The 144,179-nt window shown below is 42.1% G+C and overlaps 1 protein-coding gene and 1 long non-coding RNA gene across 2 annotated transcripts; one reads left to right on the top strand and one right to left on the bottom strand.

The window, feature by feature from the left end:
• Positions 1 to 29,605: 29,605 nt before the first annotated feature.
• Positions 29,606 to 121,144, bottom strand: galnt9 (polypeptide N-acetylgalactosaminyltransferase 9). The gene is made up of 11 exons (XM_037096952.1): positions 120,121 to 121,144; positions 105,891 to 106,071; positions 94,394 to 94,560; positions 84,979 to 85,153; positions 74,368 to 74,565; positions 65,299 to 65,416; positions 42,098 to 42,283; positions 40,250 to 40,387; positions 37,434 to 37,529; positions 30,750 to 30,917; positions 29,606 to 30,618 (listed from the first exon to the last, which is right to left on the bottom strand). Exons 1-11 carry the CDS (start codon positions 120,359 to 120,361, stop codon positions 30,472 to 30,474), a joined length of 1,815 nt encoding a protein of 604 aa, XP_036952847.1. The 5' UTR covers positions 120,362 to 121,144; the 3' UTR covers positions 29,606 to 30,471.
• Positions 121,145 to 133,519: 12,375 nt separating this feature from the next.
• On the top strand, positions 133,520 to 135,432 carry LOC119018962. Its single transcript, XR_005074899.1, has 2 exons — positions 133,520 to 134,102; positions 134,202 to 135,432. It is a non-coding gene; the product is annotated as an uncharacterized LOC119018962 (long non-coding RNA).
• Positions 135,433 to 144,179: the final 8,747 nt, after the last annotated feature.

Here is a 144,179-nt window from a genome sequence, read left to right as displayed (position 1 = left end):
CATCTCGTCCGTCAGTCGGTCGCCATCCTCATGAAGGCGATATTTCAGCAACCCCGTGAGGTGATTTCTCAAAAACTGGCTCAGATCTTCACTTGGACTGAAGGATGAGCTCTTTTGAATTTGGTGGTCAGAGGTTACTGTGACCTAACATGGAAATGTGTTTGGCCATTAGCCAAGAGTTAACATGTTGATACTGACAAAATTTCACACAAATGTCTGAGAGGAAAAATTGATGAAGTGAGGGTCCAAAAGGTCAAAGGTCAATGTCACTCTGACATCATAATGCTTCTCTGGCCATTATTAATGCGCCATAGCTCAGGAACAGAAAGTGAGTTCATGACCGTGTTTCGCATTTGGTTAGATACTGACTTGGTAGCGTGGCATTTTAGAAACTGAACTGCTGATATCAGAGGAATGAGGATCAAATTGCTCTGCATTGTGCCTTAGATGTGTGAGTGTGTTCTATATGCCCTCAGTTTAAGTAAAGATAAAGACAAGATTAATGCAGTTTGCTCATTTCCACTAACCCACAAGCTTCACAGTCCCTGAGGGCGCAGACTAACATAACTAACTAACATAACTAACATGTTTTAAATACTACAGGAAAAAAAAAAAAAGCATGAATAGAACAGGAGGCCAGCTGAATGATTCCACACACAAACAGATATCTTTTGGGATTAGTGCACAAATTAAAAGGAGGCCCAAGGCTATTTCACCATTGAGGCACCCAGTGCACATCGTCAAACCTCAACCACCAAGGACCTCTTTTCACATTACTGCATTTTGAATAAAACATTTGACAGATTCTGAGAATTTTAGCCAGAAGTTATGTGATGAAAGAAAATAGTAGTACTGTTAGTATTGTAAATGCAACGGAACTAACTACAGTTATCCTGAAAAACAAACTGGGCATGTCCTATACTTTCATCTTTTTAAAATCATGACCTTACCGTTCTTGCCATCTGTATATACTTTCCACTGATATTTAAAAAAAAAAATAAATAAAAAAATCATCCTTTATGTGAATCAACTTGCTATTACTACCTGTTCAAAATTCAAGTGTGAAATTATACTTCTCTCTCACTCTCTTGATGCTCCATGCCGACTTATTGCTGAATGGCCTGGTTAATTCTTTGTGTAAAAATATGCTTTAAATCACCAAAAGATAGTGACCATCCCAGAATTGTGAGGGAAAGGTTCAACAGTATGGGAAAGTTGTGCAGTCACTTTCTTGCCAAGAGTCTAGAGCAGAGGATTGATACCACATGTTTGTGGGATAAATATGAGGCTGCAGCCCAAAGCAAGTTAGCTTAGCTTAGCAAAAAACAACAACAACAACAAAAAAATCCACTGTGGCTTCCTTGTATCTATTTAAACCAGTCACAATAATCATGGGCACAACTAAATCCAGGATGTAACATCAGTGCCCCTGACACCAGTGCTTAGAAAATAGTGGTGGGGGTAGGAACTTGTTTGCACGTAGGGAGGTTAGGGTTAGCGTCCAAATTTCACCAATACAGTCATCTCAATTTTGAACCCCCTGATTCATACGTGGTGTACAAATATGAGAGTGGTGTCACTCTTTTCATCCAGCCCTCGTCACCAATGTGAGTAACCACAGCTCCCAAAATGTTTCGCTATTCATGTGAATGTTCTGACTTTATGCCAAACAATCCCCCTAGTCATTATAAAACACTAATGAACCAGTGAATCACAACATTTGTGCCATCGTGAAAGACATCAAAACTCCATAGCCTAAGTAAAGAACTAAATGTCTCTCCCCTGGGTTATTTTTGTGCTAAACCCCCCTTTGGGCTGAAATTAAACAAAAGCTATTAATCTCTCATAAATAGCTACAAACACACAAGTTGCGTGCTGTGCCTTGATAGCTGAGGGAGAAAGTTGTGGTGTTTTTTTCCCTCGACATCGGCATCCTGGCGTCGAAAATTAATCAAATCTAAAGGAGCACTCCAGAGTGACGATACTGCAGGAGGGAGGAAGCCCGTAACTTTGTATCTTAGTGTATTTAACAGTGGTTAAGTTCAGGACATGAGAAACCAGAATTCAACTGCTTGTTCTGAACCTAGTAATGACGGGAAATTATGTCACGTACATGATATTTAGGGTAATGTAGATAAGTTTGTATAAAAAGGTTACAGAAGTAAGCTGTGGATTTTAACCTAAATTATAATGATAACCAAACCGCGTAGTTTCAGTGCCTCAACCCTTAATCCATGCTGCAAGTGTTCTTGAGACCCTGATGATCGTTCTTTTCTGCAGTTTAGATTTGACTATGTCTTGGCCTCAGGTGCTCTTGTAAACCAGCAAACCTTATATAACCATGCACTGATGCAAGCTGTATCAACAGCTGAGTTTTGTTGGGGTCACTTGAGCACCTCATAGCACACAGAGACTTACCATTAGCATTCATTTTGAGTTGTTTTTTTTTAATCACCACCTCATGAATCCATTATTCACTGCCTTTTAGCTCTGCTCCAACTCCTGAGGAAAACGTGTGCCCCTTAGCTGCTAAATGCTCCATATGTTCACCATCTACGTGCTGAGTGTCTGTTGTTTAGTGCCGGGCAGGTGTGCAGAGTGGCATTACTGTAGCTTCCTCACAGATAAACAGGTGCCTGCAAATATCTTGTGGTGCGATGCATTGTCGTGTACCTCCCACCACCCAAATCACAAGACGATCCTGGTTTAATGGACCTCAAGAGTTGCACTTCTCCGGCAGTTAATTTCCAAGTAGCATCATGCTCTCCTCGTTTAAGTGTTAAATGTTCACACCAGCTTTTGAGAATCAAGAAAGTTATGCAGCCTGGCAGAGGCAGGCGTACCAGAGTCCACGTTCTGTTTCCTGCACAGGCAAAAGCATATTAAGCACAAGAGGAAAAGCTGACATGTAACAGTGACAGTGGACAGGCTCAGTAAAAAAAAAACAAAAAAAAAAAAACAAGTTTGAACTTCAAGGCACAGCTGTGTGTCCAAATCTGTAAAATGAAGTGTTCAAGTATACTTTAAGTTGAAAACAGGCAATGGTTAAAAACCTAGGCAAGCAGGGGAGATGAGGCGAGCTGGCAGGCAGTGGGTCCTAACAGGCGGAAAATCAGGGAGGCAGAGAATACCTGGCCGGAAACAAAAAGCAATGGGCCAGTATATATGCCACTGGGCTGACTGGGAATGGAATTGGAAGTGGGAGCACGTGTGGAGGTGAGCGGTTAGGGTCTGTTGATGGGCAGGAACACAGAGCTTACTGGAAAAAGCAGACAAGGAAAGCGTAGCAAAGGGAATTGCCTGACTTTGTTCCAGGCAGACACCAAAAACACTGACAGATGCTGAAAATGTGCAGTGTGGTACACAAAAGCGGTTGATTTTCCCTTACTAACATATTTGCAAATTTTTAGTACGTTAACATAATTTCAAGGAGAGAGGGTTGCACTGCGAAAGACAAAACCGTCTTTTCCTCGCTTTCCCTGATGTTCTTGGCAGTGGTCTTTAGTCTTTCAGTAGACGGCCGTGTCTCACAGGGCATGACCTGAGACTGCACTGCATCATCGTTGTATGGATTGATGGTTACTGTTAGCAGCTGAGAAGATGTCTGTTCCTTCTTCGCAGTGGATTTCGCAGGTTCTCACTGAAAGTTGGCAGATTAAGGATTCTATATGCTTTTTCACAGACTGACACTAACAAACTAATGTTTTACCAACTGCAGCTTTATCAGTATCCATTGTAGCTGCACTCAAAATGTGCTACTATTTGGCGAGATTACCAAGAGTTTTCAGATTAACACGCCCATGAACAAATGCGTAAACATGAGGTGTTGCACCGATGGCGAGTTTGTAAGTGTTTGAAGGCAGCTTTTGTCATTAGAGCTGATTTTACTGATCAATCTCGTGGCCATGTTTTTATCCACATCAGTGATGTTAATTTTACACTTCAATTAGTCTTGAACAGCTGCTGCACAACCACATCACACGATTCTCAAATCAACACTTGTCATCTCGGAATAATTGTCACTGAACAATCAACACCGGTACACACCAAGAAACTGGCGGAGTGCAAGACTGAAGGGGATAAACACGATCAATATCACATTAAATATCAAATAATATATAACTATTCATCACAGATTTGTTTGTTTTTTTCCAGGCCTCACAATTATTAGAAAACAATACAGAATGATATTCAACAAGAGCATGTGGCTGTTAGTTAGAATTTCACATTTACTCCTCCAGTAAAGTGCTCGCCTGTTTTCCAGCTCCAACAAAACAAACCCGCTGAACTCCGTCTGCCTGTGAACTAATTAAACAGTGAGTGTTCTCTCTCCATCCTTTGGCTCTGAAGATGCTTTTTTCATGCCAACTGTATTTGACCTGTGACACCAAGTTGGAGAAAAAGGACAAACTCTTCAAACGCTTTCATTACTGCTCCTCTAACAACTCAAGCCAAGGCCCTTTAATCTTTTCCTCTTCTGATTCCTTCTTGCATCATTATCGGGGTCTTTGCAGTCTGGCACTTGTGAGTGGGCTCTTAGGTATCAGGTAAGATGACTGCGTTGCTTAAAAGTGTTGTTTTGAATGCTGGATGAGGTACGTGAGTTGCTAATGTGACTGTGCTCATCGGTGATTATGAATGTTTTAACTGTTTATCTTTGATTAATATACATTACACAAAGATACCTATAATGCTACGTCTAGGCCAGACATGTACAACATTGGGCAAGTCAACACCAAAAGGTAATCCATAGCATTGCTATCATTTGAAAGTTAAATAAACTGTGAGAGGAAATACTAGTTAACACAAGCACTTGGCATTACTTTCACCAAAATGACCACAGAAGTACAACAAGGCCACTTCAATTGTTTAGCTACTAAAGATTCAGATCAACCTGATCTCTGTTGCCTTATCATCTCTCTTCAGTTTTGGGTTCTACTGCTTTTAGAAAAACAACTGGGCAAAGATACAAAGATCCACTATAAAAAAAACCCCTGCTCTGTCTGACGGGGCCCTAAAGCAGTCTGGCAAGATTTTGCACCATAGTGCAATGAAATAGCATGGCTCCACTGCAACCCACTGTACATAATTGGAAAGGGAAAATGATCAGCTACTGTCACTGGTGACTGACTGGCTGTGAGCCATTAGCAGCCTGTTCTGATGTGGTAGCAAAGGTACTTGAATGCACGACTATCCATTGTATCTGCACTGAAAACATGCGAATATTTGGCTGGACTACTGACATTTTTAGAATTTTAGAATAACATACACATTAATGCTGATTTCACTAATCAGTTGCGTGGCCATGTTTCATCCACAGCAGTGATGTTAATGTTACACTTTAATTAGTCTTGAACAGCTGCTACAATTCTCAAATCAACACTTTTCTTATTGGAATAATTGTCACCGAACAATCAACACTGGTACTGAATGTTTTTTGAACAACCGAAAATAAAAGCAACTTGTTACATAGCTCTGTTACCGCTTAAAGTAATAGATTACTGTGACACATTGCTTTTGAAGCACGTCAACAGCAGTAACACTGTCTGCAGCTGTCTCACTGTAACACTTTTCTCTTTGCTGAATTTGTCAAGGCACATTCAGTAACAGCCTTACTGTCCTGGTTCTCAGGTGAGAGAAAATGTGGAACAGCGCTGTGGTTACAATGTAATGATATCGTAGAGGGCCGGCAGGGCGATCTGCGATGGCACCGTGGAAACAGTCACTGCTGGTGAAGACTGTTAGCTGCACAGCCATAGAGCCAGTACTACTGCACTATGTACAGTATGCTCCCATCAATAAGGAGCAGCATATGGGAGGGAGATGTTTTCAAATCTGTGTGCAACAAATGAATGACACACCTTGATGACACCATGGCAGCAACCGCTGACACTGTCTTTTACACTTCAATGTTTATGGCGTGCTTGTACAAACATTTTACAAACGCACCACACAACTAGTTTGGAAGGCAATTATGGGCCAAATATATCAAATATATCAGATGTAATTTAAACTTAATATAATTAGTGCTGAAGCTGATGGGAGGGTAATTAGTTTTGCAGGTGTTTATTAAGTTGATCATGTTAATATGATTCATCCCGAGGAGAGCCACAAATACACTGAATTTCTGGGTAAGCCATTTAATAACTGTGTTGATATTTCAGTCAGGAACAAAGTGGTGGACCGGCTGACAGGATGACATTCGCATTGATCCTAGACAAACAAAAAGCTCCTGTGCAAATGTTTCACCAATAATGATTTGTGAAAGAAGTGTTTTTGCAAGTATCTCAAGTTTATTTCTCAAGTTTTTTAACCCGAGCTGAATGTTCAGTATCAAAACTGATGTCAGAGTTGTATGGCGCAGCCGGCGCTGACAAAAAAAGCCTAACAGCAACGAAATCAAGCCACAATTTTCACTGAACAACTGCATGAGAAGCAACACACCAGAGTCTGAGTGCCTTGGCCTTGTCTTGAGCAGTTAGAGGAAATCTGGGCCACATGGGAGGCGCTGTGAAATGCTCTTGTTCCTCACTGACAGCGCATGCAGCCCTGTGCATTGTGTTTGTCGCCGTGCTGAGGTCTGGGGAAATGTTTGGCCGACGCTGGAAGGGGGAAAATGCTCGGCTCGGATCTGAAAGTAGTGGCTGAAGCTCGTTCCCTTGGGCTCGGCAGTGCTGTTGCTGTCAAAGCCAGCGGCCCCTCGCTTCTTCTCCTGCAGCCTTTGGATCAAACGCTCAGCGCAGGACTGTCAAAACCCATCCTGTCACGGGGAGGGGAACAGACTGAGAGGCTGCTACACAGTTTACAAGCAAGAAAGAGGGACAAAAAGGCACTTTGCTTTGACTTCTAGGACCATTGTGTTCACTCAGCAGTTTCTCGTCTCTTACTTGTGTCTCGGCATGTTTATGAGTGTGTCCTACTTACTGACCATATGTGAACAGCACCGAGCGCTTCGGGAGGCTTGTTACAGAACAACATATTTCATGTCCGTACATGCTCGCTCTGCATTGGGTAGTCGGTAGTTGTATATGTTTTTTTTTTTTTTCTCGAAATCAAAGAATAAAAGCATGAACACAGGGAGACAAAGTGTGAAAACAACGTACAGTGATGCAGGAATGAATAAACAGATAAACAACATGGCCGCAGGCACCGAGCAGCATTTCGGAAAGATTAAAGTGAAACTCTCGCTAAAATGCAACTGAAGCTTTTTTTTTTTTTTTTTTTTTGTGAATGTACCAGAGTCAAACCTTTGTGTAAAAGCATAATTACGACGAAAGAGTCACTTTTAAGATTTACCATAATTTCATTTTCGGGTCAAACTCATTTTCAGTGGGAGTGCTACAGGCACTTTCATGATAGCATCAAAATCGCTATTTTTAAAACACCAAGAAGGCTCGACACAACATAAAACTTTGCTCGTAGTATCATCAGGGTCTCTACACATGAACACGAGCACTGAGAACATTGTTTGTGTACACAGAGTTTATTAAAAGAAGTTTTAAAAGAGTTTTTGAACAACTCATTTTAGCAGTTGCTTCTTCCACTCTCTGCTGTCTTTCCAGCCAGAAGAATCTATCTCCAAATGCGACTTAACATGGAGGCGAGTTAAGGTGGACCGCTCCTAAAGCTTAGTTCCATATAAATACACGGATAATTTGTTGTTTTGTCGTTAGCGAAAAAAAAATATTACCCTCTAAGTTGAAAAAGGAGCCTCATGTAAGAAACAATACTCAAACAAAAAGCTGGAAAAAGTCACGTGAGACATCGCGTTGCCTTGTTACCGGAAGACAGTAGCGTTCCACTTTAACTGTCCTACATGTTACGTTGCATTCGGAAATCGACACTTCTCCACTAGCAGGATAGCGAATAGCGGAACAAGCAGCTGCTAGCGTGAGTTGTTCAAAAACTTTCTTTTTAGCAAACTCTGTGTACACGATGTTCTCACTTGTCATGTTCATGTGTAGAGACCCTGGTGATACTACGAGCAAAGTTTCATGTTGTGTCGAGCCTTCTTAGAGTTTTAAAAACAGCTGTTTTGTTGCAATTGCAATGCAGCACTCCCACTGAAAACGAGTTTGACCTGAAAACGAAAATGCGGTAAATCTTAAAAGCGCCTCTTTCATCGTAATTATGCTTTTATACAAAGGCGTGACTCGGGTACATTCACACAAAAAAAAAAAAAAGCCTAGGGTGCATTTTGGCAAGAGTTTCGCTTTAATGAGTGTTCCTGAGGACAACAAATTAAAATAGCATCGCTTTACGTATCATCTTGACAGGGGATAATTAATTACCAGCCTACATACGATTGTTTTCAGAAACACTGTGATTACTGCGCGGACACAAAAAGTCGTAGCATTCCATTAACGAAACTCAACACTTTCCTATTAGATGTCTCCGCTGGTGGGATGCCAGCGGGTCAAGAGAGCACAGCTTGGCATCCACAGAACTGCTGGCTCAGTCACTCGCTCTTCAAACTAGAACATGGAATAATGGGACTCATGATCCCGTTTTCAAGAGGCAGAACAGCACCTAGAGGGAGAAAATGCACTCAAGAATGCAACAAGGACAGCACTGCAGCTATTTAAGTCACAGGGACTTATGGAACAGTATCTTTGGAGCAACCTGAATAAATTATGGAGTGTCTCACACAAGAGATAGAGCCCGCTAAGAGAGTGGATAGAGTGTGCTTGTTTCGCCTCCTCATCAATCAAGCACGGAAAGCAATCTAAAGGCTGTCGATACAGGATGGCGAATAACATTGAGAGGTCTTTGGTGAATGGGATGGGAAGGCGCGTGTAGGCACGTAGCCAAAATGTAGGGCGACATCAAGGCAGTCAGATTTCTGCCGCTTGACGTCATCCTAAATCTTGTTTTGATGCTTGGCAGGATTTCCTGTAAAAAATACAGTCCTTACGCCATCCAGGATGAGAGAGCAGTGCTGCCAGCGGAGGGGATTGTCCCATCCTCTTATTTGAGAGGCTTGGATTTGCCAAAAATAAAATGATAGTTTGGAAATCTCTCTACATATGGGACGAGTTGATTTAAATGTTTCAAAGAAAAAAACAAACAAACTGTGGCTTAACTGTGAAATGGTCAACAGAAGTAATAAAGGTTGTTCTTTCAAACAGCCTAAAAAGACTTTTAGGGATCATCTATCTACCATTGCATCTAGGACTAGTATGATGGACCATTACAGAAAGTCTAGGAGGTGATTCCCAGCTTTCTAGTCCCCCGAAAGCATCTGAATCAGTACAGCAGTACATGTGGTGGGTTATGAGCACTGCCAAAGTACAGAGTCCCTGAAAGCATCCTGTGTAGACAGGGAGAGCCATTTTCCATTTAATCTGGCACCCAACTGACTCAATGAACTCCAGCGTTATTTAAAAGAATCCAGTGGTGTCACACTTGCAAATGTTGAAATGCAACTGTAACTCCACCATCCCCTCCATCCCCGGATATTCAAGCCATTTCGCAAACATGCAGTGTGAATGTGGTTTGACTCGTTTTGCAGAAGTATGTCGTGACTTATTTGATGTGAACGTATCAGTCGTTTGCAGAAAAATGAGTTGCAAGCATTTTATTCCGGCGACTGGGCAAAGGATCCGACCTCATCCACTCCAAAAACATTCGATTAAATTCCAAAGGTAATTTTCATCCGTATTTCTTTCTTTAAATGATGCTTTCTGACTTTGTTCATTCACCGTAGACACAAGACATTTCGAAATGTCAGCGCCACCACATGGGGTTCAGTGTCTTTTGTGTATCGTTTCACAGAAGTCTGGGTCTGTGTGCGCCTCGCCCCGCCAGTGATCCCTGACTTGTGACCAGTGTCTCCCCTTTGTGAGACAGTCAGCGCTGATGCTCCAATGCCTTGCTGCCATGTTAGTGTTTATGCTTGCGTGAATAGGAAGCATTGTAAAGCACTTCTCTCAGGCTAAGTGAGACGGTTTATATGAAGAGTTCTGTGCATTTCTAGATTTACTGCAGGGAAAGTCGAGCTGAAATATACATGATTCTCTACTTTCCACAGCACAGAGGCCACTTTGCTGTTGAAGTTAAGAATGTCATTCTCAGCTCTATTCACATGAACCTTTGTTGCAGTTCCTATACACACACATTTTTTTTTTTGGGGGGGGGTGTACACACACAAATTAAGTTTGTTGGGTTTGATCTGCCATCTACAAATCTCCTGTTTTATCCTTAAAGTTAACCGTGGCTTAAATAGTGTTTTCACACACAAGAAAAGAGACTTAATACCTTGGAAATATGACTCAGTGGACACTCTGCTGTTGCTGTAATTGTTTTTTTCAACCACAGGCTTTTCCTATCCATTTTTGTCTCAAGTCCATGAGAAGCAATTGATCTTTGAGGTTGAGCAAGTGCATTTTTTCCAAAGCAGATACAGAAGAGAATCAATTTGAGGCAAGAGCACCCGGCGCCACAATTGTTTGCGGGTATCAAAGGCTACCCTTCTCCGTCTCACGAGGCAAACAAACCATAAATCACCGCTGATTGGACAGTGTGGACGACATCTGGTACAAGAAAACTAAGAATCCCATTAGTGAGGAAAATACAGAAGTAAATAAAAAGCAATGGAATGTAAATGCCCACACTGGGATTGTTTTACTACATTCAATACAGTAATTAAGTGTTTTTTTTGGGAGAGGACTTAAATGGACTCTTAACAGGACGCTAACCTGCAACCAATGAATTGGTTTCATTTTCACAAATCATAGGCTATCATAAAAATCTCATGAACAAATTGGAATATTTCAAAGCTGAACTTCATTCCTGATGTTCTAAGCATTCTACATCAAAGTAAGACTGCACATATATGTTTTAATGCTCTGATTTGTTACCTGGAAGCGCTTGCAGTTGGTCTTGTGTAGTGATAAACCAATACTCTTGTTATGCTGCTACTAAAATATCAGCCTAATAATACAGAAGGGATGCCTGTTTTTAATACCAAGCATTACCTGGTTATTGCTTTAGTTATTACATGGAATTACCCCATTATTCAGTTACCCCACTATTACCATATTATTACTGATATACAATATAAAATGCTACCTCTATACACCGTTGTTGAAAATGCATGAACACATGCTTAAAGTGGGATGAATATAATAAATATATGCTTCTTGTCATGAAACCGTAAACACTAAAATGTTTGTAAATCAGGTAGTGCAGTCCCTCAATTATCAATTGTTGCTTATAATGATTATACGCTCTTGCTCAAATGCTTTTATCATCTGCGAACAACTTCGATATTCGTTCATTGTCACGAGCCAGCAGACTGCCCATCGTGATTTTCCTGGTAAACTGTGTCCTTGGGATCTTTTTTGTGTTTTCTCCAGAGAACAAAGGTAATAAATTGGTTTGTTTCTGTCCTCGGATCTGTTTAGATGCCGACAGACTTCCCATTGATGCTTATCATCCGTGGCAGAGCACTGCGGCTACGATTAATTGGTGATTGTCCATCAGAGAGTTAGCAAGTGTCATACTTTTACCCCACCGTTACCGATTACAACGACTCGCGAACCAACTGCAAAGGTTATCTCGGCTTAAGATAAAAGCTCTCCCCTCCCCTGAGAAACGACCTTGGACACATTTCCCCTCAATTTGCCAGAATACTCTTTGAGTGGGGGAAGTGGGGATGGTTTGTTTTCAGAAGGACTGAAGACTGAACGTCCTTCCTGGTGGAGGTAAGGACTTGTGTTGTCACGTATGTTTGTTGAGCAAATGGCCCCTTTAAGAAGTACATCAAGGACATCAGCGGCTGCCTACATTTGAACAGACGGGGCTGATTATTTAGAAAGATAAAAAGAGGCTCATTTGTATTCAGGGACAAGTGAAGAGGGAGAAGTGAGTGCCTCACCCCTACATGACCAGGACTTGCAAATGAAAGCAACCTACGGGTCGAATCAATACTTTGTCTACGATAATACTGTTAAGTGGCATACCAAGGCCATTTATGTCTTTAATAACACTTCAGCAATACAATGGATAATCACGGTACAGAAGCTGCACAACATACACACACACACACACACACACACACACACACACACACACACACACACACACACACACACACACACACACACACACATCCTATGCCTCTTCTATGGAAAAAAAAAACAATGCAAAAGGGAACTGCATGAATATTTGAATAAATATTCTGAAATTCACTGCTGAGATGAGTCACATCTGTTGAGAATTGTTCTCTTAGCTTTCATTTCCATTTTCTCCTCGGCCAATCTCTGGTTGGCATTTAAACAAAGCTCCAAGTATCCTGGAGAGGATTGACATTTGCGTTGCTATTTTTTTTTTTCAACGCTGCTCTGCAATTTGGAATGCTAATCCATTCGTAGATGAGCTCGACACCTCTTGCCTTTGCACCGTATCATAGACCACAGACCTGTGATAAAAGTGGACAGGTTTATATTTCCTGCGTAGACTTTGGAAGATTGTGGTGTTTGTTCTGTGACTATTGATTCTTTCAATATCTGGACCCAATGTGTGCTCATACTGACACGTGCTTCGCTTCCCAGTTGAACTGGGAGTCTCAGCTGATGGAATATTTAGTTGATTCTCTGCCATGTATTATTTACCACCTTTGTGACTAACACATGTTTCCATCCTGTGTCTTTGCTGCAGACTAATCCTGGACTGCCCAGCTCACATGCAAAAATATCACTACTTTTCTTTCCGCCTCCAATGATAATTAACATAATTTTTAATTTACATATCACTGTGAAATGACAAACACAAACAGGAGCAGACAACACAAAACAATTAGAATGAAGGCGTTAAAGGAATTAAAACTGTCTAATTGAGAGAATCTGGCCTCATTGTTCGAAGATATATAGACAACTAAGCCAACAAAAGTTGTAAAATCTGTTTTTAACAGTCTATTTTTGCCTGTAGGTCATTTGACAGTTGTCCTACAACACATGCGTGGTCACTGCTGTTGTACAGGCGATAACAAAGTTTAATGATGGAAGGGGAAGAATTGTGCTTGGTGTAGGAACATAAACGATGAAAATGTGGTTGTTATCTTCTCACCCTGATGCTGATGGAAAGTCGGATGAAATTTCGCAGTCAATAAAACATCTCTGGAGCTTCACAGCAAAACAGAGCCGCAGCGTTCTCGTAAACAACTGAGGTTGATGGGGACTTGTTTTAAAAGGTGAGATGAAGAACTGAGAAAGAAAATTAAAACATGGCTCCATAAAGTTCCCCAAGCCCCCATCTACTTCAGTCCTTTAGGATAATGAAGCAACTCTGTTTTGCTGATGAAGCTCCAGAAATGTTTTTTGGACAACAAAACTTCATCTGACTTTCCATCAGCAAGGGGGTGAGCAGATTTTAGGGTGGAAACTATCTTTCATGGACATAGATAGAGTCTAAATCATTCAGTGTTTTTATGAGGAGTAAGGTAAAACCATCTCTGCTACAACATTTTTAATCAGCTAGTCAGTGCCATTTTTTTAAAACAAACAAAAAACAAGAACATATCTCTGAGGTCTCGGCTGGTTAACGCTATTTGGTTCACATGAGCCTCAAAACTTTACGTCGACATATTAGTGAAGATTTATAGTTGTTGGCAGCTGTGGCTTGTTTCAACATCCTGCAGACCCAGAGCAACACCTGCGTGTGTTTGATGTTTTGCTTCTCCTGAAGAGTGTAAATCCAATATTCATTCTCCTTTTAGTTCTGGTTTCACCTCAATTGAACTCCGGGGAACAACAGTTGATCAATAATCATGAGAGCTGTGCTCAGACAGAAGTGACAATCCAGCTAATGTAAAACTGGTGTCTCTGCAATTGTGTTCTTGTCAAATATGTATTCTTCTAGTAATTTTCACAATCAATTATTTTAACCCATGACACAAAACATGCCAATACTGCACTCTGTCTTTGTACCACCTGAAACAACAATGGTAGAGCAATGGTATACCTTCTTTTCATCCCTTCTGAATATATTTCTGATTTCTTTTCTTGTATCTAATTGTTTAAATGTTTGCGTGTTAAAGAAATTGAAAAAGATGAGTAGATTCAATCAATCCTCCAGTATTGTTTTGTGAAGTTTAAACTAGTAAAATCGCTTGATATAGTTAGTGTCATTGTTGCATTCTTGTCAACCTATTTTTGGAAATATCCACTCTCATAGTCTAAGCCCTGTCTCAAAAGGCAGCTGTCAGAGACTACAATAACTGCACCTGGAGCTCAGAAAAACCAAGGCACACTGCAGTAATTGTAGTTACTGCAAGTTTTACATCACATTTTCTCTACGATAGCGCAAGTCTGAATTTAGAAATTTTGCCACAGGATAAGATAGAAAGACTAAAATGGTTAAATTATAGTTTAACTCTAACTTTAAGTCTAACTTTTACCAAAATTGCAGTTACTGCACTTTGGATTTGTAGGGCAGAAGGGTAAACCACAACAGTACAGCTGCAGAGATAAACAAACCAGAACGTGCTAAGAAATGATACAACGCACAAGTCAATCAAGAAATTGATTGGCCCACCAAAAAACAACAAAAACAAAACAAACAGCAGCAACAACGACAACAACTGAGTAGAGCCAAACATGTACATATATATCATATAGATATGAAGAAGGAGTGTGTGTGCTGAGTAAAAGCCTGCATTGGTAAAGGAATATTCCAGGTCTCAAACCTCGCTCGTATTCACTACAAGTTCTACATCAAACTCCTGCACTCCTCTGTGTTCTCAGTGGTGCATCCCACTATAGGAGAGTCATCACAGAGCTTCTGGAGGTGGTATGACCCCCAAGTTAAATCAGGCAGAGAGCAACGCTATGAGACCTCTCCTGAGGAGATGGGGTTTTATTTTGTTGAAAAGTACAGAGGAAGCCAGGAAACATGACTTTCACCGTGTTTCAACGCCTCTCCAGATAGATAGAAGACCCTGTGGACACATACAGTGGCATCATCTTTGCCTGTGTGGGCTGATATTTTGACTTGAGTGGGGGTCCAGGGAGTTCTTCACCAGATATCCACAGAAAAACCGAACACGTTTTAGGGGGAGAATACAGAGTATGAATAAGGGGAGGCTCAAGTTTCTTCGTTCAGAAAATAGTACATGATCGCACAGATCGCCTCGTCAGTCGCATCACCCTCATTGGCCGGCTTTTAACTCCTCTCAGCCCACCGCACACCCTGAGGCATGAATGTCTGAATGTCCCATTACCACCTCACTGTATGGTGAGATTGATTCCATTCATCCGTGTTATTAGAGGCCTGGAGGGCATCCATTGAAGAGGGAGTACAGTATGGCACAGCAGAGCTACGGTGACAATTCAATTAGCTGCCTCCATCTTTGCACCACCTCCACATGACCTGCATCAGCAGTTTCTGCTGACGATCAACCTAAGTAAAGTGATGGCATCCGCAGGTTGTGCGGCGAGCACCACCAACATGCTGATTGGCTGAAAGGACTCGAGGTTAATGGGATGGGCGGAAGGGGGGCTATCTGCAGCTCGCAGATTGGTTTCAGGGCAATAGCCACAGAAAATCAACATTGGTTCAATTTCAGAATACACAAAAGCATTTAAATTACAGCTCTCCGCTCCATTCTGTCTGAATTTGACCAGTGCGCCATCAATGAATATAATCATTTATCTTGCAGCTGCAGTACTTCACTTATAACCTGCAATTTTATTTCTGGATTTGTGCGTTATGCGATTGGCTTGTAGTTCATTCTGCTGAATATTGCAAACCGGCTTACTGTGTGCTTTTTTCATGTTGGCTGATCAAACTTGACTCATCTGTGCACATACATTAACCTGCATTTACTCTGTCACTCACCATATTTATTGGAAATCAGTGTAAGCCTTTAAACGTTAAATGTTTTTTTTTATTCTCTGTGACTGCTGAGAATCTAATGGTGATATTTGCCAAATCTAACCCTTACTCCACCACCAATCCATGTTGCTACTGATATTCACTGATGTGATTTTGAAAAACATAACACATCACAAATGATTACCAAACTGATTGTTACCATAGTACAACGCTAACAGCCAAGTCCCATGAGTCCACACTGCATAGGCTCTATATCTGTGACAGAATCAATCAATCAATCAATCAATCAATCAATCAATCAATCAATCAATCAATCAATCAATCATACTTTATTCATAGAGCACTTTTCATACATCATAATGTAGAACAAAGTGCTTAACCGAGTTAAAACAGAAACAGTTAAAACAACAACCCCCGCCCCCCACACTCACACACACACACACACACACACACACACACACACACACACACACACACACACACACACACACACATATCCAGCTACTTAAAACACAATAAGTAAAACAAAAGAGTGAGTAATGATAAATAAATAAATGGTAATAAATAAAAGAGGGCACTCACAACAGGCATTGTGGAACTGAGGAAATGCTATCATCAATGTATTTCACTGAGGAGACACTAGAGACAGTAAAAAAAGATAAAATAATAAAACTCTAAAACTGAGAATGATAAATACTAAAGGAGGTTAGGAGTCTAAAATTGCTTTTTAATTGCTAAACTAAATAAGTAAATCATAAATAAAGTAAAACAAAAAGCAATATAAAAATAAATGAATAGTAAGTGAATAGATAAACAGAATAAAGCCAAGTTTAAGCAGAATATAAAACAATAAATAAATAGAATTCAGCGAAAAGCCAGCCTAAAAAGGAAGGTCTTAATGTTGCTCTTAAAAGTGTCAACATTCTCCAGTGCCCTCAGGTCCTCTGGGAGGCTGTTCCACAAATGTGGATCATGGTACTGAAAGGCGGCCTCACCGTGAATTTTTGTTCTCACTTTTGGAATAGTTAAAAGGCCGTGACCAGAGGACCTGAGGGTTCTGGAGGGATCATACGATAAAAAGCAAATCTGATAAAAAGGTTGGGCCAAGGCCATTAAGAGCTTTAAAAACTCATAAAAGGACCTTAAAATCAGTCCTGAAGCAGACAGGGAGCCAGTGTAGAGACTTTAGAATAGGTATGATGTGTGCTCTCTTTCTGGTCTTAGTCAACATCCTTGCTGCAGAGTTTTGAAGTAGTTGTATTTGAGCTATGTTCTTTTTTTGGGAGACCAGAAAGTAGAACACTGCAATAATCAATGCGGCAGGTGATAAAAGCATGCATTAGTGTCTCTGTACTGGCTTTGGAAAGGAATGGTCGAACTCTGGCAATGTTTTTTAGATGATTAAAGGCTGTCTCAGTTATGTTTCTGATGTGTGGGTTAAAACTGAGGTCTGAATCGAAAATAACTCCAAGGTATTTTACTTGGATTAGTCAGGTTTAATGCCACGGTGTCCAATCTTATATTAATCCTCTGTCTTTGAGCTTCAGAACCAATAAATAAGACCTCAATTTTGTCCTGGTTGGGCTGAAGAAAGTATTTTGCCATCCATGACTTAATATCTAAAATACAGTTAAAAAGGGCATCAATTGACCCTGGGTCATCAGGAGACATGGCGATATACAGCTTCGTGTCAACTGCGGAAGATGCCGTGCTTCCTGATGACATTCCTGATGATGAAACAAGTTTATATTTCTGAAGGCAGCAGTAGCGTCCAGCCACAGCGTCAATCAAGCTAAACATATAGTGTAGATAATGCTGAAGGATAGTGAAGTTGTGGAGACAGGCAGCTGCTTGTGAATTGCTGGGTTAGGGAAGTCATGCAGACATGCAGCAGCTATTCAGTGGAAGATATTCATAAACCCAAATACTTATTTTAGTCTCAAATTCGCGAGCCACACTAGTCTCCATTCCCCCTTCCTCGGCATGGCGTGCAGGGCGCAGGGCTTGGACATGTTTGTCAAAGTTGTTGATGTTCTAAACAAGAAGTTTCTGAAAAAAAACCTTCAATTTTCACAGCACATGTTGTACCTGAGCTCATTTTAAAAACAATTCAGCATTTATAATATAACGCTAGTTGTATAGGGCTAACAGCAAGGCAACCGGAAACAGAAAACCGCCGCCAGAAGTAGTTACCTGTCATGGCAGCCCCCATAGACTTCCGAGGAAACAGGTGGATAGATTAAAATGTGTGGGACCTAAAATCGAGCCTTGAGGGACACCACAGGTAAATTTGTAGCTCTTTAATGAGTATCCCTCCATACTCATGAACATTTTTCTGGCAGTGAGATAAGATTTAAACCAGTTAAAAACAGGACCAGAGATTCCAACCTGGTCATGAAGTCTGCCTAAAAGAATTGAGTGACGTACCAAAGGCTGCACTTGAATCAAGTAGTACTAAAATAGATGGTTTCGTCCCATCCAAATTCAATCAGATTTTGTGTGTGAAATCATTTAACTGATCAAAAACAAGTTTCTCTGAAATTGTTCTTGAAAATGTCAGATACTGGTTTGTAATTATTAAGTATGGAGGGATCTAAATTGTTTCCCTTCAGAGGAGGTTTGACTGCAGCAGTCTTAAGTGCTGTAGGAAAGACCCCCATGTGAAGAGAGTAATTTACAATGTTAAGTAAATCGTCTTTAAAAGAGCTGTAAAATGTTTTAATAAAGGAAGTGGGAATGGGATCTAAAATGCAGGTTGCTGGTTTTAGTTGGGAAGATACTTTGCCGAGCATCTCAGCATCAACCAGTGTTTCCTCATGAAAAAATAAAGGTTCTGTAGTGATAAAATTGATAATCTGATCTGTGGATTAGAGTGATCTATTATTATCTATTTTACTTCTGAAGTGATCTGCAAAATCTGAATAGGATTTTGAGGTTGTTCCGGTTGTCAGCTATCAGTTTTGGTTGTCTTGCATCTTGCTTTATTATAAGTGTTAAGATGTTCACAGAAAATTTGGTAGTTCGCTGTTAATTTGTCTTTTCTCCACCTTCTTTCGGCTCTTCTACAGTTTCTCTTTAGTTGTCTAGTTTTTTTCATTTCGCCAGGGAAGAGTTGGATTGGTAGTGGTCTTTTTCAAAGTGAGTGGAGCAGCTGTGTGAAAGATTGACCTCATTTTACTGTTAAAACTATCTACTATAAAATCACATGAGGCGGGTAAAATGTCTGCAGGAGTGTCACGTAAAAGATTAATAAAATTTGCAGTCACTTCATTAGTGAGATAGCGTTTCCTGACAGTTCCCTCTGGGATTCTGTTGTATAAGATCACAGACATTAAAAAAGACACCGAAATGATCTGACAGACCTACATCGATCACTGATGTATGTAAACAGACAGGCAGTCTGTCATGCAGAGTGTGGGGGGTTGCTGAAAACAATAGAGGGATATTCAAAAGCTGTGTAATGTCCAAATGTAATCTCTTTAAAACCACATGATGCTGAGTGGATGGTTGCTGTCAACTTTTCTGTCTATTCTGCTGGAGAATGAAAAATTGTAATTGGTGGTGAGGCTTCAATGAGGGTTATTGGTCCATCAGTGTTCAGCCAAGAATTGCACAGTAGCAAAGTGCATTCAGTTCAGCTTCATCCACTGGGAAAACATCAATTCACATTCTTTGGCACAGAGAAGGATGACATTGACTGACTTATTGAAATGCAGCTGAGGGAGATGAACAGTTATGACGCCTTCAGATGACAACAGACATGGCATCAAAAGTAATTAAACACATATTTTAAAAAGCTAGCATTGGTTAGTTATTCTAGCAGTTTTTTTTGTTGTCGTTTTGTTTTATGTGAAGAATGTCTCTGAGCATCCCGAAAACAGTCAATACTGTAAAGGTCCTTTTTGTAAGAAAAGTCATTTTTTGAGTCTTATTCCCAAACTGACGCTTTTGGATTGTGAGATGGTTCCGCCACAATCTCATAGTTCCAGTTTTTGCAGGACTCTAATAAGCCCATCCAATAATCTCATTCGGCCTGTGTGAAAAGACTGGACAGGCTTACTGTCTGCCTGCCTACACACTTACATACCTGGCTCACTCTGCCCTGTGCACTCTGCACTCATTAGGCATAACTGGGGTTTTCCACAGGGCTAGGTGGATGTATTGGTAATGCTTTTAGCAAGCTACTGGCCCAAGCAAAAGTGCTGCCAACATTTTCCTGATACTGACATACTAGCTTGACAACGGTGAGTTTATTGTGTGTTTTCCTTCATTATAATATATCATATGATATATAATAATGTCAGGTGTGTTTGTGTGTGAGACATGATGTAGTTGGATATGGTTAGCGATGACAACCATGTGCTGAACTGACAATCCACAGGCTCTTTAGCAGCTTGCTAACTCATAGCACTAAGCACAAGGAACCTGAGCAAAATAATGAGTGAGAAACAGCTATAGACTGTCGTTCAGCAGGCAACCAAGTCATGCGAAGCACAGTCCCTGAACCATGAAAATAAGCTGTGACAGCAGCAACAGGCTCCTTCAGGAGCTAAGGTTAGCACAAAGCACACAACCCCTGCGCCAAGCTAATCCTGTTAACACAAAGCACACACCCACAACAGTAAGGAGTAGCCATTTTGGACTGAAGTGCATTCATGATGTTTTTTTTAATGTTCGTGGTATTTTGGCATAAACAGAGTTTTTCAGCTCGTGGAATATAGCAAACTGGCCACTTACACATATCCCTGCTGTGTCTCTGTGTCAGGCATTACACACTCGTGTTATGAGGAGTGACTCTGTAGGGAGGGGGTGGGTTTTTTAAATTGGTTGGACACTTTCAAATTTTTGCTGGCGCTTGCTGTTTTTCTCCAATCTTACCAACCCTCTTACTTTAATTGAAGTGCTGCCCGTTTGTGTACAAGCACACAGTGTATTTTGACTGTCAAATGTAATCACCGCAGGTGCAGCTGTAAACAAGATGGAACTAGGAAGATACATTTGTCGACAAATCAAATCCTTTCCTTCCCTGAACAGCAGATCTCTGAAAATCAGAGACAAAAGCCCTTTGTGGGTTTAACACACAATCCTTTTCCAAAAAATAGTGGATGTCCTTGAGGTGTCGAAATAACCCAAATCAATACATCAGCATAGAATTAGCTCGGATGAGACAGCAATGTAGGAGCCAGTTCAGAGGCAAATTAGGCAAAGAGCCAAACAAGAGAACAGTGAGTGGCAGGGACAGTTTGGCTGGGAGGGGGGCTCCAACTAGCAGCTCGTATTTGACATCCATAGAGGACATGGCTGCCTGCATAATGGCTATCATGGTTTCTATTTTGGATGACCTAACACTCCCACATGGAGTCACATGTGTATTAAATGGCAGCTAGAATGACATGTTGGCTTCAACTCTCTGTGTGAAGGAATTATAACAAAGTCAAATTGGCCTACACTAAGCCTTTGAATAGGATCTGTTCATGTGCAAGCTGTAAGTTGGAAGACCTCAGAAACAGTACAGAGCACCACTCTGCCACATACTCTGTGCCTTTGAAAAGGTTTTAGCCAAGTGACATAAAAACCAGTCCCAATAATCCTCGACACCGAACTTGGACTGAGTTTCTTGATCACTGCTGACTCTCGCTGTGCTTCTCCTCCCACATCAGTGTGCAGTTCACAGCAGAAATCCTGCACTCGGCAAGTATGTTTCACATAATATACGATTTAAAATTGGTCCTCAGCTTGTCTTTAACATGAACAGTATTCCAACATTCATCTCTCTGCAGCTGAGAGAACCCATGGCTTGGAAAAGCATTAACTCACTCTCTTGTTGTAAGATTTTAGAACATGCGCAACATAGATTCAGCGCATGAACCGCCTCTTTACGATGTAACTGTAATGAACCCCAGTATTTCGCTGATGATTACACACAAGCTGACCATCATGCACTGAGTCATTTTTGCAAGGGCATTGTGTTAATATGTAGAGCATGTGTTGTAGAAAGCCAGAGCAGGAAACACATTGTTAGAGCTCTCGGGTGGGATGAAGCTGCAGAAAGAGTTCAGAGGCTGAGGGAACCTTGCCGCAGCAAATAACCTCAAATGTTGCTATGGGTAATGCATTCCCCCTCAAGTCATTGTGCTGTTTTGGGAAATGGTGCCGTTAAAGTCATAACCGTCCGTGATGTGGAAAGAACACAGCGATGTGGGAGCAGTGAAAAGACTGGCTGACCTTGATGGAGCTTATTAGCATAAGACAGCCCTATGGGCTCCACATTCTGGGTGGTAGTGAAGTTGTGTGTGTGTGTGTGTGTAAATAAATACAGTCAGCGCAGCATGCTGCTTCACATAACCTTGTATTACACAAAACTATAAAAAGAGACTTATATCACTGTCCTGTTCACTGCTTTCTATATCTACAATTCTGAAATTAGAGTAGAAGATTATATATAATAGTATTGCTCTAAATCAAACCATCAGTACGAACAAATTCAGTCCATGTAAACAACTTGAGGCGAGGACTATCCATCCTAACTGGATCAAGCGCTTTTATCAGAAATTATCCAGAAGATTTCTTGAAAGTCAGCTGTTTGTTTTTGTTGTATAATTCTAGGATTAGGTTGAGGAAACATTCTAATTCTGATTTAAAATAACTATGTTACACCTTGAACTTTAGTTAAAAACTAACCTATGCTAAATGTACATAATATTGATGAAACTTCACCACATTAGATGGTTAAAACAATTCTCTCTTCAGTTCTGGCCTCACACTGGATACGAACAGCGATCGCCTGAATAAAAGTCCTGTGCACACTTCTTCGTTTGCAGCCATATCAATTCATAGAGCCACTACACTACACATCACACACGTTGTTTGTCTACGTTTACGTCGCTGCCACATTGTTCAACTTATTTTTCAACCTAACCCTAACCTAGGAGACTGAAATTTGGTATGAAGGACGAATGTTTGAGTGTGTGTTGTGTGTGTTGGGTTCAAGCCATGCGGCTGACAGGGGATGTGGCAGTGGGAGTGGCCTTTAACAGGAAGAAATAGATTGATTTCAAATGGAGTTTGTAGACTTTGTCTTTCTTTCTTTCTTTCTTTCTTTCTTTCTTTCTTTCTTTCTTTCTTTCTTTCTTTCATCAGTAGTCCATCAGTTCATTGGTCCAACCACAGCTTTATTTGTGTATGAGGCTGAAATCTACCATGCAAGTCGAGTGTTTGTGAGGCTATGTGCGGGAAGATGCATGAACACGTGCGTACCTGGTCGCAGCTATTTTGAATTTGCACTCGTGACTGGAAGGGAAAGTGGCCGTTGTGGAGGGTAAACAAAGCTTATGAAACTGGAGCTGTGGGCCAGAAAACCAAATGAGCTAACTTGAATATACTTAAACCTCTATAGACCTGAAGGGAACTGCTAAATGAGGTGACGATTCTCTGTGGTTCGTCTCTGGGAGCAAGCTTCTCACATTACAATTTGATCCATCGTTAATATAGAAAATATTGATTATGCAGTGCAGAGTGGACCGTCCAAGCTCATAAATATCCTGCACGAGTCATCAGAAAACTGATTTTATTCAGTGACCATCCAGCACTCCTGATTCTGCTTTAACAAGCTGGGCTTAGTCACACTTTATTACTCTACTCTTCATTTACAACTTCAACATTTACAAGCGCAATTATCATTCTGACAATTCAGCCTCCTGAGTTTTACACATTACTGGAGAAAGAAGTAACCAGTTGGTACTACCTGGATTTTTAAATGAGCGAAGCTGTGAGTTTGTGTTTGTTTGTGTTGACGTTCCGCTGGAGTCGCTGATCAATACCAGAGGCTTATTATTATTTATAATAAAATATTTAATTATTTATTTGCCCAGATGCCTCCGACTTTGCCAACTTCAACTCGCGCAGGAATAAAAACTCCCCACACATCAGCCTCGCATGCCAGAGACCCGTGTAAACAAGCTCGATCTGTGTCGATGTAACTTCTGCTGGTCCTGTAAAGGTCATAGATTATTTATCGTGCAGTGCATTTTTATTAAATGCCGGAGCAACTTTACATTGCATTAGGAGTCATTATACGAGCCGGAACATAGTCCGCTTGTTCGATAACTGTCCCTGTAGACAGGTTTTTTCATTGTCTGTCATATTAAATGTAAGCTCGCTGAACAGATCAAACTTGTTTCTGTATTCATCTGCCAAATCAGGGCCTGTCCTGAAGGCATCTTCAGACATTATTGGTTTACAGCAGTTATTTCGAATATTCCTGGAACAGTCTCTTCCCAGTTGGTTTTATTTGAGCATTAGGGACCACTGCTGTCCAAATCAATAGGCCAGAGACTATGCTCAGGCCCAGTTCCTCTTTAGGTTTCCAAACAAGCATGGCGCTTCGTCTGCAGACAGAATGTGATCTGACTAGCTACATAAAGCACAATCAATACAGAAACACGCAGCGCCACACAATATGATCGGCTAGTAAACACAACCCGACCAATACACCACAGTGTGTTTTAAATCAGACATATAAAATGGAACTCACCAATCACACGGTCCAGCCAGGGGGCAATTCATCCTTACATGTTATAGTTAGCTCTTTAAGAAATGGTGTATTGCATCGCTTAAATCTCAGAGATACTGGTATGCGCAAATACACACACATATCCCACATGCACACACACCACCACCTCTGTGCTGCCTATACAGTTCTATCTTGGAGGCAGAGCAATGCTGGGCCTAATTGTGTCTTGGAGCTACTGTGCTGCTCATCTCTGGAGATCTCATTATAAGATCCACAAGCTGTTCAGGCACGTACCCGCTCACTTCACTCTCTCATCCCATCAGCTTGTACATCATAACCGTCTGAAATCTCCATTGCCCCTTTGCCGTATTGACAGTATAAAGCAATTATTGTTGATTAGGAAATTGCACCGTGCACCCGAAGAGAGGGGCACAGAGACAAACAGATAAACTGCTCTGCGAGGTGTTTGATCTTGCCGTTAGCTGTCGATAGCGAGCGTCTAGTTAGCAGCTGTGATCACAGCCATGAGAGGATCGTGTGGGTTTCAAAGTCTTCAGAAAGTTTTGTCCATTTGACAGCAGATTTGGCTGCTGAGGTGCCCGAAGCGTGACTTTTTTTTTTTATTTTTGCAGTCCTGCTCCGGTGCCAGGTTCTGCTCACTCCACACTATTTTCTCCCCTCCGCAGGTATATCTGCTCCACATTTTCAAGGAATGTGTTATTGTATGCAAGCATTATCAAGTGTGTGTATGTATAAATAAAAACGCATTCTATCTTTGTCTGCCTTGGTGTCTTATGAGCTGTGGCTTTGTATGGAATCTGAGACCTCGAAAAGTCAACATTTTCACAATAGAAGACTGTTGCGAGAGTGATATGAAAAGATGCCACTCTCTAGTATGAACCTCGATCGGGGAGGCCAACATTAACATTAGCTTAGCTTAGCATAAAAAAGTGGAAGCAGGGGGGAAATGCTTGCCTGGCTCGCTCAGAAATACTTGTGGTTTTGGCCCAGTGATACTGAAACACAGAAGTGCTAGCCGGATGGATAAAATGTTTTGTTACACAATAGTATGAATTATTACATTATAATCTGACATTACTGCCCATGTAAAGACTCAAAGAGTGTCTGGAATTTTGTGTTTTGCTGGTGGCTGGTTTTTGATTTACGTTTGCGGACTTAATTTCCAAAACTAGCAGTACTCTGTTAGCAAAGTGTAGAAAGGCTCTGGGGTAAAGCACTTGGAAAACTTCACGTCATGTTATAACCCGGTAACATATGCCCAATAAATAAGTGATACATACAAGTATACATATATATAAATTGCAAAAAAACAGTTAGATAGAGCCCCTTTAAACAAACAAAATAAAATGTGTCACTTTCTTTTTTTTCATCGAACCGAGTCTTTATGCAAGCTCCAAGTCAGGCCATAGCCATAAATAAAATGGATATCGCTTTATCAATGTTCTCATCTAACGCCAGGAAATAAAGCAAAAGTGTATTTCCCCAAAAAGTCAGAATAGCACAAACATTTTTTTCCCACATTTTCAGTGTCAAAGTCAAAACTCCAATCAGGTAACTCATCTTCACTGTAGGGTTTCTTTATCTTGCTCAAGGACATTTCAGGAGGAAGTGTGTTCCATGACTCTAACACCAAACCACAGGCCTCTTTAAAAAGTACTACTCTGCAGAAGCACAGTCCGACCGTGCAGCATTTTTACACCCGGGTACGTTATAAGCCTATATCGAGTTTATGTGAGTATTCTTTTATTTTCCCGTTTTTTTGGGTTTTTTTGTCCGTGTAACTGACACACTGTTAAACAACCAAAAATATGACAGGGGGAATGTTTCCTGTTATGTCAGCCCAGACGGAGAGTGAACACTGGGGACTATTAAAGAGGTGAAATACTGTATAGCGAAGTGATCATTTTATCAGGAGAAGGGCTCATAAACGCTGACATTAATCCGTGCAGGAATGACCCACTCACAGTCCTCATAAAGTCTGGCTGTTACCCAGACTACAGACAAGACGAGGGGTTTTTCTATAATCCCCATTGATGGATTTGAGTTATAGTAGCCCACATGTCATTTTGATTCTGTTGTGAGTTTGATGAATATAGCTGTTGCTCGAAAGATAATGTCTGTAATATCTACATGATATCACTTATAGTAAAGTTATGCAGGTCTGTGTGTTTTTTCCCTAAAACTTTGCTCGTTAAAAACTTTCGGCACTCCCTCACCTATTGAGCCGACCATGTGTCCAGATCTCTCTTTTCCCAATGGCAGTAATTGCTGTCTGTTGCTCAGCAGATAAATAAAAAACACCGATTGCTCTCCTGGCTCCCTCGTAGTTATGAATTTATGTGCGGACAGTATCAGTTCCCGGGCAGCCCAGGAAATTAGCATTAGTTTGGCCTCACTATGGAAATGCTGCCTTTTGCATCTCTTTTGTGAGACACTGTTGAAAGCAAAACCCACCAGCCCCCGAGTATCCCCCAACCTACACCTGAACCTCCGCCCCCACCTCGCAGCCCCGCAGCTGTCTGAATAATGAAGTCACCTCTGCCGCTTGGCTGCAGCCCAGGCGCAAAGAGAGTGTTGTCAGTATCACAATGAGGAAGAACGAGGGTCGCCTGCTCATGAGACGGATGTGGTGTCCTTGTCACCCCCACTTGCAACCCCGCAACCCCCCAACCCCCAACAGTGCTTCCCGCCTCCGGCACCCTGTCACACACGTCTCACTGCCACCCTCCCGCCCCTCCACGGCCCATCACTCACTGTCACTCTGTCATCCGATCTGAGGGAAAATGAAACCTTTAATTCAGACTCACCTTTCCTTTTCACCCGCTGTGATGAGCTCGCCGGGTTTGTCTGCCGCTCAAGCATGTAGCACGAATACACGAGGAAAAACAAACATTATGCACGTAGCGACACTTATGTTGGGGACCACACATTCACTTTAATCCCATTTTTTAAATCTGTAACCCATAACTTCAAATGAAAAAAAAAAATATTCTTGAGTGTGAAGCTGTCACTCATGCTTGGCTTCTTTATGCAGACTGGAGGCCTGGATTCAAAGACTCATTATTACTGTTGTGAATCCAAGATGATCACAGCCTCTCAGCAGCGTAGATCCTACAAAGGGTCTTAAATGCTTAGAGAGCTGATTTTCGATGCAGAACCCCCACTTTGATTCCACCAGTAATGATTTTTAAGAATATTTTTCCCGAACACACACACACACACATGCACACAACACTTAATGTAAATACACTTAAGTCACATAAAGAGCTAAAGCTCTCATCCATCTGCGCCATACCTTCTCGGAGTGCACTGTAAATCGACTTTACAAGCAAGCCTCAGTGGCAGAGAGCTGTAACCCAGTGCATCCATTCATTCTATCAGGTAGGGTAACATTATTCTGCAGGTGTTAAGTCCAGGGGAAACCCATATTGCTTGAATAATAATTTCCCGGTTCAGGCTGTTTCCTGACACGGGGGGGCCGTGAGACATTGCACTGGCGGTGTGTTTGTAAACCTTGTCGCAGAGCAGAATAAGATATTACCATGGGAGGGCTGAAGCAGTCTTCTTCTAGAGGACACACAGATGATGCATTGCTTATGTGAAATGATTAGAGGCAAAGATGCATGACGCGTGGCAAGTGCAAGGCAATCTCTCAGGGTAAACCAGCTGGAAACCAAATTAAAATGAGCCTTTGGTACATGCAGGTTGGATAGCATGGCTAACCCCAGTAAAAAGGACTTTTCACTTTCCATTGCGTCCTAAAACGCTCAGTATATCCGAGGACTGGAGGACAGCCGAGAAATAGATTGGACACACAAGGTAGCCTCTTGTGAACGCAACAAATGTATTCAGTGCTTTCTGGGTAGACAGCACTTTTTAGGTTACACCCTGTTGTGTATGATGTCTGTGTTAAAAAGGGAGGAAAAGTCCCATTTCTATATTTTGTACTCACAGCAAGTTTAAAAGAAGTCAGTATTATTAAGCAAGCAAATCATGTGAATATACACGTTATGTCTACATATGATGGCTGAGGTCGTAATAATTATAATCATAATAACATTAGTCATATGAATAACTTAATTTATATAGCACCTTTCCTGTAAAGGTGCCAGCCAAAATGCCAAACAAAGCAGGAAAAAAAAAAATGTGTCAATAATAGGTAAAGTCAAATATTGCTAATAAAACAACTGGCTGCATTGTGTACATTTGCCCCGTCCCAACTTGTGTGTTGCAGGCATCAGATAAAGAAAAAAAGCAGACAGTGTATTTACAAAATGCTTTAGTTTGTCATATATTTGTCTTAAGGAAACATATAAAACATATTGGAGGATTAGCAAAATATGAGTTTCTGCTTGATAATGTTTAGGGGTGTCGCTATTTTAAAAGATTCAATTCCATTTTAAATTGAAATTATGAGCATTAGCAAGTGTGGGGGTACTGGGACTTGCAAGGGGGATGTGCAAGTCACGAGCAAGGCTTATGTTTCATAACCCACAAACTGATGTAGTTAATTCATTCTATCAAAGTTAGTTGTGATGGTAGTGAGCTGGTTTGTTCTCAGTGGTAAGGGTAAAATAGACACACCATTTAAAAGCTGTCTCACACTTTTGCTCTTGTGTTTTTGGTTTTGGAAACAAAATATAACCAACCAATGCGAATAAAGGCTTATTGTGCTTTGTCATGCTAGCCAAGCAGCGACTGGACAGTCATATGAATCTACCAATCTTGGTGAAGTAAATCTGTTACAATGAATGTCAGTAAAAGTAACGTATTAAGTACCTGAAAAGAGATCACAGACTTCTCTTGAACATCTTTTGATATTTAAGTTTAAAAGAACATCAGAAGGCTCTTTCAAGTCATTCTCCCTTAACTGACACATTTTGGCAGGACATGGGGAAAAGAAAAAAAAAGTAAAGTTTCGCTCTGGTAAAATATAATTGAAAAGCTTTCAGTGCTTTCTGCAGAATTGTTATCCAGTGGGCGCCTTGGAACAATCACGGTACACAGGGCCACAAACCTGATGGAGGCTTGAGGTGGCTGTACGTGCAGGCAAAACAACAGAAGGGCAATTGTTCTGGTGCTGTAAGCAACCGGCTTTACAACGGTACAAAAAGAAATGTGTCATATTTTTGTAACTTGCAGGCGAGTACACTCGGGGAGCAAAACGTCGACTCTGAATTCTTCGGAATGAGAGACGGAGAGAGGCGGCTCATCATAAAAATGATTTTATTATCCTAATCGTTATCAGAGGACGGATATCAATTATTCACTTTTTACAATATATTACTATCATTAGACTGTTTTTTTTTATACATTGTTTTATATATTAATAGTTTTCAAATAATTTTGTACATGCTTTTGGGACTGACATTCCCTGGTCAGATTAAGCAGAAAAATGAGAAAAAAGGCACATGATTGCTCACGTCCACGGAGAGCAATACAGTCCAAAGAAACAAAGAACTGTAGTGGTTTGTGTGAGTGCAGGTGAATGCCTCCCGATCAGATGACAGGCAGCGCCCCCCCTCTGAAGCCTATTAAATGTCTTGCCAGAGCAGCGCGATATGTCCAAAGCAATTTTCCAAATCACAGCCCAAAATAATCATTCTGATGTGGTGAGTGACAGCAACCATATCTTTTGATTTGCTCAGATGCACTCAGAAAAAAAAACCGAAACAAAAAAAAAAAAAAAAACACTCACGCGCACGCTAGCGCACTCTGTCTCATGTCCAAACATCTGATAGTTTTGTGTACAGTAGAAATAAAAGAATTATTAAGGTCTGGATCCACCTTCAGGGGCTGCGCTCAGGTGGCTTGTTTTCACGTGTTCTATACATGTGGCTGAGTGTCAGAAATGTGGGCCATTTCAAACGGCGCAGCCTGCCGTGGGGTCTCTGCGAATGTGCGGCTCAGTAAAACACTCTGATTGATCATATTCTTCTTTAAGACTCAGTGTTGGAAAGCTCTGTGGCCTGAGGGAAGCTCAGTGTGTGGCAAAGTCTATCGTGTGAAACACCACACACCACCAGTCCTCCCTCGTCCGATATTTGAGATCCAACTGGGACCTGAAACACTGCCCGGACCGTCTCAGAGGTTGGTCTCTGGCTTCAGTGTCTGGGATGCTTAATCCAGTTTCGTATCATCCACTTCTGACCAGAACATCTTTGGACCACCAGGCGAAGGCCAAAGTTGGCATCTTTGGACATTTCCACCTCCAAGCATCGACCAGTGTCCCTGCTGATGATCGGACCGTTCTGGAACAAAAGCACATGAAAACATGACAAACGAACATGAATCCAGCATCAAATGCCGCTGGCTCATTTTATTACATTTGGTGAATCTAAAGTGTTGCAACGGAAGAACAGACAACACATTTCCGTTCTACCTGTGTGAAGTCCCAGAGCCGCTGGGAGGTCCTCGAAACAGTCTCACACTTTTTCAGCCTGGGAGTGCGTCCTCTGCCATCATCAACGAGGCATTTCGTGTCAGGCAGGAAGGTGGTCGACCCCAGGGGTCCGAGCTGGAGAAGCCCCTCGGTGGAGTAGCGGGCGAGCTGCAGCACAGAGATAACCAGCGCGTTACACCGCTGAACTCAGTGTAGCAGCAATCATGGCTTCAACTAACAAACACTTGACATCGGCGGAGGGCAGCGGCTGGAAATGTGCTGCGGTGAGAAAAAAACTCAGTGTGGTTTGAAGTGATGCTGTTCAATCGCTCGCCAGTGGCAGAAGCAGTGCAGCTGAGAAAAAGAGGTTTCGAGTTTTGAGGTTGTTCTGCGTGACATATGGAAAAAAATGTGATGCTTTATTTTCATCCTTTTTTAAGTGGATTATTTTACATACGAAATAATTATTAGTCTACCTTGCTTGATTTTTTCAGTCCTGGTCCTCAGGACCCTCTGCCCTACATGCTTTAGACGTCACCCTGAACAGACACGACAATGAGCTGTTCTTATACACATAGGCATCATTACTGTGTTTTACTTTAACCATTTAACAGGAACACTTCGTAGCCCCAATACAAAAAAACCCAAAACAAAACAGAAAAACAGAGGCTGCGTCTCCTTATAGAATGTCGCCTTGTTAAATATTTCAGCGCTCGGCGCTGCATGGAAACGACGGCGTACAGCTTATTAATGCCACAATATTTCCCCAAACCGAAAACTTGATCCCTCACTGTTTAATCCGACACATGAAAGGCCTCGGTGACGATAAGTATCCGTTACGTAAGGGTACAGTAGAGATTGCATTTATTATTTATGGATGTGATCCTCTCTGAAAAACGAGATGCCAAAGATAGGGAGGTCTTTAGTGCTACATCAGCTCTGCTTTGAGGGGGGACACACATTCATGACTGTCCTGGATAACACACACACAAGCACACACGCACACACATACATGCACACACACACACACACACACACACACACACACACTGTTCTGTTAAAGGAAAGGTGAGCCAGTTATGTTGTGTTCGTCCTGGAAGAACAGAATGCCTCTGAATCCAAACTTAAAAGCCGATTTATGAACAACATAAGCTTTATTGATGCAAAGATAATATCTTTTCCATCCCGAGTGTGATTTATTTCAGCAAATCTTCAAGCGATAACATATTTTTGCATACACTGACATTTCAAATGTACAATCATGAAAAGCTATCATTGCACCGAAATCTTACGTCGATTGTTTTAAACATGTTTCCTCTTAACTGTAATCGTTTTGGAGTGGAGGACTTCTGGAGAGTGGATGAAGAAAGGTGGAACTGCAGCAAGTGGCCTGTGTGGGTGCTTCTCCTTCAGAGAAGAGTGAACGCAGGTAGTTTTTAATTCAATGTTCTGCCCGTAAAGAGCCACTTGGAGCGGATAAAAAAAACTACTGAAGCATTACTTTGCATGTCACTCGAGGTTCACCGGAGCTGGTAGGTTGGGGACGGTCTGCAGGGGGGAAGGAATGTCAGACATTTACGCAAACTTTTCAAACAAGCCAAACAATCAGTGGTGTGGTTTTTTTTGTGTTTTTTTTCTCCAGGCGGCAGCGTAAAGGTCGTTATTACAGGGAGTTTGATTAAGAATTCTTCATGGCACTTTGCATTTCTGTCCTGGGCCTTTTCGGGGTTGTAAGGCTCTAAGCTGATTTATCCGTGGTGTAAACTATGACTGGGCACAAGAAAAACCTCCCTCTAATCCCCTCTAATACCTGTTTACAGCTCAGTCTGGCAGCCTTTTATACGCTAATACATTTAAAATGGGACCATAACAAATAATTAACGCATGGAAATGATTCTGCCAAGCCAATTAACCTGTGCCTCGTGCAGCAACATTAGACGCTCCATTGCCTTCCCCGCCATCGTGAAAGTTCCACAGCCACTTTTTTGGAGGTCAAGCTAATCGCAAGTTTCTTAATTAGCTCATTAACGGTGAATGGCCGTGACAATGTAGATATAAGATGGAGTGGTTGTGCGTTGTATTGAGTAATAATCTCCACATTTCTACCTTTACCCGTGCCTTGCTCCACCAGGAAGTTATGAGTGAGTTCACGCCGCAGATTATGACAAACGTCTTAAGGAGGGCTTGGCTTGGGGCCTTGGCTCAGGCCGAAGCACACCTCCTCTCCGTATGGGACTACAGTCTAGCCGAGTGAAGACTTAAGAGGCCCCGCAGCATAAGCAGTGCAGAGGGTGTCCGTCAGCACCATGCGCGCCCAAGTGTGCGACACATAGCTGGGATTCTTTGTGAGAGGGAGCCCAAGAAGACTGATTTTGGGTCTGAGGTCCCTGTTTGTTCGCAGCAAAAGTATGAATTCATACGGTCTGAATGAACAAAAATGGAAAAACGGGAAAAAAAAAGAAGACCGCCTCTGTTTCGTCTTTCATAATATACATTTCAGTATTTCCTGTACTGTACCTGCCTCTACGCCACACATCGCAGCCTGCAACTGTACCCAAAGCCAACATCTGCAACCAAATCAGATCATTCTGAAAGAACGTGGCAATATTTTTTTATTTGCTTGTGTACAGAGCATCACAAATTATGCTGTGATGTTGTTATACAGCATGGACAATGTACGAACAATCTTTTCTGCTTAGAGAAACCATCATTTCTACAGGCACAGTGAATAAACAAGGCTGCAAGGACCCCGTGAAAATTAAATCATTAAGATCTTTTCAGAATGTGACATGTAAAAGAGACTCTGTTACAATTTGTAGCAATTAACATATATTGATTTGTGTGAGCACACTGCAATGTGATGTGGAAAATGGGACCTCCCCCTTCTCTCTTGGTTGTCTATACAAACCAGTGGACAATTTGATTGAGTTGTCTTAGCTGGACAGTGGAATTCTTTGCAAAGGACAGTCCAAAAGATGTGGCTTAATGCATGTTCTAGAGGCCTCGTCTTAGTGCCTCTCTCCCTGAGAGAGCAACTGCAGTTAATATTCAATTAGAAATAGAGTCCTATTAAAGGCTGCCAGAGCCCTTTTAACACTTGGATTTTAAAAACGATTTATTTACATGAACCGCACTGGGACCTTTGTTGGTGTTTTTGATGAAAGCTGGTTCTCAGAGGAGACATCTCAGGAACATAACAACAGCAAACTACAAATCCTTGATGCAAATGTGCAGCAATGTTAGAATAATGCTTAAAATGTGAATAAGGTACGCTAATCAAAGCGTATTTTTTTGTGGTTAAAGGGGGAACATTAGCTCAGCAGTGTGCACTGATGTATAAATGAAAACAGTTAAATCCATCAACCTCTGATTAGAGGAAAGCTGCATGAGAGTGCGATGTGATGAAACGCAGCCGTCCGCTGTGTTTAGGTTTATTAAAATGACACCAGGCTGAATACGGAATCACCACACACACCTCTGCACACATCAGACCGGTCGGTGTTCTGCCTCTTTATGCAAGAGATGCCAATTACCAGGGCACTTTAATCCTGTCACGGCCTCCTTTCTAACTTCATTTCAAACTAATATTGTCATTCCATGTTTTATTATTTAAATGCTCATCAGCAGAAAGGAAGTGAGGGAAACGATACATCATTTAGTTTAACAGACTACTGCATGGCATGGTGTGTGTGTGTGTGTGTGTGTATCAGCAGGCTTTGTAGCTCCTCCAACATAATTTCACTGCATCAGACAAAGGTGGGACGTTATCCATGATTTAGATTTCCTCTGGGAGAGCCGGCAGAGAGAGACTCATTCGTTACAAACTACAACAGAGATTTATTTCTTGCCAATTACATTCTATTTTTTTTCATAAGTAAAAGAAGCGGCGGTAAAAAAGTAATGCCAAATCACAGTGTCATACCAAATTAAATTCTGCCTGCTCACAGTAATGTCGGCCATCACTGTAATCTAATGATGAGAAGACACAAAATTCATCTCCATTTGTTTGTTTCCCATAGGGATCGGGATTCAAAGAGCCGGTGAGGCTTTACATTACTGGAGGCCAGTGAGCTCTCACTGCAGAAGAAAAAGAGGAGAGGCGGGTGAGCTGCTGCCCCCCTCATCATATGGACAGATAATGAACATGTCACTCAAAAAGCAAGGGAGGCAGTCGGAAAAAGGTGGGGAATGTACTAAAGTGATACACAAATAGCATTTGGATGATTTGTCTTCAGTGTTATCTTTTGTTCCACCGCACAAAAGGAAAATAGGCACGGAAACAGGACAACAGGCTCCCACCCACAGTGCAGTGCCATTTGTCCTGGTGTCTATTCAAGCAAATTATTATGCTGAGCACACAGGGTCTTTCTTTCAGCAGCATCAGACTGCATATTCATATAACTACCTGAATAAAGAGTAAAAAGGTACAGAGATTTATAGATTATACAGAGATTTTCAGGTCTTCGAAGAAGTGTTGAGTTTTATCCATTCACGTCAAGCTAATATCAACAAACTGATGTTCAAGCGTTTGGTGACAATTTTTAAAAGCCACCTTTGATTTATGTTAGTTAAATTTTAGTTAATAGTTATTTCACTGTTAACAAATATTTGAAATGCTTTACAAATACCATGTATTGATGGTGACTGATAATTATAAACCTTTACAATTGCTAAATAAATGGTTTATAAAGGATTCCGTTGTTGCTTACAGTGAATCTCATTATCTCAGGTTGAATTATACATATATATATATATATATATATATATATATATATATATATATATATATATATATATATATATATATATATATATGAAGACCCTTTATTAACGATGGTTATGATAAAGTGTTCCAAATAAAATCTGTGAATTAGTTTTGAAAAAGATCACTTACGTAAGGGTTAGTATAATAACCAATAATAAACAATCCCATAAATTGCAAGAAGCCTAGAAAAAAAAAAGGAGCCGACTCGGTGCAAGGATCAAAGTGGGTAGCACTCCAACAAAGTGTGTCTGGAGCAGGAACATTATAAAGTAGAGTCGTGGAAAATGTCTCGCCCACACGTTGTTGCAGCATGAGAAGTGAGCAGAGATTAAAACAATAATAAAGGGCACGGAGACAATGTTTATCCACAAAATAAAATGCTTTCGACGAGGGTGCTTTTCACTGACACAGTCTATACATTCTCTGAAACTCAAGTTATTGACCATGATCTCAGAGAATTGATGTGGCTGACACTGGGCATTTTGATTGCATACTACGAGTCCTTATTTGGTCCATTTCACTTCAAACGCATCATTTGTCAAGACTCTCATAATTTGGCAGGTCTGCTAAGGTACTGACATCCAAAGTAAGTGTCAGTCATATAAGACGGGAGGCAGCTTTGTCATGTGACGCTGTGAATGGCAACAGGAGAGGAAGAGGGAGAACAAAAGAAAGAGAAATAGTAGAGCTCAGAGGGAGTGTCTCAAAAAGAGAAAAGCTTGCGAGGAAAGTGGTGCTTAATGCTAATATCTTTACAAGCAGGGGACATGGTTGAGGTTTTAAAAAAAGACAAAACATCATAAATGTTAATAAACATCATATCACGACTAGCTTTCCTAAGTTGTTATATTGTTTCTTTAAAAACTGTAGCATGCTATGGAAAGCAGAGGATGCACGCATGGAAATACACTGGAAAAAGTCACAAAAGCCAACAAAAATGTAAATAATACAACAAACCTGGTATATATGTGATCTGCTGAGAACAGAGTGAATATGGAGATTGTCCATTGCTTAACATGAACAGATCTACGTTTTCAGAAAGTTAACATTGATTTAGATTGAAGGGAGCCTTTAAGCTAATGCTAATCATTAAAAAAAAAAGAAAATACTGAATGAACTTTATTCAGTAGTAGTTTGCACATATTTTCAGATATGGTTCAGCTTTGACCCTGAAGCAGTCCATCAGTGCATCTCATGGGTCACTCTTTGTTGTGATACTTTGAATTCAGTTACAGCTTTTGTATTATGAGTATTTGTTTCTTTTATTCTGATTTCTTTATTTATTTTACAATAATTAGAATCTACCTTACCTTCAGGCAGATAGTGATAATTATTAGCACCTGATGCTTTTGCTTAATTTTTTCTTTAGAGTGTGTCGACTTTCACCTCTATAATTAGCTTACATAAATATCGAGTTTGGTGACCTCCGTGCGAGAACAGCCTGTTGACTGTCAGTAAACCAGCATCTCGCTAATTCAACGTCCATGAGTAAGATGACAAACATATTTGGTGGATTATTACTTTTCAAACCAGGATACTTGTAAGTAAATGTGTGATTTAATAGCCCTGTTACATGAGAGGCAATCATGGAAAACATATTTTTCTCAATAGTACTGTTGTTAACAACTCCTTATTAAGTATAATGTGATAGCACTTCTATTGGACTTGAAAATTAGAGTAATTACATCCTGAAAAAAGAAGTCGTCAAGTGTTAAAAATGCAGAAATATGTTGATTTGTACATCTAAGAAAAATAATTTACATTTCTCTGGAGGGTACACACACTCGTAGTGTTATTTTGGAAGATTAAATACGATACACTGACTGGCTGTCAGCTCAGCTCATTGCACTATTGACTGAACATGGTTGCTTAATGAGAACAGTGGCAAACATGGACACACACACAGCTCTGGGCCTGACCTGGGAGGACATGCCGTGGCAGGGGTAGAGGATGGCTTTGTCGTCGTCCTCGGAGCCCTGGTCCAGGCAGTAGCCGCTCGCTTTGCTGTTCCTCACCTGAAAGACAACCGGGGACTTACTGGTGCTTAATGAGCGCTTGAATTTTTAAAGAACAGATTATGGTGGCAGCTGGGAAGAGACAAGAGAGAAGGTAGAGCCGCTACAGTAGATGGCAGGTGCATGACCAGATGGATTATTATGTTCATTCAACCTGCTGCAAGTTAGAAGATTTAGACAGTGCTCCCATTAGATACTGTACAACGCCACAGACTGACGGCACCGCCTACAGCCATGATAGGTAACATTTGTCTGTTTGTTATGGTCACCTTTACCCTATCTTGATGCTATAAAACAACAGATGATAAATCTTAAAGTGAGAAAGGAAGTCGCTGAACTAGCTTGTTCGCCACTCTGTTGCCAGTTATTGTTTGCATCGCTCACTCGTGATTGTCCGTGATTCTGATCGGCAATGTTGGTTGTCTAACAATGACGACAACAACTCCCATGATCCTGTGCTACTTCCCCACGTCAACACACTTCTGCTAGGAAATAGTCGAGCACAGTACCCCTGAGAGGCTGAAACTTGTTGGTTATTCACGCTGGTTTTTGTGTTGAATAAACACATTAAATACAGGATGTCACTCAGTGACTTTAATGGTGCTGGTAGGTTGATTTTGTAATCTTTGGACAGAGCCAGGTTAGCTGTTTTATTCTCTTTACTTTATACTCTTTTGCTAAACTAAGCTGAGCTAACTGTCAAATGGATGTAGCTTTAGATTAAGCACACAAACATGAGAGTGCTATCAATCGTCTGTCAGCAAGAAGATGAGAAAAGCATATTTCCCATAACTGTTGTGCTCAATGCTGACCGATCAGGCAGCTGACTAGACTCGTAGCACATCGAAGCCACAAATGGTTGCTTTTTTAGTATCAATAACTTCAGTCTGTCTTCAAACTCAGCGCCGACTGAACATTGTTTAAGAGCTGCTTAGCAGAGCAGAGACAGATGGAATGATATTAACAAGCCAGCAGACCTAACTTCAGCCCTAAACACGTCATTGCACTGCTCACATCACAGCCGAGCCGAGCCAGAGGCGACAGCTACTTGCAACTACTGCAGGGCTGATTGATCCGTGAGTGGGTGTAAGTGAGATTTTTGGCCAGTGTGAAAGGGGTATCAGTTAAAGACTGGTCTCGTTCTTTGTTAAGGAGCAGCAGCCAGTGCTCAATTTGTAAATCACTAGGTCCCAGTGCTGCTCTGGCTGGTCAGGGACAGGGAGAGAGATCTGCAGAACTAAATATTATAGATATTACACATGTATTTACACATTTTGATAGTGATAAAGAAGGTGTCAGTCCCAATCTGAGAGGTCCCGGATTTCTGTTCCAGCAGGATCTGGGACAAAGTAAGCCCTGGCAGCGACTGATCCACAAAAAAAAAAAAAAAAAAAAAAAAAAAAAAAAAAATGGGAAAGGAAATTGTCACTCAAAATAATCTCCACTGTTTGCTTAAATCCAAAAATGTGGTCAAGAAGCTTTTATCAAATCCGAGTACATATTAACATGGAGATGCTCAAAAATGAGTTCAAATAATTCCTGTGTGATTGTCACATCCCTCCCTGTCTACCAGACCCACGGTGGCTCGCTCACACAGCAGAGTCTCATTTCATCTCAAAGTGATGACCTGGCCATGATAGCATATCATCACGCGGTGACCAGCCCCGGCTCTGTCTCTCCCTCCAGGCCTCCAGATGGTGGTGTGCACTGAGCGTGAGCTCCGGCTCTGTGTGATTTGAATGCATACGGCTTCATTTCCAGGTTGTGACATATCTATCATGTGCTGTTGTCAGGGAAGGTTCCACTCGGCTGGTCTGGTCAGCTTGGGCTAGCGCGGCGCTGATGTTCAGTGACAGATGAGACTCATGCGGCCGCGTGGCAACACAAGGCTTGTCGACAGATCTGAAAAAGTGCCACTTAAGAGGCTGCCACTCCGAGGAATCCATTAGCTGCATGCCAGAGCCGAAACAGGCGGCAGGGGAAACAAACAGGAGGGGTAAACTCACACTACTTTGATGAATCTGGAGGTTAGTTTTGAGATAATCCAACAGTATTTTGATTTGCTTCAGTTTTCCACTGTTGAAATTGTTTAAGACAAAAAATGGTATATTTGAGTGAGCCCCTGAATACTCTCTCCAGTATTCAATTCTTCAACCTGTCATAATCCTGTTTTCTCCCCCCACTGTGCTGCGTGCACAGCCGAGCAAAACAATTAAGTTGGAATGGAAAACTAATAAGTGTTTCATTAGAACTTATCCTGAGGAAATTGCATCTAATCCTGCGTGGTGATGCCATGCTACCATAGAAACAACAGTATCTTTACTTTACCGGCTATACTGAATTTATATTTATTTTATGTTTGGTATATTCTGATGTTGGCTCATCACTGCCATGATGCCTGGTTGTTTGTCTGCACATTTCGGTGTGTGTTTTCATGCAAACCAAAGCAGATTTCATGGAGCTGTCAACGTCTCTGTTGCAAGGAGATGTGTCTCAAAAAACACTGTCACAGAAAAGAAATCCTGATAATGCACAGCTCACAAATTAATTAAAAGTTCACAGTCAATTTCTGCATTCATCATCTGTGCAATCAAATTAACTGTCTCGGTGTGTGCGCCCTCTCTAAACCACAGCCCTGTAATAAAATTACAGATGATGATGCAGAAAAATTAACATGCAGAGCGTTTCCAATAATCCTGTTAGCAAAGTATCTCTCTCACCTCGCCGTATGTGATGGTGTTGTTGTAGATCCGCATCTCTGGGTAGACGTGTTCAAGGTACCAGCGGAAGCTCCGACACTGCAGCCTTTTCCTTAAGGCCAAGCGCTCCGAGACATCCCCGAAATCTACCCCTGGGTTCTGTCAACAAACGGTGCAAAACAAAGAAAGAAGACAAAAAAAAAAAGAAGCTCAGCCGCCGGGTGCTTTACTTAAGAACCAAGCGAGAGCACTAGCTGCTGGAGAAAGGGAGGACGGCGAGGGTGTCAAGGTGCTGAGAGGACACAACAAGCATTTAGTTAAGAGATGGATAGATGTGCCTGTCATGTGGGACCTTCATTGTTCTTTCATTAGACATGATCTGCGCTGAGCAAATTCTAATCAGCTGCTTAATTATGAGTCCTCACGGCCCTGCCTGCATTATGGAGGTGGCTTCCCAGATTGATTAGGGGGAATGCCTAATAGCTGCGCTGCCTTGCACAGAGGCCTGACACACACACACCCACACACACACAAACATACACACAAAGCCCATATCAGTATGTGCATATATGATAAACTGCTTACATGTGCATAAACATGCAAAAAAAAAAAAAAAAAAACACTGTGTCATTGTAAAGGATATACACTCCATGCATATCAAGGGGACAATAGCCTTCCCATGAAGATCAATACAAAGAAACACAAACACACCACTGTCTTACTGCCAGACAGTGTTTCCAGGCAAATCGTCCTCTCCAGCCAGCTGCTGAACTTTCCTCCGGCATCTGTTATTAATGACTTCTAGTTGGGAATGTCCACTTTCTTTGTACCATAAAACAACACTAACAAATGCATTCAATTTCACCGAGATGTTTTGTTTGGTATTTGGACTTGGGGGCTGGCCACTGTGGTGCATCATAAAGCCTTCCCCCCCAGCCGAAGTAATTGCGCGCTCAGTGGGCACCTCAGACAATAACAAGAAACTGTGATTGTGCGTACGGGCGGGTTCTGGGGGGAGGAAGAAGGGGGAGGTTGATGGAATAATCGTAGCTTTAGATCTTTGCACTGTACACAAAATAAGTCTGCGCCACAGGACAGCTGGGGTAATAACGTGCCATACCACTGTGTTCATAATTACACTGGAGAAGGGATGTGGCCTGATTGGCTAGTTTGTCAAAGACCCCCCCCCCCCAGCATGCCCTCAAAGCAGCACACACACACACACACACACACACACAGACCTCCGTCGCAGCGTTTCCCCAGTTGGCACTTCCTACCTGCACTTAGCAAGTTCTCATGCAATGCTGTTTGTGCCAGATTTCTAGATGGCATGCAGGCATCGGCAGCACATCAGACCAGTGTGTGACTGCCACTCAGCCCGTTATTATTTTGTTGTGAACAGCAGTGTGTTGTTTTGGGCAGCGTTCAAAGGCCTTCACCGACGTCCTTCACTGACAATCATCTCATTCTGCCTGTCTGAGGACGCAATTAGGATTCAATATTAAACTCTTTATTAATGAAAGTAGCTGTTTATTATTTTGCAGCTCATCTCAAAAAGACCCTTGAAAGCAATTAAGCTAAAGTGATGTGTATGAAAATAGACTGATTAGAGTGGAGGCTCCTCTCTTTCACTTGGTGCACCTCTGCTGTCTGTTCAGAGGGAGAATCTGCCGCTTCCTCGCGTTGCCTTTGCTCTGCTGGCAGTGTGAAGGTCAAGTGGAATGAAATCTGAATTTTGAATTTCTATTGACTGGTGTCTCCGGAGAATCGGGCCTTGTGTCGGAATGAGCAAGTGCGAAGGGAACAGAGTGGGCGAAGGGGAGCTCAGGGATTGAGGGAGGGAGTGATCTAAGACGGAGAAACACTTACGTTCATGGGAATGTTCCAGGCCATGTAGACGTGAGATTTGTATTCATCCATCCACACCTCGGCAGCCCGCAGAGCATTGCGCTTAGCGTAGTAATCTATGTCATTGTTGTAGGGCTTCTTGGTGCGCTCGATGTGAGCCACTCTGGCACATGGGAGGACTTCCATACTACCGCCACACTGCCACACCTACAAAGAAGCAAGGAACAGAGTCCATGTGTTGAATGTGGATTTAAGCAAGAACAAACTTTTTTTTATCAGTAGCACTAGTGGTCCTTACTTAAAATTCTAGGAGCACCAGGACAGAAACAGAAAACATTCATATTATTGTCATCTTCCTGATAAATCCTTTGGTAATACACAGAGGTTTACATAAATAACAATGTGTTTTATTTTGACAGGAAAAGTCTCAAAGCGAAGGAGTGCTTTAATTTTACACGACTTCCTCAAACCAGATATCATCAAAATCATCAATTGATAGGAGATTATGTTACCTTGTTTGAATATTGTTAAAAAGGTACGGTTGTGTTGAGAGTGCTCTTCAAGTATCTTCAGACATCAGAGTCAACAGAACCCAGGTGAGAGTTCATAACGGCGTATATAATGAGGAAGTGGATCAAGTGGATTTTTATTGATTTTTTGTTATTGCTGTGGCAGCCGTGGCAAAACAATACCAGCAGAAACACGGCTCCAGCTGTTTTATGTAACCTACAATGATATTTAAGAAGAAAAATACAACTGCCGCATTTGAAAGTTAAACTGATGCTCATAATTGTACAATTTAGTTGCACTCTCTCTATAAATAGCTGAAAAATGCAACTAAATAGTCACAGTCTGGAGCCCTGACATAATGAGAAGGAACAGTAGGGTTTATTTCCATTGTCTTTGCGTACTGAACATTTTTCTCTCACAATATTGCTCAGCAGACGTTTGGATTCCAATCAGACTCAAATCACAAGTTTGATGCAACTGAAATGTTTCACTTCTAGATTCAAAAATGGCCATAACGACAATGCTTCATCCACAATGTTAACGTCAGGTCAGGCTGCAAACAGTCCTTTGGATAGGAAACCTGCCTGAATATCAAGCATCACAGGGATTAAAGGATTATTCTGGTTTATCATATTCTGTTTCAGTTGGTCACGATAACACTGTACTAACAAAGTAATTGTTGATTTCCTGGAACACAGCAGTTTTGCAACAACAAATTCAGCCCAGACGAAATAGCGCCATTAGAAAATCAGTAAACACAGCGACAGTTCAGTCAGATTATCTGATCACTGTATTTCAAGGTTAATCCAAAAGCAGGTACAGCTGTAATGTCGCTGATAATCCTTGCTCAGGAAAACTGTGTGAGAGCACAAATACATCAAGCACTGAAGGTCATAGTCTGGAGTTTATTCAGAACCTGCTGGATTGTCATGATACTTGTGCCTTTGCCAGGGTTCAAAGTTAATTTTCACTTGCCCAGCCAGGTCGGTCAAGAATCTACCTGTCACTTACTTCCATACAAACTGGTTTATAAATTAGCTGTGATCAAATAACAAAGAGAAGAGTCACTGTCATGTTTAATCTTTGAGTAAATGAATCAGAGCAAGAAGACTGTTTGTCATAGATGCAAAGCAGCACCGCCAACCAAATAATATCATGTTTCCGGGATACATTACTATTTGCTTGTGCTTCCGCCAGGAAGCGTCTTTACAAGTTGCCATTTTCTCGCAAGTGCTGAATTAGTTGGCATGTGTGTCTCCCTGAATAGAGAAGAGAGAGGAGAAGGAGTGTGGAGAAGGTGAGATGGCCCACTACTTAGCTATTTCCTTCATCCAACCTGGATTCTAGTAAATTAGTTGCTAGTCTGCTTGCCTGACAAGGTATGTTACCTGCCCGGGGCAACCCTTAGCGTTGAGCTCAGCTCTTATCTCTTTGAAGCAACCTCGCCACAGTTCTTGATATTAACGATGTACTGAGTTACTCCGATGTAATCTTTATGGGCAGTAAGGCCAAAACCACTAAAATAATGGAAAGTGCAACTACATTTAAACTTTTTAATGATCTTCTACAGCATAATGCCCCAGTCCTCTGTCCATTAGCATGTTTTGTTCAAAACAGCCATGGTTCACCAAATTATGCAGGCACAGAAAATCATGCCACTGCATAGAACCATATTCACATCTATTGACAACAATTTCAACTTATGGGCTAAATGTGACTGGACCTACTGCTGAACATATAAGATATACTTATGGACATGACGTGAAAAAACTCCAGTTCAGAAGCAAATTTAGGCAAATATAGACCACCACTTTTTGCCAGTTTCTTTCTTTACCTTGACACACACAAGTATTTGGTGTTTCACTTGGGTGTGTGACAAGTTGCTCTGTGAGCTTATGGCCCATGAATAAAAAAAAGTCCACGGGGTGTTGCCGATGACAACCAGAAATCTCTGACACTATGAGTGCTGTGTGTATGGCATAAGGTGTGATATATAAAGCAAGGCAGTAAATATATGTTGTCCTGAAACCATCAATCATAGCACAAGTTATTGATTGATTGTTGACGCATGGATGCTGTGACACACGTCCGACATCCTCGAAGAAAATAGAAGAAAAAACGAAAATAGTGACAAGCAGAACGTCATATCAAGATCTGAATTTTAAAACTATATATATATATATATATATATATATATATATATATATATATATATATATATATATATACATATATATATACATAAACATGAATATACAGCATGCAAATCTATGCCATGCTGCGGGAGAGTGGCTCAGGAGTTACACACTCGCGCAACATCATCAGAATGCCTCGGCATATGGTAATGTCATTCCAGTCGTACAAACTGCGGAGCCTTCACCACCCACAGGCTCTTAATGATGATCGCCACAATGCGTAACAGATGTTCTGATCCATTAACTTCTCTCTGAACCCAAAACGATACCCCCTGCAAGGAGAAAACTGCTGTAGAACTACTTTCCTAATTAAGTCCAGAGGAGGGGTGAAGCCTCTGTCAAGCTGACCATGTTTATTTAATGCCGTGCAAGTAAATACAGCTTCTTGTGCCTCGGGGCATGTTTATAATATTCATGTTCGGAGTGAGGTTTATTCAAACTTTGGATCCTTCCGCCCATAGTTGTGCTCCCTTGCCAGATTGGAACAGGGCCATTGAATTGATAAGATACATTGAGAAGTTAACTCTTTCTGGTTTGTGATTATGAAACAAAAGTGAATACCCAATAAAGTCTCACTCGCTACTATATTAATATTAATGTTGTTGAACTTTCAAAATATAAGCAACAAAACTGCTTGGTTAGGTATTGCTACCTTGAAAACAGTCCCATTCACTATCCACTGTCTCTGCACAGGAGAAAAGCATTAGAATCCTGGTTGAAGCCAGTGAATAGTCAGTGGTGACTGTTTTAAGGAGGTAGTTGTTTTAAACCAAACCATGATGTTTTCCTAAACCTAACCCAGCAAAGTCCTGTGACTGACCAATCCAACCAAAGTTTCTCCTGATGCAGGCTTTCTTTCTCTTTTTACTAATGTTTGTCATCTGCTCTAATCATTATCACCTCCTGTTGACACTCCACCTTCATATACAAATATATTTTCGCACCTGGGCGAGACAAGCAGTGACACAAGCCATCCTCTGGTGGACCAGTGTGCCTATTGCAAGATTTGGTATGAGACTGGGCCAGATGATGCCTTGATTTCCACGAGGGGGCACAAAAATCATATCTAATAGTGATGTGGTTGTGAAATAATGAAGAGTTATTCAATACTTGATGGGACCTACCAAGGTTAGGAAGCTCAAAAATATTAACAAGCAGATTCAAGGTTAATCATGATCAGCATATTAAAAAATAAATCTATGTGGTATTTTTGTCATTCTCAATCATTCCCACGAAAGGGCCACATTAAATAAAGGATTTCTCAAACTTGTCCAGCTTCCTTTCACTGTCAGTGATTCTCAGCACCAAGATTTACTGATGATGTAACCAAAAAAACACCCACAAATTTACAGCACAATACAAATCAGCTAAATAAGTTCATAAAACAGTTGGTGACTGTGGATTTTGCCAAAATGTTACCCAAATGAGGAGTAAATAGTGCTGTTGCTGGCAACTTCTCTCAGCCGTGGATTAATGCACATTTGGTGCTCTGGTGAGCACTTCTGGCAGCAGCGCTGTGTATGTGGGACTGCCTCAAAATAAACTACTGTGCCCACGTTCACTATAATGGAGGCACATGTCACCCAGGGAAACAGTGTGACTCACTGATGTGTTTTTAATAGTCTGGGACAATAATGGAGGTGTGTTTTAAAAAGGACTCAGCCTCATCAGGCTTTGGGCACACGGACAATACGTGTTCGCTACCTTGGTTTCGGCCTTTCCATGTAATGTTTTCTGACAAAAAGACACACAATGACCATCATCTGATTCATATAAAGTAGAGAAAATGGCGAGTATATCAGTTCATGAATACTAATCATTGTCATCATAAAGTTTCATTAATGTAATATCACACAAACTTTGCTGTGCTTCTTTTAGGCGCTACGTATTAATCAATAGTAATTAGATAAAAAGGTAACAAAATAACATCGTCATGGTCTGTTTGCTGACAGTGTTGAGCATCACCACAGTAAGCTGCATCAGCTTGTGCTCCTGTGGGCAGCCAAGATGTCTGAATCAGCCTTGAGCCATATGGCCAAGTGTGCAGGATTCATTAAAATGAGACACCACAAAACATTTAGCCAAGACTCAATTATTATAATTTGCATGTTTCTATAATGCCCAAGGAAGTCTGAAAGCTGGTGTCTAATTGTATTTTATTCTCTTCACCCTGAAACCCTTAATTGCGCTGGCTGTTTCAGTGGTCAAGTGGTTCACTGGGGCTGACATCAGCTTAAACCCCACCATTGACTGGCTGACCCCTGATCTTCACTGCTGATGATCCACAGTGACCCTGGCCTAAAAAATCCATTAGTACTTTGGAGTAGGCTTTACCTGCTTTGCTGCTGCCTGTGACAAGTGCCACTTTTACACAATAGCCGTGATGCCTGCTGCATGTGTGTGGGTGTAAGTGCAATACCATGTGTGTGTGTGTGTGTGTGTGTGTGTGTGTGTGTGTGTGTGTGAAAATTTCTCTGTGTGCTAAGTGCTTGTGGATATGTGAGGGGGGGCACTCATGGGTAATTGAAAATGTGTATATGTGCAATTGCAGTTAGCAGTTAGCGTGGCACTAAAAGCAAATTGAAGATCGATATTTTCTCAACCACCATTTCCAGAAGGTCAGAAACCTGAGTGCTAACCAGCCTTGTGAAACAGGCTTTAGTTTCTTTGCATCACTTCAAGGCTTCATAGAGAGTCACTCGACAAAAGTAACACAAAGTTGTCGATTTTCAGTACTGAGGGAAAGGATTCTTTTCTTACTTGCACCCATGTGTTGTAGAGCAGTGCCTAATTAAAAGATGCTCCTCAAACAATATTTTTCATTTGATAATTCAGCATGAAATCAGAATTAAAGCTCCAACTGAACAGATATTTGCTGGATGCCCACTCTTTAATAAGGTGCACTTAAACAGCAACAGTTTTTATTCCTCTGGTAAACATCTTTAAGGTAGTTTAAAGTGAACTGCATATCGTAAACAAAGTTATCATTTCAATATAGACGTATCAGGAGCTTTTGTCAGTGTTATTATTAGTGTTGAAGGATGTGGTAACTTTCAGTGCCGCTGTTCCTGTAGGCTATCCAATGGTAATACCGATACTGACAAAGAGCTGACAGTGCTGTAGGGCAATGTTAACATTCTAGCCCATGAGGATAATGTTGACAAAAACGTAAAAATCTCACCACCAATTCTAACTGAATAATAGAACATTCGATATTGGCCACCTCTCCCGACTCATCCAGACTCATTTAACCCTCTGTTTTTCTGTCACTGCATTGCATACCACAGCAAGCTTTTGAACAACACCTATCTCCATTTTGTTTATGTCTGCTTCCCCACGAGATCACATGACAGGGATCCTGTTTGAGCCCGGCTTCAGTCCACAGAGCCGTAAAGCCAGAGTGCTAAGCCATGCCACAACTGCTGCACTGAGCGCTGTTTGCTGTTCATTTCAAATTCATTCATCATTAAATTATTATCAAATTCAACACTGCACTTCCATGGGTTCAAACAAACTCACTATGTAGTACGAAGTAGATAGGTGACTGGCTCTTGAGAAACACGAGTAACATATGTACTATGTTTTCTCTTTCATGTGGCAGCAATTAACTGCACAGTGTCACGACTGCGCCCCCAGACAGCTAATTATAGTAAGTACTGTGTGACTGTAATCATCTTAATATAAACGTAATTCATTTTAATCATACATCACAACATGCTGCTCTACAATTCACATGCAAACAACACTGGAAGAAACTCTTAAATGCTCTATTATCTGCTAATTTTGGTACCTGTTTTCTGAGATATCTTGAGGACAGCAAAATGAAGAAGCACTATTGAAGAGGTGGAAAAACTATAGAACATGGCTGAAGAAATTCTGCCTCAGCTGTTGCTTCTTATATACATGCAAAGCTCTGTTTACCTCTGGGAGCAGGGCAGTGGCTAAGAGACTGTCTATAAGCCAACTGTATGTGTTTTATCTTAGGCGGTTATCCTTGCTTGTCGTATATCCCTTACTGTAATTAGTGTGGATGATTGTGTTTGTGCAATGTGCATGCTAGATATGATGGTGACGAGAGCATCATAAAAGCTGAAATCACATTATATCAGAAGATGGGTAGAAACAAGAAGATTTCATGCTGCCACAGCTTCATAGGACCTCATATGTGTAACTCGTGAGTAGATTGTGATTCGCTCCTGAGGACCATCAGCACACATCATCACATCTTTCCTCGAAAAGGTTCAGAAGTGCCACAGATTTGGTGATCAGGATATTCAGAGAACTGTTACTTGGTTGCATTCAGACCAGAAATTACCCTTAATATCACTGGGCTGCTGTATGATAGATGATAAAATATGATCCAGGATGTTTGGTGTAAGGAATATATCTATAGTTTGGAAGCCTCATGAAAGCCATAGCACAAAACGATTATTTTCCAAACACTGGATTTCGCACTGGGCCAAGAAACAGTCCCACTGGTGGGTGACCTGCTGTGAGTTGGACCTTGCTTGGTTTTGCTCATGGTACCAAATGATCTCAAATTACAGGTTAACAGTACACCAAAATATGTTTTGAGGATACCTTTGAATTTCCCCACAAGCGGTTAATAAATGGGAAAATAATTAGCAATATTTCCCTTTTAGACTCAGGATAATTTTGTGTTATATTCTGAATTCAGCTGCCTGTCATGTCTACGTGCAGGCCTCAGGGATTGCACTGCACCATGTCTCCACGGTGTATTTCACTGTCACCCTGTATATGTGGAATGTGTAATAGAGCAGAAAAAAAACATTTCAATGCAACAGAGAACATCTGCTTACATCCTGGCTGTTATTACCTGTGTTAAAAGACTCTCTGGTGATGTGAATAGCTAATCCCATGCCACTAACTACACAACATGGGGGGAGGCTGGGATAAATTTCTTCCTTGATTTAGCAGCAAACAACCTGGGACAAGACATCTGCGGGGAGTCAACCCTGCCTTTGAGGATCATCAGTGCTGATGTGACCTTTTTCAATGCGTGAGAGAATCACCGATCTGATGATTCAGAGGGAACACAGGACAGCAGAGTGCCGGCTCAAACAGGAATCCTCACAGCTCTCTCCTGCAGCCTCTGTCTTTCTAACAAGAGGCGTCAAAGCATGCGTGGAACACATCAGAAAAAAAAAAGTCAGATATTTTCCTCCTCAACATAAAAGACACAATACGGATGTGTGTGCTTTTGCGTTTGCGCTGGAAAACATACAAAAGCCATGCTGAGAGCGCCTCGGCTGATGACAGGGTCTCAATTTACACTATTGTTTTGCAAATCATTGAACTATAGTGAGGGGGAACTCATTTATGCTAACAAAACTGAGTTATAAAAAAGCCAACTGTTTTAGTAATGAAATTGGAATACCTTGGGATTTAAATAAATGAAATACAATTCAACATAATAGCGTCTTAATACCAAATAAGATTGCTTTAATCTTCCACCTCTTACGACATCCCACGCTCAGGTCCTCAGGTGCTGGATTTTTTTGTGAAGTCCATTTGCTACTGACCCTCCACAAATTGGCAGCCGGCATCATTAAGCGCGAGCACTTAACTCAGAGCCCTTTGATGTAGTGGTGATGTAAATGCTAATTTGATTTAATTGTCTCTGTACATGCAGTTAGTTAATTGCAGATGGACCATTTGCGTTATAAGCTCCACGGGGCTACAGAAAACATCGGCCATAAAAAGCATAAAAGCTATTAACAGCGGTAAACAGGTTTCCACCAGCGCCATTACACAATACAATCAATAAAGTGGGAAAACGTAGCACATAAAGCTTATGACGGGCATTCAGACAGGCTCTGGTTTTAAGATATTGGCTAATTTCATGGCGAATGTGTTCACATGCGGGTGAAAGAGCTATTACTCCATCACGGGTCATGAAAACTGCATACTATTCTGAACAATAAAGATGGTGCATTATATATGTGCCCTGGTTAGAATCACTTCGCAAGAAACTGAATCAACTTCTAAGAAATGTAAGTGTGACCAGACAAAACTCAATGGGCTACTTCTCCAAAGGAAACTAGTTTTATTCTTTGAGAATGTTTCATCACTGCTTGCATATTTAGACCACTGATCAGACATGTCAGTTGGTTTCCACTGCATCAACCCACTAAAGGCTGGGCTATGCTTGAAAATAACTTGTTTGTGTAATGTATCATTCAGTCAAGTTAAAAGACAGAAATGCTCACAGATTGAAAGCAGGGGAAAGAAGCTGGTCTTGTGTTGAAGTCTGTTTCCCTGGCTTAGATAGTATTTTCCTTCCCTTCAAACAGAATTTTCCATACTGTTGCTCTCTGCGTCATAGAGATAACTGGCTGGGGTGGGGTAGGAGGAGTTTGGCTTGAGGCTAAATGTCTTTCTTATGAATTCGATTGGGTCAGAGTTAAGGTAAGGCAACAAGGTTTAAATGATTGATTGGAGCTTCTGGGGCCAAAGCCAATGCAGAAGTGACCAGATGATGACCATGGCCAGACGGTGGCGACTCTATGGGTTTCTAAAAGAAGTTCAATTGTATGTAAGCTCATAAGAAAATGACCTTACCTCTCACTTGACTTATTACCTCAGATAACCTTGAGTGAGTTTGATGAGTTTATGGTCTCAGTCCGTATTTTCAACTACAATTCAGCATGATATTCAACTTGTAATCAGTGTTTCCCACACATGTACTTTACTTGGGCAGTCCACCAGGTATATCAATGGCCTGCCAAGCATATTTGGCAACACATTTTAGTATTTCATACTTTTATTTATCTGTAGGACCAGTAGTCCACAAACCACGCATGGGTTTACAGTTGGCTTGGACACAACACTGGCCATTGCAGAGAGGAGCCAGAACAGAACACATAGTTATTTGAATATGGAGTTAATGACAAATGTGTTTATTTAGACTCACCCGGAAGGTATTAATTGAGCTGCCCTCGGTTTTAAAAACAAAAAGAGACACAAATATATGTGTGAAGAATGAGCTTGTCAGAGGAGTACAGACACAGCCAACCCTGTTCTGAGGTTGAGGGAAGGTGTTCGGGGGCTTCAGGGGCTGTTTCACCTCCTGACAAGAACATATGTATGTATAGGGTATGGGTAGGGTAGAGTATGTATAGGCCCCTTTAAAATAATCCCTGATCTTCATCCAGCTAGTGAAACCTTTTCCTGAAAATGCTATTACTAATTAGACTTTTTCCAAGTCAGCGGTTGAACTGGAAAATAGGCCACAGAAGAAGGGCCAGTGAGCAGGCTGGCAACGCAGATTGAGATGATGAAAGCGAGTGCTAAGGTCATGCAGACTTAATGAAATGCCTCATCTTGCTAGACAGCTGACACATTTGATGGACAGGGAGTTAAATGATCCTGCTTTAACAAACAGAAGCCTCAAAGTTTGGCCGGTTGAATGTTGCAGCAGCAGGGGGTCAACCGGAGTTCATCTCCACTTTCCTTGGCCATTCTGTGCGCATGAAACAGCTCGCCGTGAACCAGATCAGTGGGTGTGAAGATATGGGGGATGCAATTTTGAACATAACTGAGGAAAAAAAAAAAAAAAAAGATTATCTGGAGCTGTTTCAGTGTGCACAGAGGGACCAGCTCATTCAGCGGGTGTATCTCAGTATTCTGCTGTTTCAGCAACACAAACATGAAAAAAACAAAACAAAACTGTGATCTGATGTTTTATTCTTCTTTCAGGACATTTTCCACCTCATTTCACCTTGACAGAAACCTCTTCAAATTATTCATAGTGCGGTAAATGTTCTACATTTTAATGCAATGTTGTTAAGAGTCATATCCCAAGTTCAAAATGTAATGCTGCACACTTGACAAAATGTGTCACTTTTAACCTGGAAGCCAATCTTGCCAAAACTCTCTGTGCATGTTTCAGCAAATGACATCTGTCACTCTAATGTAAAAATCAATGCTCTAGCTAATGGGTTCTTCCTATGGGCCACCACACACAGCAGGTTATCGACATTTTGGCATGGTGCTTGAGACACAGGAGACATAAATGCAGTAATCTTTGCTGTAGATATAAGTATGTCTGCATCAGTGTAGTTGTTCTACATCTAGCACCACTTATAAGTCGAGATGTCCAATTGCCGGAAATTAATGACTGCATTCCAATCAACCCCTTTATAAGTTAACATGGCCAACAATGCTTGCTATTCAAAAACGTACTAAACTGAACTTTACTTAGTCTCTAAAAACTTTGAGCCGTACAGAATTCAAACAAAAGAACAAGGCTTTTATTTTATGTGTCAAATCATATCACAGTGACAGTGTGAGTGTTGTAGCCTCTCTGCTTCACTGGGGAGGTCTAATTGACTGTCAGTCTACCTGCTAGCTTTAACTTTCTTCACAAAACATCACGAAAACGCATTAATTCCTCCCTTCATTTGTTCCTCTCCATATGGAGCAGAAGATAATTACTACTGTGTCATTACCGCACTGTTGGCAGAACACCGGGAATTAACTTTTTATATAACTCATCTCTTTACTTTCAAGCGGCTCTAGTCATTTAGTATTCCACTCAGCTGGTCTGACTTGTGATTATGGAAACTTTAGGCAGCGCCGTGCAGCCTCTGTTTCTGTCGCCTGCGCAATTTCATTTTAAGTAAATAAACATAAATATTGATTCCTTTTCATTTTGTGGATATTCAACAGGCTCGGTTCACAGGTTGGTGAAATTTCCAAACCTGAACGGATCATCAGTCTGCAGAGTCACTGCGGCGTACTAAATTTATTGTGCACATACATTAATCCGCCAGCTCTCAGTCTGGGTACCTGAGTAGACATTCAGGTTGATTTTTCTGCCGTATCACCTTTGTAATAGAATTAATGTGAAATCCCAGGTGTGTGTCATCCTCTGACCAAGCTGTAAGAAGACTAGAAGAGCTGTAAAACTTGAGGCCTAATATTGAAATCTACTTAATTATCAATACCAAATAATACATTATCTAACTGACCATTAATCATGGTCATTTCTTCTAACTGGGATTTCTAAATCATGATTATAGCTGCTTTCAAGGTCCTGTTCGCAAGTAAGCTGATTTTTGAGCCTCATTCCCAACTCCCTGGCATTGTAGGTTGGGTCGGTTGCCATCAAAGTGAACTTTTCAGTTCAGGTGAAGAAAACAGACCTGTAAATCTGTCAAACACGTTTACAGGTTCTTAATCTGCTGTGAAGGTGCCTGAATCAACTGACAGCAGACCAAAAATGCTTTATGCGTTCTTTGTAAAGTAAGGTGGATTCATACACAGACTGTTGTCACAAGACCTCAGTCACGATAACACGGAGATTTTCACAATTAATTTGGAAGACAGCCATCCACAGACTTGCTGTATCCACTTGAGTTAATGAGTTGTGTGCACTCAGTTGTGTCCGGGGAATTTTACACGTCCCTGTTTTTAATTGAAATGCTCTCCACTCTGCTATCTCTACACCCAAGGGATGTCTTTTTGCAGGAGAATATCCCAGAAAGTCTCAGCCGTTGCAAATAAATGCCAGAAAAGCCTTATTAACAGCAGAGGCTAGTCGGACTGCGTGTTTATGAAGACATTAAGACACAGTGGACACACCATGAGTTCTCTGTGATGTAGTGAACCATGCAGAAGGCAGCTTAGGCATATACTAAAAAGGCATGGCGCTGACCTTTTTCCTTATTTAGAATCTGCTCTGGTGTCACTATCTGTGCAATGTTTGTTCAAGCCAACACTAATTTCCAGATCTGAAAGCTGTGAATATCACAGTGGTAGCAAGTCTTTGTTCAAAGCTGCTGGCTGAGTGAGAAGAATATCAACACAGAAACACTGAGGTAGCATTGTAATATGAAAGACTCCAGACAGCCCTATTTAATGACTGAAATCTATCACTCAGCATTAAACGCACACTCCTCTTCTAACAGGAGGGTTGGTGCCTTTTGTTTTCACTTCATTAATTATGCCTTTGACTGAGAGGATCTCAGACACTCCCATGTGTTAAGCGACATGCTTCCACTTCACACATGGCATTTGACGAGTTAAATGTGCATTAAGTAATTCATGACTTATCAACCACCATCAGCAAAAGGAGGAAATGCAACATTGACAGGTCTCTGGTGCGGCTTACACTGGCCTTTAATTACCATTAATAATAAATTCGCATTTTTACAGAAGCACAAACAAGCCAGCTTATTAGCACGGAGCCACGACAACACAACATCTAATTAAGCGGTTAACCAATACTATTAAATAACAGTGTGTAAGTGTTTATCTTTGAAAGGTGTGTGTTGGAAGAGGGTGGAAATTGACTTCTGAAACATGAGCACCTGGCAAAGTAAAGCTGAACCACTGTGTGTTAGGGGACCTGCAGTCTTATTCAGCGCCTTGACATTTGTGTAATGTGTCGCACCTTGAATGAGCCTTCAGTAACTTCAGTAAAAGCACGCTGCTTAGTTTTTAGCTGTGCAGTTCAACATTTTGGGAGACAATCAGCTTCCTGGTTGACTGCAAAATAAGAGCTCCCATGTCTGTATGCACTGGTGATGGGCTGGGAGGGCAATCCCCCTTATAAACAGCTGGACCCGCTAGTCCTGTCTGAAAGTAACTAAATCTGTCGCTCGCCACCTCTGAAGGTCAAAATTAAAATTTTGTGTCTAGTTCGTTCAGGAAGTCACTGTGCCTGGTCAACAAGTTGCAACCATGCAATCGTCCACTAATAAAACCTCACCGTTTGGACAGAGCCAGACTTTCTCTTCCCACCTGTTCCCAGTTTAAACGCCAAAATATGCTGATCTATGCTAATATAGGCAAACATATTAACCATGAAGGCAAGTGGCAACGAAACAGTAATCAAAGGTGCAACATGTAATACTTTTTTTGTTGAAAACAATTAGAAGTGGTCTAAAATCAACAGAATGTGAAGAAATATTCATTTTGGCTTTATGACGTGTATGCAATTAATTATGTAAAGGAACAACAGACGTTAGCATGCTTACCAGCATTCAAATGATTCATAGTTTCATTTCCCATGCCAGAGTATACTGAGATCTCTACATTTTGACTTTCTGTGGACAGTTTCTCTACATAGTTTGTATCTCGCACTGGAATCATTGCCATGCTGCCCCACTGCCTTCCTCTCTTGTGTAATGATGTTTCAAAGCGTTGGGAAAGGAAGGCTCCCTCCTCCTCTATTGAGAGACTGGATATGAGCCACTCCCTGTGGCACATCCCTTCATTTCATGCCTTCCTTTCCTGCCTCTCTGCCTCATACATACATAAAATGGAGGATGCTGATGGAGAGATAGACAGATGCAGAGGCCCTTTTAACTGTGCTGTCAGAAGCTAATTCCATCCAGTCGCTGCCCTTCGTCTTTGATATGCCTGCCGATTTGCTGGTGCGGCCAAATCAGCGCGTGCTAGTACTCTTCAAATACGTCGGCCTTGTCAGATCATTTCAAGTTTTTCAGCCTTTAGTCTGAGACATCCAACAGAGACAATTACGTGCACAGATTAACTAATGCTCAGATAATGAGACCAGCCACTCTGTGCGTGTTAAGTGTTGCTGTATTTCCTGGTGATGATACTCTCCACAGAGACAGCTTTTGATGCTCCTCCATGTCCTGAAAAGCAGAAGGATGAGAAATGCACAATTCATCCGAGCTGATCTTAATTACCTCGTCAGAATGTGTTCAAATTAAGGTGGGAGTATCTGCAGTCACTCTCAAAAGAGGTTTTTAATGAAGTTTATGATTCACATGGATAATAGGCAAGCAGACAGGGTCTGTCTAATTAATTATCCCACCGGCCCTGAACACCACAGTGGCAACTCTCTGTGGTATGCTGAAGCTCAGGAAGCCATGTCATCTTTCCAAAGCCATTTTGGGCTGAGGAGTCTGCCACATGTTATTGTTACATAGTAAAACATAAGGTATGCTTTCCAAAGACACAATATGCTGAGGTGTAAATTACAGAAGCGGCTTGGATCAGCAGGACCTGAAGTCACAACGAGACAAGGTAGGACTTGAATTATCTACACATGGAAGGAACCAACAAATGCAAATCATGAGTACAGTTCATCATGTCAGCTGACTGAATGGAAACCCTACAGCAACATACGGTATATGTATGACTGTATGACATCCTATGGCAGCCATATGTCGGCATTAAATCCTTCAGTAGCTGCAGTAATTCCTCAAAAACAATATCTGATCTGAGTCGTGTATACAGAACCTTTACAACTGCATCTATTATTACCTGTCTCTCCCCCCTGAGGCAGATGCAGGCTGGAACATACAGTAATGAACCATGGGGTAAGTAAACCTGAGTCCATTAAGCCCTAACCGATTGATTCAGCCACTAAATAATGCAGGCATTGAAAAAGACAAATGCCCAATCAATGTCCAATGCTATTGTTACCTTTATGTGGGCTGTATTGATGGAGAGCAGATGGTTCCCCCCATATTGTAGCTCCAAGGTGTTGTAAGTGAATGAATCTGTCATGTACCCAGAATGGAATGAGCAGCATGGAGCTGGGCTGTAATTAGGGCTAGCTAAGGCAAACTGAAGACCAGGCACAGACGGAAACAAATTCAAGACGAAGACTGCCAGAATTTAGTCCTCTCCCAAGACCAAGTGTAAACTAGTCTTTAAACAGTTATCATTGAACGTTTTCTTTATTCTGATATTAAGGAAAATATTTCATACAATGACACCTAAATTAGACCAGGCTCAAGTATACCACAGCCGTGTTACAGATTGAGTTCCCACAGGAAACATATATCTGCAAAAGTCAATAATGGACACCGTGCTACACTGTATGTAGCTACCAGATGTTTAGTATACGGTGTCTAGTTCACAGGCTCCTACATAATTCCTCATGATGGCATTTATCCAATAATTCCCCACATTTGTCTCCTCCATTTAATGAAGTGTAATTTCAGAATTCCTCAGACGCCTCAGATGTGTTCTCATCTCTGAGATGACTCAGTTTGCTGTGAGGGACTCACATATGGTCAGCGCCCACTGTCATTTGCTGCTTGACGGACATGGGCACGCGGGTGATTTTGAAGCTGCCAGAATGGCTGTGGTCCACAGATGGCTGGGGCTTACTGCCGCCTCGTAACGACGTTCCTGCCCTTCTCAAGGTGACCGCTTTTCACTGTGGAGGGCTGCAGCCTGCAGGAGTCCAAGGCAAGCACTACAGCGGTTTGGTGAGCTGTTCTGACTGGGTGCATGTCAGAAACATTCATGGTATGATCCGTATGATCTGAATGTTCCTGTGTGAATGAATAAATGAGACAACCTGCCACAGCACATGCACGCACGCACACATACATAGAGAGCACACACAGGACCCAGGCTTATCAACTTGATCCATGCTTATTATGGCATCCCCTGATAACTCATTGTAGCCTGTAGATAACGTTAACATTTACTGTGTTGGTCCTAGGGAAGGATCAGTGTAAGGCATGGTATTACCATCATGTCACTGCCATTGTTGTAAAAGGTATCCAAAAGTCATACTTATGTAAAAGCAAGAATGATGATCAGGTGTTGTGCTTTGATTATGTTGCCCACAGTACTATGTCTCAGTCCAAGTCCTCACAGTAGTCATTATTTTTGTGGTCAGAACAACATTTGCATTGATATATAGGCCCTGCAGCACCCACATGCTATCTTCACAACCCTGTAGCCCCAATGTGTTGTTACATTCTGTGTCAGCATTCAGGAACAGGTCGTACTTAAGGCTGAAATGACCACATACATAACACAAATTACATAAGTGATGTGAGCATATCATATTTTGTACATGACGTAAGTTACATCATTTTCATTATGTCATGTTACATACGTAACAATTTCAAGGGAAATTACTTCTGACTCTTGGTCATATTCAGGACATGAACCACGGTGGTGGTGGCAAGTCCAGTGTATCTCCCATCCAACTACCCGATCAGCCCCCAGTCAACTTGTGATTCTGCAACATTGGAAGGGCGCTTTATAAAGTGAGGCTAGAAAGGTGTAGGGTTACTGATCAGGCTGCTGTATTTGACATGTTCAGAGCATAAATGGGCTGGCATAGGGCATTGCTTTGGCGCCTACACACAAAGCTGCGACTGGTAAAACAAAAGAGCTATAAATCCATCTTGAGTTAACCACAGTCACTGTCCACCTCCTCATTGCCTGGAGGCGTGACTCATGTTTTAAAACAAAGCACAACAATCCAAAAATGACAGACTGAACTTTCAAAAGTGTGCTCCCCTTCACTCGAACGATCCACTTTACAGTCTTGTGTCTCAACATCATGTTAAACTGTATTATGTGGACACCTTTATCACAGCATCATGAGTTAGCCAGTAACAGTGAAATGTGGAAATAAACTGTGTAGTTAGGCAGACGTGTATACATTAAAGAGTTGGTACAATACATTGCATTGTCACCACACCTTTAACATAGTAGCACACTTAAGAGTGTGCAGACTCGATTTGAATCCATTTGTATCTACAAATCCAGATGGCTTGTGAGGTTAATTATCAGTGTAAGGGAGTCCAGGTTTCATATCTGTATCAGAGGGACAGATGTTCTCAGAATGAACTAAAAGCAACATCTGACTGCATCTACTGACTGCTTTGAAGCAGCACCTGTTATTGTACCACTGGAAATAATGCTCATCTTGAGTTCACTGAGGTTTTTTTTTTTGTTTTTTTTGTTTTTTTTTTAATCTATTTATGCATCTATTTTCTGTAAAGCCATCTGGAATAAAAAGACAGACTGTGATAGGGGAGCAGTGGGTGGTATAGGATGCAGAGACTGTAAGACAGATATTCAGCTCCAGAATTATCCATCGGGAACGGTCCATGGGGGATGGGGGTGGGGTGGTTTTGCTAGCTTGGTTGTGATTGTCCAGAGAGCACAGTCCCAGAACAAGTGTAGCAGGCTCTCATGTGCGCCCCAAATGACAGGCACACAGTGAAGGCTGGTCAAGAGACAGACAGGACCAGACGGCCGGTGAAAACTTTATGGGTGTTTTGACAGCCCTCCAATCCACTGATTCGGCCCGATGGGATTTGTCATGGTATGCCAGATGGCCAGAACACCACTGCTGTAAGACAGAATCTTGGGTTTATTGTCTGGCTGACTGGTAATTGATGCATCCTAGACAACAGATAATCCAACTTTTAGGCAAAAGGTTTTTTCAGAGACAGACGAATCTCAAATATTTCACCATGAATAAATGTTTTTTTGTTACCAAATGACATGTTATGTCATTGTTCTGATTTGGAGAAGAATGAAGCTAGATTGAAGCTGAATACAAGCTGTAATTACCATAACAGATAAATATAAGAAATGAATCTGGGGGATGTTAGCAGGAAGTATGATGTTGCCATGGACTCTGGATTATTAGTTGTGGTCTACAACTTGAGCCCTGTTCATTTAGCTTATATTTGTATGTACTCTGTCATCACCCAATGTCAACTGGGATGGATGTTTAGATTTTGGCACACTGGCATCATGAGATCTGTTCACAACGTATTGACGGGTGTACAGACAGCTATCACTGGACAAAATTAAATGTAAAAATTCGAAGACTGGTTATCTGGTATCTAGTTCTGGAATACCACAACTGGCTCCATGAGCTGCCACTGCTGCATTCCCAACTGCTGACCCTGTTGGGTGCATGATGTTTTCAGAACACTAGTGTGCACCTATCCTTCTCCCTTTTTAAATCCCTATATGTGAGTTATGTATAGTGGTAACATTTCTGTTAAATATTTAACACATGAAAACTGATGAAAAATCTCATTTAAACCCAAAATAATACACACACTGAACTGTTGTGCTGTAAACTGTCATCACACTGTAATAATTCTGCTTGGGATGCAGATGGGACCAAGAGAAGTGTAATTATGTCCCACTCCTGTCTAGCTGCTGGTACTGCTAGACTTTAATTAGCTCCATTCTCCTCACTACAGAGAGATTATGGCCAGATGCCTCGAGGCCCAGCCCAGGTGGCTATGGAGACGAGACTTCAAAGAAGAAAAAAATAAAATAATTTTTCGGTTCATTACCTCTGGAAAGGAGTTCCTGGCGAGTTTAATAAATGTCACTGAGACAAGGCGGCCACCCCATGAGATCACACTTGAGTTTCTTGGGTCTTGAAGTGACTGATTGATTTAACTGTTATAAAAACGAGACAGATTTCTTAAAGCAGCTTGGATGGCTTCCTGAAGGCAAAGTGAGTACAAGGGGGTGGACTGGCCTGGATTCAGATTGGCCTTTTTTTGTCAGTAAAATAGGTTACGATCATATTGGGTAAGGAAAAAGGTAAGACTGCATTTGGCTATCACGGCACAATACAAACTAGAGTCGGGTAGATATGTCGCCCAGTACACTATCACTTTAATAACACATGTAAAATGGAAGAAAATTGACTTGAAGTGATAAAAAAAAATGCTGTTACGTAACCTGTGTAGGGAGCTGGATAGATTAAAATAGAGGCGTTTGAAACAGACGACTGAAAAACTTGGCTGAGACAGCTCCCATGTAGACAAGCTTTTGGTGTTGATCTTTTTTTTTTTTTTTTTTTTTTTTAATAAGTATTTAAATACTTATGTAATCTTGTCCAATTTAATTTCATATTCCTGCTGCTGTCATGATTAAAATTACAAATGAGTTGTTTTTTTCCTTTTTTTTTTAACCTGCTTGAAACCTAATGCAGAAAAAAAACACAAATGTAATGAATCAGTTAAAACACTTCTTTCATAATTTACCAGCCTTATGAAGCCTCCAAAACTTTGAAGAGTACATTTCTTTTGCAAGCTCAGTTAGATGTGCAGCTAGAACAGATTGTAACAGTGTTTTCCTGTGAGAAATGTTTGTATTAATTCAGTTTTGAGAATTAATATTTGACTCAAAGGTGATATGTATGCCTGTTTTCACAATGAACTAAATGATGTTTCAGACACTAGGGAAATTGATAACCTTATCATGGAAATTAAGAGAACATTAAATACAGGAAAAACAAAGTCCCCCGGCAATTTCTATACAAAATTGTATGCTTGCAAAAAGACAGTAAATTCTTCATTAATAAACTCAAACAAATGTAACTCTCAGTGGATCCTCATACATGTACCTTAATCTATAGCAGCTGTTAACTTCCCAAAAAATTTTCAGAGTAAACAAAATACGTATGAAGGTTTCATTTCACATCAGCTTTAAGTGGAACCAGAAGGAACAGCAGCTGCAGGGATGACCCTGGATAGATGTGATGTAGTGTTATATTTGCTGACAGAGTTACCACAGCCTAATTCTTTTGCCCACAGGAACTCTGGAAATGAAAGGCAATGCCCTGGTCTCCTGAGATGCTATATCAGCAAAGACTCAGCAATGCAGGAGGGGTGGGAGACACATTACAAGATAAACTCATATTGACACTTCTGGCAGAATTCATCATTGAGGTCCCCGACTATTTTTCTCTGTTTGCAAACGAAGCCTTTCGGCAAACAGGATGTTCTGGTTCAGACATGCCATTCACAATTATTTAAAAGGTGAGGATATCATATTCCCATGATACTAGTGAATGTGGCACAAGGAAAAAAAAATGTTTGAGGTTAAGCAGCATTGAGCAGAAACAGTCAGAATACATCTAGTCGTTTCAAGTTGTTTTGGTAGTGATCATGTAGCTTCCAATCTGACTGAGAATTAATGCATTAGGTTTTTTATTTCATTTTCATTATCAAAAATATCCCCAACTGATTACGTAAAACTATCAAACCAAATGCAGATATAACAAATCATACATAACAGTAACACATGGCAAAAAGTGTCCCATAATCATCAGCAATAAATGTAAAAGGTCCCATATTGTAGAAATTGACATATCTTTTTTGATTATAAACCAGGTCTAGGCATATTAAATCAATCAATCCACCCCAGGATTCATCTACTTTACTTGGTAATTTTGAGGTATTTAGCTTCATCAGTTTGTCAGATGCGGTGTAATGCCAAAACATGTCAGGTGGTGCCTGCTCAGGCCTGTGGGAGGTGACCAATCAGAGCACACTGGGCTATCTGGGAGGGGGGCCTTAAAGAGACAGGCACTAAAATGAACTGTTCGGATAGAGGGTGGATGGAGGTGCTGCAGTTGACAGTCTGAGAATGATAAACTTTTTTTTTTTTTTTTTTTTTCAATATTAGAGCATGTAAACATTTACCAGGTGACATCCAAATTAAAAAAATATGAACCTGAAAATGAGCATTATGTGACTTCAGACTACTGCTTGAAAACAAAGGAACAAAAACAAAATTAAACAAAAGTAGCAAATTATGTGAAGATGGGTCTAGATTAGAAAAACAGATGAAAATGCCTGATACAAATCCATAGTTTATTAGTGCCGTAGATGATGTATGTAGCATAGCAGGCTGTGAGCATCTTTTCAGAATCCATTTTCTTTGTCTCTGCAATTTCACCCTCTCTCTCTTCATTTCTTTTCATTTACGGATCCTACCCTGTAAATTATTGCACACCCGAACAAACAGAAAACTTTCAGTCAGATCTATGATTTATTTTCCCTTCCCTTGGTTTTATTCTATTCTTTTCCTCCAGGAAACAACACCGCATGCAGTGCTTTGTGCCGTATAATCAGCACTGCACGTCCTGGTCTCCTTTCTGCTTACAAAGAGGCCAGTTCTTCGGATCCTGGCTGCCTTTTTACCCAGAGCAAGCTACAGAAGCTGAAACTCGCAGTAAATTATAAATATGCCATAACCTTTCAGCGTGAACCCTGCCTTTCATCAGCCCCCTGTAGTCTGATGGTCCTGGGCAGGCTCGGCAATTGTGAGCTGCCCTAGCTAATTGTTAAACATGTTCTTGTCAATCAAGCCTATCCCAAATGGCAACTCCTCAACCGGCACCACAATGAGCTGCCTGAGCCGCTGTTGCCTTAGAGGAGTAATTGCCGTCCACTCGCCAGAAGCCCATCTCCATTCCATTAGCGGCTGCGCGATATGAATGGTTGAAGCTGGTTGTTGACTGCAGACCTATTCAAGCTTGTACACGTGCTGAATGGGCCCTTTTCCTGTGGCATGTGTTTCATTTCCACACAGACAGGCCAAACAGGGGGGAGAGGTAATTGCATTTGTGATGGCATTGTGTTCGACAGAGGGGTATATTCTCTTCACTTCATAAATCAAAGAGCTACATAGTAAATATTCATAGTGAGAAAAGACAAGGAGTCAATGAGGAGTGTGTGTGTGTGTGTGTGTGAGGAAGCCAAGAGAAGTTACACTGTATCACACAGTTCAGCAGAGTTGCCCTAACTTTATTTGGCTGCTGTAGCTGAATTGATCTCCCCCCACGAACCTCATCTAACTCTGTTGCATGGTTTGTTAGGTACACATAAGCAGCTCGACTGAATGAGAAAACACTGCGTAACCTTGGGGGAGGCCGCTGGTAGTTGGCACGCAAGGCGCGTTTCTGAGATATCACTCTATGATAATGGAAAAACAACTATGAGATGAAGACACAAGAAGCTAGATGATTGTGCCATTAACGTTAACGGCGGAAAAAACATGCTATTGATCTAAGGGGAGAAGCCGCACCGTGTGGAATAATGAGAGGCTCTGAGATGATCAGCAACAAATGTAAACGTCCGTGGCATCAGTGAAGCACTGCAGCAATCTGCCGGCCGAGATCTGTTCTCCAGCCTGCGTTGGGGCGCTTTTTCAAAGGCGGGCCGACACTTCAGAGGTGTCGCTGAAGCCATCTCGAGATTTTGGAAATGGATGTGGAGTTGACGTTAAATGAAGGAGTGGGATCTTTCAAGCATATCTCATTCCAATAAGCTGAAGGAGTGCGTTTAGATTCAGAGTGGTTCCACTCGGCTGGAGAGAAACATTTTCTGAATTTAAACGCCAACCAATTCTTCAGAAAGCCCCGTCGCTCACATGAAGCGTTAAATTCAACTCAAAGCAGCAGCAAAAGAGATTTACATTTTCCGTATACAGGCTTTGGAGCCTTTGGTTTGGCTGAAGATTTGCATTAAGGGGATTTTTTTTTTCTCTCTCTTCCACTCCCTTCTAAGAAACTTTGCAAACTTTCATCATGGCTTCTGTTGACGCCCCTGGGTTTTGTATCTTAAGCTGTATCCCTCCAGCTGGGAAACGTAAGAAAACTTCATCATAAGCTGTTCCAAAGTCTGAATATAGATTTCACGAATCATTCGAGCCAGAACTGCACATCTAAATATCACCCCCCTCCAATAGTGGATTTGTAATTATGACTTTTTGGGTGGCCCCGCGCACAAAAAAAATCCTCCAGCTTTGACGGAATGCCTCATTAGAAACCAACTTTTCTCGCAGCATTCCTCCGAGCAATTTCAACTGCTGCTTAACACAGAGACATTTAATTCAGTTTTCAAAAGAACAATGTCCACATTTCAAATTATCAATCAAAATTCCAATTTGAGTGCATTTCAACAGCTGCATGGGTAAATAATCTGTGGTCCTTACCCGCATGCCGAGCTCGATGTTTTCGCCGCCATAGACCTCCATGCCGGGGTCCAGCAGACCGATGTCACCAAAGTATTCCCGATCGACCACAAAGGAGCAGCCAATCATAGCTGGAGTTCTGGGTGAAGCAGAGAGAGACAGCATCTTGTTTATCATTATCCTGCTTATAAACTTTGATACACCCACAGAGAATGCTGGAATATTCAATGCCATCAAAGCAAGAGGGATCTCAGGATTAAGATGGCTTTCACATCAAGCTAGGCAAAATACATTAAGCATTAGTCGCAGTGTTTTCATAGTTAAGTTACAGCAGGCAGCTGAACAGAACAGTCTTAAGTGTCGACCAGTTTAATCAATTTAATGCAAATGTCTAGGATTTGACAAGATTTAATGGGGTAAAAGCATCTTTTGACCACCATCAAGACCGAAAAGCTGGAGCTAAAATGTGATTAATGCTAGCTGCAACACAAAGAGACTCTTTTGCCATTCCCACTGCACAATATTACCTTTTCCTACTTGAGAGTATTCTCAGTGTTCTGTTGTGCCTTCCTTTGGCCACAGGGACCAGAGTGAAGAGTCTGACAGTTTGAATTGTTTGTCTGAATTTATCATCAGGCCCAGTTCAGCCCGGGTTAGTGTAAAGAAGAAGCCACTGTGATTGAGGCAGATGTGTCTCTCATGCAGTCACAGCTGGATGGGCTACTGGATTTTGGTGTGTCAGATCAGTCAACCTGTTGTTATTGCTGGAGAAGGCTGCTTTAAAGTTTCCCTTTGGCCATTTGGGGAAGCAAAAGAAGCTGTAAACACATCTTATATTACCTTACACAGTTGTTCTGACTAACGTGTGAGCAAACTGTTTCTTTATTTAAGCATCCAGCAAGGACAAAGCACCAATTTCAAGACATGAGTCCATTCAGCAGATGAATGTAAGGCCAATATTTACACGTTTTTTAGCTCTGGTTTGGTCTCGATTGCAGCTAGTTGCTAACTTGTTTGCTGTTTGGTGCTGGGCAAGCACTGAACAGAGCATTTTCTCTGAACACAGTTGCCTGCTGCTGCTGGAAACATGTTTGATGAAAGTGGCGTGATTTAAATACTCCCGTAAAATGAAAACAATGTACTAAATGAGGATAAAATGCTCCGTGTCACCAATGGGTATTGCAGCGACTGGGGGATTAGTCGCTAACTGCTGCTTAATGTAGCTGCCCTGGAGTACTGGTTGAGTGTTGCTGTGGCACAGGAGCTATGGACAAAAGGGGGAAGGAGGTTTTAAGGCCTGGCACAGGGAGGACCCAGTAAGCAATGCTAGCAGGGGACTCCATAACGTAATGTCAGAACTGTTAATTATAGATCTTACAGAAAAAAAATGTTTGTTTTTTTTAGTTTTTTTTTTTTTTTAAAAAAGCAATGTAGTTTTAATATTTTATAGAAAACAAATAGAAAACCACTATCCAGAATAGCATTTTAATTGCATATGTCTAAATACTAATGTGTTCATAGAAAATACACTTTAAAGTACCCTAACCCTAGTCCTTAAAGCTCACAAATAGCACACTTTTAAAGCCTCCCAAGTTCAGCAGGTAGAGCAAAAGATGGAGAGTGTTTTTTTTTTTTTTTCTTGGTCTTTTTCACAAAAAGAAGTGGATACTTCCCACTTTCACTGAAAGCAATGGTCCCTCTTTAGCTGCTGTCCCCTCAGGACTGCTTTCCACTACTATTATCTGTCAGTTCTTAAGTGCTCTGGGACAAAGCCCCGCAAAAACCATTACATTCAGACAGAATATGGGGCTGTGTTATTTTTCTTTCCTCTAAAATGACCAATGAGTGGCTTTATTCTTCTTCCTGGAATGGCTCCCAGGACAAGTTCACCATATATTATCACACACACTCGCAGAAGAGTCCAATGTGTGTCTGCCCACTTACGTTTGAGGGACATGACAGTAGGAAGTACAGGAAAGAGGGAGCTGCATTGTGATTCACTGACTCCGTATTAATAGAGTGCGCTGAGCCAAGAAAGAAAAAGTGCTTTTGGGTTTAGACCCTGTCAAAACACACTGTCAAACTCCTACCACTGAGTGTTTCTTCGAAAATCCTTGATCAGTAGATGAATAAATCTCAATGCAGGGATAGATGTTAACCCATCTGGACCATTATAGAAAAGCTTCCCAACCATTTTTGCTGACATCAAGCTTGATGGCTTGACATTCGTATTGTGTTATATGCATAGTGCCAAGTTGTTTTTTGTTGAAAAATATATATATTTTGCTTTGTGGTAATTGAAAGTTACAGCTGGACTCCTTATACAACATGTCTTACCACCTAAATGACTGAACATGTTGCTTTAGAGAAACAGAACTAATGAGAGAACCATGAGCACAAAACCACATTCGTTTTCGGTTTAGGCACAAAAGCTACTTGGTTGTTTGGTAACCTAATAACTCACTGCTGGGTTTAGGTTTGGAATGGGACATGAACTGCAGTGTCCTGGGTCAAAGTCCGATGCTTGTTTGTTTAACCACAGACCCCATCCACCTCCATGTACTGACTCCTTGGCTCTCATCCTCTTAAACATCACCTAACCTCCTCCTTTGCTCCTGTCATAATTAAGCCAGCCACTAGAGGTCGCTGCCTAACAATTAGTGTCAATATTCGGTCATACTTGGCTGCTTGCACAGATGACCTATACATCAGATTTTCCGGTGAGTATGGCCTGGCCTTGTGGCATCAGTTTGTGCTCTATGACCCTCATCACCTCTGTGACACCCAACAAATTACAATGACAAACACTCGGTAGAAAATAAATTCTCAAATGAATGCTTAGCATCTTTGCTATCATTATCTGTAATTCTTAAAGCCTTTGTTCCGCACTTGTCAAGCTGGCCCATTCTGACTGACATATATGCTCTCTCTGCCTGATGTAGCTTCACATTGTCTTTGTTTAAATTATAAGGATGTGACAGAGAGGCTTTGAAGTGCCGTTATTTGCACTCACTGTGCAGCAGATAAAAAGACAGACACAGCACACACACACCCCCGTTCACCTCGTCCTTTCTCCTCTCTTGACAAGTGACCTACCTTGGCTGCCTGCACAGTGCAGCTCTCTTTGAGTGCTCTCTTTAGAGTGAGCTCCCCGGAAATGTAAACGCTGTTTCCGTGCTTAAGTTCAGACTCAGCACCTTACATCAGATGCGCGTGATGAGGAAGCAAAAAATCTCTGGCTGACCAACGTGTGTTGTGCTCCCAATGAATTTCCACACCAGGTACAATGAAAAGGTCATAAAATGAACACTGTCACATGGATAACGTTCAGATAGTTGGTGGGTTGTGTACTGGTAATGATTTAATAGTAAAAAAAAGTAGAAGAGAACAAAGGATAGCTAAGTCCGGTGTCTCTCTCATTTGTCTGCTGTGCGAGGTGATCAAACATGCAATATTTAGCCATGAAAAAGTAATTCCCACACTCGAGCCAATTAACTGAAGCCAATTAAATGAATAATTAGAGCCAGCTGTTCCTCTACAAATGCAGACAATAGAATCAAACAGCGACAGTTTCACCCTGAATCTCTATTTTAAAGCAGCGTCGAAGAATCAAAGAGAAAAACATTTCTCAACTGACAAGACGGTAAACACGCTACACAAGTGTGACCATGCCATCAAGATGCATGTGAAATACATTACAGTCCCCAGTGGCTTTTCTGTAATAATTTGTAAGTGGGACTGACACAGCGAGCCAGCGTTCTGTCTCTGCTGTTCACCTGTTTGTTCTGCCTCTTTGTGACGACACCGCTCAGAGGTTAGTCAGACTGCAACGGTGGGAGAGAGTGTGAGGAAATCACAAGATGCGCTGTCACAAAGTAGCTTCTGTACTGCAGCAGACATCACAGATTGATGAAGGAATTTTTCAAGCTGATTTCTCCCTCAGTGTCACCAGGTTTAGTTATTTTTAGTGTACAGATGGTCAGCCTGCAGGGCTCATCCGCCCCTCACACCCCTTTAACTTCGGCCCCCGGATTATTTGCTTGCAGTGAGCAGTGCGAACATGTGATGAGTGTCTGCGATTTGGCAAGATAAAGACTTCTCATTCAGGATCGCTCACTTTTCTTCCAGATGAAGACGCTTCTGTTGAAACTGTTTTTGACAGTGACATCTGGCTTGTACATGAAGTCCTTGATGCATGACAGCCCTGATACCTCAAATATGGTGTGAGAGATATTAGATTTTCAGTAATTTTGTAAGTAGTTTATCTGAAAGTAAAACGTTTTAACACGTTTGATCCATACAGTAATAACTTTTAAATGAATTAATATCCTTAACAAACATTTGAAAAGCCATATAGCATCTTGTGATCCAGCCATTTGATGGTAGCAACCTGCGGATCTTCTATTTTTTTGTTCACTGTGTGGCAGATGTGGGTGATATGCATTAGAATATCAGTTCTTGATTACGGAGTCTGTTTGCTCGTTATCATTTATTGTCACACCTGTTTGAAGTGCAGCATTGTGTAAAGTCACGTTTAATGCTTCCTCACCAATAATTTTCTGATTTATATTAAACTTCCATTTATCTAGGGAAAGCCTCTGCTCCTATTCGTCTGCCAGAGTCGCATTCATGTACTGTACTCAAATGCGTTCAAACCTCAGATCTTCTCCAAGCATCTGCTTAACCCCCCCGAATGCCTAAAACAGGTGGCAGTTATTATTGGGGATATTGGGATATGGGTGCATGTATGTATGTGCATGGCTATGCAATAAAAGTCAAATGCAGTGCGTTGCAGTATTTTTGAGGACCAAAAATATTCACAAAACGCAAAGTACACAGAATCAACAATTAAGTCAAACACTAAAATAATCCTTTACCAATTTTGAGTAACACAGTGTAGTTACTGTCTGTGGAGAGGTGTCCTGTATACTAGAGTACTAACAACTGGAGGCACTGAAGCAAAAGTGATTTTTTTTTTTTTCAGATAAATACATCATCCACTGGACTATGGGTTTCCTTGATGAGTCAATGCTGCAGAACATGTGACAGCATAATCACGTTCACAAAGGAGCCCTGATTGCTCAAAGAAAACGTGTGATGCAACTGAAAAGCTGTAACCATGAGTTTTTAAAGCATATAGATAAGATTAGTAGTTCAAGTAATTCATCTTAGAAAAATAGCTATTTTTACCCGTCAGCAGCTATCTAGATCATTAAAGGGGCAATATGCTTAATTTGAAGACTATAGACATATTTTTTAACACACATCAAAAGCCCTTGGTGGCCATTTCCCCTCCCTCCCTCCTCTATCCTGTCAGTGATCACTGTAGTTGCAGAAGAAAACCCCCTTTTGTCAACTCTCCAAAATGGTTGCACTCCTCTGTGCTCGTGGCTGTTTTGTGCAGTCTTGTGCCCCTTTTACTCGCTTTGTTGTTGACTGTGTCCAAACAGCCAGAAAAGGATTTGAAGCTCCACTCTGAATGGCCGCAGAGCTTCTGTTGTTGATGGGCAGAAACCTCGAGGAAACAAGTGGGAGAATGATTTCCAATAGAAATCCACACAGCCGACACACTTCAGCCGGGCCTTGAGGCGATGTGTCCATTTGCAGCAAAGTGTCAATATGGAACACGAACCAACTCTGCAGTGTCTGAGGCTTTTCTGCTATCTTACTTCCATCTCAAGTCAAGCACTTGATGCTCAATAATACATTATTCTCACGAAAACCTTGACATGACATCCAATATTCAGGTCTAAATGTATAAACTGTTATCACACCGTGTGTTTGTAAGAGACCAAGTATCAAATGAACCTGTTATTGCTGTGCCCACGCTGGACTGAGTGAGGTAATGAAACTGGTTTGGAATGTAGTTTTTCTTGCTCCAGGTCAGAATCTGACAGTGTGTGTGTGTGTGTGTGTGTGTGTGTGTGTGAATGTGTTAGCTTATGATAGACATGACATGTTTCATGTTTGCAGCAGCCACGGCTTTAAGTGATACACATGAAAAAAACAATGTTTTTGAATATTTCCCGATGGGTCCAGAATCAACTAAGAGAGTCAATCAATTGTAAAGCAGCTTATCAGTTGGCTGTAGAAAAACATAAGAATCAGATCCGACAGCAGCTACTTCACTATTCTGAGTGCCTTTACAGTTATTTTTGCGATGTCTGATTATGCTCTCCGTGCTTGTCCTTGATCCTCTAAAAGAAATCAACCCTTTCTCTTTTCATCAGTATCTTTTGTTATTCTTACAATAGCCTGGCACATGGCCTTTAATGCTTTAAGGCTGCAATAACCAACATTCTTATAATAACATAACAATTATCCCATGTTTAGCGAACTCCCCTTGGTTTTAAAGAGCTTTAAAGTGAGTTTCAGTTCATTGTTTAGCTGCAATTCTGCTGTTCTTCACTCTCACAGCTCTCACAGTGCTGCTTCCAGCCACAGCATGAAGCTTTAGCAGAGCTAAAGGAGAGGGAATATTGGACTTACAACACCCAGGTGACCAGAGATAAGACTCCAGATGAATCATGAATCACAGCGATTGCATCCTCACTGAAGTGTCCTTGAGCAAGGCACAGAACACCATCGGTGCTGCTGCTGTATCATTGACCTGTGACCTCCCCGTAGATATGAACAGATTATGTGCCGCATTGTTCGAGGGCTGCATCGCAGAGGCAGCAATTTTTTAGATTTTTTGTTTTTTTTGCATTATAGCATTGTAATGAAGTCCTGTAGTGCTGCAGAGACGCCCTCACCTCCACAAATTGTTCTCCAGATGTAAGAAAACATGTTTTTCTTTGGTGTAGATCCTAAAAAATGTCATTGCGATCTGAGTAGTTTTTACCATGAGAATTACAAAATTGTGAGGTAAAGGTGATAATTCACAAGGCTGAAGTGGAAAAAAAAGGAGGAAGTAAGGAGAGGTAGTATTAAGAATGAAAACTCCATAAAGGGAGGAGGTCGGGGACAGATGACCTGGTTAAACAAGCGCAGGACTTTCACTCAAGAGATCACTGTTCATGTCAAGTGTGAAATCTGTCAGTTGACTTACAAATATAGTAAAGTTATGTCACGTACTTTGCATAACTTAAGTATGTAAAGTAGGTTGTGTAGTTAGCAGTGTAATTATTTTAACCCGAACAACAATCTTCTCCTAAACTCACAACCACGTTGTTTTATTACACTTATAATACCTGTCACACTATTTCCAAATATCCTTTTTTGCAGTTGAGCGATATTGTATTATGATCACTGGTTCCTCAAGATCACAGGTGTCTTTTTACATGAATAAATATTTTAACTTCAGATTTTGAAGAAGCCAAATTGAAGTGGCGATGCACCAAGACCACAGAGACCTTTTCACATATCCTTTACGTGAGGCCTGTGCATTTAGCTATTTCATCAGCAATCAGCAAGAGGCTGTTAGCCCTGCACCTGGGAGGCAGCTACACTGTTAAGTGAAAGGACATTTTAGCAGGCACGGCCACATTTGCTATGTGCACACTGCAACACCAATCAGTTTTTCTTTTTCCTTCCTCATGCATTCATACTTTTGCTTGTTTTTGTTCTAGACTCAAGCCCAGCCAGAGACATTGGATAAGGATAACAGTGAAAGGCAGCACGTCCGTTCTTGCAGCTACATCTCTCATGGCGGTTTGAACAAATTCCAGTTACTGCTGTTTCCTTGTTGTTGTGCCGTCATGTTCGTGCAGGCTGAGCCATGCTGCCGTGGAAACAAAATCCTGGTGACGCACTCTGATGAATGATGTAAGACTTTCCCATTGTTACGACAACGCTGACCAATTTTGATTCCTTCTTTCAGGGAAAGCTGGGTGGCTGCATGCCGCAAAATCTGATATTGTATCACAAATCCACAATGTGACTCCTGATAGTGTTTTAGTCACACTGAGTAGAGCACGGAGTGGACGGAAATAAGAAATCTTCTTTTAGCTTTAGCACAAACGTGTTGATACAAATGATCTGTACCTGCCAAAGCTGCAATGATTATTCATATTCTTATTCACTTCATAAGTTGATCAAAATAAAACCGCCAAATATTTTGAAAGGAGGAAGGAAGGAAGTCATCGTTTACTACTAAAGATGTGACTCTGGGCCCTGATAAATCATGATGAGCATTTTTATGGACTTAGTGATGATCCATCAATGAGTAAATAATCTGCAGTTCAATCAATAGTGACAATAACCATTTCTGCCACGGGCCCTACTGTATGTCATGTCGCGACTATGCAAAAAAGAGCTTAACGATAGCTTTAGTGTTTCCCACCGTCTAAATAAATAAAATAAAATGTTAATTTACACAACATTAGTTTCAACTCGCCATCCTCACCTATCTGCCGGTGAAGTTTATCTTTTTAAGCCATAAAGGCTTCCTTCCAAAGTGTTGAATAACTTCTGAAATGCTAACCTGATCCACATGCTTTACTCATGCGCAGCTTTTCATGTTCTTTTTACTTATCTGGGCACTATTTTGTGCAGATGTTTACTGAAACCGGAAGGTCTTACCACATTCCCACTGTCTTGTCTGACTTAAATTTGTCAGTGTCAGTCAGAGGAGGGCTGTTGCAGGTGACAAAGCATTTAATTTAACTCTATGGGCTCTGTAGCTAGTGTAACTGTAGCTTGCTCGGGCCAAATAGATGATGATTGGAATGTAAGACCACTGCCATGTAAGACAATACTCCTGCGCTCTTCGATCAGAATCTGATATGATTAACCGAGGACAGACATAATAAATTCTAGGATTATACAGAAACACGATACGAGCCGGTGCCGTCCTCCAGTCAGCAATGGTATAATGGAATGCCCTGCTCATATTCAACACACAATTACGCTAATGACACTGCCTTCCCGTGGTCTTGTGATCCTGCATCAAAATGAAGATATTCATCATGGTAATTAGACGGCTTTCTACGGGACAGCTTTATTTGTCTGTTTGAGCAGCGCGTCAGGCTACAGAGCAGCTTAGTTTGATGGTTCCACACATGAATAAGTCATATCCGGGGGGGCTATCCATATTTCATCAAACATCCTCATCTATAATGGACGCCACTCGCCAGCCGACGCCCTCACCTGATAGGGGCTGTCTCATCGCCCTTGTCCAGCCATTCCTGCGGAGGGATGATGTACATGCACCACAGACCCCAGTTGTAGCCGTGGGCGGCGTTGGCATACTGCTGCACCTCGAACGTGTTGTACTTGATGTTGTCTATGGCGGGCAGGATGATGCGGGTGTGATCCTCCTTCATCCGGGTCAAGATGGGTTCAGCCCTTTGGATTGGGAGAAGACACAGGAGTTAAGAGCTGACTTTTGGAATCAAGTATGCACAAAGCTTCAGTGCACAGTTGCAAAAGACAAAAAGACAAAAAAGAAAGAGAGCGATAGAGCGAGAGGAGAAAAGTCTGCTAGGTTTGCAGTATTAATATCGCAACTATGTTAGACTGAAGAAATCTGAATGACCACGTGGATAATGTAACCAGATTCGAATGTGAAGTGAAAGCTGTGAATGTAGTCTCACGTGGAAGACATCAAACAACATATATTTTTAAAACATATTGAACAGAGAGGATCAAAATAATGCCGGGAGCAGCCAGGTATGACTGCAGATGTCGGCTCAACTTTCACTCCTGCGCTTTACTCTGGCTTTTGGTGACGATGCAGTCTGTCGAATCAGCATTTATTCGTCATTCAAGACGACTGCCGGGAACGGCTTCCCTCCGCTGTTTATGATGTGAAGGTCTTGGAAAATGAATTTTCTGCGGAACAACAAATAATACCATATCTTATTTTATATCTCCTGCTCATGAAAACGAAATGTCAAAATGTGACACTTATCCCGGTGAGAACGATGATAAGAGGTAAAACCTGATAAAGCAAAACGCATCAGGAGCAGAAGACAGACTCGGTCTGCTCCTGGGAAAAATCTGCTTGCCTCCTGTTTTCATCACTCTACGTGAACAGCTGCAGGTTAGTCCCCTCTTTCTTTAGTCTCTTCTTCTGATGGCTTTTGCCCCCGAGGCAGCTTGAGCTGGCCCACATTCCCTTAGAACACATCAAATGGAGAGCAGGGGCCATATTCACGAAACAGCTGAAGGCTTTAGTGGCTGTGAACAGGCCGATGTGAAAGAAACACCTCAAAATGATGGGCTTGTCAGTCCAAACTATAATGCTTTAATAAAGGTTCTTGTCTTGGTTCATGGAGCATTTAAGCACCAACTCCTGAAGGTGTAGTCAAGAGGAAGTCACCAGGAAAGAGTCCAGTCCAAGTGTATGTTGTTGAGAAAAGACCTAGCTATACTAACCTATCGCGTAGAATTAGAATTAGACCCCAGATGTCTTTAATTTCAACAGCAATTGATGTTCACATCAGGACCTATTGATTGACATCTCATTTGACCAGTCAGGAGCTTCTACGTCCACCCTGTGGCCTGAAACAGCCAAAAAGGGACATGAAGACAAACCTCTCCTCTTACACCAGACCTCCAACAATCCCTGCTGAATTATTTTGAAGGAGTAGTTCAACATGTTGGAAGCAGGCTGATTTAATTCCTTGCCAAGAGCGAGATGAGACGATCGATACCATTCTCATGTGTGTACCTCATGAATGGAGCTCAAGCCGAGAGGCGATTAGCTTAGGTGTATTCATTCATTGTAGATACACCAACACAGTCCAAACCTCCGAGACAGTCATAAACCAGAAGAATAAAACAATCTTTTCTCTCAGCTTTAGACTTCTCTCCCTGCCTGACAGTAAAAGCTGCACTCAGCAGTTTAATAATAGGTCTTTGGTGGCTTCCATAGTTTGCCACAGATTTCCGTGCCTGTGTCTTTCGATTGAATGTTTTTTTTGCCACATACAGTGAGCCCCCACTGCTTTTTAAAGCCTTGGCCGAGGGCAACATGGTCTTTATGGATCCATATGGTACAGAATGATGCTAAAGCACTGCTGGCACTGGCTATATTTGTATAATCCTCTCAGACAGGGAGATGATCTCCAGCACATCTTCAAAGCAACTCTTCACATGCTCAGTTCTTCACACGATGTACTTCTCAATTTAAAAAAACCCAGGATGCAATTATAAAATGATAAGCGCATCTCTCACGAGTACTCCCACACTCCAACTTTCTCACTATCTACCCACCCACTGACTTTCTTTCTCTCCATCTTCACCAAAACCACACTGACTGTGACCGCAGACCGCTAAAGACTGAAAAAGCTGCTTGCAATGTGCAGCTGTCAACTGGTCTGGGTACCTGCTGCCTGTGTTTCCTCACTGAAACCCGTCTTTTAATGTGTCAGATTTTAATCTTCACTGCAAGAAACCGTGAATAACAAACTTGATTATTTATACCGTAATCATAAGAACATGAGCATATCATGTGTATAATTCCTGCTTCCTGGTTTGCTTCAGCGTTGTGCACATGCACACTGGTGAGGCTAGGGAGGCAGATGTGGCTCAGGAAGCAGAGCCGGTTGTCTACTAATCAGCTCCCCTCAGCTCCGGCTGAATGTCAGAGTGTTCTTGGGGAAGATACTGAACCCCAAATTGCTCCCGATTGCTCTTCCAATGGTGTGTGTGAGTGTGTATGAATGGCTTTGCATAGAAATATCGTGGAGCACTTTGGATAGAAAGCACTGCATCAATCCTGATGAGCAGGTTGGCACCTTGTTTTACAGATGTCTGTTTCATTCATTTCATTTCATTTCACTGAAAACGCTCTCCAGGCCACTGGGGAATGTTTTCATTGCAGTACTGCGAGTGGCCACTGGAACAAATTGGCAGTTCCCTTCATACATCCATGGTTGCATGTTTTTATACCCCCCAAAGCCTGTGTCATGACACATTTCACACCCGTGTTTTAAGAGTGAATGGCATCCATATTCAATCCAAACATCCATACCGAATGAATGATTCATCTTAGCATTCGCAGCTACATCTGCGTCACTAGAGAGCACAATACATAAAATGAGCTCTCTTCATATAGAACGATTATTCTACATGAAGAAAAGATGATGAACAGACGTCTCGGAGTCTGCGATGTTGTCTTTGATGGAGAACAATCAAGCTCTGCCAGTCAAACTTCAAAACTTCATTGCATTCTGAAGATATATGGCCTGAATCATCCTTTTCCGCATTGTTACCATTGCATGTCGCAATTCACTGAATTCTTTGTGGAACCTTTTGATGTTTCAAAGCCGTCTCGCACTCATATTTAACTCAAAGAGTCACTGCGCCGTCTGAGAAAAGACGTGAGAGACCATGACTGAAATCCTTCATATCGTGTACAGGATGTGAGTATGAGCTGGAGTTTGTTTGTGTGTTCTTAAATGCACTGGTCAGATTTTTTGATTTTGGCATATTTGGCTGTTATTACATGTCTTCTTGTACACTAATGTGAAGAAAATGTCACAAATACACGTTTAGCTATTTATTTTAGTTCAGATCTCTGTTTTGCACATTTCTGCACATTAGCCCATATTCAATAAGATAGCCTAATTAGCATATTTAAACATAAAACACCAGAAAACCTGTTGGCTTAATGTAAGTAAATAACTGGGTAAGTTTAATGGTTATAATTGTTAACAATCCCTGAAATCAAGGTTTCCCCTCTCCCCACTAACATCTGCTGAATTTCATATTTTTACAGAGGGGTTTGACTTATTTATCATTTTATTCCAAAAACATCATATTTTTTTATTTAACTATTCACAGTATTTTAGGATTTATTCAAAAATGTAAAGTGAGTTTGTTGAGGTGGTTGCAGCTACTGAATCTGCTTTCCTTCTCACTGACCCAGACATGAGCTCTCTCAGCCACCCATCTTCCATTCTTCTCCCCTTTGTCCTTGAGAACCCAAAAACTCCCCAGAGCCAGCCAGCAGTTCCCGTACCTCTGGGATCCAATGAGGCTGATAAGATAGAGATGTTCTGGAAATGAGGGCACATCTGGGTTCGACGTTCCTCTTCCTGTATCTGCCATTTCATCTGCATAACACCGAGAGGGTTATTCATCCACATCGGCCTGAATCATACTCAGTTCCGTATTACAATAGGATTTTTCTCCCTCCCAGCGATGACTAATTCAATACCGTGAATACATGTTGACAACCCTCGTCGCCGTTCGGTCCATCCTGCCATTTCTTATAGCGGTTCTACCGTAGCAAGAGCTCTTTTTATTTATTAACTCCTCATGGCTGACAGTTTGTCTTTTATAATAGGCGGCACCTTTGTGGAGCTTCACATCAGGCGGCGCACACATCTCATAGAATTAAACAAACAGTACAGATGAAGATCACTGTACAGTCTCAGTTTATATCTGCTTGACTCCACCTCAGAGAGTGTTTCACTGTCTGTCCTTCCTCTATCCAGTGCTTCGTAAAAGAAAAAAAAAAATCCCCTTTGAGATAAATTATTTTTTCTTCATGCAGCCGGACAAATTGATATCAGATTGGTAAAGATTGTGAAATAGGGAATTATTAGATAATGACATCTAGGGGCACAGGGCTCAGATCTGTGCCCTCAGTGCCTGAAATCTCCTTTACAGTTCTAATGCAGCAGAACATGTGAGCTACCTGGGAGGAAATGTAATTTTAGTATACTGTAGCCTCCATGGATGACCCAAATAATTTATGGGAAAGAATGTATGAGAATAGCGCAGCACATTCTGTTGAGTTACATTTCTGGTGTTTCACGGAACTGTTTCAGATCTCACTTAATTTAACCCTGGTTTGTGTAAAATCTGTTTTGTCTACCTGTTAACAAAGAACAAGTGAGTGATTTAAAGACTGCCCTGTCTCTGTGTCTAACCTTATCTACTTCAATCAGTTCTTTTAAGTCTTAGACTATTTTTTTCAAGTAAAGCTAGACATTTAGTAGTTTCACAACATAGCCTGTACATAATTTGGATCATTGAACAAGAACAAATAAGGCTTTCTTCACTTGACCATACAGAAAAAAAATGTGCTACTTCTGTGCTTCAGACTACAGTAGAAGTTCTGTTTTGGCCACTGAAAGAAGATCTTTGATCGTGTTGCACTTTCTACTTTGTATTTCCCAAATGTAAATCCACTGTTGTGTTACGCGTTGGTTTGTGGACTACCTCGAGTTCGTTATTAGGGCCATTGTCATTGTCATATGTTTTGTTTTTTAGACAGTATTCGGACATGATGGTAGAGTTGGGGAGGATATCCTGATTGGATCTGAATAAGGAACCCGAGGAAATGCCATGGCAGCATCTTGTCAATCACGAGGCAGCCATGCCTAAAAGGGAACACTGCTTTATTGTTTATTTTACTCTAAGTGGAACTATAATTTACAAAACGAATATCATGCTGTGTTGAAGTAGACTTGAACCTAGTGATTGGGACTATAAACTCATTAGGAAACTTTAAGAAGCTAAGAGAGACATAGGATTTATTTTTCCCAGTGGCCTGCTGCTGGCAATTGGGATTCAGAGGTTAAACACAGGTGAAAAGAGTGATGTCATTAACATTTTGGAATAATTCACTTATAAAATCAAAAATGAATCACCTGCTTAACACCAAATCACGTCCCGAATTAAATGTACACAGGTAGGTGGATGGGTAGAATTCTAACAGTGTAATCGTAGACATGCATGCTCATACAGATGTGCCTGTAATAGGTCACTATATTAAGAACACATCTTTATTTTTGTTTCTCAATCTTTTAATTAATCTTTCTATTTCTATAATTTGCTGGTGTATTATTAATATCTGAGATGCTTGCCATTATCACTATAGCATCTACTACAACAGCTTGTTATGTGAGGTTGAGAAACATTTTTTTTTTCAGCATAGTTACTGTATGTTCACTGTTTATTGTATTAGAGTATGTAACCATATTCACACTGAAAAATAACCACAACACCCACTGTTATTCTACAGTCAAATAATGCAATCCAAAAAACGGTAATATACTATTAAAATTAATTACGGTAGATGAGCTGTAAAATTACCATGACCCAGTTATTCTACCGTCATGTCCTGTAATCCAAAAACGGTATTATACTGTTAGATAATTTATGGTAGATGCACTGTAAAATAACCACAACATCCACTGTTATTCTACAGTCACATACTGTAATCCAAAAAACAGCAATATACTGTTAAAATAAATTGCGGTAGATGCACTGTAAATTTACCATAACCCAGTTATCCTACCATCCTGTACTGTAATCCAAAAAAAAAAAAAAAAAACTGTATTAAACCGTTAGATAATTTATGGTAGATGCGCAGTGAAGTAACCACAACACCCACTGTAATTCTATAGTCATATACTGTAATCCAAAAAAAACGGTATTATACTGTTAGATAAATTACGGTAGAGGCACACCCAGTTATCCTACCATCATGTACTGTAATCCAAAAAACGGTAATATACTGTTAAAATAAATGCATTGTCAAATTTTTTACAGTGAAATTCTTTACAGTGTACCAATGACACTGTGAATGAGTTCATTTCTTAACGTTCACTAATGAGGAGAACAGCTAACACTAAATAGCATTGAGGGGTGTTCATTTTTAACCAGAGTCTATAATTACTGTATTAAAACACAGAAGAGCTGCATCAACACTGCTGCAGACCCAAATAGATACTTGTTAAGTGTTCAAAGAATCCTGCTGGTGTTCATTTGTACAGTGTGTTCATGTCACACTTCTGCATATGACAGTGTGTAATGTGTCTTTGAGAGAAATTTTAGTCAGCGGTGCCTTGAGCGGTTCTTAAGCGCATTATATCTCTAACCGAATGTGCGTCCGTCATCAGTCCTGCTGCCTGGCCGCTTTAAGCAGAGCAGCTCAGACATGTACATTTAAAGCACATGTTAATACTGGCCAGTCTCCCACCTCCTTTAAAAAATGCAGAATCTATAGAATGCAAACGTACCCGCGCAGAATTTCAATTCATTATGGCGCCGGGGCTTTTTGAAGTAGATAGTGGGAAGCAGAGGCATGAAGTGGAAAAGGTTCTTATGATCCAATGTAAGATTACACACTACTTCCTAAATGCATTTGCCCAGGACTGGCACTGATATGATATAAATGTACAGGTGGAGTAAATCTCTGTATTTCTTGCAGTTCTTTTGGAGTTATGCCTGGCCTGCGCTCTGTGAAGTGCTCAGTGTGGCTGCAGCCTGCTTTGTTGTCTCCAGACAGATATAAACACTGAGCCATAGCCAGACACACAGAGAGCAAGAGGAAAGAAATGATTAGCTAAAAAAAAAATATTTCCACAGCCTTCGAGATCTCTGAAACGTATGTACCTTTGAATTTGATATAACGCCATTGGACCTGCACAGCATTATGAGCAGATAGAGCTCCGAGATATTGACAAAGGACCTGATAGCAAATACAAATTTAATAAATATTACATATTTTATAATTACGTGAGGCAGAGGTGAGTTTTATCTGGGTCTTACTTTTTATGAACTCTACCAGATTGTCTCATTCTAAGGAAAAAAAAAAAAAAACTCAGCAGGTCACATAGCAGCGGAGCATTGAAAATTCATCAAAGTGCTGCTTTCTGAAGCATGTATTTCATTACGACCGCCCCACAATGACAATCTTATCTCCAGCGTACACTCAGCTGGGAGCTGCTGCTACACCTCTAATCATTAATCGTTAATAACCTGAGATGGCAACTGTGCCAGGGCTTCAAAAACCATATAAATATCAATTTCCCCGCACCGCCCCTCTGCAGCTGCATGAGTGTGGCGTACAGTACAGTAGGTCCTAATTACAACATGCTCCCATTTCCTGCCATTAACGCCGTTCATTTACAGAGCGTGCAGAGGGAGACCGGCCCTGTTTGGAGCAGAACGGACAACCTTTGTCTCGGGGATGGATGGATATGAAGTATTAGCGGAGATGGATTGTGAACATTTAGCTGATGCAATACTACATGACTGATAGGCAACGATTTCATATCCTCATATTAAAGCAGGGCAAAGCCGTGGAAATCAGATTCCATCACTCCTCTGGTGGAAACAGCCCGCTCCTTAACTCCTCATAAAACAACATGGTGCGGGGGAATGGGAAACAGCTGTCTGGTGCACTATACAGTATGATACAATTAAGTTTGCTTTAACAGTAATGCGAACCAGCAATACATTTCGGCTGCAAATGTACAGCACCCCGGGGGGAACGGCGCGCCAGTGAATCACAGCACTGCAGCTGAGAGCTGGCAGCGTTGTCTCCGGCTCGGTATGCACAGGCACTGTGTGCAAGGTCATTGAGGGAGACTCACCACAACATCCAGAGGAGCCATCCATCTCACTTATCACTGTATGTGCGATGGCGAATAATCACATTATGATAAATAGGGGGGCCTCTGCCATTGTAACAAATAGATAGTGTAGATACCACGAGTGAATCTATCTGAATAAGGGAGCAGCAGAGTGTTTGCAGACATACAGTGGGTAATAAATGCAGACACACACGCACACACACGCACATGCGATATCCGCGCAGCGCGAACAAGTTTCTGAAAGACACCTGTCATCTCCTCCAGCACTATTTCCCTTTACCCTGCATATACTTTGCAGCTATATCACAGATATTATACGGATCCTGCTCTATTTCTCATTGAGTCCTGTAAATAAAACCTCACGCAAAGGCAAATTTGAAGCAGCAAAACAATCCTAAAAAAAAAAAAAAAGAAAATGAAAAATACACACACACAAAAAAAGAAGGCAGACAGTTATCAAAGCAAGATGTAGGTGTGCATGTGGGTGGCTGTGTGTGGGGTGGGAACAGAGGAGTGAGGTGTGCGAAATTCAATAGCAGCAGGTGAACTAACTCAAAGGAACAGAGCCGGGAGCTGGGCGGGGGGGCTGGTGGGACAGCATGGGAGCTGACAGGGAAGAGAAACCTTTGCTTGGTGAAGGGGTAACGTGTGGGCACAAAAGGCACGTCTATTTTAGAGCGAGAACAGATGGGAAAACAGATGAGGGAACCACCAGGGTATCAATTATCATCAGTAATGCTCCCAGGCAATGATGCAACTTTCTCCATGAGTGTTGTTTGCGTGCTCGGTGGCTCGCCTTGCGCAGCCTCCGGGCCCGAAGCTCCCATTCATGCTGCAAAACAGTATGCTGAGAGGCAACAATCAAGGTGCATTATATCAGTCCTTTGCAGGGATTACAAGGTCAGCACGTGTAGCAGTACGATACAGTAAATGCCTCCTAGACAGTATGTGTACGCTTTCGTCATTTTATAAGCAGGGTCATGCTCACACTGACCTGACGTGCTTTCATGACGTCTAAATAAACCGAGAGAGACGGTGACCTTCTTCAGAACTGCAGCAGTTCATAGAATTAACATAGAGCTTTCTTATACTGGCTCGTCAATACTGTTTTCATCTTTGCTGCCCCTGAGGCATTATATGTGCGTATGGCTGTATTTGGTAGGAATCTTAATGTAATTATTCTATCTATTCTAACTCCTGTCTTCCTCTTCTGCCTCCGTCTACTGTCAAGTCATGCACAGATCAGGCCCTGCACTCCACTGCACAAACGGATAAAGTCATTGAGAATAAAAAAAAATTTAAAAAAAACCTTCTCTTGAAATTATCTACATGTAAATGTGTTTAGCCTATAGCTTGTTTATGTTCTGGCAATTCAGCGTCGAGGTTCAGTCATCCACCATCACAACTGGCTGGATAGCTTGGATACAGACCGCAGAGTTTGAATTTGATGACTGCGAGCCTCAGAGCCTATGAAATCTGAAGTTATGTGGAGTGCGTTCCCATCCTGTACTGCAGCTGTGTGTGTGTGTGTGTGTGATTTCTGTACCTTTCAACCTGACTGACTTATGGCTCTGAGAGGAAGTGGCGTGGCGGGTGCTTTTCAGATCTGTCGAGAGCGTATTTTCGGCTCATGCAAAAAGAAAATATGGGAGTATTTGTTTACATCTCTCACATTTAGTTACTCAAAAAAAGGCTGGAGTGCATCAAGGGACACTCCATCTGACACGTTTACCATCCTCCTTCACACCCCTTCTTCTTCCTTCAAACCTCCTTGTCCCCCTCTTGTCTCCCAGGCAGCTTCGCAGGGAACAATAGCTACACTTCATCTTCAAACACTGACAGCATGACAGGCTCAAATTAGGTGCCAATTACATCTATTGGGGTGGCTTGTTTGCCGGTAAACTTAGGCAGCAGGCAGACATTGGACTGAGACCCCCAGAAGTAATTTCGTATTGCAAAAATAAGCCTGCAGCTGAAATATAATGTCGAAATGCTCAACATTTTGAGTTCCCTCTTTAATTACACTCATTGCGCTTGGCCCTCCCCGCTTGTCATAAGTTCGTATTTTTTGGGCAGGAAGTGTGTTTTACAGTGGGATGTCTTTTTATTCAGCGCTAGCTGAGGCTCATCACTCACGGTTTCAAAGGAGATGCGAGAGAGAAAAGCTTATGAGTGATAAACCTTTACTATTAATAAGGGTCATTGTGCTGAAAAGTGCTGTCTCAGTCAGAAAGTGGCCTGGCGCCATGTCAAAATGCTCAAGGCAGACTGCACTGCATATTTCAACGGTAATAATCGTACACGACATCCTTCTGTAGTGAAAACGTTAAAAAAAAAAAAAGCAAACCACAAAGGCAAAGGTGAGAAAGGACAGGGAAACAGCTTAGACCCTGTCGTGTTAAACATGACCTTTTCTTACCAGCCCGTGTTGAACTCGACGTGGGCATCAAAGAAGCCGACGACAGGAGCCGTGGCCGCGTTCCAGCCGTGTATCCTGGCTCTGATCAGGCCCTCCCGCTTGCTGTTCCTCACAATCTTTACCAGGCCTGGGTAGCGTTTGTTCACATACTGGTCCAAGTTGAATTTCAGCTCCACTGAAAGAAAGCAGATTGGAGAGTACGTTCCTTTAATTCACATCCAAATGACAGTGTGGGGACATTAATAAGGCAGCTGTTGCACATGATGATGTGTTTCAGAGATAATCCAGTGCTAATGTCAAACAATTTCAGTCTCATCTGCCTCAGTGACTATTTGGACAGGATATTAGTTGATAATTTTTATTTTTTTTACCATTTTAGCATTTTTTTCTCTCAAGTGTAAACTGCTGGAAGCAACTGTTGTCCAGGATGCTTGAAAAATGTAATCACTTACACATAGAAACGTTATCATAGTTTGCGTCCGTTTCATTACGCAACAGATTTTGTCCAGGAAAAAACAAGGATTAATTTGGAGCACCGAGGAGCCAGTAACAGGAAGCGCCATTGTTTTCCCTGGTCGGTATTCCCAGGTAACAGTGGAACAACTGGAATAACTGTAGAAACTCTACAATGCAAAAGAAAAATAACCTGCTGATGGAGGAGGCAAAGAAGGTGAAGAGGAAAGGTGACAGAAACCGAATCAAAACAAGAGTGAATAGACGGGCATTTACTCGATGGAGGGTGCTCCGGTGTTGTGTCAAAGTCTGTTCCCCTGTTGGTACGTGTTGCCTCTTACCTCTCAGAGGTAACGAATCCTGCCTCTGTACTCATACAACTGGGTGGCTTACGCTGCCTTTCATAGCGCTGAGCCCTGAAATCAGGGTTTCTAGGTCAAATTTGGATTGCCAGGCAGCTACCGCCACGTTGCTGACGCTTTCTTTGCACACAGCAGTAACACAGGTAAATGCTTGGAAGAGGAACGTTGCAAAGCCTCTATACTCACACAACACATCTTTGGTACTCAACGTGTAGAAATAGAAAGCGTGGGAAATTGTTTAACAATCATGTCTCAATATATGATGTATTTAGCCTTCTGAACATAAACACCTAACTTCACATTAGCCCCGCTAACTGGTGGTTGGTTGGTGAATAGCTTATGTGAGAAAGACACAGAAAGAAAGAGCAGCACAAAACGGCTAATTAGGATAGTGTGGACAATATCTAAACATAAATAATCATAATATTGATTTTCTAAGTGGTACACTCACCCACTCTCTGACATAATTTCTAATGGTTGCCGGTTTTTAATCAAGTGTGAGAAGAGTCCATAGAGTGGAGTGGAGCAGAACTACAGAGACGTCATCATCTACGGTAAGATTATGAAGTCCACCTCCTTTCAATGCCACATTCTTCTTGGACCCAGGGAGGAAAACAACATTCATGGTAACTGGCAACTTGACATACAGGATGGCAGCTCCATTAAAATGATCCATCACCAACCTGATGAGAAAGGTCAAAAATCTACTGTCGGGTAATGTGTTTTCGCAGAAGATTGTTTTGATCTGTGGCAGCTTAGACACGTAAAATGTAGAATGGCGGCATTAGCCTGTTTGAGAGAATTTTAAAGGTTTCTACTCAGGTTGCTGTACAGTGTGACTATTTAATGCCTTCCTCTGCTGACGTCTTTATTCCAGCTGGATTATAACATCTGTCTCTGCCCTCACGGATGAGGCTGGCTGTCATCACTGCAAACAAAGTTTGCCGGGTAAACAGCCAGTTGCACAAATTGGTGTCTGTGATCCGTCGGAGGATAGATGGCTGTTTGAGCTTCTCCTCTGGGTTACTGCTGAGCGTTCCACTTTCAGAGGGAGAGATTAATAAGGACGCTTGTGGCGCACCAGCTCAGAACAGCATGCACACCTAGCTTCTGACTTTGGCTCGCTACATAAATCAGTCGGAGAAAGTTAAAAAATGACAGTCTAATCCCCTGTCTGTGTGAGTGAGGAGACGTGGGGAGTGGAGGGGCTGTCAGGAGTCTTTTTCTAGCTGAAGGTCTTAACATGCTGTACAGCGGTGGCTGCTGCAGAGAGAGAAGATGAATTTGGAAGCAGTGACCCTCAAAGCAAACGGGTGTTAACATTTGACACCAAATTAAAGTAACCGCTGAGTCAAGGATACCTGGTATGTTGCCTTTCTCTATCTGCGGATGTGTTCTTTTCTATTTCAGTGGTTGTCTTATGTTTAACGTGAACAAACGGGCACTGGGGCTCAGAGGTTAGCAGTGTGACTGCCAGTAGGTATACGGGCTGCACCAGTTCTGTATGAGCCCTCCTCATGTCTGTGTCTGTTTCTTCCGTTGTTTAACGTCATGTTGCCCGTAGATGTTGATGCATCTATGGGCAGCATTTACTATATAGTAAATACTATATTTAAATATGTATTTTTACTTGAGTATTTTCAGATACCCTACTTTAAACTTCTATTTCACTACACTTCAGGCAAGCTTTAGGGATTATTTACTGTATAGATTAAGATTTGCATATAGAACAGACATATGTTAAGCTTATAGAATACAAAGCATTGGTAAAGATGAATAACAAGCAGTGCTTTGAAAGCTGTGAAAGCAGCTTATTATGACCCATATTATTGTTTCTTGTTAGTCAGCGACCTCTAGCTGTTGCAGTAATTACTACAGCTGCAAAGGAGGAAGTCAGGTGAAGTAGAATAAAGAGCAAAAATATATATTAAATTAATATTTAAGATTAAATACTATATTTAAATTTACTTTCTTCTCTGTTTTGCTCTCCATCCAGAGAGAGCTGGACTCATGAAAGTCAGACCTTTCCTCTTCCATCTCTTTAGTATCCTTTGGTATATAGAGTTGTGGGTATAAACATTTAGCAATAATATCACGTAAAATAATTTATGAATAATGAGGCGCTCTAATTTGGATGGTAGAAGATGCTTTGCACTGAAATACCTTTGCAGTCGATTCTCTATGAACTGCTGAAGGTTTTGAACCTGTGCAATGGGTCTCCTTCATCACCAGCCTTCCCTGCAGCTACAATATGATAAAAGCTATTAGAGTGTAATAATTATAAGGCTTTGCCGGGAAGGAGAAAAGTTATGGGGCTCCCTCTGATCCTCGCAAATAAAACATTGGACTGAATCCACGGGAGGAGAGTTATGGAGCAGGGAATACATTTTAAAGGACTGGCAGTGCAACATAGCAGAGGATAAATAACTATCCATCATACTATGAATTTAAAATGAATGCACAGAAGACTGCGTGTGGAGCTGCTGGGGAAAATGGAAGCTGCTGTGTTACGGATAGATGGTGGAGAGGTATTGAACATGCTTTTGATTATCTAAACTGTGGTGAAGCCTCGGAATTCACTTACATGCTGCAAAGCTTGAATTATCCTCCCACGTACTGCCGCCTATGTGCGCACTAACTAGCAGCGTACCTAAAACCTTTCAAGTAATCCATAGGATTTTCTTTGTTTCCCATCCAGCTAAAGCGGCCCCAGAGCAACTGTCGGATCGGTTTTGTTGCATTTACAAAGGTCGGGAAGAATATAATGATCACCTTCAGAGAATAGAGATTTACGCCTGCCACACATGCCACAGGCCACATTCTGCTAAGGGCAAATTTATCGACAGTATGGACAGGTCTGAGATTGATCGCTTTGATCGATCACCAGCAGACTGGTGTAGTTACACAACAGGTAAATTGGCTCACCACAAGTAATGTTATGTTCATCAAATATTCCAAAAAACTGTAGCCAGAAGTAAAATGATCATGCTTGTCCTGGCAGAAGAGCTTCTCAGGAAGAACATCCAAATGCTGCTGCAGTAAAAGCCCTTCACCGTAAGTGGGAAACATTTTGGCAGTAGACCTGAGCTCTGTGGAAATAATCTCCGCACAGGCAGCGAGGACGTTATCCACCTCTCACACATTTATTGGAGGCAGCACAACAGTAAATGGGTTCATGTATTTGGGCTCCTCTACCTTTAACCTACTCTTAACATGACAACATCCACTTCATTTAAAACTCTGCTCAGGCAGCATTACATTTGATTTTCTCGGAATCACTGACGGATAAATTACAAAAACATTTAGCAGGGGGTACACTCTCTAACCTGAATTCAATTCTTATTCTCTGCTCTCTGTGTTTTCATCACCCCTCTTCACTGCTTTTGAGAGATGTAGATGCTCTGTAGACGTGAGAACACTGTAGTGTGTTGAGTGGTGACTAAATGCTGTACGTGAGGTGCGACAGAGTGATGTGGGATTGGAGCCCAGTCCAAAAGATAACATGGTGGCAGTTAACATTTCTGCATGTGTCAGGCTACGTACATTGTTTACAATACGTGTCATATGACGTATACATTACATCGTAGTGGGAGGTGAAGGGGATGGTTGTGAATCTAAGCAAGACGGTTACCATGGTTACATTTTCCTGGAGGTTTTGGCCTGTCATCCACAGACAAATGGCAATTTACGTCACTAAAACAATCATTTAAAAAAAAAAAAAAAAAAAAAAAAGCCTTCTAAATTGAAGATCTTTAAAAACTCACATATTCTTTACGTAATGAGCGTGTGCTTGAATTCACAATGGCGGGTATATGAAACATGAAACAGCAGTTCACGTGTGATCCGAGAACTCCAAAAAACTAAATTTGACAAAACAAAGAAAGATTATTCCATACCAACCAGAGATAGTGTCCATATCAGTAATTCATTTGCAAGTGTCACAATGTGTTGTACAGATTTCATGCAATATGTTCATGAGAAACTCTCCCACTCAGAGGCTCTAATTATATTGAATGTATGCAATACTTAATATCATTCAGATCCACTTGAAATAATAATACAAGCTTTACTCAATGCGTTCTCAGTTTATATCCTGTTTTCATTATATGAATCATTAAGTTATCAATTTGGGGCTGGTATTTGCTGGGATTGAATCCTGCAGGGCTCATTAAGCCTATCCTTGCTGCTAACATGGCGAACAACAATGAATTGGAGCCATTCTGCCTGACGTACATGCAGCCAAAGCTCATCAACGGGAATGTGAATTTAGTTCAGACCTCTGGAACCAGCGAATAAACCTCTCAGCCACCAATAAATGTCACCGCTTGTCCCAGCAAAGGAAACGTGTGGCGGCGACAGGGCAAACATGCTTCCTGTGCTTGATTTATTATGCCGGGAGTGAGTGTGGCTGTACCTCCACTCATCTCACTGAGCCTTGTTTAAATGAAAGAGGACAGACAGAGCCATCCAGAAAAGGTCAAGCAGTCCAGCCTGCATGTTAATTGTCTAATGTCACAGCAGAGTGGCTCGCAAGGAACAGCTCACACATCTGCACAAATTATTATCACCGATGGTAAAAAATACAATAAGAGCTCCTGACGGATGTGTTGGGTCATACAACCTGAATTAGGAAGTTGTAACAAACATGCACGTGGCAAGAGGACGCTGACACCTCGGAATCATGTGCTGCGTTGTCAGGGAACAGCACGTAGCGCTGAAATGTTAAACGTCAGTCTCGATGCTGTATGGCAAAGGTAACGTCAGGAGTGGCAGGCGAAGAAGTTATGACAGTTAAACTTTATGATTCGAGAGACGTTGAGTCAAGTTCACATCGTCGCTCCTTCTGGGCGGAGGAAACTTTATTCTATTAGTGCTGGTTGATTTTTGTAGTAAATTGGGTGAATCCCCCTGGTGTATTAAGTTGGGAATGGGAGGGCAATTTTGTAAATCAAATATCAGGGTATAAGACATTTGTTGACGCAGGAAGTTCATGAGACCACGTAAAAGATAGAAACACTGAATTTTGTTTAATTTTCATTGTTGATTGTTCATTTGCGGTGTCTCTTTTTGTTGTGATCTCATATATATATATATATATATTTTTTTTGACCACTTGGGGGCAGTCCAACAACTTCAGCAACAAAAACAACTTCACAATCACCACATAGTGTTAATACTATTATAACATGTCAAGACAGGGTCAGGATCCAGATGTGGAGAAACATCAGCATTCATTCAGAGTCGTGTTTCAGGTGAATTGTCGTTCAGCAGCTCAGTTTTCCTAAACCTCCTGAGGGAGTGTCTGTCTATTTTCTGCTAAATGCTTCACTAACTTTTCCAGTCTGCTGCTTGGTGCTGGGCAAGTACAGGACAGTGGGTTTTTAGGACATGCTCCAGCTGGAAATGACACTGGTGAGGGCGGTGAGACTGAACCAAAACAGTAAAGCTGCAGGCCGAAACCCAAAACAATGAATTCGCACTTGGTAAGATGCTGCTCACATTACACATTGTCATTTAATCCACTGTAAATATGACAGTACTAATTAGAGCCACATCAAAGCCAAAATGCAGGAGGCCTGATGAGCGTCCCAAAAAGAGATAGTAATAGCCCAGTTACGATACAGACACAGAACAAGGGCAGCACTGACAAAAGAGTTCCGAGGGGAGAAGAAGAAGAAAGGCAGCAAGATGACCAGAATGTTTGCCTTTATTTCCATCCCTAAAACCGGTCATCTCCTTTAACGCCCAAGGAGCTGGTGAGTAGAATAGAAATTGGGCAAATACAAATATGACGAGGATTATCTGATTTCATTGAATATTTATTTAGAAAGAATTCAGCCTTCTGTAAAGAACTCATGGCAGACAACGTGTTAACCTGCTGCTTTGATTGTCTTGTGTGATTGACAGTATCTCCATTGGCCTTGCCAAATCCAAGCTCAGACCCTTCCAGACAGATCCTCCACAGCTCACACAAAGTATGGGTTCAGTTCTACAGCCTACTTAAGCAGATTGTAGTTTCTTTATTGCTCTGCTTGCCCAGAGGGTTTCATGCCCTCTCCTCATGATAACCACTCCTTAGAGTTTGGCTACTTGAATCCAGGGTGGCAGATTTTATGCCCTTGAAGCCATCTGCCTCGAGTTACCCCTCTTGATTGGTACTGATCTCAGCTGCTCCACTCCTAACCCCATGTTGGGTACTCAAAATGTTGCCTTGGTACTCAAGTACAAGAGTCCAGACCAGCCCTCATATCAAGTCAGCTATCAGCTGTCTTTTTCCAAAAAGACCTTTCAGACTTTCATCCCCACCAGCACCCTCAGTGGCCTGTCTCAAGTCAATTTTTGAGAACTCTTATTTAAAGGGCTGTTTAGCTGGGCTGTCCACACAGTAGAGAGTCTGATGCAGGTGAGCATGCCTTTGTACCTCAGCTTTGCTATTTGGGTCTGCACTACCACCCATCTCTTCTAAAAATCCAAGGGTGTTGTGAGTAAAATCGCAATAAGGAAAATAGGGAAGAGATTGAAAAGTCTTACTTCAGTGAATACATTCTGTTTGATTGCAATGAAACTTTGATCAATATACTGCTGTAAGCATCTGCTTTTGTACTACATATACATCACATAAAGTCTGCGCTTTCTATAGTAAAAGTCAATATCTATAATCCATGAAGAGGTTCTGAAAAGAATAAAGTAACCTCTCCTCTGTGATGTAAAAGTACAGATTTTGTGAAACTAGGCCAGGTCCATCAGTGAAAGCTCTTGTTGACTGCTCTAGACTCTGAAGGTAATTTTTCCCTGGCAGCAAAAAGTGTACTTGCAGCTCAAACCGTTTCCAGCAGCTATTAGAACTGTAACAATTAAGGAGGGAGCTGTTGTTAAATCAAATGCCAAGATGCTCAAGTGTGTCTGTAGTCACAACCCAAAGCCCCAATCTAACTTCCAAGTTTTAATCCTGCCCCTCATTTTTGAGTGCTCTCTTCAGAACAGAGATACAGCAGGTAATGGTTGAAATTTTCCCCTGTGAAATGGGGCGACCCTTCAAAACCCCCAAACATCATCAGGTGACTTTGATGGCATTTACGTCACCACGGGACTATTTTCAACAATTTGGCATCTTCAGCTGTTGCAATGTCCCTTGTGTCACTTTGGCTATCTGATTATTAACACAACACTGTGTGCCATTTATCTGATGGCGATAGAAAACCAAGGAGGCTCGCAATTCATTCACAAGTCATCGGATATCGTTGGTGTTAGCAGTGCTTTACAGGTTAACATTAGCAACCAGTGCTGCTACCCTCACAGTCTGCACTGTTGTTAAAGAAGCAGTACCTGAGAGTGTGCCTAAGGGTGCTGGTGAGTAGGTAGTGAGGAAAGCTTTAGGAAGAAGGCAGTTTTCTTAAGCCAAGTTCTCAGGTAAACAGGTAATATTTATTTGCCAGGGTAACAGCAGATGTAAAGTATTCCAGATGTCTCTGTTGATGAATTGCAACAAAAACTGGAATGATTTAACAAAGTATTTCTGTGAGCGTGTTTGTTACCAACACAGCCTAAGAGTCGTTTCACAGGGTTTTACGCTCCTGCAATAATCCTGACATTTTTATGAGAAGGAGGGGAAATAAAATATCATTCAGTTTAACACTGAATATTGCAGTCTTTGAAGTGAAAACAAAGTTGCCCGCCAAAGACGTGTTTCAGAAAAACCCCTTGTGAGAGTCAAAATGAGCGGAGCAGACTGACACAATGACATAATGAGGAGAAGGTCGGCTGCCATTCTTGTCTGGTCACAGGCTTTTAACAGCTTCCTGTTCGATGGTCTGCAGTTCGAGCCTCGGTGGGGAGCGGAGATCTGCCAGTGGTGACTCCCGCTCTGCCTTCTTTCAGTATGTTATTCATGCGCCCTTTTCCTCTGCCAGCCTGAGGGAGGCAGGCCTGTTACTCCGTGCCAAGTGAAGGAGGGCCAAGTGTCGTCTGGAATCTAGTTCATTGTCCCTCTTTCTCCGAAAAGCTTTTTGGGATGTGGAGTCGAGCGCCGTCAGCTGCTCCGGGCATCATGGTGTGCAGGCAAGTGAAGCATTTGCCCACATCGCCATGGAAACAGTAGTATGCAGCAGTTTGGAAAAGGACAAGACAAATCCCTTCCCTTGTCTTTGCGCTTTTTTTTTTTTTTTTAAAGCTATTTTAAAACCTGGTGTTCGAGAGTCCACCCTCAGGGGTTCCCCCTCCCTTCATCCGTTACAAAATCAAACACACAAAGAAAACTCAGAAAACTGTGTCACATACACACACCTACCGCATGCACAGAAAATATTCCATACGAAGACAGACTGCTCTGGCAGGAGTCCAAAAACAGACTCAGTGTATGACGCCTCAGCTCACATTCCACCGGGAAAGTCAAAACATGATAAATAGGGGGACTGTCTCAACTGTATAAGCAAACCTACAGCGCTTGACAATGATAGAGTGCAGGTTCTACAGGTTTCGTGATTTAAAGTCTGAGAGGATACAGATGAGAAACAATTAAACAGGATGCACCACGGAAATGTTCACGAAGATAGTCTATCAAATACTTGGATCACAAAACTTCCAGCAGTAGAAGATCTTACCACTGTCACTGTTGTCGTCCACCAGGATGATCTCCTTGAGCAGGTGTGCCGGCGTGTGGTTGACCACGCTGTGGACGGAGCGCAGGATCACAGATAGCGCCTCGTTCACGAAGATGAAGACCACGGAGATCTGAGGAAGGTCCTCTGCGTACGTCAACAGCTTACACCTGTTGAAATAAGTTCAAGAGTATTAGCAAAGGCTAAGACAACCAAGAAAAATGCGTATAACTTTCTCTATATGATCTGTTAGCTGACATGATAGACTAGCATGTATGTAGCCTATGTTTATGGCGTTCACGGCTGGGGTTAGAGGATTGATACCAGTCTCATATGTACATGTTAAGTGTAATGATAGACCCAGCTAATAGGAAGCTAGCATTAAGAATGAAAGCAAGGGGAAACAGTTGTCCTTGCTCTGTAAAGTAAAAAAATCACTTTCGACACCCTTTTCCAGACTTTACGCTACAGTAAATATGACGCTAGCAGAGTAATATAATTCCCAAGAACAGCAAGAACATCATCTTACAGCCCAGCGGGGACTCTGACAACACATGTCAGAACAAAAGAAAGAAACTGGGATTTTTGCATAAAGAGATGAAAAAAATTAAAACAAATGATTAATAATTTCAATTTCAATCTAACTTTGCAATGTGCAATCGTAACTTTAGAAAAGACAATACAAAATTAAGATGTTCAGAATCCTGCTGAGATACTAGGGAGCTTCCCAAAAGTTCCCTGAAACCTGTTTTAAAGGATTAAAGGCCTTTAGAAAACCCTTAATTGTCCCCAGGAACTCCCTCACAGTCCGCTGATACCACGCTGCAATATCACAGAGCAACATTCGCGATGGCTCCATTCCATTAAGCTATCCCAGTGAGCACGCACAGTAGCAGGGCCCTAAAAGTGGCACCCTTGCAGTACATGGGATGCGGGCAACAATTGATGTGATTGGTTATGCCTTGTCAAAAAGTCCCTTTGTTCACCTGGAATGTTTTACCAGATGGCTGTAAATCATTCCCAGAGTTTTCCTAACTGAAGTTTTAGATACTTTTTTCTGCATAAAACTTGAAAACTTCAGTGTCACATTCCCACTGTATTCTCATGGTGCTTGCAGCCTTGTATTTCTCTCGGCAAACAAAGGGATGAACTTGTGGATAACTTTTTCCTCAGTGCACCAAACCAACAAAGCAAGAAATAGCACTCTTCGAGGACATCATTTGAAGGCCCACATCCATTTGATGGCGAAGCTGCAGCTCCCAGACCTGCAAGTTATATACTGTCCTGTGACAACAGCTTCAGTATAGCTGCCATAATGAAACCATATGCTGAGCCAAGAGTGCATTCCTCCAGGGTCAGGAGTGGGATGTATGTGTTTTTATTTTTATTTTTTCTCAATTTGACAGGTTCATGTACAAGTAACATTTTGTTGCACCCACTATTCTTGGTATTAATGGAAGGAGAATGTGCAATATTCCTTACAATATGTCCTCTAGTCTACCAAAAAAATAACTCATGGGGAAATGTTGACATTAAACTTATCTACAAACTATTCACTGCAAGACAATATCTACTGGATTGTTGTTAATGTTTGGGGAGTATTGTGGTCATTGTTAAATTTATGAAAGATCAGTGGCAGCAACTGATTCTTTCAATATTCAACCAGAACACTCTCTAAAGTTAAGTTTTTAACCCATGGTAATAACAAATGGGATACAGGAAGTCAAAGCTCATGTGTTCGTATGTCCCAAAACTTCTGTAAAGTATACAAATATTTTGTCATAGAAGAAGAAGAAGAAAAAAAAAAACACAAATAACACAAATACAAATAAAATTATACATTACAAATTATTGTTAATACTATTAAACATTTGTACAATCTGGAAAAAACATGAGTGTGCCTGCAGATACATTTGTTTAAAAATACATTAATAATCATGTTCTACCCATGATTCCTCATTCAGTGAGCACACTAAGCTAACCATACACTACATCACTGTGCAGCACCTGTCCATTACAGCCAACTAGTCAGCTAAATGCGTATTATTAAAACAATGCCAATAATCTGTTTTATTATCCCACATATACAGACATTCTTGTGAGCCACAATGGATGAATTTTTTTAACGAATCAAGCGAGAGACTCTGATGTACCCTCCACCTCAGAACCACTGCAGAGGGTGGGGCTAACACATGTTACAGGAACCATACAACTGTCACCAACTTCTTTATACATGGCACTATAGGTCAACCTATGCGTTACTGTAGGCCCAGTTTATGCAAAATAATTTCATACAATCAACCTGCGGTGTATATTTTAGGGCTCCCTGCTCACTTTCTGACTGATAGGTCCTTGAACATTGAGCGCAGATATTGTTAGAATGTAGTGAAGGATGAATAACCAGCCCTCTCTCTGTTCCACACAGACATGAGCTGGAATATAATCACAACTCGAGTACGCTTTAAAATTCAATGTACTCCTTCTCCCATTCAGCTCTCCCAGTGCCCGTCTTGGTCTCTGTTTTCTTTTCCTGATTTTCATACAGTACATGTTCTCCATGGTAACCTCTGTCACATGAGACCTGCCTCATGTTGCCACTTACACCACGCAAATGAATCTAAAATTACGTTCACTTTGTTTGTCTCAAGTGACTCCCTCACGAACTCAGTCTCAACAATCCTCTTCGCTGATGACCTCTGGTCTGTCAATTCCCCGGTCATTTCCAGTAAAGAACACAGTATTTTCCTGCAGACATCCCGCAGTTTTGAAGTCAGAAATAACCGCCTAGACTGGACGGGGGTACTTAGCCAATTCCTATGGCAACTGTGAACACGCGTGCTGGCAACATCTTGTGAATCTTTCCACGCTGCTCCAATTAGGCTCTGAAAACCCAACAGCTGACAAACGCATTTCACTCGCTTCTGCCTTTGTGTCTCCGTGTTTTCACATCTCTTATTCAGCAGTGCTGACTCATTATGTAGGGATAATGAGGTGGCTATTGTAATTGTTGTGGTTGAATTATTTACAAGAGATTTGAGCAGAGTAATGAAACACTCGCAATAGTGTTCCATATTAGAATATCAAATTGGCACAGATCAACTGTAGTGTAAACAAATCTATGCATTGCGTTTAGCCTCACTAAATAATATTAAGCTTTCTTTTTACAGAACATCAAGGCTGAGCGGTGTTAAAGGTGTTGGAGTGGCATATTGCATTCGCCAGGTGAAACACCACTCGTGCTAGAAGTATTAATACGGAAGTATATTGATTTGTCGGAATAGATATGTCTCACGTACTGTCGAAGATGATTAGACGCCATTCAGAAGCAACGGGTGAGCCGAACACAGTCTTGAACATCTGAACTTTGCATGGATGCTATTTTATAAATGACCTGTCTCCTCGTCCTGAAGAGCGTCCGCAATCACAACTGATAACACACAGCAATCTGATCCTCACTGTCCAAATGAAACGGTGGTGCAGCCTACAATCACTGCCAATTGGAAAAGACGAGCAGTGAAAGGTACAATCCGGTGTTATTCTTTTATCATTTCTGCACGGTGAAGCACGCAGAAATAAAACAAAAATGTGAAAGTGGTTACGACACCGCTGGTGCTCACTGTAGTCTTATTTTGAGATATAAAACTTTGGTGGTGTTGTTATCAAAGTCGAACTCTGGTGATGCAACGCTACCTGCAACACCTTTGTCCACAGACCGCATGGTTGCTGCGCGTCCACCCTCGCTGCGAGCCATCTGAACTCTGCCGGTGCTCTGCGGTCTGATACCCCGATGAACTGGGATGTCAGCTTGAGTCAGCAGCATCCATGGGGTCAGGCCTCAGAGGGACAGCCACACGACAGATGGATCCCAGCGTGGTGCTAGAGTTACATCCTCCTCTCTCCATCCACTGGAGCCCTCCTCATACTTCACAGCCTCTGGTTTGTGTGTGTGCGTGTGTGTGTGTGTGTGTGTGTGTGTGTGTGTGTGTGTGTGTGTGTGTGTGTGTGTGTGTGTGTGTGTGTGTGTGTGTGTGTGTGTGTGTGTGTGTGCGTGCGTGCGAGCAGTGGGCATGTGTTAGCAGGTTCTCACCTTTCAAAAATGAGAATTGGCAAGAGAGGAACTGGCAATTATGTAGGACGCCACAACAGATGGTATCTTATTTACTTGTGAAGTTATATAGTAAATGCTTTGCATAAAATCATAATAAAGATGTGAGAAAAGAAAAGATTATAAAAGCCCTTTCGGGCCCATGCCTGGGAAAGGTACACTCCCCACATCAACTTCTATTGTAAATTAATGCTTTGCAGATTTGAGTTAGTTACTTTAAGTTAGGTCTGGGCAGTGTGGCCAAAAACAAAAGATCAAAAAACATTTCTATTTTTATGAACAAATACCTCAATATCAATTTTGCAGCAACATTTTAGGTATGACTGGTACTTGGTGCTTAAAATAATAACAGAGTGAGATTTTTGATAAATAATCATCAGTAATGAGAGAAAAGACGATATTTAGTCTAATGTTAATGATATATCGTAATTATTTTCCTCACCCATGCTTTTAATACTCACTGTATCCACTTTTAAACTAATCTACTAATGCATGCTATAGCACTCAAATATAAACTGTCAGTTGCCTGAACTCGACATTCAAACTATGTGCTCTTTTACTAGACTTACTTCAAACGTGACTGAAAATTAACAAAAAAAAAAGTGGAAGACAGTGAAGGGCACTAAACATTTTGGTTGCTAACTTCCTTGCTGAGTTTGAGACAGATTAGTTTGTTAGATTACTAAAAGTTTGTCTCGCCTGTTAAAGATGATGAAAATATACATGTGGAGGAAGGCTGACTTTGTATATAGCCTATCGTCTTACTCTTTTAGTTCTGCTTTGGTCTCCACCAACTGCTAAACACTACACTATTTTCACCATCTAGTCGCTACCTGTGTTATTCTGATGTTTTTGTTGGACCAGATTGGACTACAGTACCGTGATTTTTGACCTTTTACCTTTTTCAATGAAAAAGGATAATGCGGCAAAAGGTGAGGCTACATGAGAGCAGCGAAAAACTACCTGCAGGACAAGACCAACTACACAGTCAGCTCAAAAAAAGCTATAAAACTCTGCAGAGCTTTGGGAGGAGGTCTCAGGTAATCACCGCAAGCTACCCTTTTCACACACAAGTGATCCAGTAATGCTAAAAAAATGAACCTCTGCTTTGTACCACACTATGGCAACAGTGCAGAATTCCACTTCATATATTGGATTTTAAGGTGGTGAGAATATAGTAGATGAGGCACTCAGACATCGTCATCACTTTCATTCCTCACAAGACACCTTATCTTAATATTAGCATTGATTTATTTATAGGGAATGACAATGTGCTGCCTGTGTTTAGTCTCGGCGGCCAAGCAAGCCGGTGCTCGATGTTCTGGACTGGGAAAGCTTAATTTCATGCACTGTTATCAATCACTTCCATTACCGCAGCCCACATGCATTTGATGGCAGAGGTAATAAAAGGAAAAACCAAACCACAGACAGTGTTTATGATGGAGCACGCCGCTCACGTCTATCTATACTTTAAGCCCTGCGCTGGCTCCCTTCTCGTAAGAGTAAATGCACAAGTGTTTTGATTGATAACCCCTCCACTGTATCATTTCGGTCCTTCCCCGCGCATTTATGCTCTCCCTCAGCAACTCCTTTGTTCCCTCTCACGGCGCTCTCTATTGCCTCTCTCAATCAGCCGCGCCAGGTCTATAAATACAATGACAAATCTGGCAGTGAGTTTGAGAGGGGACTCTTTTGCACCACGGCGCTCCTCTGCAAGAGGCTCAGCCACATTGCAACTGTGCAAAACAAAGTAATGTATATTTCACTCCTGCTCAGTTATATGAGCGGCGGAGGGGCTGCGTTTAATGATTATTACCACGGTAATATCTTGGAAATGTCAGAGGGGGCAAGGCAGCCTCATCGCTTCTAGTTGAGATGTGGTGTGAGGCTGCATTTCAGTGTCGAGGTCGTAAAGTGATATTGTAGTTCCATTGCCCTAGTTACTGGATCCAATTTAGGGCATCGCTCAGGCTTAAATTTGTACCTGTCTGCAGTAGCGGGGAAGCCTAGTAAAGCTGTAACAGGATGAGCGATCGACTCATCTGTTTGTAATGGGCCTGAGCTCATTGGACAGCGCTCATAATTTGACCCGGAACAAGCTCTGACAGAAACAGAGCGCCAGATTAAGATGCATTCCTATCACACCTCCCCCTTCTCCTCCCTCCGGCAGCCTGCAGCCCCGCCCGCTTCCCTCTGACTCTTTCCCCGCTGGCCGCTCTTATTTGCTGTGAAATTTCACATTAACCTCCCGTAACCCATGCAGTGCAGGCAACACCAAAAGCAACTTTCCAATCCGCAAGCACTCCTCTCACAAAGATAATCGTTTGCCTTGTCATTTCTCCGCACCCCCCCCCCCCCCCAACCCCCCCAAATCCAGGAGATAAACTCCGGCACTGGAAAGAGCAACAATTTGCAGCTGGAGCTCCTGCACCGCAGAGACCTTATGATCCCATTCTGCAGTATCAGACGCTGAGGAGATGAGGTAAGCCCGTTTCTTCAGCCTCCCTTTCTGGTTATCACCCTCCCATGGGCTGACAAAACGCGAGACGGAGGGTCCTTGGGAAAGCAGAGCATCTGCCACGCTTCAATATAGTTTTGGGTTTGACAACCGTTTTGACGAAATATAAATCAAATCTTCGGCAAAGTGACAATTCAGATTGAGGTGCGCTTAGGTGTAATTGAATAAGAATCCTCTTGGAGAAGGAGAAATGGAGGGTGAAAAACAGGTTTCATGCCTCGAATACGTTTTTCTATTTATGAATAACACAAGTTTCACTGAAAGGCCTTATCACTTCTGTTGTGGGCATCAATAATCTTATCAATTTGGCTCCCTGCATTGTTTTTCTCTCCACAGCCCAATGAGCTGTTATCATACCGTAAGCCTCCCAAGGACAGCGGATGGCAGGCCTCAGACTTGCTATAATATAGAGTCTACTTAAGTCCCCTGGTATCTCAGTTAAGAATGTCACTTGCAGAAATGAAGGGCACCAGAGAGAAATACCGGCTAGCGGGCGCTGAGAGGGGATTACAGGTTTTTGTCCAAGGGACAATCGCGGCTGTAATTATTATGAATTGGTTTTGCCACAGACAGCCGAGTTTTGAAGGGAGAGAGATTTGAGAATGTGCAGATCGTTCAGTCATGGCGGTGGACTTTGCTTCCCCGTAGTCATCAAAGTCCTCGGCTCAATGACTCCTGTTCAATTAAAAGCCCATTAGACAGGAGGTGCCTGGCTCCTGCATTTAACCTCACTTCTGCAGTGCCGCAGTCACCTTTTGCCCGCAGGACGTAATTAGAGAATCCGAATTAGAAATCAGAAATATGTGACCGTCTCGCACACTATGTGAGGAAGGGAGCTGCAGCACACTCCACCAAGTGACACATGCAGTTCAGTTCATCTGGTCCATACCCATAGAAAAATACACTGACGCTAGGGCCTGACAATACATGCAAGTTGTCTTTTCCTAGTTTTCAAGGCTCCAGTACAATAAAGTGGTGTCATTTTAGCTGTTATACTAATAAATTTAATTACATCCACATTACTAATGAGTATTTATCAAAATGATATGCTGTTAAAGTATGAATTGTCAACCCAATAATATTGATAACAAGGTCAAAAATATTGCATTTTGTTCATTCATAAATCCCTCAAATGCATTCACCTCACGGATAAATTATTAAATATTGGCATATCCTATCAAGAAACTTTTAATAAACCACCAATGATAACTTCAAGGCATCTTTAAGTGCGGAACCTACATAAACTGCCAATATACACAGAACTGCGAGTCTTTTAACTGCCCCATAACGGATAGAGCATTAACATTTATGTTACAATTGTGGAGCTCCATTGAGAGGAAGTGTTATGACCAGTCCTACTGGAAGACATTTTGATGTAAAGCATCATCACATTTCATCTTTATTTTTTATGGGATGAGAGGTGATGAAGTCGAGTCAAAGAGGTGGTGATGTTAAATTTATCTGGAAATTGATCTTCATTTAAATAGCATATTTCCATGTATCAGGACTTTCCTGTTAATATATATATATTTTAGTGCCACCTAAATATTTGTAATTTATGTGCTTTTCTATGATATTATAATTTTTTCATTTTGTATTATCTATATTTCTTTAAATGTGTCTTGTTGCTCTTCCTACACCTTTTATATACACTGTCTGTTAGTCTGGTTTGTACAAACTTAAATACCACCTCATAGATCTATGGACCAGATACTGTATGGTCACCCAGGTCCTCTACTGGGCACTCACCTTATCGCTCTGTCAGTTTAGAGTTTTATCCATATTGCCCAGCCCTTGCTGAAGTCAACATTATGAGCTGACAGGTAACACATTCATTGGAGAAGAGAGTCCTGCAGAGCTTTACTGAACCCTTCATGTAGATTTATGTTCTCTGTTGTCACGAAGAGCTCAAGAACTAACAGACTTGTTCTTACATTATATTCACTTATATTGTCCCTTCTGGTCTACCTTAGAAAAAAAAGGCTGTGCAACATGGCGGAAAAGGCTCATTCAGAGTGAATGAGAACACAGCCATTCTTAGTTTGAAAACATAATGCTAAATATTACATATAACAGGTAAGACGTGAACACGTCCTCACTACCACAACAACACAGGCAGTTACAGCACTGTGTTGGCTGAAGACACATCCATTTTCTCACTCGGGGCAGTTCTTTCACTGGACTTTGATGTTTCGCTTTTGTTTTTCGTGGCGTAAACAGAAAAAGCAAGGAAAACTATGCTTGCATTTTGCACTGCATTGATTTCCGTTGCGCCTCACAACAAACGATCAAGTCTTTATCATAGCGTGTACCTATTGAGTAGCTGTCACGGACTGAAGCTTCAGCTCGCTTGACACGACAGGCTTTGCTTGCGCTCGGAGAATGTGCGCTTATTTATATGGGAACAAAAGTATCGTGTATGTCAAAAAATGACACATGATGGATTATTGGCTGGACAGAGAGGCACGGATTGAGCAGAAGGGAAATACCAAACTGTTCAACACGGAGTGAAAGAAGGGCCTTGCGCCCTGTAGTAAGAAAGAAAGCAGAAACCATCAAAAGCCATGAAACAGGCTCTAAATCCAAACACAAGCACTCAAGAGGAAGCCACGCCACCTACAAACTGGAGGACACTCCAGCGCACCCCGATACTCGCATCTCTTTGACCTTTTCGTCCTATTTTTTATGTTGAGCTGGTTGATTAAACGAAGGAATTTCCTCAAACCCTCCATTCCAGAGGCGCTCTCAGCTGACTTTATTAATTAGCATGCTCCCTTTTTTTTTTTTTTTACCCAGCCTCCCCCTCCCCATTCCACTCTTGTCTAATTTTTTTCCGGGCGTGAAAAAGAGCTCCGAACAATGCAGCGTGGATGAAATGAATTGTTATCCCCGCTAAAGCCCTCGGAAACCTCTCTTGGCCGTCAGATTTCCTCTCAGCGTCTCTGCCCGTCCCCATTGTTCTTTGACACCGTGTGATATAAACGCCAGTGGCAGCCCTGATTACCCCCTCCCTCCCCAATCCATCTGCTGCAGCACTCGCTGTATCACAGCTGTGGTTCACTTTCTTCATCTAAAATGTATTTTAAAAGGGCCATTAAGGCTGCTCGCTGGGCATCCGCTGGGTCCCTTTCATAAAAAAAAAAAAAAAAAAAAAAAAAGATTAAAAAAAATAAAGCAATTCAAGATTCTTTTTCTTGCTACACTGTAACACAGCTCTTCAAATATCACCATCATCTTGTCCATGTCCTTTCATGTTGGGATTAGCCGCGTCTAAAGTAAGTCCTTTGTATGACTCCCCATGCTCAAGGCCCAAAGATGCCCTGCCTAACTAGTGAACAATCTGCCAATCAATCAAACATTTCTCTCCAGAGAGAGACGCCATTCAGCGCACTTTGGTTTTGATCGCTGTCTTTCATCTCCACCTGGTATTAATGACGCAGCAGTGCCTCATCGCTGTGTGTTCAGATTTAATCAATGCACAAATATGTTCAGGAAGTCTGTCAGGAGCAGATATCAGATAGCAGATATCCACATTTTATCGTCTATGCTTTAAGACATTTTAACCAGCAAATTTGCTAGAAGATTAGCTCGCTCGGTGCTAGTGCTAGCCCGCTAGCCAGGTCGGTCAAGTGACCCACTCTGCTCATGTTGTAGCTGCTACATCCCTCACGAGGAGGCGCATTGCTGCAGCAATGTCTGAGAAAGTGGAGGAAAAGCTGACAACTTTGCATATTTCGTCTAAAAAACACATTTCATTGGGGACATGAAAGCAGAAAGGCTGCTCTATGAAACACCAAACGGGGTCACAAACAATTTCTCCACAGTCGTCGGCCACTGAAACGTTGATTCTGACAACACTGAGGGTGAACATCTTGAAATGGATGCCCATCCCACGCATGGGATGAGTGTTTGACTTCTGTTCTTAACACAAGAACGCGTATTCATGCTTGATGAATGCACTGCGCTGTGTCTCACGTCATTTCGTCATAATGCGGGTTTACTACATGCCATGTGCCACTGAGACGCCGGGGGCAGCCGGTGCAACATCGATGTCATAAACCACCATGTGTACAGGAACGTCCCCCGCTGGAGGGCATTAAATTTACAAGGGAGGCATTTGCATGTCTATGTTTAATACAGAAACCAGTGAGAGGAATTTTTTGATCTTCCATACGTCTCACCAGCACTCTGACGGTGGCCACTGGGCACAGTGTTATTGCCTAGTGAGTCTTGAACACAGTCTTAAGAGATCCAACCAGCGACCCTGACATCTGGACAGGACTCGACAAACTCCCACTTAGTGCATCCTCGCTGGCTGCATACTGTTCACACTGCTGCTGCGTGCACTTAATGCATATTTGATTTTATTCATGTTTCTTACAGGAAATTTAATCCAAGCAGAGTCGGTGAACTGTGGAAGAGAAGCTTTTCAGACATTTTTTTTAAGACGTCATTAAGCAAACGCATGAAAATATCATGAGCACTTCTGACTTGCTCTGAGCTCGCAGGAAGATTTTGTAAAATTCCAGTAATCCTCGACACCTCGCTTTAACTGCGCTCATCCCTGGCTCACCTCGTACTGCAACTCGACTACTTTGGCGAAGTGAATATTCTCTCACCAAAATACCAATAAACACAAAAAAAAGAAAGGACAGGATAAAACACTGCGTGCTTGATGAAAATGGCAGCTTCCTGGCAAAACGTCCTGCCGTACACAGTGCGCCTTCACAAAAATAGAACCCATCAGGTGCAGCGGGGATTAAAGTGGCGAAACTTCAATTTGCAAGTAATTCTTTTAAGTTATGTGGCTCAAAACGGGTGTAGCGCAATAGATGGAGGCAGGATGTGCAAGACAAGAGAGCGAGAGGTGGGTGTACTTTTTAGGCCTGTAGTCGGGGATGCTCCTGTCCAAGGAGATGCGGTCGCTGAGCTGAGCGTTGTAGCCGTACTCCTCGTATTTCCCCTCGGCGTCGTGACTGTCCTCTCCCAGAGTGGCAGCAGCTCCCCCTTGGCCCAGGCCTCCGGGTCCCTCGACTAGACCCATGGGCTTCGCCAGACCTGCCAAGAAAATGACAGAACAGAGGGGACCATCATACAGATGCACACGTCCAGGTGTAGAGAGAGACAAACATACACAGGGAATACGGGGAGAGACAGGCGAGAAGAGAGGCCAGGCAGAGGGCCAGCTGATGGACAGTCTGTGGCAGGGTGAGGAGACTGGTGTGTGGCAGCTCCGAGACCCAGCGGGGCATCATTACACTGTCTGTCAATGACAAAAGCTGCAAAACACCCACGCGGATGCGTGCGTCACCGAAGCCTCGAGAGGCAGCAGTAGAGAGGCCGACACTCGACTAGAGACTTCAGTACTGCTTCTTTCTAATACCGTTTGGCTAATATTTCAAGTGGTGAAAATCAAATTCAGACACAGTATGATGAAAGAACATTTACTAGCCGAGCGTTAGTTTGTGAGCAGGACCGACGTGTATTACACTGTAGTAAAATTAAAGGCTTGCGTAATGATGGGGCGTGGTAAGGTTAGCATTATCACACCACTGTGCAGTCATAAAAAGGCCCTTAATGAATCCGTGATTTGAAGCACCACCAGGCAGACACGCCCACGGCGAACAGGTCGCGCCTGACTCACACACTCAGCGTGGATCCTCCTGCAGTGACTTTTACGTTCACTTTTGAACTTCCACACCAGGGTTTTTGAAAACTTTGAGGGCAGCGGGGCAGAGCGGTCGAGTGGACGGGAATTTAATGTACGCTGGTTATCAAGTGGCACGATTTGATTATAATCATAGAGCAGAGATGGAGCGGCACCTCCAGCCGCGTGAGCTACTGTAGACAACATTAGAGGATTTTTTTCTTTTCCTGTCGAGTAACTCCCCCACCTCTCCTCTCCTCTCCCCTCCCTCCTCCTTGCCGACCGCTATATGCCCTTTGTTTCATCACCACGACTTGCATGAGCTTTGCCAGATGGTTTCCTCACATACTTTGCGTAGTCTCCTCTGTCATTTTGTTTCTCCATGACCCAAAAACACCGATGTTCAAATACAGTTGATAAAAAAAAGCGTGGTTTCTGTGTCGTTATCATGGTGAGAACAACACGCCCTCTTATCACGCTGCACTGTTTACCTGCAGGTAAACATATTAATGGGAGATACTCTTTGAAATTTTCAATTCAGCGATATGATGATGTATGAAAGATTATCGTGCTGCATCAAATAATGTAGCCTGCTGATGCTTAGTTGAGATACGGTCCATAAATTTAATATGAATACAGTGTACCTGATGGAAGCAAGTGATAAGGAGAAAAGAAATCCCTGTGAACTTCCACAGAAAGTTTTTTGACCTACTTAAGGAAAACTTGGGCAATGACACCAAATTGTCGTTTCATCGAGGTGAATAAAATCGTTTGGAAAGGAGGAAACCAACACCATATTTCACGTAATCTGGAAACTCACATGCTGCAACTAAATTAATAGAGTCCTGGGACCCTTTCTGACCCAACTCGGCATTTATCCCTCTCTCTCACACATTGCCTCAGTGTTAACATCACAAGCCCACGTTTCACTTTGCTTTAGTGGCTGAATCAGAGGCGGTCCTCGGTCACCCTCATCATGTGAGGCTCCCCGGGTCTGACACAGCTAAGACCCAGCGCCGGATTTAATGTGTCAGGCTTAAAATATCCTTCTGCCCTCATTAAAATGACTCATGACTCATGTGTTTTTTTTTTTTTGTTTTTTTTTTTTACTGAGCGCCACTTTGGTGCTGTGACAGTGACATTTTCAGAAAGGCGGGGGGGGGAGAGTGTGTCAAAAATTGATATCCTGGCTGATGAAAGAAAGCAGCCCGTTCAATGATTCACACATGTCCAGTAATTATTTCAGACGGAGCCGGAGAGGCTTAACCATATGCTTCTTCTTCTTCTTCTTCTTTATTTTCCAAAATGAGACTCTCTCTCCATCATTATGCTTTTGACTTGCAGCATTCAACGTCCACTGCCGCCCTCCCTTATCTCATCTCGGAGCTAATTCAAACGTGTTAATTAATCTGTACATGGCTTAAATTATATATGAAGAGTGCAAATGTGATAGATGTTTTGTTTGCAGAGAACTCCAGCTGCTCTCTGTTGAACCAACAGCTACTAAATGAGTACTGGTGTATAAGCGCTGTTAATGACTAGAGTCTACTGCTGCATGTGACAAAGTGAGCTATCATGATCCATGGTTCACACAAAAGGCCTGTTTTTTTTTTGTTTTTTTTTTTGTTCTCCTTTCACACAACAACTAAACGTATCTTACTTGCAGTAAATGTTGCAAAGAAAGAAGACGCAATAAATCAGGTATTTTTTTTTCCCGCTCGTCTCAACAGAAGCACGTTGTCTGTCTCTGCTCTCTGCCTATTGTCTGACTATTTTAAAATTCCATGGAACTGCGGGATAATGTCAGATAATTGATATGCGAGCCAAGCTTCCAGTGTGGCCCTCCGCAGGAAAAAAAAAAAAAAAAGAAGAATCGAGCCGCGTCTGTTCTCCATATCAACAGATGGACACACAGACAGTAAGTAAACAGCGCATACCAATGAAGAGCTCATCTCTCAGCACCCCCCCCACTCCAGGAACTGCAGAGTAATCACCATATTTGGATGGCCTCAAATCCTCGGGTGCTACTGAAGATTTGTAATTGGAGCTGAATGGTTGCAAACTGGCGTCTCCCGCGAGAGGGATTTAGCGCGCCCTGCAACCAGCCAATGTGGTGGCATTTTGACAAGTATGGGTGGGGTTTGCGTCACCGACCGGCCATCTGGCACAGCGGCCGGTGTCGCACAGTAACACAGATACCCTCCAGAGCCGGAGACTCGAGTCTGGAGGGCCTCTCCGTCTCTGCATGAGTCTTGGAAGCGGGACAATGCCTGCGGGCTTTGTTTTTCTGCGTTATTTCGCTTCCCCCTGCCTTCCACTCTTCTCTATCTGATTGGAGGAAATTGCATTATGGGATGAGAGGGCCCGGACGTCTGATCCGCTGTTGTCTGTCTGCAGCACGTCAGTATAAGTTTAAAGACTCTGCAGATGCAATTTCATTACAGGGAGTTCGTATTCCTGATTTAAAAGAGGGTGATTTTTTTTTTTTTTTCTTTTTTGCAAATCTTGTGCAGGGTTTTGTCTTTTTGTAGCTGCCGATAAAAAACAAACACCTTCTTTGATAGCGCCTGGTAGGTCATGTGAGGTTCTGATTCATCTCTTTTTGTTTTCTCTTCATTTCTTCTTTCCTTTTTGTTACATTTGCTTGGGAGAAAGAAGAAGGAAAAACAAATTAAATGTGCGCGATTAATCAATGGCAGAGCCGCCCCAAACACTTCTTTGTGCGCGGCAACGTTTCCTCACAAACAAAAATAGCAGCTTTTAATGCGTCTCTGGAAAGGAAGGAATTGGACTGTGCAAATCTGTGGGCAGAGCTGCGAGGATTAGGAGCTATTCCAGTGGCACCGGTTAAAAATGTATGTACACATGATCCTGTGAGGCACTTTGTATAAAAGCATTCAGCAAGTGGCCTGTTATGTTTCTGGTATGAAATAATAATAATAAAAAATGATGACAATGTTGAAAAAAAGGCCTGCTCTCTGTGGTGCCGAGACCCAGATACCTGCAAATGCCAACAGCTGAAACAACCGACGACGCACCTGTAGTCTGTGGCTTCACAACTTCAACATTCCCATGTATTTTTCCGCTGTGCAGTTGTGTGGTTTTTTTTGATTCGCCACTTCCGGTGCGAGTTCACACTTCAAACACCACATTAGCGCTTTCATCATCTCACTTGGAGCCGGTTGCAGCCCAACATCTGCTTCCTCCCCTCGGTGTCAGCTGGATGCGGATCTTTGACACGTCGGGTGCCAATTTGAATCTCGTTGCATCTGTCCCCGCACCCGTTCCTCGCAATCCATTTGTCCAAACCCCTCCCGACACGATACATTAAACACTAACAGCCATAAATAATACAGCGACCCTAAGAATGTGTCTGATTTGGCCTTTGCAAGATAGCGTCACGGATTCAAAGATGACCCCGTTTTTAATGAAAGATTCAAGAGCGGGAGTGGATTTATGTGTGTCCAAAGTGATGCAGCTGGGTTCTAAATATTGATGGCGAGCAGCGGGTTGGGGGATTCTGAGATCTCTTCAGGAAGGGGGGAAAATAACTCCTCGTGGAGAAGTTTGAAGCCTTCAAAGGCCAAAACAAATCTATGAAACGCTGAGGGCCGGGAGAAGAGCCGTGTTAATTCTAGCACCGCCACTCGTGACAGCAGCCGGCGTGTCGGGAGGATAACAACTGTGATTTGGAAACTGTTAGCACTAGACCCCTGAATAATATCAAAACAATGGATTGTTTCCCCTTTTGCAATATTTAAGCACGAGCAAATACGGAGCATGGTGTGCATAAACAGCACAAACTTCAGAGGGAGGACGATAAGTTCATCTTTTACCCTTTTTAGCTCATTTGTTTTCTTTATTCCTTTTGTTTTTCACGCTGGTTTGCTGGTTAGGCAGCTCCACTAAAATAACCCAATAAAGACCCCGTTTGTAGTTTCGTTCCCTTCTCTTTCTGTTTGGAACGCCGACTCTCACCCATCGGCTTTGACAAGATGCCGCCTCGGAGTGAAAATCTATTTCAGCGAAGTGTGACAGGCAAAATCACTCTAGCATGTGTTTTGTGCGTATTGTTAACACTGAATAGCTGGCTTCTTCCATCCAATAGTTGTAATTATAAGAGCACAGAGCAAAGCTATAATCTGTGTCTGCTCATCCACACAGTGTATCTGCATTCTTCTGTGTCCTGATTTACACCGCAAGTTGCAAGGAATCATCTGCCGCCCCATTTTCCCATGTCCATTTATGTCACGTGTTCGGCTGCTCATAGAAGAATCCCTTTATATTCAAAACCTCACTAAAACAGCGGTATGCTCTTGATGGAAAATATGGCAACTCAGCTAATTGTGCAATGTTGCTTTTGAAAACTAGAATTACAGCCTCTCGGTTGTATTCCCTGCTGGGACACTTACTTCACGTGGAGCAACGACAATCACCTGAAGCCCTAATCAGATCAAATGCTATCCCAAATTTGAAGAAATCACCCCCCTTCTGACCTCCAAATTATCATCAGTGCATCCTTTGAATACATTCCCTCACAGTGTTTCTGACATGTCACATTCATGAGAAGACAATGTGACACTGACCTTTGTCCTATAAAGGGGCCAATGCACACATTTTGGTTGCAAGAGTTAAATAAAACTATCAACAGAATTTGACTAAATAGCACTTTTGGCATTATGACGTCTATGTATTGTGTTAGCATGCTAACCAGCGAGCCGCGGCCCGTCCTGGTCCAGAGCTCCTGTGCTAGCGGTGCAAATACTTCCTCTCCCCCGGCTCCCAGTCTGAAGCGCAGGCTGCGAGCTAACTGAGCTAACTAGCTGAGGGGGGCTACAGTTAGCAGCAGTTGGTTGTTGCTCCAGTGAGGCGCTGCTCACTATTTGTTTTGAGTATGGATTTGACAGGCGGCCAGTTTTTACATACGGCACCTCTAACCACGTAATTTGAATCTGTTCATTCTTTCAAACTAGAAGAAATTCCCTCAAGACGTATTGAGATATTGAGTTCAAAGGAACGGGACTGTCAAACTATCAAAAATATGAGGGTGTGGCTCTCTTTGCCATTATGCAAACACTTCTTCACAGCCACCTTAATCTGGTAATCATTTTTCCGTCGCTTTTGAGCCGACATCTGCTTAAATTTGTCAAGCTTAAGTATCGCATCAACAGGTAAACTATAACACCTGCTCGGAATCAGTCAGGCTTTATCCCACAGTGTGAGAAAAATCTTTGAAGAGGTGATCCTCATTGTTGTAAACAAAGCTGTATTATCATGCAAATTATATATATGCATATATATATAAAACTCTATATTTGTTTATATTTCAGCAAATCTGCATGTTAAGCCATGCTGCATTAAATAGCAAGTCTGAATCCAGTGACCATGGAGGAATATCTGATTATAAGGAGCCTCTTTTGTGTGATTTCTAAGCCAAACTAGAATGGCACTCAGAAGAGTGTATTCCTCTGCCAAGGCCCAGCAGTCCTCTAGAATTCAATCAAGTGTATGAAAAATGTCTACCAGATGAAGGTTTTTCTTCAAAACTACATCAAGTTGAACTCACCCACAAATACATTACTCCCCGAGAAATTAACAGAAATGCTGAGAGGCGGACTTTCTCACAATGTTGGAGCAAGTGAGAAACAAATCCTGGATCTGTCAATTTATCTAGATCTGAAGCGGAAGTCATTGCGCCTGTTCTGGGCCGAGACCCATCCTCCATCCAGCTTTCGTGAAGGTCTGTTCAGGGGGTTTTGTGTTATCTTTTTAACAAAGCAATCAACAGACAAATGGACAAAACATAACCTCCTTCATGGAGGTAATTACAGCTGAAGGTCAGTCTGATGGGATGTCAATTTAGCAGAATAAAACAAATAGCATGAATTCTCATATGTCTTGTCTGTTTATATCTTAAGACAGTCATTTTATTTGGTTACATCCTTAGTATTGACTATAAACATCTAATTGTCAGAAATCTCATAAAAGGAATACAAAACAAATCAAAGTGCAGAGAGGCAACGAAATCATTAATTATCCAGTCTGGCAGGCTGGACTACATGTCCCTCCTTCAGCGGGTGTCAAAATTAAATGTTGGTAATGAAATGGCAGCATGACTGTAGGCCAGCAGTGTAAATAAGAGGAATGCTCACTCCATGTGAAATAGCCATCATTGTCTGTGGCTGACTGCTGATTGTCAGGTTAGCAGCTGAATTCATTATCGTGATTCCTCAAGGCTGAGCAGAATTGATTCTTATCTGTTTCTGAAACTGTCGGCCAGAGCCCTCATCTCCATATCATTATTGAAATATATTTCATTTCATCAGGCCTCGCCGAGCTGCGACGCGGTGCCCGGGCAGCCCGCCGCCATTACACACCGCACAACAACATACAGGCGCGCCCGCGATGCGTATCATTAAGATACAGTCAGAGCATCAAGTGTGTGTCAGTGTGGAAGAGAGAGAGAGTGTGACATTTTCTTATTTCTCATCAAGTCTTTGGCGCAGCAGGCTTAGCATATAAACAGCGTTGGTTTCTTTGCCATAATTGGGCATTACAGATAAGAAGCATATCTAGTGCTGCAGCTGGGCCCGTGAGGCTGCCATCCCATCAGCACCTACGCACCAGGAGAAGGCCGGGAGTGACATGCATGGCTGATGACAAGGGAATCAGCGGGACTGTGAGATGAGGGACAACAGCTGAGCTCCGGCAATGACAGATCCAGCCAGTCAGAGGAGTAAACTCAATAGTACCACATTCATTTGTTAATAATACTAATAACAATAATAATACTGTCTGTTTTTCAGGAGGTTTATTTTTAGCTGCTTCCAGTCACAGAACAGTAGAAGAAAGAGAGGCAATGAAAAGTTTGACCTGCAGACTATCAGAATGAAAATATGCTGTTTTTTTTAGTTTAGTTTTGTTTTAATGCCCTTATCTTATCTTATCACAAGTCAATTATTTTTCTCAAAAAATAACAAGCTTGTCTTGTTGCTATGTCGACAAAACAAAAGCCCAATTCTTTGAGATGCTGATATAATCCGTCACATGAAAACCATATTCATTTTGTAAAAAATCCAAGCCATTCTCAGCTGCCATATCAAACAGTTAGCATTCCTGGCTAACTAGCTAAACTTGTTCCCAGATACTTTAAATAATTTACCATACACGCTGTTCAATTATCATGCTGAAGCTTTTACTCTTGTTTAACATGAAAACATATGATTCAAAAATACAGCTTAAGCTAGAACAGCCAAACAGTGTTACATTTGTAGAAAGGATTGCAGCTCTACAATGAAACACATGAACCAATTTGTTTCTTTCGGGTTATCCACGTCTCCTACATGGATGTCATTAATTAATTAATAATAATCCCATTATTTTTTTTTTCACACTAATAGTTTCTATTTAGTCATATAGGATGGGCTTTTCAACTGATTGGCAGCGCTAATGTTAGCTTATTTAGCTAGCTGGCTTCAAAAATGGCAGCAATTATTTAAAGAAAGATCATTAAGACTTTTGAGTGGTAAATCTGTCACTGTTATATTTGTTGACTTGATCATAAACCCTGTGTCAACAGAAAGCTTTGGCAACAGTAGCTTAATGGAGGAGATAGCAAACATCGATTTAACAAGGTCCATCATGTTTTCTCTGCACTCATTGAATATCAACACATTATGTTGGATATTAACAGATTAATTTAGTTTATTTTATTTTCTTTATCTCAGTATTGAATGAAGCTAATGTTATTAGTGTATTGAGCCCATTCAGCCATACTCGCAGGGTTTGAGCAGGTAAGTACTGTCGAGGAGGTATTTGCTGGTTCTAATGCAGTACTTAAGGTCAAAATGCTGCTTCATAAGCTTGTTAACAAGCTTAAAACCTCCTCATCTGATTAGCCAAAGAAGGTGGCATCCACAGCACAGCAGTGCTGCTGATAACCCTCATGTTGCTCATTTCTGCACAGAATGGGCTGCTGATAAAGCTTGACCATTGTTTGCTTGTTGGGAGTCTGGTGGCCATCCATCAGACGACCGTAAAAAAAAGAATTCTGCGACTTGTTTATGTCCTTCAAATCTAATTGGACCTCACTGCAGCTCCCACGGCATGCCATTGGTAGGCAATAAACAACAGAGGGAATGGGCAATTACTTCATATCGCTGGTGGACATGGTAATAGTTATTGGCGCGCCGAGTCCTCCTCTCACCATAGTTATTCCCAATGGCCATAGAATACAATTTGTGGTCTGTGCACGATTTAGAAAAAAAGGGCAGTGACCTGGGATATGAGGACATGATTAAGTATGCCATTAAAGAGCTCAAGACAAATCATAGAGAAATTGTGACAGCCAGCGAACGTTTCCAGCCTGTGCGCCCCCCCCCTTGCTACATACTGCCGCTGTCAAGGAAAAAATACGAAACTGCGAATGATTCCTTATTCTGTCTCGCACTTGGATGGCATTGAAAGAGATACGGCGTCGGGGTCTGTTTGGGAAGTGTAAATTGGAGGGATTTGCTGTGTGAGGCTCAATTTGAAAATTCAATGCCACAGTATGACACCAAGTGTAATAATTACTGACTTTATCTGACTTATTTAATTAATTTTAGACTCACACCTAGTTTCAACATGTTTTTATTCTCTTTCATTCTCTATGTTCGCTGAAAGGCAGGCAGCTGGGCCAGCTTTGCACTTGGTTCATTGCTTGTTCATCTCTTGAGTCCATCATCAACTTTTACTCTCTCATCTTGTTAAAGAAGTGCAGAATTGTGTCCGAGCAGCTTGAATTCAAATGAAAGTTCTGAAAATCATTAATGATGCTAATGTAACGTTCACTGACATAAAACTAATGATGCAAAAATGCAACTCTTTTGTCTGTATTTTGCATCTCTGGCCTGAGAGGAGAGGTAGTTGTTTGACTTGAGCATTTATGTCATGGACTATAACTCCACTACATTTGAAAGACAAATATTGTACTTCAAAAACGTCTCTGTTAGCCTTTGGGAGTCTTCCGATAGTTATAATTCAATCAGTAGAGAGCTAAAACGAACATTATCCAGAACATATCGAAACCCTCACCCCTGACCCCAGTCTTGTTCAGAAAGAAGAAAAACAACAAAAAAAGAATGATGGCTAGAGCAGATAAAGATGATGACCTTTCGCTACCAGATCACACAAGGCCATTTCTGAAGTCTATGTTTGCAATTATTTAAATGATCATGGTCAGGTTATGCCTTGAAAAAAACTCTGACACATTTCAGCATCAATTCTTCACGTGCACAACATGTGCCCCCTGATACGGCTTGCTGCCAAGCCGCATCATGAGAAAATAAAGGCATCTTACTATTTTCACGGGAGTGCCTTTGAGATTTCTCACGTTTTTGGAGGGATTCCTATTGTTTTAAATGTTGATCTGTTTATTGCCTGGTGTGGCCAGAATTGACTAGTATGACTGCTAGGAATACGGTTAACTGAGCTTACTATCTAATGGCTGCTGCAGCTAGCGGTGGTTATCATTTTCTCTAGTAATATGCTGCCACGTAGTTTCTGAAGTATCCGTTTGACAGGTGGCCAGCAAAGACGACTTTTAAACTTTCCTCTTAGCGTTTCCTCATGATAGTTTTGTTGGCATCACTTTTGAGACAGTGTTAGCAAAATGGGTACTGCTAATAGCCCGGCCACTGTCAAAGCAAGTAAAACACATGGTTGCGCTAATAAGTGGGCAGGGCTTGTTATGTACTGATCTAGGAGAAAGAATGCTTGTTTTGGACCGTCTAGAGTCCCTGTGGTAAAAGGCCATCAAAATCAGGTGGGAAGGCCTAATCACAAAGTTAACATGAGGTATATAGGGAACCATTCTATATGGTGTCATTTTTCTATAGCAGTTATACTGTGCAGCCAGTATTTACTTAGGAATGACACAGCAAAAAAAATAAATAAATACAAAGTTATCCATGGCCAGTATAAGTGTTTCAAAAAGAAAATCGGACTGAACAGCTTCCATTTGGAGCGATATCTGACTTTGACTCAAACTGTGCACTCTGTCCACCACTGCACTCTTCCAAATGAAAAAAACCTCACATCCACGTTCCAAAATCCACCCACTCCAAACCGATATCATTTATATACAGTTTCCCACCCCCGTCGTATAATCTCACACACACATGTTCAAGTGTGCATAAGTCTCTCTTTGTGTGTTTTTCACAGTCACAGTGTGTTTCTGTCCCGCAGCAGTCCCACTGTGGGGTTGACTGGCTCAGTTGCATTGTCTCTATAAAAAGCTAAGTGACTGAGAGGATGCATTGTAATTTTTGAGAGGCAGTGCCTGCTGGCTGGTCGCCAGATGCCAAGCATAACTCAAAGTGACAGAGTGACCCTCAAATAGCTGCCGAAGCTCAGGCATAATAACAAGATCATGCGAGGAAAAAAAGTCCACGGTTGCAGCTGTTTCAGGGGCTGCAAAGCTGTGAAACGCGCTTAATGACTGTCAAGCCACGTTTTCTGGATCATTTCAACATCAGTCGGAACACGTAACTGCATCTTCAACAAGCAAAGGAAAGATCTGACGTTCTCCGTGCGCTCCTGAATTCATCAGCTTCCACTGGTCTGATTTGTAGATACAGGGGCAGTTTTCTGTGACCTCTACTGGTGACCAGCGTGAAATGCAACAACACCAGCAGCCCCTGCCGTCCCCTTTGAGCCAGAGCTGCAGCAGCCTGTTGTTCACACCGATGACAAAGTCGCTATCTCCAAGGAGCGAACAGCAAGCTAGTAAATAGAAAGTGCCTTTACTGATGGATTAGAAAATCATTCAGCAACAACTCGCTAAGCAGCAACATTCCAGCGTGCTGATTCCTCGTTACTCAGCTTGCGTGCGAACCTTGCTGATGTAGATGAAACATCACCGACTCAAAACACGTCCCTCATTACTGTCGACCAGATCGGCTGGAATATTTTGAGTCAGCTGAAAATGCCTGCGGGTGTGGAGTTTTATTACAAACCTGACTCGAAAATATTTAGTATATTCTTTTTCTTTTCTTTTTTTCTGGATCTATTTTCAGAGGGAGCAAATTGAGCAATCGCTTTTGCAAGTCACCGCAGTTAATCAAGCCAATCAACTCCTCGCGGAGTTGTTTGTCCTCCAAGGCAGTCCAGCATTTCTGTGGCATTCTCGTACCACGACACTCGCATCGTCTCGAAGGATGCGACCGGGGGCGAGCACGACGTTGTGAGAAAATTGTGCTTGGTGATGCCACTTAGCCTGAGATCACCTGAACGAGCACTGGTCAGCCCAAGAAATACACCAACTTCAAGAAATGTGTTTATTTTACTGCAGCGGCGACCTGTGCAGGAAGTCAGCGGGAAGCTATCCAACTTCTGTTCAGCCATGGATTGCTGTGTTTTTCACAGAAATAATATTTTTTGAGTCTTTAAACCAACAGAAACTGAGCAGATAAAAGTACAGTGTAGTGAGTGTAGAGAGTGTTTGTTTGTGTAAACAAACAAACAAACAAACAAAAAAAAAAATAGTGAGTGATCAGTTAAAGGTAAAGGTCATCAAAAGATCCTGTCGTGATCTCATCACCGGAATGCTGATGGAAACTCGGGTGAGGTCACATCGTACGCAAAACATTTACGAAGCTTGACGGTAGAACAGCTGCCCAGCATTCTCATGAGCCACTGAAGTAGATGGGGACTAAAGAAAACATAAAATGGCTCTGTAGAGTATTCCAAGTCTCTGGAAACCCCCTTGACCCCAAATGTGTTGACATTGCTACACCCTTGGTGCACCATCGAGCCTCCGTACCAACACCGCTGCGTGCTAACGCTTTTAGCCTGGCAGCAACGGTGAAGATTTATAGCTGCCTCTCAAATCAATTTGGGATCTCTGGGCTTCCTGAGGCTTGGATTACACCGGATAAGCTGGATAAGCTTTTTCAATTTTTCTTGTTTACCTTTTAAAACAAGTCCCCATCTACTTCAGTTGTTTAAAAGAATGCTGCATCATTGTTTTGCTGCAGAGCTCCAGATATCTTTCTGTGGACTGCGAAACATATCCCAATTTCTTTTTATTGACATGGGGGTGAGTAGGTACTGACTGAATTTACATTTTTTGGGTGGACTCATCCTTTAAAATGGCTCTATGTGGTTTTGGAAAAGAAATTCAGAATTTTAATATTAACAATATTTATGAGGTAATAAAACAAAATCAGAAGTGAATAAACAAGCTGTTCTCAGAGGGAAATAAGGTCCTCAGAACACTGTTTGAAGCTGGAGAGGTGGCAGGGTCCGCCACATCCAAACAAACAGTAGGAAATTGCCTTTAAACTAAATTATTCAGATTATTCAGTCATGAAAACAGAGAGAATCTGTTTATTTAGTTTGTTTAGGCATAAAAAAGGACCAGAACTACAAATTGCACCTTTAAGACAAATTGTGCAGTTTGATAATAACTCTCTGGGAAACTGTAAAAGCCATTTATTTATTTTATTTTTATTTATGTTTTGTTTTTGTTTTTTTGTTTTTTTGACATTCAGTAGACCAGGGACTATTCAAATGAGTGAATAAGTAAATACATGAACATTGCAACTGGAATTGTAATTAATAAAGACACCCCAAACTTTGCCTCGTTAATACAACAAATACGTATATTTACGTGCAAACAGTTTCCTAATGGAACGTGGCAAATTGAAAATGTGTGAGGAATGAATTGTGAGGACATTAAAAGTTGGTCTGCTGCTTTATCAAACACTGATCTGGCTCGTGTTTTGCATCACGTCCTGGATCCAGGTCAGTCCAGGTCGCATCTTTGACATCAGCTGTGATTATGTTCGATGCCCCCCAAACAGGAGATCAGACCACGAGGAAGACAGAGTCGTGCCTAAGTTGATTTTAAAGATTTCTGCTCTGCCCAGGAGAAAAACGCCGCACAGACTAATGGCCGTGTAATGAAATACAAGTCTGTCAGTCCGCCGTGGAGCCAGACTCTCCTTCAAAACTCCGACAGCTTGTTAAATGTGATCTGTTTGAGCAGCGAGCCGGCGGTGCCTCCGGTGAAATGAGCTGCCAGGCGGAGAGACAGACTTCCTCTGGAGCGGGACTGCGCGCAGATCCGCAGACATCAATACATAAGTTTATGTGAAGTTTACAACGAGTCAATTATGGGGCTGATGGAGGGGGAGGGGGGGACACAGTCTGATGGGCTGTTAAAGTTACGGCCCAGTAAAAGTCTGTCGATGCAAACGGTACATCAGCCCGCTTCTCTGGCTGCTACAGGCTGGGTCGGAGCTCGTGTCATGTGCAAAATGAAACTGATTTGTTTTCACTGAAGCCTTTTTTTAAGTTGTCGGCGTGCCCAACGCTGCGCCAGGACTGCCCTCCCTGCCTCAACCTCCCCATGAGGTGTTACACTATGATGATGATGGTGACCTCTTTACAGTGAGTCGCCCGCTCCCCTTCCTTACCGTTCAGCTGGTTGTAGACCACGTCCTCCAGCCTCTCCAGCCTCTGGAGAATGGACTGCCTGTCCACCAAGTTGGAAACTTTGCCATTCCTGGCTCGCAGCCTCTGGTCGGACATACGCCCTATCTGGACGAGCTCCTCGGACCGGTCCTGGATCCTGCAGTACACCGAGAACAGGATAATCCCCACGAACACCAGGATGTTGACGGTCAGCAAAGTTTTGATTTTGCGTGCCACAGCCATGAAAGAGGAGCGTCGTCTGGCTGACTCAAGTCAAGCCCCCCCAGCAGCCGTGCGGTGTGGCGGCCTGCTCTGCCGCCGGACTGTGCGTATATTCCAGAGGGAAGGTCAACTCGTAAAGAACCAAATATGAAAGAAGAGGAAGAAGTCCCGGATCCGTTCAGCACCACGGACAGCGCTCACTTCTCCGCACCCCTCCTCCTCCTCCTCCTCCTCCTCCTCCCCGTCACATGGAGGTTCAAGGTGGGGGAAAGGTTGCGGGCGGACGCGGCTCTCGGCTCTCAGAGCGACGGCTTCTTTTCTTCTTCTTCTTTTTTGTTTGTTTCCGCGAGAGAAACCGCTGCATGCGATCGAGCTACATATTACGATGTGACGATGTGACGCCGGGGGAGACATGCATCCCCCCGAGGAGGAGAAGAAGAAGAAGGAGAAGAAGAAGAAACCAGCTGCGAAACATCTCCCCTCCGCGCAAAAAAAACAGCAACAAAAAAACAAAAACAAAAAAAAAAAAAACGTGAGAAGTCGCCTGCTTCCCCCTTCAGCCCCGGCGTGTCTCGTCCATGTTTACCGGGAGATGCTCTGCGATACGCGGCCGTGTCGGAGCATCCTCCTCCGGCTGTGACATCCCTTCCCTCTCTCTCTCTCTCTCTCTCTCTCTCTCTCTGTCTCTTTGTGTCTCTCTCTGTCTCTCTCTTTCTCTCCGGACGATCCGTAACCCGCTCTGCGTAAAAAAAGGGAACCCGTGGAGCTTATGTCCAGAAAATATGTGCATGCTTCATAAACAAGGCGGCGTTTCTCTCCCTCCCTCCCTCCCTCCTCTTCCTCCCCTCTCTCTCTCTCTCTCTCTCTCTCTCTCTCTCTCTCTATCTATCTATCTATCTGTCTCCCTCCCTGTGTTTGGGTCTCCTCCCGTCAGTCCATTGTCGTCCCCCCCTCCCTCCCTCTGTGTGTGTCTCCGGCGCAGAGCAGGCTGAGCTGAGCGCAGATTCGCCCTCACATGCTAGTGCGAGAGAGATGCAGCCGGACTCTGGCATGCTGTCTCTCCTCCTCCTCCTCCCTCTCCTCCTCCTCCTCACCCCAGCACCCCCCCCGTCACTCCCTCTCTCTCTCGCTCTCTGTCGGGGAGCCGCCGCCGCTGCCGCTGCGTCCTGACGTTTCCGGAGGCGCATTCATGAATATTCACGTCGAAAACAATAATAGTAAAGCAGCACGGACGCTTCCGCTCGGTGGAGCAGCTTTTAGTGGACTGTGAAAAAAACAAAAAAAAAAAACAAATGCAGATTTCTCCCTCTCCCTCTCTCTCCCCCCCCCCCCCCTCTCTCTCTCTTTTTTTCTCTTCCTGATCCGTGATGCGAAGGTTAACAGCTTCCATCTCACCTCTCCTGCCACAGCCAGCAGCGAGCCTTAAGCCCCCACAGCTCCGCATCCGCGACGCATATAGGTCGTTTTTTGATTGTATGTTATTTGACTGTTATGCAACTGCCCCCTTGCCTACGTGCATGGTCAACCTCAGGACCGTGATCATCCTCTCACACGCTCCGATGGAGTCTCGACCCCACATGCCATTAGGAAAACATCCCCCCCCCTTACAATAACTAACCTTTTTTGTTAATCATATAGGTCATGTCTCCTCTGCTCCAGTTCAACTTTCAACCCAACCTCTCACTAACTGAGGCCCCACTCCTATGTTGGCCGATCCAGCTGTAAAACCAATGAGGGCAGGCAGAGTGATTCCAAGCCATCAGCAGCTCAGTTCGGATCCCCTTCAAGCCCCCCCGCCCCCTTTTTTTCCTCGTCCTCCTGCTGCCGAAATGAAATACAGCTCGGGTAAATCACGTACAGATGGATTCAGTCTCTCTCTGTACTCTCGCTTGATTAAGCAAACCCAGCCGTGGCACAAGGCCTCCCAGAGCACTTTTGATCCCACTTCATACCCACCAAGAGGACCTTCAGATTTACATTCTCCAGCTTGTTCGCCTCTCTCGCCCATCATCAGATGGCACCCTGTAACTGTAAAAAAAAAAAAAAAATGTTTATGAGGCCAAAGCATCTCTGCGCCTCCTTCTGTGAGAATGCTCACAGGACACATGTTCCTGCCACGTCATGCCCCTTTTTTAACAAATGCCCTCAGAAATCTGTGTGTTTCTTTGTTTTGGTTAGCAGATTCAAGAGCTTTTTAGTTCTAATCCACTCGGAAAATCACTCTGGGAGTTGGAAGGAGAGAAGTGGTGCACTGTGCTGTTGAGCGCGACCTCATCACTTCACCCAAGACACAAGCTCAGCTCAGGAGGAGGACGGAGGAGGTTCAGTGGCGTTTCTGTGTGGAACTCCCCGCAGCCCAGGAGCGTGGTTAAATGTGATGACACAGTATGCTTTCTGATCATACCCCACCATGCACTTCTCCTCTCCTGTGTTTCCCCATCTCCCTGTGACATTTACATTTAAAATAAAAAGGCTTTGTGCGCAGTGTATAATTAGGATTCCTGCTGCACGCGAGTCCCATTTACAAAAGGTGCTGATTTAATTCGACGTCTGCAGAAAACAGACAGACTGTGGGGAAATCACTGTTCCAGCCACCTCAGCCACCGTGCAAGCCCCGGCGCAGCTGCTTATACAGCAGCACCTCCAGCATCACCCCCCCCCCCCAGACCACCCCATACCACCCCAACGCTCCCTTACAGGACTCTCCCAAGACTTCTGCTCTCTTTTCTGTATTCAGCACCCTGCATGCCTCTGTGACTGCAGACACTGGCACTCAAGTGTTTTAACCATATTAACCTGGGTCACTGCCAGCTGCACCATACTCTACCCACTCAGTGTTTCAGCATAAGCCACTCGAACATATTACGTGGGAGGACACAGGCTGGATGGGACCGTGTGCACCTATAGTGCTGCTGCGAGACAGCCGGGGAGCATCTACAGGCGTGCTCTCGCCAGATCTGCGATCAGAGGGAACATAACGTCTCAGCGTGCTCTGTGGCCACACTCCGCGAGGAGGGGGACTGTGTAAAGATGTGTTGCATCAGTCCAGCTACCTATTAATCACAAATATGTGCACGGGTAATGTGAACAAATGCCCTTTCAGTTGCTGTGTTGATTTATTAGCGTATAAGAAGCCCAAATGATATAAAGGCAGCCCCTTTTTGCTGTCAAAATGATGATCAGATGATTATTTGTTATAATGGAAAGGAAGAAACAAAGGCATTTGTACCTTCTTCTCAGCAGTTTTATTGAAGAGTATACAAGGACATTTAGCATGCAGCCCCCATCTCAGCATTTGCCAGCACATTGTTGATATGCTGAGCCTGCTAGCCAACTAGTTTACGTGCTATTTAAACCAGAAAAATTAAATTAACATTTTCCAGAGTGGGTAGATGTTAGCGTCTGCAGCATGCTAAGGTTACAGGACGAGCAAGCAACAAAAAGGCTGCGAAACCAGTGTGATACTAGGGTTCAACTTTTGTAAGAGTGACACAATGGGATATTTTCAAGTAGTGACCTAAACAAATATTTTAATGTTTTCCTATCCCTGGCCAGGTGGTTTTTGTACCCAAACCTCACCAGACCATTAGCACAGCGTTGTTATAACATAAGTTTGAAAACTTAACTTAAAGAAATGTAAAGTTGCAACATAGTGAAACATAAAGTTTTAACATATCATGGCTTACAGCGGACAAGACGAGGCATGTTAGCACACAAGAAGGAGGCAGAATCCAGAAAGCTCAAAAGTGAATTGCTCTTTTTGTGTCACCATGTTGAAAAGTTGAACATGTTGAAAAGTTGTCTATTGACACGTCCAGCACACAGGCAGCAACACTAGTGATGACATGGAGTCATGCTACACAAGGAATTATGAATCTGATTCGTCATTATGAGCGGTGGCTTTCATGTTACGCATAGATGTTGGATCATTTGTTGTGATAAAGAATAACAGATAGTATAAGTGGACCATGCAGTAAATACAGGTAGGAAGGAGCCCAAAGAAGTTTTGGCCCAAAAGAGAATATTACCAACGGTAAAACCCAAGGTAGTGAGCACTTGGCTGGGGATCATTTAGTTTGCTACACTCCAGTGATTTAGTACATTGAGCACTGTTGTCAGTTGAAGCTGCGCCTCACTATTTGGTTCACAAGACCGACGTGGCCGGATTGAGCGAATGAGTTCAGACAAGATGCTATTAAGCAAGGACAGCCAGAAGTCAACATATCACACACACACACACACACACACACACACACACAGCATTGCAGGACTGAATTTACCCGCAGAGTGAAGCATCATAACAACTTTTCATCAGCTTTTTTTGTGTGTGTGTGTGTGTGTGTGTGTGTGTGTGTGTGTGTGTGTGGCTGGCAGTATTGTGTTTACTCAACATTTCATCCAGATATTGACTAACCACACACAATCTGTGTCCTTGCCATAGAATGAAAATGTGCTCCTGGGCGTGTTCAGAGAATTAAATAAAAGAGAGACCTTGTGTTTTAAAGAGTGAAGTAGTTTGTATTCAGTGTATCGCAAACTTTCTATTATGAATCAGCGAGCGCTGAGAACTGTTGGACGTGGCAACTTTCATCAACAGCATACAAGGCTGTTTTATTCCCCCCCCCAACTTCAGCCCTCCATTTGTATTCACAGTAACCAATAAGCATCAACACAAACTAATTCACCGCAAGCTACATCAAGGTCAGCATGTCCATTGTAAAAAAAGAAAAAAAAAAGAACTGACAAATCTGATGCAGCAGGAACAGCGGCACCGATGTAGCTGAGCAAATAATCTGTGTTTGTCCCCGATCAGCTGACGTGCAGACTTGCCCGCGTCGCTTTCGGAATAAAGCACCCACTCCAAGATACTCGTCGGTCACTAATGTACTGCTGTCTGCTCCACTGCCTGAGCTAAGTTCATCCATTATCACTTTGACCCTCAGGCTAACAGCTAAGCCCCAGTTCTGTCTGCCTTAACTTAGCTCATTCACATTCCTCCTCCAGCCACTGCTTCTCCCCATTGCTCTGCGGCAGGAGCTGTTGATTTGCCTAATGCCTTAACTGAATTAGAATAATAACCCTGCGGACAAGAATATGCGGTGTTCAGCTCCGGGCGAGTTTTTACATGTTTTTTGGTTCGTCCGCAACATAGGTGAGGCGTCACCGTGGGGGGGGGCCAGCAGGTGAATGTTTATCAGAGCCGGGGCCCTCATTAAGGCACAGAGTGCTCCTTGACCCATCGGCGGCTGTACCTGTGATGCATCACTCTGGGCAATCCCAATCACGAATGCAAAGTGCTTTCTTTCTCAAGTGGGGACGAGGCAAATGTGATGTTAATGAGACAGAGACGGAGGCTGGGCACTGCGTCTGTACACAGGCAGTCAGACAAAACAGTGACAAGAGTTATCAGTGTAAAGGACTATGGGAACATTGATCTGGAGATTGAGAACACCAAACATCAAACTGTCAAAATGACTGATTGGATTTATCAATGTGAACATAAGCCCGGTTTCTCAATATGTTTGTATTACCCTAATGGAGGAGAAGCTCCGGAGACGCCCCCAAATGTTTCTTGATTTATGGCAGGAGCAATTACATCTTGCCAGTGTACCGATGCTTGATGGGCGAATCGGTGCAGGTAATTAGAAAGAATAATGAAACAGGGAGCCGAGGGAACGAATCCCTGCATCAAAAAATCTAATCAAAGATAAATGGACTATCCATATTACCGAGTCATTATGCCGGAAAGATTATTGTTTTAAATCCCTGTGTGCACCAGCTATGGACTCTTTCTCAAACAAAAGCCATTACTCTGCTGACACCTCCGACTTGTTTGCAGACTGATTGATATTCCAAGGCTGGTGAGCGTTCCTCCAGTTTATGTTTTCAATTTCGGGGCTAGACAATGGGTGGGGGTATTTCACACTGAGAAAAACAGCTATTGATGGTTTTACAAAAGAATACGGAAATGTTATCAAAATGCACCCAGAAGCATACATTTTGGGCTCAGAGGCACACACACACACACACACACACACACACACACACACACACACACACACACAAATAAATACATGAAGCTCTATGTGTTGGCTGATTCAACTGGAGCATGAAAGTGCGCTGATGGAACTGTTGTTAGGATTTCTACACTGTCGACGCCGAATCCTTTAAAGCAAAATCAGCAAGTACAAACTAATTCCCTACTTTTTACTCTGTAGTGAAGCATGTCAAGGTATGCAAATCATATATTGCTGTTGCTCAGACGAAAAACCTATAATCTTCTTGGAATTTTGAAAAAAAAATAAGATGAAATACAGCAAACAACAAAACAATCGATTATTTCCACCAAAATGAGTTATTTTGCGAGCAGTGTTGAGGGGTGCAAGAAGGCACACATGCATTAAAACTGAACAAGAACACCAAATACATGATATAATTTAATACTGGAGAGAGTTTGCCTGGCTCTTAAATACACCAGCTACCAGCACCTCTAACACTGACCAAACAAAACATCATATCGTTTTTGTGTAATCCGTGCAAAAAAAATGAAATCATAAAATGATAAAAAAAAAAAATAAATAAAAATGTCTATGCTTCTACTTACTGCCTGGCACAGTGATGAGAGGAGATATAATCTGCTGTAACCCACATGTCCTCTCTATGATGTCACCTTGACATCATTGTGGCATTGTGTGGCCAGCGCAGTACTAAACATGTCCAGGAAATCTCACCATGGCAGGGAGCTAAAATCCACACAGTTGTGAGCATGTATCTGTTCCTCGTAAGTCAGCATTGTTTTTTGCATGTAATGCATGCTAGTTCTAACCTGTAATATGGGGTAAAGCATATTGTAAATCTAAAATTTCTGAGTTTGAATTTTTTCTGTCAAAATGAAGCCCCCTTTAACCCCCCTTTTAATCATGTATTACTTGTATTTCTGTGTTCAGTCAAGAGAATTTGCAAATAGAAATGTACTGCGTGGCTATAGCTAACAGTGCAGGATTCAGTAATGTATTTGCTAACAAGGAAGGACACAAATATGCCAAGTGGTTTTAATGATACACAGTCATTTTGTTTTGGGTATGTTATCTGATCGTGTCCTTGGTATGAAATCAATCAATGAAAAACAGTTACTTGACCATATTATTGCTGATTTAACTCAGAACTGTTTGTTTGCATTCTTTTTTGGACATTTAAAAATGTTGCACACGCTGTTCCAATTATGACTCACAGTTTGTTCATTTGTGGCATCAGACAGCATCTCATTTTAGCTATTGAGGATATTTCAGTGGTTTATGAACCAAAAACATGTTGATGGCTTTCCCCTGAAATATTACATATGTATGTCTACAAGAGTAGGAGGAGGAGTAAAAGAGTGAAACGTAAAGAATGTTACAATTGTGGCTACTCCCCACCATAATGGAAAGTGTATATTTCAACATCTGACAAAGCCATTCGAGGTAGTTTTCTAAATACTGAGCTAAGCTAATTACCTTCTGACTCTATATACAGGCTTGCGAGTGGTATTAATCCAGTTATCTTATTCTATCTAATCTAAATAAACTTTTTACCAAAACATCTTACTGCTCTTTAGAGGTTAATTTATTTGCATCTGACTCACATTTGAACCAGAGACTTAATTCCACTGATAGCAAGCAATTTCAATCAATTTATTTTCCGTCCAGAGACAGTTTTATGTTCAAAGCATATTAATTTTCCTGTGGAAACTACTGCCATAAATAGACATGAGTTCAACATCAGCCTGCTACAAATTTCCACCAGAGTGTGGCATGGTCTGGAGTGTTTTGAACGGACGCCAGGAGAATATTAGGGTCAAAAAATGGGCCCACACAATAGCTATAGACTACAATAGACAGTGTTGCAGCTCTCATTTGTGTTGCTTTATTTACACAACAAAGTTGTCGGCTGGCACGAGTTCAGGGTATCGGGCACAGAAAAGCTGCCGGTTCTCGCTCACTAGGAGGTGGCAGACTCAGAGCCACCGATTCAGGCCAGTTTCTTGTCCTTCTGTGGCCAAAGTGAGGCAGCAGCCAACATCTCAGCCAGCGCTCTAATCACAGACTCACAGCAGCAATCACAGACCTAGCTGCTAATCAGTCAACACAAACACGCGCGCACAAACAAGCCAACACGCACGCGCATACAAAGCAGCCTCTGCGCGGATACTGCAGCACACACACACACACACACATACACACACAAAATGAATAATGGGGTGGTTCAGTTTAGTTCGATTTCTGTTATAATTGCTCTTCCATATGCTAACAGGGATACATTCAAGCAGTTTGCATGAAAGCAAACTAAATACCATTGTTGTTAATTATGGCGGCTTTGATGGCAGAACATTGTCTGTACCAGTCTTTGAACACAATGAATCTTACCACAATGCAATTCTGCATGTACAGTATGCATGCGTTAAGTGAAGATGCGGTACGAGCACGCTGATGCCCACACGATGAATCCCTGCTGCCTGCGTTTCCTCCGAAAGAACAAAGTCATAGTTGGCGGCGGGGATCAAAGGATACAGATGGCCAGACTGGAATTCACTTTCAGTGCAGAGCAACGAGATGACTATTGTTTCGCTCACGTCACCGCACAAAGCCCAGCCTTGGTTCCAAGCGCTCTCAGTCTGCGTTTGGACAAAGATACCGCGCTTTACATCCCGTCACGGCTGGAGGGAAAATGATGCCGTGTGGTCAGAAACAGGGGCTGACATGTAAGGATTCTGCCATTTGCAGGGAAAAAAATAAAGAAAAAAAAAATGGAGGGGCTAGGAGCAGACATCAAAGCAGCGCGCCTGGTCGCTCCTGTTAAAGCCTGCTTTTGCTCTATTGTAATTAAAGACAGAGGCGCAGGCAAGCAGTATGTCTCCCTGAGAAAATAATTACGTGGCTCTGCCAGTGAAGGGGGCATGGGGGTGGGTGATGGCGAACGAATGTAAGGCCGTGCAAGTGGCTGAGGTGTGCGTGGAGAGAGGGATAGTCACATGGGATTGCAGCGGGTGCAGAGGACTGCGGGTCATCACTCGTCTTTGCACAGCTCTCCATCCAAAATCCCTCAGCGCACACACACACACACACACACACACACACACACACTTGCTCCCTGATGGCTGATTAGAGGACAGAAAGAGATATAGAGAAAGAGGGGTTTGGGGGGTTGGAGGTGTGGAGGAGCGTCTTTTAAACAACTCTCACCCCAGAGTGAGAGTTGGAACAGTTTGAGCAGGAAGTCGGGTGAAATTACGGTTCACCACCTGGAGCTCTGCGGCGTCAGAATTCCATGTTTTTATTATTCTCATCAGCGAGCGAGAATCGCGCAGATTCGCGGGGCACACTGCAGCTAATTTCATGTGTGTGTGGCTTTGATTTGTCATTGATGTTTTTTTTGCGGCGCAACAAGATAGTGGTCCGTGACAGTGCCCGTAATGAGAAAGCAGTCAGATCCATGATCCATGATGGTAACTGGTGAGCCACTGAAGCAGCATGGTGATCCATCAAGCAGACATCATCTAGCCAGGATCAGTAGAGATTAGAGCTTTTTGCATTGCATGTGGCACACAGGAAATAAGAATGTGACATTGTAAACACACACACGCACACACACACAACGGATACGGTGATGTAACTGTACAATTTGTTATTGGAGGATGCAGTCATTTGGTTTTTTTTTTTCCTCTGGAGAGCTAGATAAGCAGATCAATACCCCTTTCATGTATATATGCTGAATATTAAGCTGCAGTCTGTCTGAAGGCACCCTGACTCACAGGAAGTAGGCTGCTGGTATGAGCCTGTCACTATAGTCAGCATTCGTCTCACCCTTCCACTCTCTGCGTGCTAGTTTGCAATGCCCGTTGCTACGTGAAAAAAACACCCTCCAAGCTGGAGACCTACACACTGAAAATGGGGAGTTTTAACAAAGGTGTGCATTGTGCAAAAATGCAAGCCTGCGAGGTTCTTTTGCGGGTATTTGGGCATTCTATTGCCAGGGCTACACACACAGATGTCTGAGTGACCCTGTGAGGGGCAGCAGAAGGCTGTGAAGGAGGCTAAGGAGGTTCCTGTGTTAACCAAAAAAATACATTCTCAAGAGTTGCTCCTCACTGACAGAGTGTCTCTGAATTAGGCCTGTCTGCAGGGTGCAGCGTCCCCAGACCGCTGCCTTTCAGCCTAACTAGCCCCGAGACACGGCTGCCGTGACAGCTAAAGAGGCCTGTGTGTTTACCAGGGAAACTACAGCTTAAAGACCGCACTGCTGGATGTTTTGCTAAACAAACCAACCTCAGGAAAAAAAAAAAAAAACACAGACATCACCCATTAACACCAGACAACACAGTTCAGGAAACAGCATGCTAGCTTGCTAATTCATGTCTCACTTGTGGTGCGATTTAACAGTAAATCCAGTGTGGTCCTCCTACTTCCCTCCATCCCTCTGGTTTCTCTAGCAGACACCCAGCGCTGTGCGCACACGGAAGGGCAGCCAAGAACAGGCACTCAGCCATGGGACTCGTGTCCCACCATTCTTCCCCCTTCTTGTTGTCCAGCAGACTACCAGGGCCACAGAAATCAGATTTATCCAGCCAAATCTTATTAACACACACACCCAGAGAAGATGGTGCACAGTCATGCACAGACCATACTGAGAGCCTAAATCTTCACAAATTAGTTGTGTTGAGTTTTACTTGTGAGGGAGGGGAGAGCCGGGGTGTCATAAGTGGAGGAAACCAGCTTATTAGCCGGGTACCATCCACTTTTATTTGACCAAGCTCCACAGAGGAGGACTGGTCTGCAGACGGTTCTGAGGAAAAAAAGTCGATAGTACAAATACGTCTGTTGAATAAACTGTGAACTTATTGCCCCATTAGCAGACGAGCTTGTTGGTCCAGAGAGCTTTTTTTTTTCTGCTTCAGTGAAACTCTGTATTTATGACACTGATGCACAACCCTGAGAACAAAATGCCAGAGGGAAGTAAACCACACAGTACAGAGAAAACAGACAGAAGCACAGGGAGTTTTTTATTGACTTGCATTAGCACGAACCAGCTGCCTAGCGTTAGTGGACAGCTCATCAGAATGTCGCCACCTAGACCTGAGAGTAGCTCCTAGGTCACCGAGACTTAATAAGCATTTTTTATGAAGGCGCTGGGATGTATTTCACAGGGTCATTTTCTTGTGTTACCGGACCTGAACAACAATAAATCACAGTCTTAAGGGTTTAATGTGCCGGTCTATTTCTTGACCAGAGGCAGTGGAAAGTGCTGGATGGAGGATATGCACGGATTTGGACGGAGACGGGTTGGCTGCCCTCTGGTCAGCCAAGTTAACCGGCTGCTGGCTGTGAGCATATATTTACTGGACAGATATATAAAAGAGATATCGATCTTGTTATTTGACTCCAAGCAAGAAAGAAATTAAGTGCATTTTACAAAATGTCAACCCTTTGCTCGAAATGCCTCCCTGTGCGTACAGCAATGAGAATAAAATGTCCATCAAAGGCAATAAAAGGAGGACAAAAGTGTCGCACATTTCCAGGTGTGGTAATAATCCAACAGAATCAATATGAGAATCATCACAGTCCTTGAATGAAAACTGCTTTTCGTCACTGACAGCCCGATTGAAATGAACGCAACTAGAGCCATTTAAGCATTGTAAGGTATAAAATCTTTCTTGCTTTGTCAGAATGATTAAAAAGGAGTATTTTTCTTTTTCCCCTGAGACCCACGAATACAAAAAAGGTTTCTTAAATGAAAGGAAAAGACAAAGGAGGGTTATGGATCTTCAGCGCTCATAAAAGTCACAAATCATCTTCCCTGATACTGAGTCATTTAATGTGCTGTTCACTGTTATGTTGAATCCTCGTGGAATTTAATGGGCTCCAGATTGTCTCTGAAACCCAAAAGAAAATTGTAGCTCTTTGGTGCTGCTGGTTTCCAGACCGGTGTGACAAGCCATGTCTGAACTACAGATTCCCTGCCTACTCCATTTTTCAGCCGTGGCGTCTCTTTTATTTCCAAGGGGTAGGAAAGTCAATTGAAAGTCAATTCCAATGTGTCTGATTAATGGGCAGTGGAGGATGCACTCTAATCTGTGCACCGTTCAACTGTTCCATTTCAAGCCACACACTGGTAATTATTCCCTGCGCTCTCCTGGAGTAAATGTTTTCGTTGCGCCCTCCCCCCCAACACTCCTGCGACACCGGTTGTCTTGCTCCCAGGCTTCTTCCAAAGGATGCAGGGTAAATTCATTTAAGATTTACTTTCTGGTGAAGCACAAAGAAAAAACTAAGCTTCATGGTGTCATGACTCTTGTTTTGTTTGTTCTTGTTTCTGGTTTTTGGCTTCTTGTATTTGATTTACATATTTGTATCATGTCTTGTGTTAGGTTTTGCTTTCTCCATGTCTTGTGTCTCGTTTTGCTTTCTCCATGTCTTGTGTCTCATGTTTTGATGTTCCATGTCTTGTGTCTCATGTTTTGATGTTCCATGTCTTGTGTCTCATGTTTTGATGTTCCATGTCTTGTGTCTCATGTTTTGATGTTCCTTGCCCTCATGTGTCCTTTAAGTTCTCCTATGTTCTCCCCTCTGGCTCCCTCTGTCTGTTGTCTTGTTCCCTCCTGGTCTGTTCCTCTGTGCTCCTCCCCCTCATTATCTCACCTGGCTTCCTTCCTCCTCTCTCTCCTCACCTGTTCCTCGTCATGTCATTAGTGTCTGTGTATTTAGTCTCTGTGTTCCCCTCACTCCTTGCCTGGTCATTGTTTGCTGTATTCTGTCTTGTGCTTTCTGTTTGCTGCTCCATGCTCCATGCTCCATGCTCCATGCTCCATGCTCCATGCTCCATGCTCCATGCGGTATGTTTTTGGTTTTGAGTTTTCTATGATTGAGTTGGACTTTGATTTTTTGATTTGTACTTTGTCTAGTTGTTTTCGTTGCTACTTTGTTTGGTTTTGTTTGCTACTTTGCCTTTTGATCCTTTTGTCTGCTTTTGTTTTTTTTTTTTTTTTTTGTAACAGCTTTAAATAAAAGCTCGCTTTTTGTTCTCCTGATTTTGCCTCCGGTGTCACTGCATTTGGATCCACCTTTCCCTTTCTTAGTTTTCCCTTTTCCCCAACCTGACACATGGTGGGTGCCGAGTGAATCACCTAACTTTTCATTGATCATTTCAGGTGTTCTAACCTGCGAACTGATAATGGTTTAAAAACAGGGAAGAAAATGTGACACCACGATAAACAGTATATTGGTGTCAAGCAACTACTGAGCATTAAAGTATTGTCAAGTCAAGAGTCACGTGGTCATCATGTTACATACTGCTATTCAGTATTTACTACTCATCGTCTTTATTCCTGTTATCCACAGAAGACAACAGTACCAGGATTAACCAAAACGTCTTCATATTAGATTATGTTCTCATATTTAATTAATCATCTCTTTAAAATGGCATTGAAACATTCTGGAGTCATTCTAACCGTACATTGTGTTAAGAAACAATCATTTTTGTTTCATCGCAGATAGAACACACCCTTTTGTCAAGGTGAGCTTACATCCATCAGACATTTAGAAGACGCCCGAGGTTCTGAGGCTTCCTCAGTGTGATTGTTTCATGCAGCACCCGTCCAAATGATGGAAAATGAATTGAACCAACTAAGCCAAAAATAAACGTGCTTTCTGATGTCTCCAGCCTGTCAGAACTGTATTCTGTGCGACTGAAGAGGGAACTGGATGAAGAAAAGTGAAAACAAGATTTTGTGGTGTGTACTGTAAATGTGTGAGGTGCAGAAACTGAGGAAGCTTATCTGTGGATTAGCAGTCGTGCTCAGCGTGCAAATGTGCATCTTATGTCGTCCTAGGATGGAGTTCAGTTCAGTTCACATCCTCCGGGGTGTCCTGGCTCGGCTCTCCAACAGAGCCATGTCTTTTTCACCAGTTTGCTAATCCTGTCTGCATCCCTGCCCTTGATGTTTCCACCCCGGCACTCTACCACGGAGAACAGAGCGCTGGCCAACACCGGCTGGTGGAACATGTTGAGCCTCGTGGAGAAGAGCTGACGTGGAGGAATGCACCGGGAGTGAGCGACCTGAACTGTATTTAATTCAAGCCATAATGTGTTATGCAAATGTTATTTACTGGCACATCATCAGATCTTTTATGTATTTTATTTTTTTTTTTCTCCACACAAGTGATCTGATTGAAGTGGAGATAAATGAGATCCCGGTTTTATTTGAAGTTCAAACTGCCCTCGGCGGGGAAAAGATCAGACTGGCTTTGGCTCCACCAGAAAACTCTGTTACGCTGCTTGTGCCTTGTTCATATCGCAAACCCTCCTAACTCAACCCACAGCACGCTTTTATTGCCCCAGACTCAAGAGGCCAAACCCGGCTTTAATAGAGAACATGAGCTGAAATGACTTTATGAACCCAATAAAATAAGGTTAGCATTTTCCCGCAGACATTATGGGAGTTTATTTAACATTCAGCTAAAATTATATTATCAACACAGTTACAAGGTATTTATAGCTCACCGCTGACTCCATTTGCTTGAGTTGTTACCCTCTAAATGCTGCTGCGCTGTGCGTTGATAACGGGACACAGAGAAGCATAAAAAAGCACATTCATAATAAGCTTACTCTCCCGTAAGAGCAACATGGATCTCTGTGACGCACGCCTCAAAAAAAAGTAGAAACGTTAGCATCGTTGTCAACATTCTCTGCACACACAGGCTCTCTCTTGTTCGCTGTTTTGCATTGTGCACATTGCTGGAAAAGTTGAAAGCCTTGGATGACCTCCTGCGTGAAAGGCAGATCGTTGCCGAGGCTCGGCTAGCGCTCTGTGCAAGGAGCGCAGGATGTTTAGAGGGTAATTGTTCGCTGCTGTACCGTAAGCAAGCGCAGCATTTTAAAAGCAGAGCAGTGAATAATGTAAAGGCTCTGCGACCCAAAAGTAATGCCTCTTAATCTGCTGTACTTTCCCGTTTGGTAAATGTAGCATTTATCTCGGCATGAGTAGCTCAGTTAGATATTGGATTACCTTAAAAATGCTCCACCAGAATTAAGGCTTGATTACTTTTGGTGTTTGGCCCTCTGGATAAGAGTTTCGTGTGTCATGCGGAGATAACCGCCGTTTGAAAATAATTAGATGCACTCTCAGAAGTACTGCTCGTGTGGAAAAAAAAAAAAAAAAAAAAAAAAAGAGCATTATGGATAAGCAGGCCAGACCAGAGGTGAGACACATAATGACTACCGATGATGCAGCCGCATCTCCTTCAGTCTGGGCGTCTTGCCCCTCTGCAGGAGGGGTGGTGGGCTTTTGTGTCCTGGGGCCTGCTGTCCATGTAATCTGTCCATGGTCATAGGATGTTCACAGTTACAAATAGCTGCTTTTTATAGACATTTTAAATAGCTTATAAGGCATCAATTTATTACACTTAGTAAATACTGACGCTATCAGTGAAAGTTTACCATTGCCAGGCTTTTACATATGAGATAATCCACTATCTTTTCTGTTGTGAGACTCCCTAGCCTGATCTTGATAGCAACTAAGAGGTCAAAAAGGTGCAATAACAGGCATGTCACTTCCTGCTCTGTTATTTCTGCAGCCCTGCCAAGTAGGGCAGTGTGGACATAGGTGTTATTTACACTGACGACGATGGGGATATGTCCCCACAGCTTTTTTAAAATGGACGATTTTGTCCCCATCACTGTTCGAAAGCATGATTTGTTCAACATTTTAAATGTCCTGCACCTCAAAGTTAACGTACAAATAAAACTGTGGCTCTCCAGCACCTTTTACATTTAGAAAAATATATATTTTATGGCATTTAGCAGACGCTTTTGTCCAAACTGACTTACAGTAATTCAAACTTACACTGATGGCGGTAGCTACCATGCGAGGTGCAAAGCAGCACATCAGGAACAGTTTGGGGTTCAGTATCTTGAAAAATGTATTCCTGGACCTCATATGTGCAGTACACTATTGGCAAAATGTAAGCAGCAGCCTGCAACATGGGAAGGAAAACTCTAGTTGTTGTTCATTAGATGATAGATGTGATCAGCGTTTGCTTTAAAATCACACGATAACACATGAGATGGACTGATTGACAGGTTGACAGATCTGATTGTGTGGCAATTAATTGCAGACAATTTTAAAAGAATGATACAAAATGATTCATTGTGTTTGTTTTTGAATCAATAGAGTTAAGCACAAAATGCCAATTTCTATATAATGTTGCTTTAAGGATTCATTAATTATAAATTAGCTACATTAATAAATTAATTAATTAATAATAAATGAGCTACATTTTAGATGTGTAATAAATGTGTACATAAATGTGCTTCAACCTTTTCCTTCTTTGGAAAGTGGATCAGCTCGGGCCAGAGAATCAGATAACCAAACATGTTATCTCCTCCAGAGCGAACTTAGGGTGCCCTGTATTGTGTTGGCTTGGGGTGATGCAGCACCTCCCACGCGAGGACATCAGTTTCCTTTTTGGTGGAGCTCCAGTGACAGATCTGCTCCGCACTGTCTTCTCTCTGAGCAAATTGTCAGAACGCTGCTGTGATGCAGGGACTGTCTGATAGGTACTGTATCGAGTCCTGTGCACACACACTGTGCGCAGCTGACTGAGCTTTGCACCATGCACCAAAATAAGTGCCCTACGTGTCGGCATTAACCGCTTTTTCTTTCCAGAGAATGGGTTTTTAAAATTGCAAATTTCCATTAAATATATTCAGCACCATTAACATGCTTGTGAGCTCGAATTACTTTAAGCATTTTATTCTGTCTCTAACACATAAAGCAGTCTAATCCTAATGTTTGTAATGTCTCTTTTCATGAATGTATTTAGCACTGCAAACTGCTAGAACACACTTGGGACAAAAATAGCAGTGGATGTGGAACTAAAATGAATTACCCCGAAGCTCTACTGTGTAACATCAGAATAAGCAATAGTGAACCGACTGCTGAACCAATGCTTTTAAATCCCGTGTTAATGGACAGCTTTGTGTGTTTTCCAACAAAACGAAAATGTTAACATTTATATTTCAGGGCTTTGCAGCTAATGTTTGTCATGGAAAATGCAAATTACTCATAATTCCCGCACTGCAAACCATAGAAGTCAATAAGAGTTGGTGCTGAGGTCCAAGTGATCCTGCTGGCAGTAGATGTAACAATTACCTAGCATGAAATGAATTAGGCTCAAAAAAGAGAAAGCTTATAATGATAAAATATTCTTCAAAGTTACTAGCAAACATGTTATTAGCTTAAAGTAAACTTATGCTTTTAGCTGAAAACAGCTGCCTGATGCTGTTGGAAACAGGACTGATGACAGCAGTGAGAGTAACTTCAAGCAGTAATGGTGAGGGCTGCAAACCACAACAAAGAGCTGGAAGTTGCTAAAAGGCTCCGTGTTCACAGAGCTGGGTGACCATTATTTTTGATTATGGCACAACACGCAACCCTTTTTTCAAACAAATACACTCAATTGATCCATTGTTAATATATAGCAATATTTACTGGTGCAACTTACTTTACTGCCCAACAACGGTTCCCCTAGAAAGTGCGAAAATATAAAAGTTAGTCATGTACAGGGACAAAATGTTACCATGCTGCCCAGTGGCCAGAATTAAATTTTGCCGGATAAAGTTTCTGCAAAACAGCGATCGGTATACATACACTATTGACATTTCTGCAGTAAGATTCATATTTAAATTACATGTATTTAAGCTTGCTTTAATGTCCAGAGGTGGAGGGGATAGTGGGCTGGTTACAAGGCTGCCAAACCAGTGACTGCAGTTCAAGACTGTGTTTTAAGGTTTGTGAAACCATTGGATGTTTTTTTAACGATGGACAACAGCTTAGCCACTGGACATTTAGCATTGTGGCCAAAACATGAAATTTTCCTAACCAGACTATTCACACAGCCCTGTCACAACACAAAATAGAAAATGTAACCTAAAGAAATGTAAGCTGCAACATACAGTTTCATCAAGTCTCTTTGTACATTGCTGACATTATTCTGCCGATTGGGTTGCTCCATAGGGAGCTGAGCAGTATGAGCTGTGTTTCCTCAGTAAATCTTTCAGTACACAGTCACAGGCCGCTCTGCTTTAGCTGGACAACAGCCTGTAATATCTGTCCCCAGCAGACCCCCGCGAGTCACCAAGGTAGCAATTGAAACAGCAGTTGTGTGCCCTCTCAAGCTGATTGAGTAAAGCTCATTATCTTCAGCTGTCACAATGAATTCATTTCATCAGCACAGCAGCTCTCTGTATCAACTGTCTCAACTCATCTCATCCAATTGAATTCCAAGCAGATTCCTTTTTTTTTTTTTTTTTTCCTTTAATCGCTGACAACCTTGATGTTTCCACCGTCTCTTTTAAGTAGATTATCTTAACATTCTCATGAAACCTGTTATGTCCTCCCCGCTGTGGCCAGTGTTGATTAACCAAGTGTATAGAGTACGTAACGTCAACAACCTAAGTAATATGACCTTTGAGGGAACAATTTCCAATATCCAATGCATGAATAACTCCAAAGTGACACAAGTCAATTGGTGTAAAAGCAACAATTTATCTTGCAGTCTGGCAACATAGAGAAGCTGCAAACACACACAACTACAGCTGTATATAGCATTTTTTTATATATATATATTGTCTGTGCAAGACAACACGGAGCATGTGAAGCAAAAGTTGTTGCATTGTGCTTCAATCCTGAAAATGCCATCCATCCATCCATCCATCCATCCATTTTTGCTGCATTAAAAAGCCTGGGTTATTGTGGCAGCTAACCAAACAGTGCTGACATTCTGGGGGTTCCCATAGTGTCTCCAAGCACCTAGAGATATATTTAGTCTCCTGTGTGTTTTGGGCCTTCCCTGGTGTCTCCTCTCGTTTCAGTGTTCCCAGAATATCTCCACACTGAGGCATCTTAATCGGATGCCCAAGCCGGCGCCTTTTTTATGCAAAAGAGCAGCGGTTCCCTTTTGAACAATTCCGTGCTAACCGAGGTCCTCCCACGTAGCTACTGACAGAACATGACATTGAGAAAAGCAGAACATTTACGTTGCTTGTATGACTGATGTTTCCTTTGTGGTCACTACGCAAATGTTGCGACCATATGGCGAAAGTGGAAAAATACGGTTTCACGTTGAGTTGCAGCTTCCTCCTCACTACCATATGGTTCGGCTACAGTACAACACCTACACACCTGCAGTGACCGTTCCCATCTGCCTGCCTGCCTGTCCGACGCTGCATCTCACTTATACTCACTGTATTTTGAGTGCTGACCCTCCTGCCAACTGATTCAAATTTAGCAGGCGGGTCAGCACTTTAAAAGTAAAATGTTGATGAAGCCTGAAATATGTTATCCACCTATTGCAGATGCATATTCCAGAGGCCAAACAGGACAAAGGTCCTTGTCTGATTTTAATCAATTAATTAAGTGATTTTTTTATTCATTCCTTTATGTCAAGCAGACAGGGTTGAAAAGCTACTGTCCAAAGCAAAAATAACCATGAGAATCCCAATTTGATCTTGAAACCCAGATCCTAGTGCTACTTGAGTGAATGTAACATTGTTCACTCCTGCCTTCCACACTTACTCTAGGGGTTCCAACGTTACCTGGGAATAGCGACCGGGTAAAACAATGCCTATCTCATGTTTTGTTTGTGCATTGGCAGATTCGCTTCCCTTGTGCCATAAGCAGTCTTTAATTATTCGCAGAAAACTCAAATGGCACAGTGAAAGTGGTTTACAGGGGATAAGTACATATGCGGATGAAGTCATTTTTTCCACAGCAATTATACTGTGCAATCATTACTTGCTTCAGAATGATAAGTTAAACCAAAAGGGTTGTCTATTACCAGTTTTAAAAGGTAGCCTCATTGGGATTGGGATGTCTTTTTAATGAGAGAGCTGTGTACTAAATTGAGCATAAACAGTTTAAGCATAAAAAGACACACAGATAGTTCCCAAACACACATTATACATCTTCACGATCACGAAAGATCTTTACAAGTGTGATTATAAATATATAAGCACACCCTTTAAAATGTTAAAATGCAATCATAGAATTTAACTTCATATTCCGTTCATGCGCCATAGTATTTGAACCTTTGAATCTCAAATAATGGGCACTGGTGAATGAGAAATGTATCACCCGTGATGAAGTGCACCGCATTGTGATGCATGGAGTCAAGAGGCTGTTATGTGGGGGAAGAAGCATGCATATATACAATATCATTATAACCAAGCAAGGAAAGGTTTCTTGACGAGCAGAAGAAAAACATGATTTGTTTATATACAGAGATACAATTTTGACTTTCAGTTTGCTTAGTCCCCTATATGACTATGGCCCAAATCTAAATACAGTGAACGTACAGAGTAAAAAGCCTGCTGACACCAGAAAGTGGCACAACAAACTATAACTGCATGATGCAACAGAGCTAATAAGCTATTATAACTTCCTGTTTTGAAACCTCCTGCTCTCTGTTACCTCAGAGGTCAACATTGTCATACTAGCTTGCTGATAGTCCCACATGCGCATGTCAAGGTTCACCAAAGTTCAGCTCAACCTGATTTTGTCATTTTAAATGGTGGTGTGGTGCTTTCTTAGGAATCTATGTAACTGCACTATGTAAGTGCACTATGTCTTTATGAACATGTAAAGGTACCTGGTGAGGGTATGGATATTTCTTAGATTTTTTTTTGTTTTGTTATGTTTTTGCGCTTGCTACATTAGTGAGAGAATTGTCAATTTTTTAGGATTCAAGTCCTCAAGGGCACTCTGCATTAAACCTTTTTCATCAATATATAATGAACTACGGCAACACATTCAGGAGACAGCACACTTATTTGATTTGCATTAGTGGATATAACTGTTTAAATGGATGAACTGTGTCCTTGGCCACAGGAACCACTAAGTTGAAATGCCGTTTTCATAGAATCATAAACAGATAAACATTGATCTGCGGACAAGAGTGCAGCCAAAAGCAAATATAGCCGTTGTTGCCCTTGATCGATCGCCTCCCCCCACCCCTGAGTATCACAGTCTGCAAAGAGGTGCTCGTCTTTGCTTATCGCTTTGCCTTTTGTCACAGTGACATTGTCCTCACAGGAATGTGCCGGGAACGTGTGGGCGCTGCCTGCTAAGACATTTGTCACACCGAAACCAGGATCCATTTACGCTTTGATAACGACATACCCCTGCAGTGCTCAGAATGATGCAGAGAGGCAGCTCAGGTCTCCTTGAAATTCATGTATCATCAGTTTGAGCAGGAAGAAGCATAATGGCTCTCAGACTATATCATACATCACTTGTCTTGAAAATTGCAAATGGGTGTCATTGGGGTTATGACTATTTCTAAAGTGCTTGATCTGTAAATGATGTGTCTACTGTCTTGCTTGAACACATAGCCTTGTGGTAAAGAAAGGAAGCAGAATAAATAGAGGGAATTTACACATTTAAAAAAATCTCAAATGGTCCAAACTCGCATTACAGCTGAGCAATCAAAGAGCTTATGTTTGGGACATAATAAAACAAAACAAATCCAGTAATTACACATTTTTAAATAACCACAATGACATCATCTGATGATTATTCTCAGCCATGTTTTATAATTACCAAATTCTCACAATTTGCATTTTTACAGCTCATGGTTTGATTCCTCTTGTCCAGAAGACAAAGCCCAGTTTATTTTTAAATGTACCAAATACTTAAAGCATGTGTCTTGGAGGCAGTGTAATTCCTTTTCTTTGCTCTCCCCATCTCTTGTAGTTAAATGCTCTCCAACCAAACAGAGACTGGAAGCATTAGGAGAGAATACATAATGAAAAGCAGCCTAGGATTCCTTGATAGCTGTGGAACAAATGCCCCTGCTGGGCTTGCTAATGAGTTTAACTTGAGTGCTCAGCCATTTTCTTCCACCATCCACATATTAATTTCATGCAAATGGGTATTCGCCATGGAGGCCCCTGTGAGTAAGAACACAACATGCTTTCTACAATTCCAATTTGCTGTTATCACACGGGAACATCCGGAGCATGTTTATTGGCCGTCCATATGTCACTTGGCATGCGGCACTGATTCCCCCCGAATGCATTAGTTATAGACGGACAGCCAAGTGGTCTTCATAGCTTTTCTGCAGGCTGACTAAATTCTTACCATTGACATGTTTTGATGGACAGCCAGCTTTCATTTTCCCTCAGACTTGAGGAGGTCTCAAACTGGCCAAATCCAGATTGCTGCAGGCTCACACAGAGCTGCATGACCCCTCTTATGGGCTAATAATCACCAGGTAATTTATGCCTCTTAAAGAGGGAAGCAGCGCTGTTCAAATCAATGTCTTTTTTAAATTTATTATTTATTTATTTATTTTATCAGTGTAGACGTGTGTCTGTCTCTCTCGTAAAGCCACCGAGCAATAGAAAATGCCTCGGCTCTGGAGGGCGAGATCAATAGCCCAGGAAAGCCATTGGATTTCTCTAAACCCCGGTGTTGTGCTGGGCTTTTGATTGGTTTGTTTTATGGGTTTAGCTGGATGAGGGGTTGTAAACTAAAAGCTCCAAGCTGCTAAATATTACTGGGAAGGGCCAGCATAAAGACTCAATGCTCCAGAGTGCAGATTCAGCTGCAGATGGCAGGTGTCCACTCAGCATCCAGGGGGTTAACAGTGACACTCGTGGAGGGAATAAACAGACGCCATCAGCAACAATCCAAAGGAAACTATATCCATGGAAACTCATGTTATTGATTGGCAAGGAATGTTTTACTGCACGCGCGAGCCGTGACAATGTCGCCTTTGGCATAAAAGTACCACTATCCTTGTAGAGGATTTTTTTCTTCAGATGTTGTGTGCGTGTCTGTGTGTGCGTGTGTGTAGAGAGAAGGGGATAATGATTGTGATAGTTAGTAAATAAATCCATTTGCTATGAAGGTGTGAGGAGAGGAGGCTTGTTCATGTACTCAATGCTTGTCTCCGTCTATTTCTTCCTGAGCTATACTTATATCCATTCCCTTTCCGTGTCATATACACACAGGAGATGGGCAGGCGAGTGTACCTTACATCTTCCTGCTCCCTCCATTATAGTGTAGATTAAAACTACATGTGCACTACATGTTAAAGTCACACTTATTTATCAGAATAATAAAACACATTGTTACCAATACTTTTCAGCTTTTCAATGAGTGAACATACAATATTTGCATAGAACAGCAACATTTCCATGGACAACTTTTCAACCTGTTGGCAACACAAAGACAGCGTTAGCAGCATGGCTTCTGTCCTAAGCAAAACAAAAAACAATCGCAGAATCTCAATTTGATTTGAAAAATGTAGAGTTTCAATTGTTATTCCGGTTGTTCCACCATTGCACCATTCTACCTGTTTTTGCTGACATACTCTTACAGTTTCTTTACCTTTAGATGTTAAGAAATATCTTAACCTATAAAACGACACCTTTCAAATCACCAAGGCTTGAGACACACTGGGGACACAGAGATTCATACCTAACCAGGTGTGATTCTGACTGATCATCATAATCATCATCATCATGTCTCTTTTACAAACATGTCTTGACCGGCCTGTTCTCACTCCCAGAACTACAAATACAGCCGTCTTTGTCAGTGGCCCTTTGCTTTTAAGTTTGATGCTGTAGGTAACCCTCTTGCGCCCCACTCATACAGTAGAACAAAAAAGCACACACCTCCCGTTTGCCTCCCGTGTGTGACCAATAGCCAGAATACGTTTGTTTTTAAGTTATGTTACATAAGTGAGTTAACATATGTAAACAGTATATATCCTTAGTCACGTAAGTAAGGCGACTGGATGTAGAT

Source organism: Acanthopagrus latus, chromosome 5, assembly GCF_904848185.1.
Source record: "Acanthopagrus latus isolate v.2019 chromosome 5, fAcaLat1.1, whole genome shotgun sequence".
In the NCBI taxonomy this organism is placed as follows: Eukaryota; Metazoa; Chordata; class Actinopteri; order Spariformes; family Sparidae; genus Acanthopagrus; species Acanthopagrus latus.
Note: the sequence above shows the minus strand (reverse complement) of the source record. Positions and strands in the feature narration are given on the sequence as shown.

What these genes read in the sequence shown, in the direction of transcription:
- galnt9 (XM_037096952.1), bottom strand. Translation starts at nt 120,361, where the DNA reads ATGGCTGTGGCACGCAAAATCAAAACTTTGCTGACCGTCAACATCCTG. An exon ending in CCCGACTACAGGCCTAAAAA is followed by an intron (nt 94,561 to 105,890) that starts GTACACCCACCT and finishes TTATTTCAACAG; the next exon opens with GTGTAAGCTGTTGACGTACG. An exon ending in ACATCGAGCTCGGCATGCGG is followed by an intron (nt 42,284 to 65,298) that starts GTAAGGACCACA and finishes GCTTCTTTGTAG; the next exon opens with GTGTGGCAGTGTGGCGGTAG.